At 34.7% G+C, this 121896-nt stretch overlaps 14 protein-coding genes, 2 long non-coding RNA genes and 1 other non-coding gene across 21 annotated transcripts; 10 read left to right on the top strand and 7 right to left on the bottom strand.

Annotated features, from left to right (window-relative positions):
- The first annotated feature begins 8292 nt into the window (after positions 1-8292).
- LOC110224452 lies at positions 8293-8928 on the top strand. The gene has a single exon (XM_021010525.1). The coding sequence runs from the start codon at positions 8293-8295 to the stop codon at positions 8926-8928; it is 636 nt and encodes a 211-aa protein (XP_020866184.1).
- Positions 8929-12079: 3151 nt separating this feature from the next.
- Positions 12080-12753, top strand: LOC110224546. The gene is made up of 2 exons (XM_021010734.1): positions 12080-12209; positions 12302-12753. The coding sequence occupies exons 1-2, from the start codon at positions 12156-12158 to the stop codon at positions 12491-12493; spliced, it is 246 nt and encodes an 81-aa protein (XP_020866393.1). The 5' UTR covers positions 12080-12155; the 3' UTR covers positions 12494-12753.
- An 863-nt stretch (positions 12754-13616) lies between these two features.
- On the bottom strand, positions 13617-15998 carry LOC110225173 (ras-related protein RABG3e). Its single transcript, XM_021014195.1, has 7 exons — positions 15835-15998; positions 15221-15247; positions 14949-15048; positions 14380-14526; positions 14210-14290; positions 13972-14117; positions 13617-13856 (listed from the first exon to the last, which is right to left on the bottom strand). The coding sequence occupies exons 1-7, from the start codon at positions 15885-15887 to the stop codon at positions 13790-13792; spliced, it is 621 nt and encodes a 206-aa protein (XP_020869854.1). The 5' UTR covers positions 15888-15998; the 3' UTR covers positions 13617-13789.
- Positions 15999-17009: 1011 nt separating this feature from the next.
- On the top strand, positions 17010-18452 carry LOC110225059. Its single transcript, XM_021013720.1, has one exon. The coding sequence runs from the start codon at positions 17357-17359 to the stop codon at positions 18356-18358; it is 1002 nt and encodes a 333-aa protein (XP_020869379.1). The 5' UTR covers positions 17010-17356; the 3' UTR covers positions 18359-18452.
- A 3476-nt stretch (positions 18453-21928) lies between these two features.
- On the bottom strand, positions 21929-23175 carry LOC110225012. Of its 2 annotated transcripts, XR_002329443.1 has the most exons (3): positions 23059-23175; positions 22521-22602; positions 21929-22419 (listed from the first exon to the last, which is right to left on the bottom strand). It is a non-coding gene; the product is annotated as an uncharacterized LOC110225012 (long non-coding RNA). The 2 variants fall into 2 exon arrangements; XR_002329442.1 differs by lacking the exon at positions 23059-23175 and having other exon boundaries at positions 22521-22805.
- A 7100-nt stretch (positions 23176-30275) lies between these two features.
- TRNAT-AGU lies at positions 30276-30349 on the top strand. Its single transcript has one exon. It is a non-coding gene; the product is annotated as a tRNA-Thr (tRNA).
- A 3316-nt stretch (positions 30350-33665) lies between these two features.
- LOC110225273 lies at positions 33666-34714 on the top strand. Its single transcript, XM_021014594.1, has one exon. The coding sequence runs from the start codon at positions 33753-33755 to the stop codon at positions 34653-34655; it is 903 nt and encodes a 300-aa protein (XP_020870253.1). The 5' UTR covers positions 33666-33752; the 3' UTR covers positions 34656-34714.
- A 306-nt stretch (positions 34715-35020) lies between these two features.
- On the bottom strand, positions 35021-36745 carry LOC9330230 (BURP domain protein USPL1). The gene is made up of 2 exons (XM_021014997.1): positions 36567-36745; positions 35021-36051 (listed from the first exon to the last, which is right to left on the bottom strand). Exons 1-2 carry the CDS (start codon positions 36621-36623, stop codon positions 35266-35268), a joined length of 843 nt encoding a protein of 280 aa, XP_020870656.1. The 5' UTR covers positions 36624-36745; the 3' UTR covers positions 35021-35265.
- An 11411-nt stretch (positions 36746-48156) lies between these two features.
- Positions 48157-49134, top strand: LOC110224557. The gene has a single exon (XM_021010771.1). The coding sequence runs from the start codon at positions 48176-48178 to the stop codon at positions 49112-49114; it is 939 nt and encodes a 312-aa protein (XP_020866430.1). The 5' UTR covers positions 48157-48175; the 3' UTR covers positions 49115-49134.
- A 4405-nt stretch (positions 49135-53539) lies between these two features.
- On the bottom strand, positions 53540-56847 carry LOC9330229 (ras-related protein RABG3e). 3 transcript variants are annotated; one of them, XM_021013546.1, is made up of 5 exons: positions 56693-56847; positions 56079-56105; positions 55807-55906; positions 55238-55384; positions 53540-53724 (listed from the first exon to the last, which is right to left on the bottom strand). In XM_021013546.1, the coding sequence occupies exons 1-5, from the start codon at positions 56743-56745 to the stop codon at positions 53704-53706; spliced, it is 348 nt and encodes a 115-aa protein (XP_020869205.1). In that variant the 5' UTR covers positions 56746-56847; the 3' UTR covers positions 53540-53703. The 3 variants fall into 3 exon arrangements, with proteins under 3 accessions (XP_020869205.1, XP_020869206.1, XP_020869207.1); XM_021013547.1 differs by lacking the exon at positions 53540-53724 and adding an exon at positions 54118-54299 and having other exon boundaries at positions 56693-56846; XM_021013548.1 differs by lacking the exon at positions 53540-53724 and adding an exon at positions 54897-55022 and having other exon boundaries at positions 56693-56846.
- LOC9327552 lies at positions 53806-54588 on the top strand. Its single transcript, XM_002894122.2, has 2 exons — positions 53806-54026; positions 54119-54588. The coding sequence occupies exons 1-2, from the start codon at positions 53973-53975 to the stop codon at positions 54308-54310; spliced, it is 246 nt and encodes an 81-aa protein (XP_002894168.1). The 5' UTR covers positions 53806-53972; the 3' UTR covers positions 54311-54588.
- Positions 56848-56942: 95 nt separating the features above from the next.
- On the top strand, positions 56943-58038 carry LOC9330228. Its single transcript, XR_002329449.1, has 2 exons — positions 56943-57387; positions 57543-58038. It is a non-coding gene; the product is annotated as an uncharacterized LOC9330228 (long non-coding RNA).
- A 2605-nt stretch (positions 58039-60643) lies between these two features.
- On the top strand, positions 60644-62369 carry LOC9330227. The gene has a single exon (XM_002894120.2). It carries the CDS (start codon positions 60991-60993, stop codon positions 61990-61992), a length of 1002 nt encoding a protein of 333 aa, XP_002894166.1. The 5' UTR covers positions 60644-60990; the 3' UTR covers positions 61993-62369.
- Positions 62370-64861: 2492 nt separating this feature from the next.
- On the top strand, positions 64862-68384 carry LOC9327551 (proline-rich receptor-like protein kinase PERK7). 2 transcript variants are annotated; one of them, XM_021015225.1, is made up of 7 exons: positions 64862-65803; positions 66211-66669; positions 66764-66850; positions 66941-67011; positions 67108-67329; positions 67429-67590; positions 67975-68384. In XM_021015225.1, the coding sequence occupies exons 1-7, from the start codon at positions 65131-65133 to the stop codon at positions 68260-68262; spliced, it is 1962 nt and encodes a 653-aa protein (XP_020870884.1). In that variant the 5' UTR covers positions 64862-65130; the 3' UTR covers positions 68263-68384. The 2 variants fall into 2 exon arrangements, with proteins under 2 accessions (XP_020870884.1, XP_002894165.1); XM_002894119.2 differs by having other exon boundaries at positions 66070-66669.
- A 27585-nt stretch (positions 68385-95969) lies between these two features.
- On the bottom strand, positions 95970-100206 carry LOC9327550 (DNA ligase 1). Its single transcript, XM_021015200.1, is given in 15 exon segments — positions 95970-96215; positions 96218-96241; positions 96335-96412; positions 96510-96587; positions 96703-96759; positions 96847-96920; positions 97006-97077; positions 97158-97219; positions 97313-97414; positions 97548-97660; positions 97761-97892; positions 98099-98186; positions 98283-98377; positions 98465-98695; positions 98780-100206. Coding segments are annotated over 15 exon segments (1911 nt in total). The 5' UTR covers positions 99440-100206; the 3' UTR covers positions 95970-96170.
- A 106-nt stretch (positions 100207-100312) lies between these two features.
- LOC9327549 lies at positions 100313-100859 on the bottom strand. Its single transcript, XM_021015201.1, has one exon. The coding sequence runs from the start codon at positions 100734-100736 to the stop codon at positions 100503-100505; it is 234 nt and encodes a 77-aa protein (XP_020870860.1). The 5' UTR covers positions 100737-100859; the 3' UTR covers positions 100313-100502.
- Positions 100860-101535: 676 nt separating this feature from the next.
- LOC9327548 (actin-2) lies at positions 101536-103944 on the bottom strand. Its single transcript, XM_021012169.1, has 5 exons — positions 103736-103944; positions 103210-103279; positions 102736-103129; positions 102029-102642; positions 101536-101928 (listed from the first exon to the last, which is right to left on the bottom strand). The coding sequence occupies exons 2-5, from the start codon at positions 103267-103269 to the stop codon at positions 101863-101865; spliced, it is 1134 nt and encodes a 377-aa protein (XP_020867828.1). The 5' UTR covers positions 103270-103279; positions 103736-103944; the 3' UTR covers positions 101536-101862.
- Positions 103945-121896: the final 17952 nt, after the last annotated feature.

Here is a 121896-nt window from a genome sequence, read left to right as displayed (position 1 = left end):
TCTTTCTTTAATTTTTACAATTATCTAAAATGGGACAGTATATCACGGGTGAAATCCTAATTAGTATTTTAAGATACAATTATAAATTGTTTTTACGGGTTGGTCCAAAAACACACACTAATTTAAAAATATACATGGAAACTATTTGAAAGCAACTTTCAAATTAACTCGAATTATATGACATTTAAATAAAAGTGTTATTAAAAAAATAACAAAATGATGTTTAATTTCATTTTAGATTATATGGTTGGATGGGTTTGGGTCAATATTAATATGAGACAATATACCACAGGTGAAATCCTATAAATAACAAATCAAAATACAATTATACAATCTTAAATACTAAACAAAACAAATACAACTTAAATTTTTTTATTTTAGATACAACGCATGTGACCCGCGGTATACAACAAAAAATATTATACACAATAAATTCATCAATTTATAAAAATAAAAAAATCAAATAATTAACCTGCGGTGTACCGCGGGTCATATCCTAGTTAATATAGTACTTATATTTAAACAGGGAGAATAAATCTCCTATGGACAGTGAATATCCATTATAATAACGAGCAACTAGGATCGGACCCGCGGTCAACCGCGGGAGAATATTGGTTTACATACGTTGCGTTTAATATTGTGTGTGTTTTTTAGTAGAACGAATCGTGTAGTATACTTATAAATATTCATAATAACGAATTGTAGAGAAAATGTAAAATTGTTTATAAATATACGTACCCATCGTATTAATTATGATTTACAAAATAGAATTTTGTGTTTTAAAATTCTAAAATTAGACGATTCATGGGAATTAGAGCAGTCAAAATAGGTCAAAAAACCGCGGGTCGAGCCCACATCATCTCACTATGAGGCAGATTTGGAAAAATATATTAAACCCGCAAATAAGCGGGCCACATGGATTAATATGCAGTGGGTCATAGGTTTAATCGGTTTTCATCCGCGGATTGGCGGATCAGCCCGCATATTAGTATTTATTGATAAAATTATAATTTATTCAACATGTGGTAATTTAAACAAACTTTTAATAATATTTTGATTTATTTATTTATTTTAGTAGTATTTTAAATTTTGGTTACTTTAAAATAATTTAAACAAAATCCATGGACAATCCCGCAAATCCGCATACACTCGTGGGACGGGTTTGTATTTCATATATGCTACCCGCGGGTCGTGCGGACCAACTAACACAAGTCAAAATATTTTTTGTCTATCGCAAAACGGACTCAACGGGACGAATCAACTCACTTTGACAGTTCTAATGGGAATATTATTTAGTCATACAACAAAATGAAGTTTTAGTCATACAACAAAATGAAGTTTGGACATAGAATAATAGAATATATATCTTATTTGTTAGATGAGAGATTGAAAGATGAAGTATAATGATTAAAAATTAATTATTATTTTTCATGATTCACAAAATTTAATAAATAATTATCATCTTGTTGAATAATTCTAAAATCATATTCAAAAAATCTTTATAAATTGAAAATTAAACTTCTTTGGTAAGCTATAGGTATGAAAATATCATAATTTTGATTTAATCTAATTAAATTAAAATTAGTTACATGGATTTCATATCTATTTAATTTACACGACCAAAATAAAATTATCTATTTAATTTACACGACCAAAATAAAAATATCAATTTAATTTATAAAACAGTTGGGTTATTTGTGATAAATTTTCTAGAAATCTTTAGAAGCAAATAAAATATCTTTCAATAATTGGCTAAAATGAGCGAAATTAATGACAAAAACGTTGATTGTTATGGAATTAGTCCCAAAAATATATGAACAAATTTATTATACGTAATTAATGTATAATATTGTTCGGAATATGCTTTTATTATTAGTTACCATAAGTACAATCAGATTTTATTTTATTTCCATAAATATTTGATTTTATTTCGATTTTTCATTATTAATTCGAATTTCTATTCCAAAAAAATTTCAAAGATCCGATTTCAGAATTTCGGATCAATTTTCTGATTTTAACCCGACCCATTTTCATTTGTACTTCTCTTTTAATAGTATAGAGATAGTTGCAATGTTGCAGTATAAAAAGAGAATTGTAATATTTGTGCATGATTGAGAAACCTAAGTTGACTTTAGAATTAAAAGGCTAATTCCAATAAGTACATGTAGAAGTTGACTATAGCTATATATTCCCTCCGTTCTTTTATAAATGATGTTTTAGGAGAATGCACATCGATTAAGAAATAATTTAATTTTTTTTATTTCTAAACTAAAACATCATTTATTATCTAATCAACCAATAAAAATATAATCTACAGAATATAAATCGTCAAAACCAATAAAAAAGTAATTAATTTTGCATTGAAAACTGAAAACATCATCTATTTAAGAACAAAATTAGAAACTTAAAACATCACTTATTAAAGAACGGAGGGAGTATTTACTACAAATTGATAATTTCAAGAAAGACATTAAAATTAAGATATGCATGCATGACTTGATTGAACCCCACTCGCTTGCTTCGTGCCATTCGACAAATGTTACTTTTAAATGCAAGGTAAATTATTATGGTCCTAACACAAAGCTATAACAATACCAAAATGTAAAAAATAATGGTACACGAAAACTGTATAAAAAAGCTGAGTGTCATATTTTTAGTAACGTTTTTTATATCGTTTTCTGATTGGTAATTGTAAAAGCGGTACATCTCGTACCAAAGCAGGACAAAGTTACTATTCAAAACCGTTATTTAAAGTAAAAAAGGGATATAGTATATACGATGTTCGATTGATTAATATTTTTCTGAGCTGAATTTTTGTATATAAACTTGATTAGGAAGCATGATTTTTGGAAATGTTTTTGTTACTTTTAAATGCAAGTTCAATTATATATGATATATAATATTAAAATATGGAATATGATATACGATGTTTAATTAATTATTTTTTTATTTCTGGGATGAAATGTTTTACTATTACTTTTTAGGTAAATGTAGTCGTTGGATAATCTATTCACTGAATTTTCTAATGTTAATATATGATACCATTTCAACGGATCAAATACAAGTGATAGAATAATTTCATATTTGAAAGGAATTATTCATGATTTAAACACAATGTTCTAAAAATCGGTTTAGGCGGTCGTCTAGGCCCCGACTAGACGCTAGACGCTCAGGTGACGTCTAGATGACCGTCTCAACCGCCTAAAATAGCATAAATCTCGTTTTAGTGTATTTTTCCAATTTCCAACTACATAGATTTAAATTTATAAGTTCTACCTCTATATACATGGATATAAACGTTCATATGTTGTTTATATAAATTAAAGAAATGTTTTTGTCTAATTCTTGTTTATGATTTAATATTTTTTATTTTATAATATATAATTTTATGTTTTTATCTATAATATCATATTTATAATATTTTATACTGTAAACGCATAAAACGTTTAACCCGTCTAAAATTACCAATGCTCTGATTAGGAGTTCTAGGCGCAAGGTCATCACCCTTTTAGCACCTAACGCTATCTTAAACATTGCTTAAACCTATAAGACAACTTTTTCACAAGTGAGAATTACTAAAAGACTACCACTTGGTTGCATAAATCATTGTTGTAAATCTGAAAATTGGTTTGGATTTTATCAGATATGTCATATTGTCATTTATATAAAAACCTGTATTATTTACAATTTTACAATTTTGCCGCAAATAGAAAATTCATCATCTATTTAAAATTATTATGTTGAATGTTCTTATTGCTAATTTATGTTTTTTTGTTTGTTTGTTATCATGTAGTTAATAAAATTAGATCCATCTTATGTAGTTACAATTTTTGTGGTTACATTTATTTTTGATCCGAAATATCAATTTATGCATTTTCATGTATAAATTTGATTATTTATATATCTAAGATCCTAATATTTTTCATTATCATGACTACATACAATAATAATATAGGATATTTTGATACAATAATATATAATTATGTTACTCTATTATAAATAAAAAAATTCATTGCTCTATTAACTATCCTGATCTAGTACTCCGACCACATCATAATAGGCTCATGATTAAATACTTGATTGACATAATTTGAACAAGATCTGAAGAGTTTTCAAATGAAAAGAAAAAAAGAAAGCAAAAAATGAAAGAGTCATTTATCATCACTTTTAAATCTTCTACTATTGCATATAGCCACATAAAATATATAGTCGTGTCTTGAATTCCTTAGTATTTCTAACATCTCAAAGATTTAAGGTAAAATTATTAAACTAATAAGATTTGCATACAACACATAGTTATCGTATATGAACCATAAAACGTAATAATGAGAAAAAATTTAATGTAAAATTATTAAACTAATAAGATGTTAGGGAGCAAACAACTAAACTAAAACACATATTTATTTTTAGTTATTAGTCACCATTGATAAAAAGAAAAAAAATTAGTAAAATAAGAAGAGTAAAATGAAGAACTTTATAATTGTATAATTTTATAATATTAACATAATTTTATAATTTTCATATTTTGAAGAAATTAGTTAAGAGTAGGATTTAAGAGGATTTAATGCAATAAAGAACTTTTATTTTTTTTATTTAATTTTGCAAAAAAATTTTATTTAAATAATGTAAAATGACATATGTCATTTGCTTGTGTGATAATGTGGCAATCATACGGAGAGAGTTGGCCAACTTTCATATATATGATTTCATTTGCACCACAATTAATCAGAGACAAAAGTTAAATCATTCTGACCATATATCTTATCTACACTCTTTAGTCTTTTATTAATTAAACCCCATAATAGAACAAATTTTCAAATACCCACTTATGAGAAACACTAAGATCAGCTTTTTCTTTATGACTTTCTTTCTAAAGCTAAGCTGGTAGTCATGACTCATGATTATCCTTTTCTAATGGGAATATTGTAGAAGCGGTTTCAAATCTTTAGACAAAATTCCATGGCCACTAAAAGTTAGGAAAATTAAAATAAGGTTAGAAAATATGAGTGTATTTGGCCATATGCCATATTGTTGATATCATAACAAGAGAAATAATAGTTTATTGAAGTGTAAATCATAATCACAAATACAGCATTGCCTTCATCAACAGTTTCCATGGATTTGAGAGGATCAACTTCAAAACTAATGGTGGGGACTTATTCATCCATTGTTCTCTAGCCAATTAAGCAGTTAGGTTATTTGTGTACTCTACTAAGTTGCCAAATCAATCTTTATATTCACAATGTTGTAATTTCTAATTATGTATAGATAATTGAGTAGATAACACGTGGCTTTGGTTTTAGCAGGAAAGTTTTCCAAATCATATAGATTAAGTAGGATAGTGTTTTTCATTAATCATTAATTAGCATAGACGGAGAGCATGTGACAAGTCGACATGTGTATAAGTATTAAGAGAATTTTGTTAGATACCACTTTTATGATACCATATTTTTTTACAAATATTAGTAGGAAAAAAAATTATTCAAAAATAATAGTTTAACATGTCTTATAAAACATTTTAACCTTATAAAATTTAAATTGTGTACCAATTTGCTTTTGGTTCAGGGAGTTTAATTGCTTTGGCTCCTACCTATGTAACATTTTCCTCTTTTGAGGATGACTAGTATGGTATAAAATCTTGGTGAACAAAAAAAACTTTATAAAATTTAACAAACAGCTTATAACATGCATTATAACAATTTTCTAAAATTTTATAAACCTTTTTTATAACATGCTTTTAGAAAGTTTATAATCTGTATTTCTAGATCGCTTTTTTTTTTTGTATTTTTAGAAACAAAGTGTTTAAATAAATAAATAAATTAATATATATATATATATATATATATATATATATATATATATATATATATGAATAAAGATGTGGTATTTTTAAAAGAGATATCATAACAGTGGTATTTTTGAAATTCTTCCCATACTTGTCAACATAAAAATAATTAAATTAAATTTAATTAATTTTATAATCACCAAGAAAAAACCCTAAATATATCTATATATATGTAGGAAATATCCTTCTAATTTTACTAGAAAGTTATGTAGGATCAAAAGATAACCGAATAAAAATAATTCACATTCCAACTTTTATATGTATCTCTGTAGTACATTAGTACCAAAAATAACTATCTCATTACAAAATGGTCTTGGTTTCTCAAAGTTGTATTCTGTTGATATATGTTAAGACGTACTTAAGAGCAATCAATTCCGGTCTCTGGTAGCTGGTTATCGTTTTTGTCTTCCTTGTTGTGTTTTCTGTTGTAATCATAATTTTTTTTTATTTGTAGATTTCGAACTCTCTGAATTATTTGTTCCTCTTTAATCGATGTTGCAAAACTAAAAGTAAAATAAATAATTAACCTTGATATCAATATATATATATATATATATATATATATATATATATATATGTTAAGAGGTAATTTTTGCAATAGACACACCCATGGATATAATGTTGAAATGGGAGCTCTCGCATAGTTATCTCTTTTTCTCTTTATTTCTCTACCACTCAAGTTTCGAATACCACCCTAAGGTAGTTTATTTCTTAACCTAAGTAATTTTTAAGTTTACAAATCTTAAATACAAACCTTATCTAATTCAAAGGTCCAAACTAAACCTTTCTAAAAATTTATACGTAGTTAGTCATTTGAATTTTTGGTTAAAACTCAAAGTAAATTAGAAAACAAAAACTAAAAATTCTTGTTACATGACACGAACACCTACAAAAGAATTATTAACATGAGTTTTGAAAAGAAATAGAAATAGAACGTCAAAAAAAAAATAGTAGGTTTGTGGACAAAACATAATGTTTATACCAAAGTGGCCCTAAAGTTCCCAAAAAAAAAAGACTAATAAAGAAGTATACTTTTGTAATCTTAGCCTAGGTGGTTAGATAAGTGTTCCTCAAATGTTTTTGTTTTTGAAGAAATGTTTCTCAAATCTTATGATATATGTAATTAGTACTTGTATCTAATCTTATACCTTTGTTTTATCTAATTAATTGCAAACAATATTGTATTTTATTGTATATATATATATATATATATATATATCTAGTTTTAGCAAAATGGGATTAATAGATTTATAAATTTTTTATTAATATGAATGTTTATGCATATTACATGCATTTGGTTAAAAACGTCAAGTTTCTCGGTCTAGTTTTGGGTTTGGACAACACACCATTATGGGGACCAAACTAATCCAGTCATAAATACTACGGTGCATGCCCAAGACACAAAGCTTGGACTCGATGCTGATGGCATTGAATGACACTTCATCAAAAATTATAACTTTTAACTTCATCAAAACAACATTTTGGAGGAAGAATCGGCATATCAATCGGTGTAAATAATCGCCCGCTATATTATTCGAATCCCAACTAATAATAAGTAATTCGAAGAAGTAGCCCACTATAATGAAATCATAAGACATTATTAAATTAGTCAATGTTCTAAAAATACTTTTGGGTTATGTGTCGCGTAGAGCTAATGTGCACACACATTGAAAGTTGACCCGCTTCACTTTTATAATATTTTCTTTTTGATTAAATCCAGCTTTTATAATCTCATCTTGTTATCAAACAAAACGTTTGGCCTGTCTTTTTCATAAATTAAAGTAACTCTCACGGAGAAAAGCCAACATTTTTCTTCCTGATTTATTTTTGTAAGAATAATTAATTCAAGTGGACCCCAAATTTAAAAGGAAAACCAAAACTTTTTTCTATGTATTTACGACTTTTGAAGTTATCTATGTTAAGTTGTTAACTAATCAACAATCTTAACTATATATCCTATGTATTGAAGGTTCTATGTTAGCATGAGATAATAAAACGATTGAACATATATAAAAGTGAAAAATCTCTAATTTTTTTTTTAGATTTTATTTTCTGTAAATGGAGTTAGATCACTTGTCATTTTACTACATCCCTTGCGCCGAAATATTGTTTTTTTTTTTTTTTTTTTGATAAAAAGATTGTTTTGAAAACAATTTTAATGGAATTCTAGTTGCCACGTTTAATATGTTTTGTCCCTATACTTTAGTGAATCTTATAATCTTTGTTATAGAATTATCTACTTTTACATTAACATAAACATTTACAGAATTCTTCTTTGTTCTATACAATTATATAAGTATTATATTCTAAATACATTACCAAAGGCGGAAGGGGGTCTAGGGCTGAGAAGATTACGTGATGTTTCTCGTGCTTTTGCATATCGGTTAATATGGAAGTTATTCACTTTGTCGGACTCTCTTTGGGTGGCTTGGACTAAGAAAAATTTGATGAAGGGAGGGTCATTCTGGTCAGCTCCCAATTCTATTCTAGGCTCTTGGATTTGGAAAAAGCTACTAAAGCTTCGTGAGGATGTTAAGCCTTTCATTCGTGTGGAGATTGGTAACGGGGAAGATGCATCATTCTGGTTTGATGCTTGGATGCCACAAGGTAGTATCTTACACATTACAGGACCTACTGGTCCTCGACAATTAGGAATTCCTCTACATGCGACAGTAAAGGAAGCGATAGGCCTTCAAGGCTGGAAATTGCGTCGTTCAAGGTCAGCCACTCTCTATCCACTCATACAGGCCATACGTGCTACTCCTCTGCCCGATGCTCCTCGTGGTAAAGATCAGTTTCTATGGAAAACTGATATGGATGGCTTCACGGGTCAGTTCCATTCACTTAAAACATGGGAACAAATTCGAGAAAGTCATCCTCAAGTACCTTGGGGTAATCTCATCTGGTTTCGTCAAGGAATTCCGCGTTGTGGTTTCATCTCTTGGCTCGCAATCCAGAACCGTTTGTCAACAGGGGATCGAATGCGCCTTTGGGGACAACAACAACATTGTGTTTTTTGCCGTGAAATAGATGAAACTCGAGATCATTTGTTTTTCGCATGTCCGTACTCATTCACACTTTGATCCTCGCTGGCTGGGAAGCTCCTTCGACACCACTTATCTCCGGGCTGGGAAGAGACAGTAGCGACAATTCGAAGTCACTCAGGAGACAAGCTTCGAGATATCTTGATCAAGCTCTTCTTCCAGGTGTCTATTTACGTGTTATGGCAGGAGCAAAATTCACGCATTCACAATAGTGGATGTATGTCCATAGCTCAACTGATCCGCCATAGTGAAAAGCTTGTCCAAAATAGGATTTCTTCATTGGATTACTCCTCCAAGCCTCTCCTGCGTCTTCTGCTCCAGAGGCGACTCATGGTAAAGCCGTAGTCGTCAACGGATTCCTTGTTTCTACACTTTGTCTCTTGCATTGGCAATGCTCTGTTCTTCCTCTTTATTATGCTCTATTTTTAAATGCGTTACCTCCTTGTCAAACATTTGTAAATATTCACTATTTTGAAATATAAATTACACATTTCAACAAAAAAATATATTCTTAATACATATAAAAAAATGTTGGTGTTGCTATCTGAGCTGTAAGACCATGTACATAGGTGATTTATTTTGGGTATCAGTAGCCCAAAAATCATTTTTTAATGGACCAAACCATATATTTTGGCCTGATCCGTATCAGTTCACTGATACCTTTGATACTCAGTATCGGGTGACGTGGCAGCACACGGTTGGTCAGCGTTTTCGCTGAAAGCAGAGAAAAATAAAAAATTCATAGCGATTCTTCTTCTTCTCCAACTCCTCCGCCGATTCTTCTTCTTCTCCACCGCGAGCTTGAACTGGAAGACAAGCAAGTCACGATGGGTTCCATTGAAGAAGATCAAGACCTCTCATCGAAGAAGATTATCTCTTCGTTCCTCTCGTTCCCGGATGTGCCTTTGTTATCCTCGCCGCTCTCAATTGGCTGCTCCTTGGATTGAGTGGTTGAGAAACTGTTGGAAGCTTCCGATGATGACTCTGTTCAAGATCGTCTCACTGATCGCGCACTCCAATTCGCGTCGCTTCTTCAAGATACCACCAAAAGATTATCCCGAAAGCGCACTTCTCTCCACAATTCCAATTCCTGGTTTCTCCCTCATGAACTTACCATTAAGGTAACACCTTTGTGGTATCTTTTTGATGTAAACTTGAGTTATTGAAATCTAGAGACCATGTTTTAGGGATTTTGTTTCTAGTTCTGTTGTACCATGTTTCGTAAATGTCAAAAGTAGAGTGGTCTGTAGTATGATCCTTAAAGCTGGAAAAGAACTCATGTCAGACGTTTGTGCCTTCATAAAACCCTAATCATAAGGCCGCGTTAGTGAATAATCTGCTAACGTAAATGTCAAAAGTAGAAGGTGATGATCATCATTTGGTAAAGTAGCTTGGTTGATTAAGATATCCTGCTTTAGTTACATTGGACTAGACTTTTGAGATCAAATAAGAACTTATCATAAGGCCACATTAGTGAATAATCTGATGTATCTCTGCTCTAAAGAGAAAGCTTCACATTTCCTACAATTGGTGATGTTGGTATTTGTTTAATTTGCCTGAACTAAATTGGTATACTAAATTTGTAGAGCGGTCCGATGAATGATGAGGTAAGACTGGTGTTGCTAGGAACAAGGATGGCGCTCTTTCTAGAATTTGCTGGAAGAAAATTCACTCAGCCTATTAAGGTACACTGCTCGTCGCTGATGATTAGCCATGTACAAGTATCAAAATTTGAATTAGAGGTCTTGCTGGAAGAAAATTCACTGAGCTTTCATAGAGGTCTTGCTATCTATGAAAGTATCAAAATTTCGTATTACTAATCATCTTTAATCTGGTTTGGTTTTGAAGGATGATATCGGAGATAAATCTGTTTTCACGTTCATGTCCATTTCTGAAGATGAGAAGAATGCCATAGTTGAAAAGCTCGAGAAAGAAAAGTTGGGGTAAGACTTTGAATGATAGTGGAGTGTTTTAAGCATCTTCAAGATTAGGTAAATATCTTGTATCCATAGATTTTATATACCACTGAGGAGAGATGCTAATATAAACAGTTTGTAGATTGTGATTAGTACACAAATGCCATCAAAATCTCCATGTGCAAAAACCATGATTCACCATTCCATGATTGAGAGCTGGTTGCATCCCATCTTTTGGAGCAACCTGGTTCAGTCTGACCCGAATTTGGCCTTGATTTCATCATTAAGGTCTGATCATCCCATCTTCTATATTTATATGATTATAGAAGGATTTCTAAAATTTTGTTTCGGATTTGATTTAAATTCTTTGTATTTGATGTAATATTTTTAATTGATTCAATTATCATTAATTTTTTTTTATTAATGATACTGATACCGGTCTCACCACTGAAAACAGATTTATTACCAGTATCATAAAAAATTTCAAACAATAAACACATTAAAATTAATACTAAAAAATTGTTAATGATACTCATATATATTTCTTTTTTTCATCAAACACCATTTCTATTAAGATATCGAAAAGAGACTCTCCGCTAGGGAGAGCCAATCAGGAACCGACGAACTTACATGGGAAAATAGACTGTTTCGAGCCCGAGCATTTTTGGCTAAACAGTCTGCTCGAGTATTAGAACTACGAGGAAGAAATCTAATATTAAAAGAAGAGAAAAAATAAACGAGGAACCGGAAAGAGGCCATTTCTGCTACAAAAGTTGGCCAAACGTCGTGGTTGTCGAGGAGAGAAATCATGTCAGAGCAATCGGATGCGAAGACGCCAGTGATAATGCCTAACGAGATCATACATTCCATTGCCCAAAGCAAAGAATCAATTTCCGCGTGGAGCGGTGAAAGACTTCTTCTCGAACTCTTTAGGCCAAGATGAAGAATACTGTTAATGATACTTATAAAATATCAACTATGTGCATACTCTAATAGTTGATTGCTTCAGAAAAGAATAGACAAAAATCCTTGCTTAATAAGCTCACCACTTTCGCACAAAAAGAAAAAAAAAAAAGAGGCCCACCACTCTGAAAATTTAGACAAGAAAAATAAAAATAAATTAGGTTACACATATCATCATTATATATATATATGCACAACACAAAGTTGACCTGACAATGTAATATTAAATGATTATTAAATGCAAGAAGAGAGGGAATTATCACTCTTATCAAGAAAACAAGTTCCTTTAAACGGGTCTCTCTATATATATAAACTTTAAACACCTAAAAATTTAACATAGATCGAGAAAAAATCCTCAAAACAACAAAACAAAAGCTTAAAGCAGACATGAAGCAACAACATTACTTGGTCGTCTTCATCGTCCTTTTCAGCTTTCTTCTGGTAAAAGCTTCTTCTTTAATCATATTAAAACCCTAATTAAGATCTGAATATAGATACATATATCTGAATGTTGTATATATTTCTTGGTACAGTTTGTGAATCTGAGTGAAGGAAGAACAGGAGGAGTTGCAGAAGAATATTGGAAGAAGATGATGAAGAATGAACCGTTGCCTGAACCAATCAAAGAGCTTCTCAACAATCCGTTTAGGACCGGCCAAGAGAGATTCATCCAGAATTTCGACACCAAATCTGTTGTCATCATCTACCACAATCCTAATGAATAATATTGACGAAGCCTCTTATATATATGACTTTGTGTTTATGTAATGTATGGATCGAGTTATACGTGCACGTATATGTTATACTCCTTGAGTTGCTTGAGTTGTTGTGTTATACACGTATACTATATATGTTCTGTTTAGTGCAGCTATAAGGGATTTTTCTTTTTTACCATTAATGTGAGTGAGTGAGTCTTTGTGTGGTGAAAACTAGACTTGCTTCACATTTTGTTTTGATAATATATATAAATAAATACACGGTGCCTTTCGTGTCTTGTTACTTATAGTATTATTTTGTGAAATCAATTAATTATTTTAGCAAAAATAATAATAATAAAATAATTATGTCCCTATGAAAAAAGGGAATATTGCAAAATCTACCACATTTCAATAACTGGCATTCAAAATCTACCACATTCTTAAAAGGTTTTCAAAATCTTTCACATTCCAATAGCACATGCGGAATTGCATGTGGACCAAAATACCCTTGAGTGGGACATAGTCTGTGTCAGGGATAAAGTTTTTGTCAGAGACAGAGACAGTTTTGTCCGACGCTTCCAAAGAAGGAGCAGGTCTGCAATAAATGTTGCACGTTTACATTTGCTAGATAATTGAATTTAATTAATAAAAATGATAATAGAGTAGGGTTAGACCATTAATTGCTCTTTTAATATATCAGATAAAAGATGAGACAAGTTCAGATCGAATGAGTAATAGAATGAGATCGGGAACAAATTCATATCGAATGAGTAATAGAATTAGATCGGAGACAAGTTCAGATAGAATGGGTAATAGAATTAGATCGGGGACAAGTCAAATCGAATGAGTAATATAATTAGATCAAAAATTGAGCGTGATGATTTTTATCATCCAATTCTCTTGACTGTCCATCGCCAGAGATCTGAATTTACTCGGGAACAACTGGAATTTACTCGGGGACAACTGGAATATAATTAGGAAAGTTATATTATATTGTTTGGGCTTTGCACTGGAGGGATGTACTAGCCTACAGGTTCAGAACCTCCTAGTCATAAAAAAAAAAAAAAAAAAAAAAACAAGAATGAAAAAGAAACCATTTCAGTCTTTTCATAAATGTAGTGGACAACAAATAACGTTAGTGTAGAGAAAAAGAGATCCATAAACACCGACCAACCCAATTCGGCTTTTTATTTATTTATTAGGGTTCTAATTTTTTTTAAAAATATTAATGTACCACAGAACAACAGATTTACAATATGGTAAAATGGTAAAAACCTCAAGAGTGAGATTACTGATGAGAGAGCAGATGTATTTTGAATAGTTTCAGCATTCACATCCTGTTGACCTCTGTGGATTGCTGGTTCCAACATCGATCGTGTCTGGTAGGTACCTAAACGATTAAACATCAACAAGTTTCAGACATAATCTCGAGTCGACCCATCAACCCGAAAAGAAAAATAGCATTAGCAAAGCCTATGATTGCGATTGTGTGTGTTTTAACTTACATTTCTTCCTCTTCTCCACTCTTCATTGCGTTCTTAGTTATGCACAGGAACGCGTCTTCCACATTGGTGCCTTCTTTAGCTGAGGTTTCATAGTATGGAATGTTTCCTTTCGAAGCACACCAAGCTCGAGCCTTCTTCTCTGAAACCTGCAAATTCAAAACAAAAAGTGATTAAAAACAATGCAGAGAGGTTTCAAATTTCAAGGTTGTTCTTTATTACAAGGAGATTATATACGTACCACCCGGCTGTTTCCACCATCTACATCGATCTTATTACCGATAACAACAAAGGGAAAGTTCTCTGGATCCGAAGGACTTGCCTGCAAATCACAATTACCGGCATTGAAGTAAAGTCCTATTATTGAATCTACTGAGAAGAGAGAGTATAAATATAAATCTATAATTATACCTGGATCAGAAACTCTTCCCTCCAGTTGTTGAGATCCTCGAATGATTTGGCGGAGTTGACATCATATACAAGAACACAGCAATCAGCACCACGATAAAATGCCACACCAAGACTCTGAAACCTTTCCTGACCAGCTGTGTCCCAGATCTGTAACAAACAAAGCAAGAACTTAGCTCCTATAGTCAAGTAAAGAGGGCATTCCATATAGTACTTGGGATAAATTCTTAATCCAGGACAGAGTCTGTGAACCCTTTTCGTACTTTGATCATGCCAAAGCAAACCCCGTAAGAATCACATCAGAAACAAGTATGAGCCAATTCAATATTGGAACGGCGCACAACAATCCGACAGAACTTAAGTTTGCATTAGTATAAGATAAGACTGCAGAGAAGTTAATAATTCAAAAGTTAAGCAGAGATCAGCCTGAAGCTCATAAACTATTCAACCGTTTTTCCAATATCAACTCTGCCACTAAGGATTCAAACTCATACCAATGCACTAAGCAAGCAAAATCTACAACAAGACAAAATAAAATTACTTCACTGATAAACTGTGCTGTTACAACAAACCTGTAAAGTGAAAAGCCGGTCTTCAAATTGCACTTCCTTAGTCAAGAAATCAGCCCCAATGGTTGCCTTATACTGGTTGCTGAACTTCTTATTCACATATCTAAAGGCATGGTGTTAAAGTGAAACAGAAACACAAACTCATCTAACTCGAAAGAGGACAGATTGTTGTTAGTCATAAAACAGAGACAAGAGAATCTATTCATATATATTATAAAAAAAAAAAACATTGCAATAACTTCCTCTTTACTCCATTCACAGAAAATTTAGGATACTGATTCATCAAAGAAGTCTTCCCAACCCTGCAAAATTCCCAATGAGTCTCTTAACTTCGATAAACACAACAATAAGACTTTTGGACTCATAGCTCAACAGCTTCACCAGGCATCACGACAAATAAATATATGATTCAGAACATATTCACTCTCACTCACCAAGAAACAAACTAAGCCGAAAACAATTCTTCCTTGATTGCGAACACTTGACCGAATGATTTCTTATAAAAGGTTGTTGCTTATAATAATAGCAGGATCAAACAAATCTTGAATATGATACAAGATTCAGTATTCAATTTCTCTCCAGTCAAAAATAGATAAGAACACCAAATCTGAATCATACTGAGAGAATTAGACATGAACTTCAAATAGCAGCTTGAGACTAATTTCAACTAATCCAATCTCTAATCATCACTTCACAATTCAATTCCATGTAATTACAGAACAATCAAAATCCAGAAGACCTAAGAGATCACACCAATCCAGATCGAATCCAATCAAAATTCGAACCCAGAAAAAGTATATACTTACTGATCGAAAAACACTAAATCAACATGTAGAAGCAGATACATACGGAGAGAGAGAGAGAGAGAGTCAGTCACCGGAAAACTTACCCGCTATCGCCGAGGATGATGACTTTGAGGAGAGTTCTTCTACGAGAAGGCATCGAGATCTGTACAAAGACAAAGAGAAGCTCTCTGCGATTTTCTGGGTTTTTGGAGAAGACGCTTTTTCTTTCTTCTCTTGAAGCCTTAGAGCATACACAGCAGTGTATGCCTATCCTTGAGTGTTATGAATTTAATAATTTAAATGTATGAAAGAAAGAGAAAGGAAAAGGAGGAAAAAGAAATAGAGAGAAAGGAAAAAGAAGAGAGAGAAAGGAAAGAATAATGCTTACATATGCTTACATCCGAGTCTTAGTTTACATCTGAGTGTTGCTTCAAAACCAACTTTATTATTATTTCACTTTTTAATAATGCTTACATCCAGGTAAAAAATATACCACTGCGTGTGGTCTTATGCTGTTGCTGACGTGTCTTTTTTTTTTTTGAGATATTAGTAGGTGGTGATGGTTTAGGGATTTTTTTTAAGAAATATGTATATCCAACTATAATTAACCTTATACAGGATATTTCTATTATAAAAAAAATGTTGACCTTTATGTAAGGTAAAAAATCTTATGGTTTACTAAGAATTTATCTACAAATTTGATAAAACTTTTCGATTAATTTAAATAAATAATGTTATTTTATTTGATATTACTCTATTTATCAAGAAAAATACGGAACCGTACACATTTTATGTATGATCGTATTTGCTAATTCGTTCAATGATACGTTATTTTACCAAATATCGGGTTTAACGCATTAATAGTATTTCCGCCAGTCCGTACGAAAATACTTTTCTTTTATATACCATTTTACAACTATAGTTAATTACTAAATTTCTTCTTTGAGATTAGAATAACGACTTAGATAACCTAAAAAGATACAAAATATACGGAAATGTACGAAAAATTAAATATTAGATTTTATAAATAAGTAAGAAGTACAATTAACTATTAGAAAAAAAATAAGAAATATATTATTTGACTACAAAACCTCTATGAAATAATTAATTTTGGTTGAATCAAATGATGTATATATATTTTATCAAATCGAAATTATACTATAGATAATAATATTTGTTATTAATGAAATTTAAATCAAATGTTTGACCGCGTAAATCTTATCTTAATCAATAAGAGCTGTAAACGAAAATAATAATAATGATTTAGGCTCCTCCATGTAAAGAAAATTAAGGAAAATGATACGAAAAAACAAATTTTAGGGATGGATGATGAATGATCGAAGGGTCATGGGTGATGAATGATGATGATCCAAGGGTCACAATGTCTCACAACAAAACGATGCCAAGCCTCTTTCTGAATCGGAGGGTTACGACTTTTGTATGTGTAATTAATTAGATACATGAACGAGAACAAACAAACTCTTTAGGAATGAATACAAATTCTTAAGGAAAAATGAGATTTACACCTTTTCACCATTTCAATGGATTCTCTTTATAAACCCTCTCTAATCACATAGATAACATCACACATCACCACACATATCGAAAACAAACAAAAAATCAGTAATGGCTTCTCCTTTGTATCCGTCTAACAATCCTTCATCTTCAATTGTGGTGACACGAGACGAGTTCAATGCTTTTCACACAATCGACAGAACCTTGTTCAGTCGTCTTGTCTTCCATCTAAACCGAGACGTGGACCAGTCGTTTCTAGCGATGTGTTTTCTCTTGTTGCTCGAGCAATCTGGTTACGCCCGTGACGTTATCGCCTATCTTGTCTCGTTGCCAGACGCTTTCGTTGACGCGGTGGCTAACGAGATCGGTGTGTGTATAAATTTGTTATACAACCTAGATTTCGCATCTACGTTCTTCGCTGCTAGCAATGATGATAATTCCATTATACCTTTGCTCTTAAGTATGACTGGAGGGAAGTTAACTCTCAGATTAATCAATCAAGACCGCGAAATTTTTCGTGTTGGAGTGTCAAAGAATTGGACCGATGTTGGCACTCGAGCTTTCACAGATTTATGCGAGAGAGCTCACATGATCAACAGGGAGAAACTTCTGGCTTTAGAGAGAGAGAAATTTATTGAGGACATGAAGAGGCTCAGGTTGAGTCTTCAACAAGAAAACCCTAACAGGTTGAGTGTTCAACAAGTAAAAATTGCGTCTCCTCCTCCTCCTCGTCCGGTTGAAGACGAAACAAACAAGTTCCATAAAGAGAAAGAGATAATGGAGGCAAAAGAGAAGGAAGCGGTGGTGGCGGCAGATGATCGGACGGTTTTCCTGACGTTTTCAAAAGGGTACCCGATTTCGGAAGCGGAAGTTAGGGTTTACTTTACGAGGAGGTTTGGGGAAGTGATAGAAGCGGTAGAGATGCAGGAAGTTGAAGCAAATGAGCAGCCGTTGTTTGCGAAGATGGTGTTGAAACTTCAGTGTGCGTCGATGATGGACCAGATTGTGAGTGCAAGGTCTAGAAACAAGTTCACCATCGATGGCAAACATGTTTGGGCTCGTAAGTACGTTCGCAAGATCCCTTACCCAGCTTCATCCTCTACTCATATTTGAGTGTCTCTGAACTTTTTATTTACATGTTGTTGATGTTGTTGTTGTTGTTGTTGTTATTGTTGTTGTTTTCTTTTCAATAAAATTGTGCCGTCAATCTTATTATTGTGCTACCCATTAATATATGTTTAAGTTGGCGATTAAAATGATTGTTTTCTTAAGTCGTTTTGGAATTAATTTTTTTGTTTTGAATCTTCTTACAATGTTTAAGAATTCATCGCCAGGAAGGTGAAAGACTTCCAAGAACAAATATTTAAAAACGCATAATAAATTTAAAAGATAAAATGTAAAAATATACGACTGGCTAATTAACAATTTCTATATATTTTTTTTTGGTAAGCAACAATTTCTATATATTAAAACGTTACATATGAGTTGATTTATATTATTTGTTTTTTTCATTTGGACTTTTGTTCAAGATTTTTTTATTATAGTCAGTCAAATAAGCAAGTAGATATTGTGCCAACATCCTCCATGGGCACCCTCGCTCCGAAACTTTTTAGCTGAGATCATGTTAATTCGAATTTGTGTTAAATAATTTGTTTATAAATTCTAAATACAGTAAAACCTCTATAAATTAATAAATTTTTCTGGTCCCGAGTTGGAACCAGTGTAAAATATGACATAAATCGATAAATTAATAAGATAATAATTTTTTTGAAAATCACATGTAAACATATGGTCTCATCTATATTATAAATTAATAATTGTATAAACTTATCAATATATATATATATATATGATATAAATTTATATATGAATTACTATGATATATATTTAAAATCTTATATGTAAAAATTTTAATGAAATATGACTCTAATATTCGAAAAAAGTTTGTGTTGTTTTTTAAACTTAAAAATTGCTTCTCTACTTGCAATTGATTTTAAAAAAATATTGCTTACAAAGAAAAAATTTATTTTTAGATAGAAATTTTTTAAAATATTATAAAATTAGTAAAATCTCTCTATAAATTAATAATTATTAATTTATCGATAAATTAATACCTCTCTAAATTAATAAAATTTCATGGTCCCAACATTATTAATTTTTAGAGGTTTTACTGTAGTACTTATGAGTTTTAAAAATGTACGTAAATTTGTATGTTGTATATCAAATATGCCATACACTTAGATAGAATGATAACTGTATTGTTGCCGGTTTTGGAAATTTTGTTAACCTCGTGTGTGATTGTTAAATTATAGTAATAATAATTGTGTTACGTGTGGTATATATAATAATCTCCGTTTGAAATTAAGTCTCGTTGTATAACTTAACTTTTGTTTTTGAATAAGTATCATTTTTGTTTTTTGCTAAATTGTAAATATTTCATAGATAGTGAAAAAATTTTAGGTTACAATCCAAAGATTTGGAATCTATACACATGGTTCCATGGCAAAAAAAATAAAAACATGAAAGCATAAGACGGTAATTAAACCAAGTTTTTGATCCATCTACTCAACAAATCAAAGAAGCTGTGGGAACAAGATGAAGCGATGACGTTTATGTTGTCCTTCCCAGAAGAGTTGCAAAAGGAGAAGGTCGAAAGCAGATTGAAAACACCTTGTTACGATTGACAACTAGCTCTAGAAACCTTTAGCATGAGGCCCGAAACCGAGCCGTCAACGGTTAAACTCTAAATCATCGATCACATACTCTCCCTGCGTCATGTGAGATCGATTCTTCGTTTCAAATCCATGAGCTTTTCCATGAAACAGAACCTCAAAACGTTATATATGAGTTGATTTATATTATTTGTTTTTTTCATTTGGACTTTTGTTCAAGATTTTTTTTATTATAGTCAGTCAAATAAGCAAGTAGATATTGTGCCAACATCCTCCATGGGCACCCTCGCTCCGATACTTTTTAGCTGAGATCATGTTAATTAGAATTTGTGTTAAATAATTTATTTATAAATTCTAAATAGTACTTATGAGTTTTAAAAATGGACGTAAATTTGTATGTTGTATATCAAATATGCCATACACTTAGATAAAATGATAACTGTATTGTTGCCGTTTTCGGAAAATTTGTTAATTAACCTCGTGTGTGATTAAAAATCTATAGAATAATAATTGTGTTACGTGTGGTATAATACTTTCTCCGTTTTAAATTAAGTCTCGTTGTATAACTTAACTTTTGTTTTTGAATAAGTATCATTTTACAGTTTCAAGATGCAGATTAATATACTATCAAATCATTAATCGGTTTCCTTTTCCTTCTTCATTGAATCCATATCGGTTAGCTGTTACCCTTTTTCTTCTTCGGATTTGGATTGAAAATGGATACAGAAAGAGAAGAAACTATCATCGATATAGATTGAATGTCTCATTGTCGGGATACCTTAAGTATTAGAAATAAAAACATAATTGATTTATGAAAGAACAGATCGAGGGATCAAAAACTAAAAGTTAATCATATGATCAATAGTATATCTTGACATGACTACATTCATACTTAGATGAAAGTAAGGTTGAAACATTATGATAGTTGTGGTATATGAAAAAACTATATATTTGGGACGAAACTAATATTACATGATGTGGTTTTGGGTCTGGGAGATTACGGGTTTTGAAACAGAACCTCCTGGTATTAAAAAAAAAAAAAAAAACTATATACTGTAAGCTACTTTTTTCTTATACGCATTTGAAGAAGATTTTTGTATAAAGCAGTTGCTCATCTTCTTTCGCCAAATATTTATTGAAGAAGATGATGATAGGATTGAGTTTTGGGGTAATTCAAAAAAAAAAAAAAGATTTGGAAGCATTAGGAAGATTTTGTTTTATTTTTTTGAGAGATTCATGAAGACTAATTAGGAATATGTTTTCTTCTCATACTTATCAACGTACAATTTTCATGGAAAGGAAAAACACTTAAATTTGATAACGAAGCCACATTATAAGAAGAAAATCGAAGAAACTTCACATGAGAGATCACTACAAGAAAAATGAGCTTCGGTAACACAAGGAATATGCTGCCAAAGGGATTTCGTAGCGAAACTACAAACGCTGTATAATGAGGAGCTACAGTAGACCCCCCCCCTACCGTAGCAGTTTTTACGCGCTATCGTAGATTGACCTATTATAGCGCTAGAAGCTCGCTAATTAATATTTTTAACTAGCGCTTTGTTTTTGCTGTTATGTTTGTTTATATAGCAATTTCTTTGAGCTGTGAAATATTTAATGATAACACATTATATATGCTGGTGGATATTGTTTCGTGACATTATGGTTCTCGAATTTAACACTGTAGTAGCACAAAAACATTGCTATAGAAAAGTTTTATATAGCTCTGTTTTTGTGCCATAGGATAGTGTTATATAGCGCTTATGCTATGTTATAGAAGAGTGTTATATAGCGCATTTGTTCTGCTATTGTGTAGTTTTTAATGGCTACTATACATTGCCATAACATCATTTACAATAGCATTTATCAATTGTGGTTTAAAAATGTTTTCAAGCTTTTTTTTAGTGCTATAATATAAGATTTCTTGGCTGAGAAATTTCTGTTTATATTGCAATTTGAATCTATATTTAACTTATTTGCGTCAATATAATTTGTTATTTGAAACATTGAATTGCACAAAATGTAATTAGCTTTTATTTATGAAAGACCATGAATCATAAAATATCATATTACATAAAGTTAACTTAACAAAGTTTAAAGATAACATGAACTAACTAAACATTAATTACAAAAACATGAACTCTAAGAGTTGTTACCATGCCATTATTATTCAACCAGTCTTGCAGTATGAGGACTCTCCTTTCTCCTCTCTTGGACGTTTCTTATCAGTGTTGTTCCTCGCACATAGCTTTCTTATTGCCTCAATGTCTTCTTCCTCTAGTTCCATGCGTGTATCAATGTCTTCTTCGATGCGTATTAAGTACCCTCGGTGAGCACAAGCCCGTCTAAAGTCTATCTTTGTTATCTCCTTCAGTTCATCATCCGCATCGGTTTGTTGATCGTTCTTTGCTTGTTGTTGTATTTGTTGTCTGAATTTTGGTACAACGTTCTTAGCGGGGAGGCCGCATATGAGTCCTTTACCTTCCATTTAACTAACAGTTTCTGCAGTACCAAATATGATATTGTTTAGATATGTTTATTTTTTTATCAACAACCACAACAATCAAAAGAAAACAATATAATTCAATACAAAAGAATATAACCTTTGCTTGAATGACGAAATGTTGTAGAACCTGTTATATATAGCTCCGAAACCTGAAAACTGAAAAGATTTATCACAAGAACCTGACAATGAAAAGGTTAAAATCTTTAAAAGTCTTTATGAACAAGAATATGCAAAACACCATCAACAATCTCAACAAACAAAATATTACGAGAACCTGTTTTAATATGTCTTAAATCTAATAAGATTGACTATCAGTGTTCGATTCTATTGAATATCTGCAAGAAACCTAATTCCAAACTGAATCAGTAACTATTAAGGTCCAGAGAGAGAGAGAGACGGAGTAGGTCCAGATTTCATTGTGAAATCAGGCAGATTTCATGAAAGTCCAGATTTCATTGTGAAACAAAAACTATTAAGATTCTTGTATTCGAGAAACCAAAATAGCGACAACAAAAACTATTATGATTTCATGAAACCATCTCTGACAGGGTATTCGAGAAAGCAAAATAGCGACAACAAAAAATAAAGATTCGGCGATGATTCGAAAAACAAGCAATCGAAAGAGAGAGTAAAACCTTTAGATTCGGCAATGATTTTTTGTAGTGTTTGGCGATGGTGACAAAGATGATATGATCTCCTCTTAGATTCAATCTGTGTTTTTTTTTTGGTGTTTGGTCTCGAGAATGAGATTGCGTTTTGGTGTTTGGTCTCGAGAATGAGATTCAAGCTTTGAAGACATCGAGTAATGAGAGAGAAATTAAAAGTTAATTAAAACAGAGCTAATTAATGACCGTTAGATTTATTCTAATCAACGGTAGATATGAATAATTAGGTGATCCACACCTTCATCAATTAGCCAATGAGATAATTTGTTAACGATTGGTATGTTATTAGTATAGTATTTTGTTATTTTTCTTTGTATTAATTTTGGAATATGGTGTAACAATTAAATAAAAATAAGTTTCATATGGTAAAGTTTAATTTAAAATTTAAAATTATATTTTTACATTGTCAATTTCATGTTTCATATATTGGTGTAGAATGCCTTTAACTAATAGATTTAGGGTATAAGGTTTAGGGTATAGGGTTTGGGGTTTATATCTTATATTACTATATGATATAAAGATTTATTTATAATGCTAACTAATATTAATAATTCATAATTATGTACAAATATACATAGTATTAGATTTTTACATTGTTAATTTCATGTTTCATATATTGGTTTAGAATGCTTTCAACTAAGAGATTTAGGGTATAGGGTTTAGGGTATAGGGTTTGGGGTTTATATCTTATATTACTATATGATATAAAGATTTATTTATAATGCTAACTAATATTAATAATTCATAATTATGTACAAATGTACATAAAATTATATTTTTACATTGTTAATTTCGTTTTTCATATATTAATAATTCATAATTATCTTATTTTTTAAAATTTTCTCTACACTATTTGAATTATTTATATATTGATTTTTACATTGTATATATCCAAATTTTTAGATATCGACTAATAACATATCTAAATTTTTGAAATTTGGCTTATTAACATATCGACTAAGTATATCTCAAAAATTTTAAAAACAAAAAATTAAGTAACTTGTCCCATTTAAATTATCTGAAACATAGAATTTCTGATTCAACATAATAATGCAAAATAAAAACAAAGGGATCCAAATAACCATTGTAAGACACAAAATAACACAAAGTAGTCATGTCTTTAAACTCAAAAACACGTTCTCCCATCTGAAACATCACTTGTCCTCATTCTCCATTACAATTTTACCTTCTGGCCAGGCAACACAAGTTCCATGTGCATCTGCCATACACTCGATTGCAGGGGTTTGCCTCCAAACCTGAGCATCAGGTTCAATCACAACATCCACCCATACGCGACAAGCATTAGGCCCCAGTTTCTTGTGATGTACTTCTTGGTCAGGATTACTAGACGACCAACGTCCTTCAGCAACAACGCGATCCATTTCGGATATATCCATCAACTTGCATTTTTGATTTTCTTTGAAGGCGAGACGCTTCAAAAACAACCAGCAAAAAAGATACACAGAAATCAACCACAAGCAAAAAAAAAGATAGCCAGAACTCAACAAGATAGAACAATCACAACCAATCATGATCCTTAAAGAGCATGCACCTGGGATTTGCGACGAGGAGATGCCTCTTTCAGAGATGTCTTCAATAACAACCAGCAAAAAATGAATACAGAAATCAGCAACCAGCAAAGATTAAAGCCATACAACAAGAACAACCACAACCAATTCATGTACCTGTGATTTGTGACGAGGAGATGCCCCTGTCAGAGATGGTTTTGTTTTCAATAAAGGTTTCTTCAAAGGAGCTTTTGGAGTTTCTGGAGACTTGTCCCTCAGATAACTTGGACTTGCTGAGTTAGTCGAAGATATAGGACCATTAGGAGATTTAGAAATTACAGGAGACATCTCCTTATGAGATCTTATGCTTCCTCCCTTAGATGTAGATTGTTGAAGAACAGGGGATTCAGTCGATGTTGTCTCAATCACAACTCTATTTGCAGGCCATGCTATAAAACAGTTCAAAGATTCCTGCAGAGTTCTCATGTCCGCTGTAGGCCTCCATAGCCATGTATTTGTGTTTAAAACCGAATCCACATAAACTTTGATTGCATTTGGACCAATAGGAAGTCCATTTACCAACGCACTCCGTTCTCGAGACTGCCATCTACCTTCAGCTACAACTTCATCATTCTTACCCAAAGCCTTGAGTTTGCATCTGTTTTTTGAACTTGTGCTAGGGCTCTGTGGAACAAAGGTACAAAACAGGAAGAAGGATTATTGAGAAAGTTTGATCTACATACAAAAAACAATTAATAAAAGATACTTAACCTTAGGTGCAATGTCTTCTGCAATGCCACCTTCGCTTGGAACAATACATAAATCGGGATCCCATGCAATCATTTCTCCAACTACATCCTCAATAGTAGACCTCTCAGGTATAGGTCTCCATAATGGAGCTTCTGGTTTGGTAGCAGATTCAATAAAAACCTTAACTGCATAAGGCCCTAAAGGTATCCCATGTACTAATTCATCAGCATCATAAGAAACAATACGGCCCTCAGCAACATTATCATCAGAAGAAGTCCAGTCAACCAAACTACACTTAGGAAGTGTTTTGGTATTTACACTCTTATGTATAGAGTTTTCACCAACATCACCCTCTTGTCTCTGCAATTTCAGAAACATATCAACATATAGTATATATAACTTATTAAATATTATATCAGTACATAATGTGTATATAGTATACTAACCTGATCATAAATTTTTTCAATAATTTGCTCTAAATCCTAAATTCTATTCTTCATTTGAACCTGATCTGCTTCCATTGCAGCTATAGAGCTTATGTTGACTTGGAAACAAGAAAGTTTGGTCAAGCTCATGCCTCTGCCCATTGCCCGTAGTCTTCCAGGATTATCAGGTCCCAAAATTTGACTAAGTATATCTTCCTTTGGATTTGTTGTAGCTGAATCCTGAGTACCTTCAATTTCTAGCTCGGTTGCCTTTCTCTGCAAACAAATAACATAGTAATGTACATCACTCATTAATGATGACCAATATATTAAGTAATTTTAGAAGAATAAACATAACATACAATCAATTCAGCCGCCTCTGTAGTTACAGGAGTACCATCCTTCTTGGTCCGTGACTCGACCCACACTTTTGCTCTTGTCACCTGGGATGGGTCTGAGCTTGCCTCGATTAATTCTTCTCTCTTTCTGACCATTCCTTTACGGCCAAGGCAATGAGGAATCTGCAGCTTCCTTTTCTTCTTCATAGAATCACTTACTACCTTAAATGCATTACTAGTCTTCTCTTTTATAAACTTACGCCATTCGGGTTCAGTTATATTAGGTGGTCGCAGATCCATCCTATCTTTCATGTTATCAGCTCCTCTGACCGCTGAAACAAGGCGTGATTTAGAGGATCTCCATATATCTCTCATCTGAACAAATGCAGCTCTTTTCTTCCATGGTTGGTCAAGATCAAACCTTAGCTGCATTCAAATGAATCATTTAAAATCAGAAATCACACAAAGCAATTCTAATTAAAAGAAGCAACATGTAAAAGTAAATTACAGAATACCTCAATAGATCTCCACAAAACAAGTTTGATATCTTCACTTACTTTCCTCCAATCCCGGATTGTGTAAGGAACATGTTCCCGTACTATTGTACCTAAATATGATGCAAACGGTACTGACCCTGGACCACAAGGTTCTCCCATGATAGTATAATCCACGTGAACCTTTTCATTTGGATCCTTGGCGATGTTTTTCATCTTCGTTGGTCCTCGTTTCCTTTTACGCTTTGGTTCAGCAATATTTTCAGCAACATTCGGAGTATGATCTTCATTGTAAGCAGCAGCATCATCATCAACTGGTTCAACTACATTGTCTTCATTGTCTTCATCATCATTCTCTTTACCTTCTAACTCAGCATCCACTTGTAAATCAGCATCCTCTTGTAAATCAGCATCAACTCCATTACACAGATTTTGAGTTTCACACTGATCCTCTACTAATTCCTGAGTTTCCAACTGCTTCTCCTCTATCTCGGCAATCTTCTTCTTTTTTTGTGAATGCCTTTTTCGAGTAGTGTTGACCATCTTAGTTCACCTGAAACAAAAGAAATCACTTGATTATCAAAACATATACTTGTTTAGAAAACAAAAATCATTCACAGGAAACACACATTCTAAACAATCATAAATACAAAAAAACAATCACATATAGTATAATTTCACACATAAACATGGGTGGGTGACAGAGACTTCCGGTGAGACATATACACGTGCTTTCTACAATTACTCAACCACAAACTATCTGTGTGCTTCCCGCAAACAGGACAACCCATTTTGCCTTTAACTTTGCAGCCTGCTAGATTTCCATATGCCGGGAAATCCTGTATGGTCCACAGAAGCATTGCTCTTAAAGTGAATGTAGTGCGACTGAATGCATCATACGTTACCTCTCCCTTCTCCCACAGATGGTTTAGATCCTCTATAAGAGGCTCTAAATAGACATCTATATTGTTTCCAGGTTGAGTTGGTCCAGGAATCAGCAATGTCAACATGATGTTCTCCTCTTTCATACACTTGTCAGGTGGCATGTTGTAATTGACTAGCAAAACAGGCCACGCACTATAGTTAACATTTTTCATGTTAAAAGGATTAAACCCATCTGTGGAGAGTCCAAGCCTAATGTTCCTTTCCTCTGTAGCAAATGACGGATATTTTTTATTCATTTGATCCCACGTCACAGAATCTACCGGATGACGCATTTTTCCATCTGTGCTCTTATTACTGAAATGCCACCGTAAGTCTTTCGCCGTGTCCTCTGACCTGAACATCCTCTTGAGACGTGGAATTATCGGAAAGTACCTAAGTACTTTCTGTGGAGTACCTTTCTTCACCTCACCAGTTCGCGTGTTAATCTTCCATCGCGAAGAATTGCATTTAGGACAAGTGTCGAGCTCCTCGAGCTGTTTTCTAAATAGACAACAGTCATTTACACAAGCGTGTATCTTCTCATAACCCATATCAAAAGATTTGAAAAATTTCTTCACTTCATACAAGGATGTGTGCAATACATTGTCCTTGGGTAGCATCTGTTTTAAAGTCTCAAGTAGACTATCAAAACTTTTGTCAGACCAACCACTCTGAGTCTTTATCCTAAAGAGTGAAACAATCGCAGATAGCTTGCTGTGGTTTGTGCAACCTGGATATAGTGGTGTTTTTGCATCAGCTAGCTTGGCTAAGAACTCATCTTCTAACTTATCATCGCCATCAGCAACATCATTTAAATCACCCTGACTAACCAGCTCTTCATCCATAAACTCAGCAGCTTTGAACAAACCTAAGATCTCTTGGTTCAACTGGCTTGTATTCTTTCTACACTCAGTCCCTGATTTCACTTCTCCATGATGAAACCAGTCCTCACTCGCCTTGTAACTCCAATCCATTCCCCTTGTTACAAGATGATCAACAACATTAGCGGCAGAGTGGCGATATACGTTGCGACAGTCAATACACGGGCAAACAATCATTGCATTGTCTCCTAAACCTGCAGCCACAGACCTCACAAAATCCCAAGCACCTTTCTCATAACCAGGATCGGTTCTGCAATGAAGTAACATAAAAGCAAAAAACCAAAAGAAAAAAACGAATTACAAACTTTAAAAAATCTTTAACATATTAATTAAACCAATAAACTCAACTATACAAAACGCTCTCACATACCTGTTAAGATGAACCCATCTCTTTTCCATAACCATTATATGTCCTTACCCATAAAGAAAACAAAACAAACACATAAGAATAACACAAACACCAAACAAATACCAAACAAACACCAAACAAACACCAAACAAATATATTCACATTCAGCCAATTCATTCAACTCGTAAACAAATGAATCAAACAAATGAATCAAATTTCAGTTTCATTGTGAGAACTTGCCTCTGTGTTCTGATGCAAACAGGCAGATGATGCAGGCAGAAGATCCAGCTGATGAGATGTGATTACCTTTCAATGTTTAAAATGGTCAAAATTAAAATCAGAGTACTAGTACATAGTAAAGAACTGAAATGCATAGATTGAATGCCTTATACCTTTCAGATTCGAATCTACTGAGCTCGACTGAGCTATTGAGACAGAGGCGGAAAGAGACAGAGGCGGATAGAGACTGAGGCAGAGAGAAACTGAGAAAGAGAGCTACGGAGACACAGAGAGCGACGGAGACAGAGAGCGACGGAGACAAATCGATGGATACCGGAAAGAGAGACAGAGATTGACGGAGATAGCGACGGAGACACAGAGACTGTCGGAGCTTTTGGTGCTTAGAATCGAGATCTTGTCAATGGGAATCGAGATTTCATGGAATGGGTATTGCGATTTCTCAATGCTTTTTGTTTTTGGGTTTTTGATTTCATGGAATCGAGTCTTTTTGGTCTGAAGACTTAGAGAATCGAGACTTTTTTTTTTGTTTGGGGGGAAAACCCCAATTAGTTTGCCTCCAAAATTACCTTTACCCGCTATAATACTGAGTTAAGTTCCCGGTTAATAAAAAACTATATCCTAGCGTTAATATAGTGCTGCGAAATACTTGCCATCCGATTTTGGAACTTTTAGTAGCAGTTCATAAATTTGCGCTACAAAGAACTGCTACCGAAGCTCATTTTTCTTGTAGTGGATATAGCAAGTTCGATAGGAGAACATGGCATATATAGAAGAAAACAACACAGGACAATGTTGTTTTGATTAAGTAAATTCCGCGTGAACCTCAATAGGATTTAGGCTAAATCGTTGCTGCGAGGACATCATGGGACCCAAATTTGTTAAACACATATCATTTCATCGAAAGAGCATGAACTTATAAAGAGGTAACTGAGAGATAACCTTTTTGTTTATGTTAAAATGAGAAATAACATGTTTATCAGATGAAATCAACCAAAGCGAAAATGTTGATGTGAGCTAATATGTATTTATAAGAATAAAAAAAAGGCAGTAGAAAGTCTAGGGTTTCCATTTTTCTAAAATTTAATTTTTATCTTTTAAAAATGAAATCAAGTCATTATGAATAGCCTTGTAATCAACATTAAATTAGAGACATTAAAATCTCAATTTTCATTGTCAACAAAACTTATTATTACCGTTGACCAACAAAGAACCTTGATGATAGTACCGTTGACCAACAAAAACTTTGATAATTGTCAAAGAACAAGAAAAAATCGAATAGCTCTCGTAGCTCAGTTGGTTAGAGCACCCGTTTAGTAAGCGGGAGGTCTTGAGTTCGACTCTCAACGAGAGCATTTTTTAAAATAATTAACATTTTGCAAACAGAAAATCTATCCTGTAACTGAAAATTGTCGTTGTGAATATTTTTTTTTTGCCTGGCTGTATAATTACCAAATATAGAAATAACAAAAATTATTCGAAAACTTTCTTAAAAATAGAATTTGAGGGAAAAAATGGTTCCTTGTTCCTAGGAGAACAGGAACAGAGTTGGGTGTTTCTTGTTTCATCTCATATTGAAACCACCGGAGAGAGAGATAATGGCGGAGGGGCAATCCCCGGAGAACTCACCGCCGGGTCCTCCTCCTCCTTCTCCTCCGTCACTGATAGGTTGCAAGCACCAATCACATTCATGAGGAAGAAGAACAGGTCTAAGGGGAGAAAGGCTCGTGTTTGGTTGCAGAGGAAGGAAGTGCAAAGTGGCTAAGAGTCTGTTTTGGAGTTGAAGTGTGGAAGAACCTCTATTTGAGAGAGAGAGTTCGCTTATAACCTAAATAATATCAAAACGCTGTCGTCTTATTACATTAGCTGTTGAATGTATTTAAGGGAACAGTACCCGTTTCTAGGGTTTTTACCGATTAAAATCAAAAACAACTTCCTCATCTATCTCTCCTCTTCTCTTCTATCTCTTCTCTTCTCTTCTACCTTCCATTTCTGAATCTCTTATCTTTGTTTTGGCTTCAGCCATAACAGTCACCTCCTTCTTCCAACGATCAACAAACAACATCTCCTCCTCCTTCCGACAATCAAGAATTAACATCTCCTCCTCCTCCATCTTCACCTGACCTAGCTCCTCCACCTCAACAACAACAAGAATCACCACCTCCTCCTTCGCCGGATAATTCCTTTGATTGTTCTTCCTCGTCGCCTCCACCACCACTGTCTGACTCATCCTCCTCCTCACAATCACAATCTCTACCTCCTCCTTCACCCTCCCCGCCTCAGCACAGTGACAACAAAGGTAACAACAACGAAAACAACAAAGGAAATGATGGAAGCAACGGCAATGGAGGAAACAAGAACACTTATCATACTCCACCACCGTCTAAGACTTCTGATCATAGCTCCTCATCGCCACCAAAATCGATGGCGCCTCCTACAAGCAACAATGGCTCGAATTCGTCAAGTAACGATGGTCTGAACATTGGTGCTGTTATAGGACTTGTGGCTGCAGCTGGACTTTTGTTCATCGTCATGATCTTGTTATGTGTCTGTTGTTTTCGGAAGAAGAAGAAGAAATCAAAGCTTGACCAGATGCCGTACTACGGAAGCAATGCTTACGCCGCAGGCAAAAGTATGTACAAATAAAAACCATGAACCCTAATTAAAACCCTATTAGTTTCTTATTAGTCAAGAAAAACATGAATTTTGTTTCTTGTCACCAAGAATTAGATAAATCATATATATTCCTCTGCTCTTCTCTTTTAAACACCATCTCATCTAACTATGTACAAAACCTTGAACCCTAACTAAACCCCGTACCATTAATTGAGCTTTAGTTTCACCTAGTTTCTTCTTAGCTAAGCCTTTGTCATACTTTTGTTTTTGTTGGGATTTTAGCTGGAGGTGATCAATATTACAACCAAAATGTAGCAACACAACAACAACACTTATGCCCACTCACATATTGCGCTTTTGAATTATAGAGCTGAAATAGCCCAATAATTCAAAAGCCCAATATGTGAGTGGGCATAAGTGTGACCTTAAATTTAGAGCACCTCCGATGGTGTTTCTTATGGATTTCTTAAAAAAATCTTCAAGGTTAGGTGTTCAAAAAAAAAAAAAAAAAAATCTTCAAGGTTAAAAGTAATTAAAATAAATGAAAACAACAAATAAAATTAAGGATTGTTAAGAGTTGTTTTTTAATATAAGAGGTTTAAGGATTGTTAAGAACCCCGCTTTCTGGTTTGGTCAAAAATACTAATAATATATATATATATATATATATATATATATATATATATATATATATATATATATATATATATATATATATATATGCCTTCAAATCTCAGTAATATGATGGACATTCGAACTCGAGTTCGTGATCGGACTATTCATCAACAATTGAAAGCTGATTTTGTTAAGCATATATAACAAAATTTTGGCATGAATCAAGCTTACAACTAATCGTTATTCCGATTTTTTTATTTGCATATTTTTATATGCTTTTATGTCATATATGTTTAAAATTTTATGAATTGCAATGATTATTAAGTTTTATCAAATAAAAAAAATTTATAATTTTTAATTTTAAAAATATTTGTTTTAAAAGAAACTCACTTTGAACTCTACCATTGGACAATGAAAAATTTAAGGACTCTAACACAAACTCTAAAATTAAAAAAATTGTAAGAGTCTCTTATAAAACTCTACCATTGGGGATGGTCTTGAAATCTATATTTCGAAACACTGTTGTTCTGTATTTAGCTATTCTACCAACTACCATGCAAGTGAAAAATGATAGATTCTTATCTTCGGAGATCGTAATAAAAACTCGTGAGATCTCTATTGGATTTTTATTTTGTCAACATGAGAGTTTCTGTTAGGATTTAGTAGGCTAGATAGCCAAATTTTATACCTTTATTTATGAAAATGATGCCGTGAAAAAATCGTAATTATGTAGGTTTTGATTTTCTGTGTATATGTTTTAAACAAGTTACGTGATATATCCTTTATATTAGAAAGTACAAGTCACTTGACCAATAAAATTTTGACACATGGTCTTTTACTTCAAAATTTAAGTAAATAACAAAAATATAAAAAAAATCAGACAACGTGATACAACTGCCTAAGATTTTATGTTTCTAAATTTTCAAAATAAATTACAACAAATAATATGCTATAAATTCCTAACTTTTCTAACCACACATCTCATGATCGTTAGAGTCCTAAAATCACTCTCAATTTAATTAACAACTCATGATTTTAGTTTTATGTGTTTCACACATGTATATATATTTTAAATGTATTAGTGATTTTTAAATGTATTAGAGTTTTTTTAAAATGTATTAGTGATTTGTTACGTATTTGATAAACTAATAATAATATTTTTTATTTGATTATACTAAAATAAAATTTCAAAAATTAAATTTTCGTACGATGTACGGGTCTAATCCTAGTTATATAAATAATGCACTATCGGATAAAATATTGAAATAATATGTATGATATTTGTTGAAAACGTGTAACAATCATGTTATTCATTTCAAATTCACATCTGGATGTATAACTTCTGCTGGTTTTATTTTTGTTTGTATTTGATCTATATTCTATTCTTTATCCATAGAGGAAGCAAACAAGGTCAGTGTATTCAAACTGATATGGCGTATACTGTCGGCAAAAGGGTCCTTATGGGTGAACTGGGTACATAGATACTTAATTCGTTTTGGTTCTTTTTGGGCGGTAAAAGGGAATTCAATGAGTGGTTCATGGATATGGAGGAAAATTCTAAAATACCGTGACATGGCAAAAAAGTTTCATCGAGTAGAGGTGAAGAATGGAGAGACTACATCTTTTTGGTATGATTCATGGAGTAACATGGGATGTCTCATAGAGAAACTTGGAGAACGGGGCTGTATTGATCTGGGAATTCCCCTATCTAGCACGGTGAAAGAAGTAATGAACATGACTCGGAGAAGAAACCATCGACAGCTCACCTTAAACCGTGTAGAAGAAGAAATAAGGGAACTAAGGTTGAACCAGAGGGTGAATGAACATGACACAGCTCTGTGGAAAGGAAAAAATGACTGCTACCATAGGAGGTTCATAACGAGGGAGACTTGGTTACAACTGCGCATAGCTAAGCCGCCGATGGAGGGACATAAAGAGATATGGTTCCCAACTGCAACTCCAAAATATGCATTCATTACTTGGTTGGTTTTGAAAAACAGAATCTCAACAGGGGAGAGAATGTTGAAGTGGAATGGTACTGTGAATTCAAGTTGTGTCTTTTGTGATGAGCCGATAGAGACAAGGGAACATCTCTTTTTCTGCTGTCCCTACTCCAAAACGATATGGAAGAACCTAGCAATGGGAATTCTGTCTACTAGATACTCGGAGAGTTGGACAGACATTTTGAAGTTACTAGCAGAAAACATCCTCGACAAAAAGAAAAGCTATATGCTAAGGTACGTATTCCAGAACTCCATCCACTCGATTTGGAGTGAACGGAACAGAAGGAGGCACGGGGAACAACCCATACCGTCGGAACTACTCGTGAAAATGATAGACAAGAATATGCGAAATCGCTTGAGCACACTCAAAGGTGGCTGTTTGAAATCTGCAGGTGGAATCCAAGCATGGTTTGAATCAAGGCAATAGAAAACAGATAGTAGCTCTATTTACAAATGTTTCAGAAAAGTTAGCATTTCATATGTAAAAACGTTTATTTTCTTTTGAATATAATTTAACATTAAATTCAAAAAAAAAAATTCCTCTTAACGTCTATATATATACCTCTCAAAGCTAAGTGAATAACTTGGATGAAATGTTCAAATCGCGGTGATGTGAATGGTTCGTTGTCGACAGTCGGGAGATATTACTAAAACTTGCTATTATTGGCAAGAAGGGTAAGTCGTAATTGACTTGATGCTAAAAATACGTTGGACCACCCTGTATTATAAGCGTCACGTGTAAAAATCATATATTCCCGCATGATCGAGTCACTTCGATCCAAAATTCGAAAATTTCCAAACCGGACATATATATTTCATGGACCAAAAGCTACATACATCGTGATATATAAATATGTAGTATAGCATGAGATATTATATGTTACATTACTAGTATTTTCACGAGCTGCTGCAAGTTACACAAAAGAGGCAATACCAAAACCAACATTAAGGCTGTCTTTCTTTCTTTTTTTTTTGTTCCTTTCAAACCATAGTTATTACAACACATACTCACATTATATAGAGCTAAGTCTATTTTCTTACTTTGTTACCCACACAATGTTATCAAGAGGGAAGAAATGGCAAACCGGTGCTGACCTCGGCTCCATCTTCAACACCTTAAAAGCTACATGATCCGCATCCCACGTGGACGTGTCCATGTGGCAGACAGCGGGTCCTACGACCCGTTGTCTCCCATCATCCGTCACCAAATTAACTTCAAAGACTCTGCTTCCACCTTTATGTCCGTGGCAATAGTAAACAGCATAAGGGTATAGCATTCTATGGCATCCCAACATCTTAATCCCAACAAGTTCCTTTGGAGCCTCGACGAATGTATAGTTATGCAAAGCGTAGCTTATCGAATTTTGGGCCGGTACCATTACTCTAGTTGTCATGACCTTGAGGTCAACATTATACCCCATTGTTTTCTTCACAAGATCGATCAAAGACTCCAAAGAAGTCCCGCAAAACTTATGCTCACCTTCAATAGCTTCAGCATCACAATATCCCAGAGTCTCCTTTATGGCTTTCCCTTGAGGAGAGTCTTTGGTGATAGAGAAGTGGTCCAGAAGGAAGTCAAGCTTTGACTTAGTGAAAGGAATGAGATCAGCTTGTTGTCTTGTGAGAAGTGGAGGAAGCTTTTGAAGATCGTTTTTGTAGAAGTAAATCAGCAATTTGGTTCCTAGTTTGAGATCATTGGGTGTGAAATACATGTACAATGAAGGATCATCGAATTCACCATCTTTGAGCAAATGACTAGTATCTTGACCTTCGTTTTCCTTGATTGATATCAGCTTTCTTGACGTGTGTGCCTCCACTACCCACTACATTCAAGAAACACAAAACCGATAAATTAGACACCAAACAGTTCAAAAAGATTCAAAGTTTTCTTTTCGATTTAAATAGATTTTTTTTAAAAAAGGTTGCCAGAAGGAAAATAATACTTTTTTCTTCCTAACAATGTGGTAAGAACCCATGATGCAAGAACTTATGTACAAATCAAAATTCATTACAAACTATGTCATGAATATATGCTGTAGATTCTTGTCCGACTGAAGAGAAAAAAAAAAGGTTCTTAAAACATTATGATGCATAAACTTCTGTAAATTTGTGTGCCACAATTACAAATTATGTGATTAGTTTCCAGGATTTTTATTTCTTATAGTAATACTTTTAACCATATACATATATAGAGGTTCATATGTATAAAGAATAAGGCTTTCAATTTAAGCCTCTTAACACACATATATGTCTATACATATATAGAGGTACATATGTATAAAGAATCATATACATGTGTATAAATTTGTTAACAATATATGGGGAGAGATAAACATACCAGAGAGAAGAGGAGGAGAGTGAGGAAGCTAATAGAGAGCCTAAAAGTAGAAGCCATGGATTTTATTTTCTCTGCGGAGAGAAAATGAGTTTCTTCTTCTTCTTCCTCTTCTTGATATTTTGACTTTTTGTTTATAAAAAAAGGAGAGCAGAATATTTTTTTAAAAGTGATCTTAGATCTCAATGAAGTTGAACATCCATCTATGTGTGTGTATTTATAATAATCCATTATGATGATGCTGACTTCTTCATTATTTTTAAATTTCGAGGATTTATTCGTTTATTTAAGTTTACACATATAAGTAGACTGTTGACAGTTTTAACTCAATTTTATTTGTAATTATTAAATTATTGTGACGCCTGCAGCTTCTTAAATCGTCATCTAATTTGAAACTGTAAAAGATACGGGGATAAAATAATTCGATATTAATCCAAAGAGATTGGTTTGATTGGATTCTATAATACAAACAATATAGTTCATGGATCATCCTTTACGTCGTAATTGAAAAATAAAAAAGAAAGAAATGAATCTTGTTTGTATATTAGTTATGGTCGTAATCATTTTCTTAAAAATAGATAGAGAATTCGAGAGTCATCTATAAATAGTAAGATTTAATTGCAAAATAATTCTTGTATTATTCGTGCCAAAATTTGTTTATCCGCATTTGCATGTAGTCTCTAGGACTTGTTGGAGATACAATCTAAGTCCCACATCGGAAGTTTGATGGGACAACCAATAATATATAAAGGGTTAGGGCCAATCCATTAATTGTCAATTGGTTTTTAGTTGGAAGCCCAGAATTAGCCCAAATTTAACATGGTATCAGAGCCCAAGGTTCAAATTCTGGTGGACCTAGAAATGTGGATACGGACATACCTCAAACCCGAGTAATGGGGGTCCGAGAAAGGGGCTTATTATCGATCCGAGTGAGGGATCGATGAGGCGTGTTAGATCCATATGGTCCTTGGATTGAAGGAGAGATTGTTGGAGATACAATCCAAGTCTCACATCGGAAGTTTGATGGGACAACCAATAATATATAAAGGGTTAGAGCCAGTCCACTAATTGTCAATTGGTTTTTAGTTGGAAGCTCAGAATTAGCCCAAATTTAACAGGACTATCGGGGATCGACGCTAGTAAATGATGGCGTAAGAAAAAAAAAACTATCAGCCATAAGAAACTTTTCAATACTGTGTGAACAGAATTTTTTCCATAAAGTTTCAGATCTCATAAAAAGTTAAAATTATTGTAAGTATGTGTTGATAGTATTGTGAGTTTTTTTTTTTCTCTATATGATGGAGAGGTTTGAATCCTGACAAATGAAATTAAGACATATTGTGATAGGATGGTTCCTAATAGCTTAAATTTAGATATTTATAAATATATATATATATATATATATAATGTTTATTTTGTATGAATGTTTCTGATTTAATTTTAAAATATAGAAAAGTAGGTCATCCTCACGAAGTCTTGTGGTACTCTTCAATAAATCTTTATTGACAATGTGAATGATGGACCTTTGGTGAATTGAAAAGGATTCAAACAATAAAAAATATTTTTAAAATTTATTAGGACCACTAATAATAATAAGAAAAAAAATAAAAAGTAAAGAAAAAGCTCTTTGATCTTTCATTGAACTTAGTCGCAGTATCATTGACCTAATTTTTTTTTCGCATAATTACTCTAATCCTAAGGTGACAACCAACCCACTATATAAAATCTTTGACTTTAATACATCACTAGATTTTACCCCGCGGTACACCGCGGATCGAATTTTTTATAACTAAAAAATTATTTAGCAAAATTTTAAGTTGTATTTGTTTTGTTAATATTGTTTATTTTGTTTAGTGTTTCTGATTTTATAATTAAATTTTGATTTTTAATTCTAGGATTTCATCCATAGTATATTGTTTAATATTAATATCGATCCAAACTCGTTGCACCATATAACTCCGTCCCGTAAAATTAAACATCATTTGTTAATCTTTTTTGAATAATATTTTTATCCACTACGGGTCGCAGGTTCATGCGGATAAGCCCGTAGAGAATTGCAGGTTTGCGGGTCGACCCGCCAAAAGAGAAGCTATCTTTTGAAACCCTTTGTTTTATTTAGAGGTTTTGAGAAAATATCCCTAAAAAATAATTTTCATTATATGAAAAAAAAGAAGTAGAAGAAATTGTAGTATCAACATTCCCGATTTTTACATCACTCGTTACAATTAATTTTTTTTTTTGCATATAAAAATCAGAACTTAAGTAAGTTCTTAAAAAGATTGTGTAGAGATTTTTGATAAATTGTTGAGAACATATTTGATTTCAAAATCTTTACTTAAATAGATAAGGAAAGATTTTGTAGAGACTTTTGCTAAATATATTAGAAATGAATTTCATTTAAAAATCTTTACTTAAATAAAACAAATCTAAATAATTAATGCTAATGGCATGCCATTGTAAATACTTCTCAACTTCAGGATTTATTTGCTAATTGTGATCCAAAAATGTATATATAGATCCATTATGTTTTATCATCCGAATTTTCCAGAAAATAAGAAGAAGAAATCAGAATGAATATTCATGTTCATGGAATCTGTTTTTAGCATATGGATCACAACAAACTAAGGGTTTTGAATCCATTGTCAAGATTTGTTTTAAATCTGCTTTCTTATGAATGTTTCTGACATATATAGTAGCTTTTAAATTGGAAATTGCAGAGTTCTAATAAAAATATAGTAGTTTCGCTTTCGCATTAAAACTAAAATAAAAAGGAATGAAAAGACAAAAAAAACATAAATGAGAAAATTTAAATACAGATATTTATCTCAATTATTCTCAATTTTATTTTTGATTTCTTGTGATATATTTGGGTTGTTTCCCATTTGTTAGATCTTCGAGGACATAAAATGACTAACACATGGATGAATATAATGTATTCTCTTTCCATTTTACAAATAGTGTCAATTTATGCTAACATTTTTATTTTTAAAATCGTCCTTATAAGATTTCAATGTATTATTTTATCATGATGTTATATATCAAAAAGTGACATTACAAAGTTTCTTTGTAACTAAAACTAATTGAAAACGTAAAATAAAAGTAAAATTTCAAAATCAACTTATTTGTATAAAAATATAGTTAAAATATTAATATAGTACTTATATTTAAACAGAGAGAATAAATCTCCTATGGACAGTGAATATCCATTATAATAATGAGCAATAGTTGCAATGTTGCAGTACAAAAAGAGAATTGTAATATTTGTGCATGATTGAGAAATCTAAGTTGACTTTAGAATTAAAAGGCTAATTCCAATAAGTACGTGTAGAAGTTGACTATAGCTATATATAGACTACAAATTGATAATTTCAAGAAAGACATTAAAATTAAGATATGCATGCATGACTTGAACCCCACTCGCTTGCTTCGTGCCATTCGACAAGATGTTACTTTTAAATGTAAGGTAAATTATTATGGGTCTGATTTGTAACACAAAACTATATAAGTTTTTTAACGGTAAACTATTATATAACAATACTAAACTGTAAGAAATAGTGGTATACTAAAACTGTATAAAGAAGCCGAGAATAATATTTTAGTAACGTTTTTGATATCCTTTTTCTGATTGGTAATTTGTAAAAGCAGTACATCTCATATAAAAGCAGGACAAGGTTACTATTCAAAACATTTATTTAAATTAAAAAATGGATATAGTATATACGATGTTCGATTGATTAATATTTTTCTGAGCTGAATTTTTGTATATAAACTTGATTAGGAAGCATGATTAAAATATACAAAAATCTTTTTACCATGTTTAAAACATGATTAGGAAGCATGATTTTTGTTACTTTTAAATGCAAGTTCAATTATATATGATATATAATATTAATCTATGGAATATGATATACGATGTTTAATTAATTATTTTTTTATTTCTGGGATGAAATGTTTTACTATTACTTTTCTGGTAAATGTAGTCGTTGGATAATCTATTCACCGGATTTTCTAATGTTAATATATGATACCATTTCAAGTGATCAAATACAAGTGATAGAATAATTTCATTTTTGAAAGGAATTAATCATGACCTAAACCTAATGTTCTAAAAATCGGTTTAGGCGGTCGCCTAAACCTCGACTAGACCCTAGACGCTCAGGTGACGTCTAGATGACCGCCTCAACCTCCTAAAATAGCATAAATCTCGTTTTAGTGTATTTTTCTAATTTCCAACTACATAGATTTAAATTTATAAGTTATACCTCTATATACATGGATATAAACGTTCATATGTTGTTTTATATAAATTAAAGAAATGTTTTTATCTAATTCTTGATTATGATTTAATATTTTTTATTTTTCTTATATATAATTTTATGTTTTTATCTAATTCTTGATTATGATTTAATATTTTTTATTTTTCTTATATATAATTTTATGTTTTTATCTATAACATCATATTTATAATATTTTATGTTGTAAATGCATAAACCACTTAAACCGTCTAAAATTACCAAGACTCCGATTAGGAGTTCTAGACGCAAAGGTCATCGCCCTATTAGCACCTAGCGCTATTTTAAACATTGCTTAAACCTATAAGACAACTTCTTCACAAGTGAGAATTAATAAAAGACTACCACTTGGTTGCATAAATCATTGTTGTAAATCTGAAAATTGGTTTGGATTTTATCCGATATGTCATATTGTCATTTATATAAAACCTGTATTATTTACTATTTTACAATTTTGCGGCAAATAGAAAAATCATCATCTATTTAAAAACTTTTCATTTGCACCACAATTAATCAGAGACAAAAGTTAAATCATTCTAACCATATATCTTATCTACACTCTTTAGTCTTTATTAATTAAACCCCATAATAGAACAAATTTTCGAATACCCACTTATGAGAAGCACTAAGATCAGCTTTTTCTTTATGACTTTCTTTCTACAGCTGAGCTGGTAGTCATGACTCATGATTATCCTTTTCTAATGGGAATATTGTAGAAGCGGTTTCAAATCTTTAGACAAAATTCCATGGCAACTAAAAGTTAGGAAAGTTAAAATAAGGTTAGAAAAATATGAGTGTACTTGGCCATATGCCAATTTGTTGATATCATATCAAGAGAAATAATAGTTTATTGAAGCTTAAATCATAATCACAAATACATCATTGCCTTCATCAACAGGTTCCATGGTTTTGAGAGGATCAACTTCAAAACTAATGGTGGGGTCTTATTCATCCATTGTTCTCTAGCCAATTAAGCAGTTAGGTTATTTGTGTACTCTACTAGTTGCCAAATCAATCTTTATATTCACAATGTTGTAATTTCTAATTATGTATAGATAAATGACTAGACAACACGTGGCTTTGGTTTTATCAGGAAAGTTTTCCAAATCATATAGATTAAGTAGAAAAAATACTTGGGGGGTGAACCATTATATTCACCCCCTTTATTTCACCAAATCACAATCTAACACCTAATAATAATAAAAAGAATTTAATCTATATTAGTATTTTTGCAACACTTTGGTGACGGGTGGGTAAAAATGCTTCTGGGTATATCGGATATCCGACCCGTTTTTAAAATTCTTTCACAAAAAATTTGTTAGGTCGGGTTATATTTAATCCAATTCATACACCTGATATTCCATATTTAATAATTTAGATATTTAGAAGATTTTATTAAGATTTATAATTATGATTCTCCTATCATCTTTGTTTGATTTGTTTCTAACTGTTTTGAATCATCATATAATACATAAAGTAAAAAAAAAACAATTTTTTTTTTCTGCATATACTGTGATTCGAAATTTTTAAAACGGACATATATTATCCAATTGACGAAAATGTGTGTTCAACGTTCTACATCGATTAAAATATTTAGACAATGATTCAGAATCATATCATAAATAAGAACATTAATAAAATAAATGAGTTTTTTTGCCAGACGGGTTTGGCGGGACAGGTTTTTGAATCAACAATAATAAAAAGATTAAAATATCATTAATCCGCCGCTTCAATACGGATTAAATCTTTTTTTTTTAATACCACAAATATTAGACATATTAAGTCTCATTTAGAAAAGATTGTATAAAACCAAAATTTGTCCCGTGATATAATGTCCCGTGATGGCTATGTTGTTTCAGAAACATATACCAAAACGGTTTTGGGGAGATGCGGTGATGACTGCATGTTATCTCATCAACAGAACACCAACTCGTATCCTTAATGATCAATCTCCTTTTCAAATCTTAAATAAACAAAATCCTAATATTGATCATTTGAGGGTATTTGGAAGTCTTTGCTTTGTGTTTGTCCCAGGTGACTTGAGAAACAAGCTAGAGCCCAAGAGTACTAAATGTGTATTCATAGGATATTCAACGACTCAAAAGGGCTACAAGTGCGTCGATCCTGTCAACAATAGATATCATGTATCTAGGGACGTCAAATTCATGGAAGACAAGGCTTACTTTGGAGAGAAGAGTTGGGATAGTGTAAAGGATCTGCCCAACTCGAACTCAGATCGAGCTGAGAGTCTCCGACACATATTAGAACATTTGGGGAATGTAAGCTCTCCACAAGAAGATAAGGAAGCCACACCAACACCAAATGAGGACACTAATGAAGTTATAGAAAGTGACAATAATGTTTCTCAAGATCTTTTGGATGATCAACAAGAAAGTGGTAGAAGAGAAGGGTCTAGTGAAGAAGTGGAAAAGAAGGGTCAGTCTAGTAGTGAAGGAGAAGTTATTGAATCTTCAAGCGATGATGATACATATCAAGTTCCACAAGTAACACAAGATCTAGTCTACACACGGGAGAATCCAAGAAGGAGTAAAAGAGAGAAGAAATCACCTTCTAATTGGAAGAATACAAGAGTTTACTACAACTGCCAAGCCGTGGCACATCCAATTCAAGCCACATGTTTGATTGACCTTCTACCCGAAGAACATAGAGCCTTTCTTAGTAAGATAGATGTGGAATTTATACCACAAAACTATGAAGAAGCCAAGGAAAGAAAGGAGTAGACTAATGCTGTGGATGATGAGGTTCAAGCTATGGTTAGGAATCATACTTGGGATGAAGAAGAACTGCCACCAGGGAAGAAGTGTGTTAGCTCAAAATGGGTTTTCACTATTAAGTATAAGAGTGATGGTGAAATTGAGAGATATAAGGCTAGACTAGTGGCAAGAAGGTTCACACAGACCTATGGCGATGACTATAGGGAGACTTTTGCGCCAGTAGCCAAGCAACACACTATAAAGGTTGTTCTATCTTTAGCGGTTAATTTGGATTGGGAATTATGGCAGATGGACGTCAAGAACGCTTTTCTTCAGGGGGAGTTAGAAGAAGAGGTTTACATGACACCACCTCCGGGTTTAGAGGATACAGTAGCTCCAGGAAAGGTCTTAAGGCTTCGGAAAGCTATCTATGGACTCAAACAATCTCCGAGAGCTTGGTATCACAAGTTAAGCTCTACTCTGTTAAAAAATGGCTTCAAAAGGTCACATTCTGATCATACTTTGTTTAATAAACAAGATAATCAAGGCATCGTAGTAGTATTAATCTATGTTGATGACTTGATTATCTCGGGAAGTAACAAATAAGGTATCCAAGCCATTAAGTCTGCTTTACACTCTTCTTTTGATATTAAAGATTTGGATGTTTTGAAGTATTTTCTAGGGATCGAGGTGTGTAGATCAAAGGAGGGTTTGTTTCTCTCACAAAGGAAGTATGCCCTCGATCTCTTAAAACTCACAGGAAAACTTGGAGCTAAACCGGTTGAAACACCATTGGAGCAAGGCTATACGGTCAATCGAAAGGGGGAGAAAGATGACACTCCATACCATTGCCCAGAAAAATACAGAAGGCTTGTAGGTAAGCTTATATACTTAACCTACACTCGACCTGGCCTTTCTTTTGCTATGAATCAGGTGGCTCAACACATGCAAGCTCCTACGGTTTATCATTGGAGTTTGGTGGAAAGAATTCTGAGATATATCAAAGGGAGTCCCGGCAAAGGTATATGGATGGGAAGAAACTCAAGCACAGAGATTGTTGGATATTGTGATGCAGATTATGATGGAGACCGCAACACAAGACAATCAACAACCAGCTTTTGTACATTCATTGGTGGGAATCTTGTAACTTGGAAGTCCAAGAAACAGAAGGTGGTGTCTTGTTCAAGTGCAGAATCAGAGTATAGGGCCATGAAGAAACTCACAAACGAGTTAACTTGGTTAAAAGCTTTGCTGAAGGACTTTGGGATCGAGCAGAAGACACCTATCACATTTCATTGTGATAATCAAGCGGCTATCCATATTGCTACCAACTCAGTGTTTCATGAGAGGACCAAACACATAGAGATCGACTGCCACAAGACAAGAGAGAAGGTAGAAGATGGTACAATTCTCCCTTGTTACACTCAGAGTTCGGACCAATTGGCCAACATCTTCACCAAGGCAGCAAGTAACCAAGTTTGCAAATTTATCCATGGTAAACTTGGTCTTGTAGACCTCACAAATCCTTGAGAAAGACTTCCCAACCTTGTAGGGATAACACTCTTTTTCCCTTAACAAAGTTTTGTCCCACGTGGTTTTCTTTGTTAAGGTTTTTAATGAGGTTATTCACACAAGTGGCCAAGTTTATACATAATTCCGTTGTAGTATAAACTTGAGGGGGAGTGTTAATCAAGAAGGTGTTTAATACTAACTAAATCAATATTAGATATTAAACACAAGTTACTTAGGGCGCAAGCTTCAGTTTGAATAAAAGAGAAAGAGGAGTAACGACTAGTTTGACCGTACGGACACGCGAGACACTTTAGGCGTCGAGCTTATCTAAACCAAGAGCTCTAGCGCGTGTACGGGTTTGTCCTTATGTGTGAGCTGTTACACGCTTTGGTAAAGCAAGGCTAAGTGAGGATGCGATTGTCTTTGTGCATACCCCTTAGACCTAAAGTTTGTTCTCTATAAAACCAAAGCGTGCCTCCATATTTTGTATCACATCTTTAATCAATATCATGTTCATCTCTTTCTCTCTCACCATGGTTCTCAACACATTTCCGACTTAATCTTCTATTATCAACACGGACCATAAGCCAATATTATTGACCATGGAAAAATCTGAAACACCAAAAATGAAGCCTTTTCTCTTTGACAAGAGACTTGTTGAGATTCCAGACTTTAAGAATGCAGTTCATAGAGGATGGAATAAAGAAAAATCGAAACAGGGTCATTCTATTATGGATCAGGTCAGGAATTGCAGACAGGTCATAGCGAGATTAAAACATCAATTCAGCCTCAACTCAGAAAAAAGAATCAAACATTTACAAGCTGCTCTGAATAATGCAATGTCAAGCTTGATTAGATCAGAGAGAATGCTCATCCCTTAGATTCAAAATGAACTAACTCGGGCTTACAATGATGAAGAAAAATATTGGCAACAAAAAAGCCGTAATCAATGGATGTTAGAGGGTGATCGTAACACTGAATTCTTACATGCCTGCGCAAAAACAAGATTCTCAAAAAATAGAATCACTACTATCAAAGATAACGAGGGAAACGTCTACATAGGAGACAAAGAAATTAGTAGACATGCTCAACACTACTTCACGAGCGTCTATTCAAGCAATGGTAGACCGGTTTCTCCTATAGATTTCTCAGGCTTTAAACCAACGGTGACCCATGAAATCAATGCAGAGCTTTGTAAAGACTTCAGCGATAAGGAGATTTACGAAGCCATCTGTCTCATTGGAGATGACAAGGCTCCCGGTCCGGATGGACTCACGGCCAGATTTTACAAAACAAGCTGGGACATAGTAGGCACCGATGTTATCAAAGAGGTTAAAAGTTATATTGCGACATCATACATGAATCCAAATGTGAATCATATGAATATCTGCATGATTTCCAAAATAACCAATCCAGAAACTCTATCAGACTATCGACTAATAGCGCTCTGCAATGTTCTTTACAAGATCATCTCAAAATGTTTAGTCGCACGACTAAAAACTCATCTTGATGTCATTGTCTCCGACTCACAGGCTGCATTTATATCGGGTAGACTTATCAACGATAACGTGATGATAGCTCACGAACTGATGCATTCATTAAAAGTGAGGAAGTGTGTCTCTCAATCCTATATGGCAATAAAAACGGATGTAAGCAAAGCTTACGATAGAGTCGAATGGAACTTTCTGGAGACTACAATGCGCTTATTTGATTTTAGCGATAAGTGGATCAATTGGATTAGGGGCACCGTCAAATCTTTTCACTACTCTGTTTTGATCAATGGTATCCCTCATGGAACAATCAACCCGAAACGTGGAATCCGTCAAGGTGGTCCACTCTCACCATACTTATTTATCCTTTGCGCAGACATTCTTAGTCATTTAATCAAAACAAGAGCTTCGGAAGGAGATATTAGGGGAATTCGTATTGGTTTGAACGTCCTAGCCATTACACACTTACAATTTGCGGATGACTCTCTGTTTTTCTGCCAAGCAAATGTTCGTAATTGCCAAGCCTTAAAGGACGCCTTTGATATCTATGAATATTACTCGGGCCAGAAGATCAATATGACAAAATCGATGATAACTTTTGGCTCAAGGGTCCTGGCAACACTCAAAACAGATTAAAGAAGATTTTGGGAATTAATAATCACGGAGGATGAGGGAAATACCTAGGACTCCCAGAACAGTTTGGAAGGAAAAAAAAAAGAGAAATGTTTGATTACATCATTGAATGAGTTAAAAAAAGAACGGCCAGTTGGAGTGCGAAATACCTCTCGCCAGCGGGAAAGGAAATCATGCTTAAATCCATTGCCATGGCAATGCCGGTTTATACCATGTCATGTTTCAAATTGCCGAGAAGTATCGTTTCGGAAATAGAAAGCATCCTTATAAATTATTGGTGGGAGAAGAATGCGAAGAAGAGAGGGATACCTTGCATTGCTTGGAAAAGACTTCAATACTAAAAAAAAGGAAGGCGGACTAGGATTCAGAGATCTTGCAAAATTTAATGATGTGCTCTTAGCCAAACAAGCTTGGCGAATAATACAGTTCCCTAATTCTCGGTTTGCTCGTATAATGAAGGCACGATACTTTAAAGATGAATCCATCCTTGACGCAAAAGCTAGGGCTTACCAATCGTATGGTTGGTCATCTTTACTGGAAGGAATTGAAGTCTTAAAAAAAGGATCGCGATACCTTGTAGGTGATGGGAGGACTATTAGAATCGGAAAAGATAATGTTATTGAAGCTCATCCACCACGACCTCTTCAAACAACAGTTCCTGATGTCAATGTTACAATTCAAACATTAATATCCAGTGTAGGTTTATATCGTTACTGGAACAGCGAGAAAATTTTGGCAACCATCGATCCAATGGTCCAAAATTATCTTAAAAAATACACTTATCGAGATATGAACTGCCAGATAGATTGATCTAGAACTACAACACAGATGGAAACTACACTGTCCGCTCTGGATATTGGCTAATCACACACGATCCAAATGATAATCACAACAAACCGGCCATTCCTCATGGTTCTGTTGCTCTCAAAAACAAAATCTAGAAAATCGCTATCATTCCAAAGATCAAGCATATGCTCTGGAGAATAGTTTCAAAAGCATTACCGACTTGTTCCAGACTTGTGAAACGAGGTATGAACATTGATCCTTACTGCCCACGTTGTCATAAGGAAGAAGAATCTATTTGCCATGTACTCTTCAAATGTCCCTATGCAAACATTAATTGGCGTTTATCAAACACACGCGTGTTAACGTCACGTCAGTTTACGGATGACATTGAAGAAAATATTTCTTTAATTGTGGATTCCTACCATAATTCAAATCTTACAGAACAACAAAAACTTGATCCCTTTTGGCTTTTATGGAGAATATGGAAAGAAAGGAACAATTTAGTCTTCAATAAATTCAGAGAAAGTCCTTCGAGAGTTGTTATACAAGTTCAAGCTAAAGTCAAAGATTGGATTAACAATGTTGCAAATTGGCGCATCAATATACCCAAACCAAGCCACACTACATCTGCTACTTCTACATGGACAACACCACCTTTTTCTTTTGTTAAATGCAACTTTGATGCAGGCTTTGACGTTCGAACCTTTCAGGGCACTGGAGGTTGGATAATTCGCGACCATTATGGGAGAGCTAAAGCATGTGGATCATCAATTCTACCTCACGTGTCCACACCTTTAGAAGCGGAAACAAAGGCTCTGCTTGTGGCTATTCAACAAACATGGATAAGGGGCTATCGGAACATAATCTTTGAAGGCGACTGCGAGTTACTTATTAAAGCCTTGAATGGTCTTTCTCAGCATCACGAACTGTTCAACCCGCTTCATGACATAGATTTCTGGACTTCAAAATTTTCTACTGTTAATTTCACATTCGTAGGGCGTCAATGTATCACTGCAGCCCATTTTTTAGCATCTTACGGTTGTAATAATGATGTGTTTTACTCAAGTTCGAATAATCAGCCACTGGGGCTTCAAAAACTTCTTTGTAAAGATTTAAATACATGAATGAAATCTCTGTTGCAGCAAAAAAAAAAAAAAAAAAAAAAAACAAATAATTTTTGGATAGTTTGGTTGTTTTGGGTATTTAAATCTAAAGTTAATTGACATATTTAGATTTATAATTGTAATTCTAGATAATTAAATTATATTAAAATCTTATTATATAAAGTATGGTTTTCAAAGTTAATAACTCATAAGATCGTGCCACATGTCAAATTTATTGATCTCAGATTTTAACACGTGTTAAAAAAAATTTCTTTTTATTTATTTTTAAAAAAATATGAAAAAACTATACCCACATGTCAAATTTAGCAGCGTGTAAAACCAAAAATAAAAAAGGTTTGTTTAGAAAAAATTTTATAAGGAAGTTATACGTATATATCTTATATAAAACAATTTTAAAATCAAAAGAAGATAAATATAAGGAAACTAGATGTATCTTATGAAATAAAAATAGAAATTTAAGAAAAAAAATTATAAGTCAACTATACATATATATCTTATAAAAATAATTTTAAAAAATTAAAAAGATAATTATAAAGAAACTATATGTATCTTATTAAATAAAAATAGAAATTAAAAAATTATTTACTAATTCTAATTCTACTAATTAGAAAAGAAAACGATTACTTTTTTCTTAAAATTAAAAACAAGATTTATGAAGTTATACAATCTTATTGTACAATATGATAATTAAAGAAATTTATAATCAATTATTAATCCTAGAAGAAAAATGATTCTAAATACTCACCTCTATAGATAAACAAATAGATAGATAGACATATTAAGAATATATGGCGATGAAGGAAAATTAAGAAATATGAACGGCGATGGACGTAAAATATAGTTGTTGTCGAAGAAGCTCGACCCGATGTCGGAGGAGATAAGGTGGTGAAATAAAGAGCAGTTGGGGAAAGAGGTGAAGATGCGGTATCGGTGGTGTTGGTGTTGATGACGGTGGTTCAAGTTTGGTGGTGGTGGCGGTAAATATTGATGAAGGTGGTGGGTCGGAATTAGCGAGATCATTGATGGTGATGATGATTGTGATAGTTGTGAGATTCAGTTGTGGTGGCGGCGTGGTGGGTCGGAGTAGTGAGACTCGGTGGTGATGCCCGACGAAGGAGAGAAATAATGATATGGAATAAGAAAAAAAAATATGGTGGTGAAGAAATCCAATAAGAGGGAGAGAAAGAAAAAGAAAGAGGAGATCGAGCAAAAATAAGAGAAATCTAATGAGATAAAAAGAGAGATTTGAGACTTCTCGCCGGCGAGAAAAAATAAAAACGTGACAACGAAGAACTCATGAGTAATATGAGCCAAAATTTGACAAAACCATATAGCAAATAGACATTGTTTAGTTAATATTATTTTCTTAATTTTTTTTAGTCATAGGTTATTTAGTGCATATTCCCTAATTCGTTATGAATTTGTATTTTTTTTTTGAGGATTTCTCATATTATCAAGTAAAGTTACATGATGTGGATATAGACGGTCTCATATTGTCACAATTTTGTTTACATCTTGCCCACATTGAAATTAGAAAGTGTTATACACTCTTCCGATTGATTTGGATAATTTATTAAAATTCAATAATACACATATGAACATTTATTAAATATCATACTGTAACATATAAAAAACAAAACTACAAATAGTATTTTATATTACACATTATGCATAATTAATCTATATTTAAAAAATAATTAAAATACTATATTTTCTAAATTAAAACATATTTTTATATAATTTTAGTTAAGCTTACAAAAATGACAATTTCGATCGGTAATCCGTGCAACGCACGGATCCGTATCTAGTTATATATAATTAATCTTTTGATATTTAATTATATGTTCGAGTATTCGGGTACCCTATTTGAGTAACGGATATTACCCGGACCGACCCGATATCCACGGGTTTTCAAAAACTGTACCCAATGAAATAATTTCCTCTTACCCGTACTCACTTCGAACCAGTTTTTTCGGTCTGGGAATCGGTTCGGATTTCGGATCCGATTTTTGTCCAGGCTTAGGCATATCAATCGGTGTAAAAAATCGCCAGCTATATTATTCGAATCCCAACTAATAAGTAATTCGACGAAGTAGCCAACTAATAATAATGAAATCATAAGACATTATTAAATTAGTCAATGTTCTAAAAATACTTTTGGGTTATGTGTCGCGTAGAGCTAATGTGCACTAGGCCCGGGCAAAATATTCGTTAGATCCGCTTAGACTCAATATTCGTTTCGATTCGATTCGAAAAATCCGAATATTCGTAAAATTTTGGAGTAAAGCAAATAGGAAAACTTAGTATTCGTAAAAACCGGAGCGTAACCGGGCCTTGTGGCCTAGTGGTAAAGAGGTCACAGCTGTGACTTCTGCCACCAGGGTTCGAGGCACGGCCACTGGCAGGTTTACATAGGGGAATTGCCAGCTTCGTGGGATTAGTCTTTGGGCCTAGGAAGCCTTTGGGAGACCCGCGGTTATTCAAAAAAAAAAAAACCGGAGCAAATAACAAATATATTTTTTTTAAAAGTCGGATATCCGCTTCGATCCGTATTTTTCGATATATATATAAAATATATATATATATATATATATATATATATATATATATTCATATGCATATCATAATATATTTTTTTTACTTGTATTTGTAAAGTTGTGAACTCAAATTTTTATCCTTCGGATCTGTGTTTGTGACACAATTTAATAGTTTTTATTAGTGAAGTGGAATTTATTAAAAAAAAAATCAATATCCTTTAAAAATAAGAAGTTGGAATCCTGCAACGATTTCCTTTTGTCAAATTTTATCTTTTTTTTTGTAGTTTTTACACGCGAGCGCTTAGCTTTTTAGAGTTTTAATAGGTGCAGAAGTATCGAACCGGATATCCGCAAATATCACAAAAAAATCCGGATATTCGATATTCCGAATATCCAGAAATTTTCGGATCAAAGCAAATCACAAAATCAAGTATTCGGTTGAAACGAATCGAATAATAAATATCCCAAATTTTCCGGATATCCGCTTCGTGTCCAGGCCTACAGACATTGAAAGTTGACCCGCTTCACTTGTTCCCACTTTTATAATATTTTCTTTTTGATTAAATCCAGCTTTTATAGGGTCTAAATGGTAACCGAGAAATCTAGCTGAATTGCTGAATCTGGCTGAATTTTTAGTGATTTTTAGCTGAATCTAGCTGAATTTTTATATTTTCAAATGGTAACCGCTGAATCTAGCTTAATGTTTTTGTGACTTTTGATAGAATCTATCAATATAATAAAGAATTTAACTGAAAAATATCGTCAAATAATTATAAATATTAATAAAATAATTAAGAAAATATCAAAATAAAATAGATAAAATTATCTAATGATCTAATTAATTGTTATACTAATTAATAAATACTAAATTATCTAAAATAAATACTAATATAAATAATATATTGGTTACTAAAATTGAGTTATTCTTCCATATTTAATTTTTAAACTATGAAATATGTAGATAATCAATGAAAAGCTTTGTAAAGTAATATTGATAATTTAATTTAAGAAATTAATATGGTAATATAATATAGATTATCTAATTGTTTATTTTATGTTGTTTTTGCGAAATTTTACAATATCTAAAAATTATTAAAATTATCCAAAAATGTCTATAGTTATCCGAATATGATATCGTCTCTTGTATATTGTGGTAGTGATATATTATGTATCTGAATTATTTATATATCGTATGTGTATAATCTGACTTATTTTAAAAATATAAATTTGATGTGTAATTTTTGATATCCAAAATATTTTAATTCGACTTATGTGCTCGTTATTATCTAAATTTTTACCAGATATAAACGTATCTACGTATCTGTTGGTGCTGAAAAAACAGTTGAATCTGGCTGAAATACTGAATTCAGCTGAATTTAGTTTTATGTAAATGGTGACTGCGAAATTGCTGAATCTAGCTGAATGTTTTTGTTATGTTACCATTTAAGGCCATAATCTCATCTTGTTATCAAACAATACGTCTGGCCTGTCTTTTTCATAAATTAAAGTAACTCAGAATAATTAATTCAAGTGGACCCCAAATTTAAAAGGAAAACCAAAACTTTTTTCTATGTATTTACGACTTTTGATGTTATCTATGTTTTTTTTTTTTTATATGTTTTTTATATGTTAAGTTGTTAACTAATCAACAATCTTAACTATATATCCTATGTATTGAATATATAAAAGTGAAAAATCTATAAATTTTTTTAGATTTTATTTTCTGTCAATGGAGTTCGATCACTTGTCATTTTACTACACCCCTTGCGCGGGAATATTGTTTTTTATTTTTTTTTGATAAAAAGATCGTTTTGAAAACAATTTTAATGAAATTCTAGTTGCCACGTTTAATATGTTTTGTCCCTATACTTTATTGAATCGTATAATCTTTGTTATAGAATTATCTACTTTTACATTAACATACAGAATTCTTCTTTGTTCTATGCAATTATATAAGTAATATATTCTTAATACATATTAAAAAAATGTTGGTGTTGCTATCTGAGCTGTAATAGTTGATTGCTCCAGATAAGAAAGAATAGACAAAAATCCTTATTTAAGAGGCCCACCACTCTGAAGATTTAGACAAGAAAAATAAATAAATTAGGTTACGCATATCATCATTATATACATATGCACAACACAAAGTTGACTTTACAATGTAATATTAAATGATTATTAAATGCAAGAAGAGAGGGAATTATCAAAGAAAACAAGTTCCTTTAAACGGGTCCCTCTATATATATAAACTTTAAACACCTAAAGATTTAACATAGATCGAGAAAAATCTCAAAACAACAAAACAATAGCTTAAAGCAGACATGAAGCAACAACGTTACTTGGTCGTCTTCATCGTCCTTTTCAGCTTTCTTCTGGTAAAAGCTTCTTCTTTAATCATATTAAAACCCTAATTAAGATCTGAATATAGATACATATATCTGAATGTTGTATATATTTCTTGGTACAGTTTGTGAATCTGAGTGAAGGAAGAACAGGAGGAGTTGCAGAAGAATATTGGAAGAAGATGATGAAGAATGAACCGTTGCCTGAACCAATCAAAGAGCTTCTCAACAATCCGTTTAGGACCGGCCAAGAGAGATTCATCCAGAATTTCGACACCAAATCTGTTGTCCTCATCTACCACAATCCTAATGAATAATATTAACGAAGCCTCTTATATATATGACTTTGTGTTTATGTATGGATCGATTTATACGTGCACGTATATGTTACTCCTTGAGTTGCTTGAGTTGTTGTGTTATACACGTATACTATATATGTTCTGTTTAGTGCAGAAATGTTAACCCTAGCTATAAGGGATTTTTCGTTTTTACCATTAATGTGAGTGAGTGAGTCTTTGTGTGGTGAAAATTAGACTTGCTTCACATTTTGTTTTGATAATATATATAAATAAATATACGGTGCCTTTCGTGTCTTGTTTCTTATAGTATTATTTTGTAAAATCAATTAATTATTTTAGCAAAAATAATAATAATAAATAATTATGTCCCTATGAAAAAAGATGATCAATATGAGTAAATCTCATCTCAACGAGATTTTTTTGTTTTTGTTTTTCAGATAACTTCTTTTTAAAAAAATTTATTTTCATCTCTATATAAATGAAAAATTAATAGAAAGTAAAACAAATTATTCAATAGATAGCTGTTAATTATATAAGGATTTTCTCAAATGATTTGTTCATTAGCTATTAACATATACAATAAAATCTAATGCTTTGAATACAATTTGATGAATATCAAATTCACTAACTTTTTGAAAAAATAATATATGCACCATCTCCAAATATAATGAATAACATTATGCATTCATAAAATATGTGTTATATCCATAGGCCGTTGTCGTCTTCAAATCTACGTTGGATCAATTATAAAATAAGTCATCCTTAAAGCTAGACAAAGTAAAGAAAAAAGAAGAACCAACGATGAGTTGGCCTAGTGGTTAAGCCCCTGGTTACCGATAATGTAGGGACCTTGGAGGTCACGGGTTCAATTACCGGCATTGAAGTAAAGTCCTATTATTGAATCTACTGAGAAGAGAGAGTATAAATATAAATCTATAATTATACCTGGATCAGAAACTCTTCCCTCCAGTTGTTGAGATCCTCGAATGATTTGGCGGAGTTGACATCATATACAAGAACACAGCAATCAGCACCACGATAAAATGCCACACCAAGACTCTGAAACCTTTCCTGACCAGCTGTGTCCCAGATCTGTAACAAACAAAGCAAGAACTTAGCTCCTATAGTCAAGTAAAGAGGGCATTCCATATAGTACTTGGGATAAATTCTTAATCCAGGACAGAGTCTGTGAACCCTTTTCGTACTTTGATCATGCCAAAGCAAACCCCGTAAGAATCACATCAGAAACAAGTATGAGCCAATTCAATATTGGAACGGCGCACAACAATCCGACAGAACTTAAGTTTGCATTAGTATAAGATAAGACTGCAGAGAAGTTAATAATTCAAAAGTTAAGCAGAGATCAGCCTGAAGCTCATAAACTATTCAACCGTTTTTCCAATATCAACTCTGCCACTAAGGATTCAAACTCATACCAATGCACTAAGCAAGCAAAATCTACAACAAGACAAAATAAAATTACTTCACTGATAAACTGTGCTGTTACAACAAACCTGTAAAGTGAAAAGCCGGTCTTCAAATTGCACTTCCTTAGTCAAGAAATCAGCCCCAATGGTTGCCTTATACTGGTTGCTGAACTTCTTATTCACATATCTAAAGGCATGGTGTTAAAGTGAAACAGAAACACAAACTCATCTAACTCGAAAGAGGACAGATTGTTGTTAGTCATAAAACAGAGACAAGAGAATCTATTCATATATATTATAAAAAAAAAAAACATTGCAATAACTTCCTCTTTACTCCATTCACAGAAAATTTAGGATACTGATTCATCAAAGAAGTCTTCCCAACCCTGCAAAATTCCCAATGAGTCTCTTAACTTCGATAAACACAACAATAAGACTTTTGGACTCATAGCTCAACAGCTTCACCAGGCATCACGACAAATAAATATATGATTCAGAACATATTCACTCTCACTCACCAAGAAACAAACTAAGCCGAAAACAATTCTTCCTTGATTGCGAACACTTGACCGAATGATTTCTTATAAAAGGTTGTTGCTTATAATAATAGCAGGATCAAACAAATCTTGAATATGATACAAGATTCAGTATTCAATTTCTCTCCAGTCAAAAATAGATAAGAACACCAAATCTGAATCATACTGAGAGAATTAGACATGAACTTAAAATAGCAGCTTGAGACTAATTTCAACTAATCCAATCTCTAATCATCACTTCACAATTCAATTCCATGTAATTACAGAACAATCAAAATCCAGAAGACCTAAGAGATCACACCAATCCAGATCGAATCCAATCAAAATTCGAACCCAGAAAAAGTATATACTTACTGATCGAAAAACACTAAATCAACATGTAGAAGCAGATACATACGGAGAGAGAGAGAGAGAGAGTCAGTCACCGGAAAACTTACCCGCTATCGCCGAGGATGATGACTTTGAGGAGAGTTCTTCTACGAGAAGGCATCGAGATCTGTACAAAGACAAAGAGAAGCTCTCTGCGATTTTCTGGGTTTTTGGAGAAGACGCTTTTTCTTTCTTTCTTTTTTTCTTTCTTCTCTGGACTTTAATCTCGTCGACCCCCTCTCCTCCAAACATTCTCTATTTAGCCCCCCTTATAAAAAACATATGTTTATTTGTTTTGTTTAATTCAGAAAAATAGTAAATGACCAAAAATATATTGACTTTTTCACATAATTACGGACCCAACTTAACTTTGGATCTATATCCATATTTGTTGGATCGGGTTTCGGATCTTTTAATTCCCCATTCTAAGGATCGAATCTCTAACCCTAATTGGCAAAAAAAAAAAAAAACTCTAACCCAATTTTTTTTCTCATTTCTCACATTTTTCCTTTTTCTCTCAAAGAAGAAGAACGACGACTCCAAACCAACAAAATACACAAATTTTGGCTCCAGCGAAAGAAAACCCCCTTTTCGATTTCATTGATAAAACGTAAATCGATTTCTTGTTGGAAGAAGAAGAAGACGACGATGGGAACAATGAGAAAAGCATTGTACAACGTAGGATTCTGGATCCGGGAAACTGGTCAAGCACTTGATCGGCTTGGTTGTCGCCTCCAAGGCAAAAAACACTTCCGAGAACATCGTATGTCTTTTGGGTTTTGTTTGTGAAACAGATGAATTTTCGGATTAGAATTTGTTGTAATTTTCGGATTGAATTTGTTCCAATTTGTAGTTATTTATGTAGAATTTGAGACTGTTTTTGAATGTTTGATATTGAATTTGTATTTGTTATTGCAGGTACTAATTACAATGGTTATTACGAGAGGAGGAGGATCTAGTTGTAGAAGTGAACCATATGCCTCTCTTAGAAGTGTCAAAAGACAAAAGCAATTAGATCCAAAGCATTCAGAGATAGCAGCTGTAGTGAGGTCTGATTGTGAGACCATGGCTGCTGGTTTTAACATGGATTATGGTGATTATAGAGGTGATGGAGAGGCTGTTTTGTATCCAAGGTTGTTGGTGATAGTAGAGGTGATGGAGAGACTGTTTTTGTACCCAAGGCTGTTTGGTTTCTAAAGTTTTTTATAAATCTAAGTGTTTATGTACAATTGTTCGGATGTGTTTTGGTTTCTAAGGTTATGTATGAAGCTAATTGTTTAGGTACAACTGGTACGATCAGGTACAACTATGTTTCTGGGTTTATGTTTTTTGGTTCAAAACCTATCTAATTATGTATGTATCTTTGAATCTAAATCTTAATATTTTTATGTATGAATCTATGTATTGAATATAATCTAAGAGTTTTGAACCAATAAAAAAAAATCTTAATTTTTCAACAAATCTGACAAATATGTAGGTTGTAAGGGCTTTTATTAAAAAAACAGTTAAATATCTGAAAAATATCTGAAAGAATCTAAGGATATCTAAAAATATCTAAAAAAATCTGACAAATAGCTTACCTGGCGCCGTTATTTTTGAAAAAAATAATTAAAAATAGCACAAATTTGTTCATAGTTGTACAGTTGTACCCGGTTGCACATTTTTGCTCATAGTTGTACAATATAGAGAATTTAGTAAATCTAGTTGTTATCAACTCTAGTTTAATTTTTCTGCGTGGAACCGATGGTATTGCCTCATAAAAATACCATTATTTTGTATCTGTGTATTTATATTTATCAAAATACAAGTATTTCAAAAATTTATAAAATTTTAGTTCAAAACTACAAAGTAACCATGAAAGTATAAGGTTGTTAGTGTATGAATGTGGGATTTTATGTAAGAATTTCATTATTTTAGAAAATTTTGAAATTTTTTGTCAAAAACTTGTTGTGTAGTTTCATTACCATCGTGTATGCATTTTTTTAGGTTTTTCAATTTGGTTTTAATTGTTCATATTATAAAATTGGCCAAGACAATAGACCTTAGTTGTACTTGTTGTACTTAGTTGTACCAAGACTGAACAACTTAATTTGCAAAGCTACGACAAAGCAATCAACCATAGTTGTACCTGCTAAAACATAGTTGTACAACACAGAACATATAAGTTTCATAAACAAAACCAATACAAACAATATCGTTTCTTAAACTATCCTAATAAATAGCACTCATAAAACTTAGTTGTACAACACATAACATATAAGTTTCATAAACAAAACCAATACAAACAATATCGTTTTTTAAATTATCCTAATAAATAGCACTCATAAATCAACCTTGGTCACCCGCATCGTCTCCATCAACGTCACCATCATTGGCATATAATTTCACAACTTTCGTAGCAGACCATCAACATAGTTGTACACATTTGTCCCAGTTGCACCAAACTTAGGGTTTTCGTAAATATTCTACTTAGTTGTACCTAATAGTTTCAGTTGTCCCAAATCTGCAATCCTAAAATATTTTAACAAATAACCCTATTCAAGCTACGAATTCAACTTTTCTCAATCATACTACACTAAGAAAACAAGTATACTTACCTTACAATATGGTGGGAATAGAAAAAGAAGAAGAAAAGAGATATGTCTTTGGAGATGCATAATCGTAAGCTTTAATGGTAAGCTTCAATGGTGGATGAAGAAGAAGAAGAAGAAAAAGAAAAGACGAGATAAGAATTTGGAGATGCTTAATTGAATCGTAAGAAGAAGAAGAATTCACTTTTAGTTTGGAGATGCTTGAATCGTAAGAAGAAGAAGATACAAATCTTTTAATGGTGGATGGAGAAGAAGAACGTTGGAGCTGCTGAAGAAGAACGTCGGAGCTGTTGAAGAAGAAGATCGGAGCTGCTGAAGATGAAGAAGAGGAAGAAGAAAAAGAAGAAGAAGAAGAAAAAGAAGAAGAAGAGAAGAGACGTAGGACGGATTTATGTCGTTAAAGGTGGGTTGATTTGATTGGTTGATTTGTTAGGTTTAGATTTTAATGAGAGAAGAGAGAGAATGTTTTTGATTGGTTGAATAAAGAATTTGTTGGTATTAAATTAAATGTAGAATTAAATAGATAAAAGGAAGGATAAGGGGTAAAATTGGTTTATGAAAAAATTGGGAAGGAGAGGGGGTAGTGAGAATAAAGAGGGGTTTTTCAAAGAATGATTCTCCCCAAAAGGGCCAATGAGATTAAAATCCGTATCTTTCAAACCATATTATTCTTTTAATAGAGAAAGCAAATCAGGTTAGGGGAGACTATATTCTTGTCTCTGATTTTTTAAGAAATATGTATATCCAACTATAATTAACCTTATACAGGATATTTCTATTATAAAAAAAATGTTGACCTTTATGTAAGGTAAAAAATCTTATGGTTTACTAAGAATTTATCTACAAATTTGATAAATCTTTTCGATTAATTTAAATAAATAATGTTATTTTATTTGATATTACTCTATTTATCAAGAAAATTACGGAACCGTACACATTTTATGTATGATCGTATTTGCTAATTCGTTCAATGATACGTTATTTTACCAAATATCGGGTTTAACGCATTAATAGTATTTCCGCCAGTCCGTACGAAAATACTTTTCTTTTATATACCATTTTACAACTATAGTTAATTACTAAATTTCTTCTCTAAGATTAGAATAACGACTTAGATAACCTAAAAAGATACAAAATATACGGAAATGTACGAAAAATTAAATATTAGATTTTATAAATAAGTAAGAAGTACAATTAACTATTAGAAAAAAATAAGAAATATATTATTTGACTACAAAACCTCTATGAAATAATTAATTTTGGTTGAATCAAATGATGTATATATATTTTATCAAATCGAAATTATACTATAGATAATAATATTTGTTATTAATGAAATTTAAATCAAATGTTTGACCGCGTAAATCTTATCTTAATCAATAAGAGCTGTAAACGAAAATAATAATAATGATTTAGGCTCCTCCATGTAAAGAAAATTAAGGAAAATGATACGAAAAAACAAATTTTAGGGATGGATGATGAATGATCGAAGGGTCATGGGTGATGAATGATGATGATCCAAGGGTCACAATGTCTCACAACAAAACGATGCCAAGCCTCTTTCTGAATCGGAGGGTTACGACTTTTGTATGTGTAATTAATTAGATACATGAACGAGAACAAACAAACTCTTTAGGAATGAATACAAATTCTTAAGGAAAAATGAGATTTACACCTTTTCACCATTTCAATGGATTCTCTTTATAAACCCTCTCTAATCACATAGATAACATCACACATCACCACACATATCGAAAACAAACAAAAAATCAGTAATGGCTTCTCCTTTGTATCCGTCTAACAATCCTTCATCTTCAATTGTGGTGACACGAGACGAGTTCAATGCTTTTCACACAATCGACAGAACCTTGTTCAGTCGTCTTGTCTTCCATCTAAACCGAGACGTGGACCAGTCGTTTCTAGCGATGTGTTTTCTCTTGTTGCTCGAGCAATCTGGTTACGCCCGTGACGTTATCGCCTATCTTGTCTCGTTGCCAGACGCTTTCGTTGACGCGGTGGCTAACGAGATCGGTGTGTGTATAAATTTGTTATACAACCTAGATTTCGCATCTACGTTCTTCGCTGCTAGCAATGATGATAATTCCATTATACCTTTGCTCTTAAGTATGACTGGAGGGAAGTTAACTCTCAGATTAATCAATCAAGACCGCGAAATTTTTCGTGTTGGAGTGTCAAAGAATTGGACCGATGTTGGCACTCGAGCTTTCACAGATTTATGCGAGAGAGCTCACATGATCAACAGGGAGAAACTTCTGGCTTTAGAGAGAGAGAAATTTATTGAGGACATGAAGAGGCTCAGGTTGAGTCTTCAACAAGAAAACCCTAACAGGTTGAGTGTTCAACAAGTAAAAATTGCGTCTCCTCCTCCTCCTCGTCCGGTTGAAGACGAAACAAACAAGTTCCATAAAGAGAAAGAGATAATGGAGGCAAAAGAGAAGGAAGCGGTGGTGGCGGCAGATGATCGGACGGTTTTCCTGACGTTTTCAAAAGGGTACCCGATTTCGGAAGCGGAAGTTAGGGTTTACTTTACGAGGAGGTTTGGGGAAGTGATAGAAGCGGTAGAGATGCAGGAAGTTGAAGCAAATGAGCAGCCGTTGTTTGCGAAGATGGTGTTGAAACTTCAGTGTGCGTCGATGATGGACCAGATTGTGAGTGCAAGGTCTAGAAACAAGTTCACCATCGATGGCAAACATGTTTGGGCTCGTAAGTACGTTCGCAAGATCCCTTACCCAGCTTCATCCTCTACTCATATTTGAGTGTCTCTGAACTTTTTATTTACATGTTGTTGATGTTGTTGTTTTTCAATAAAATTGTGCCGTCTATCTTATTATTGTGCTACACATTAATATATGTTTAAGTTGGCGATTAAAATTATTGTTTTCTTAGGTCTTTTGGGAGTACTTTTGTTCAAGGTTTTTTTTATTATAGTTAGTCAAGTAATCTTGTAGATATTGGCCAACATCCTCCATGCACACCGGCTCTCCGAATCTTTTTAGCTGAGATCATGTTAATTCGAATTTGTGTTAAATAATTAATTTAATTATAAAATCTAAATAGTCCTTTCAGTTTTAAAAAATGTACGTAAATTTATATGTTGTATATCAAATATGCCACACTTAGATAAAAATGATTACTATATTGTTGCCGATTTTGGAAATTTTGTTATTCTCGTGTGTCATTGTTAAATGACAATTGGCTATCCGGTCGGCCCCGGTAGAAACGCACCGAGGTGCTACATAGTAGACTGGTCCACCGTGTTAACGGTTATGTCTTCACAGGCTACCACTCTGCCTATCCCGAGTTTGGAATGCCTTCCGACTAAGTACCAGAGGATAGTCAGACCGTCTGCATTTCTGACTACCAGATAAACCAATTGGACCGAAAACCAACTGACATACTTCTCACAATAATGCATTGTTAAATTTATAGTAATAATAATTTTAAAACTAGACTTAATTTTAAAACGGGAAAGTATTACATCACACGTAACACAATAATTATTAGTAATATAATTACTAATAATTATTGTGTTACGTGTGATGTAATACTTTCCCGTATTAAATTAAGTCTAGTAGTAGAACTCAAATTTTGTTTTTGAACAAGTATCATTTTACATTTTCAATATGTAGATTAATATACTATCAAATCACTAATCAGGTTTTTTTCTTTCTTCATTGAATACATATCGGTTTGATGTTACCCTTTTCCTTCTTCTGATTTGGATTGAAAATGGATTCAGAAAGAGAAGAAACTATCATTGATATAGATTGAATGTCTTATTGTCAGGATACCTTAATTAGTATTCGTACTTTCGTCATAATAAACTGATTGTGACTAAATATTTATATATGGCGACTGCAAAAATCATAACAACATTCACAATTTACTGTAGTATATCAGATCGAGGGATAAAAAACTAAAAGTTATCGTAATGATCAATAGTATCTTGACATGACTACATTCATACTTAGATGAAAGTAAACTTGAAACATTATGATAGCTGTGGTATATGAAAAAACTATATATATATACTGTAAGCTACTTTTTTCTTATACGCATTTGAAGGAGATTTTGTATAAAGCAGTTGCTCATCTTCTTTCACCAAATATTTATTGAAGAAGATGATGATAGGATTGAGTTTTGGGGTAATTAAAAAAAAGATTTGGAAGCATTAGGAAGATTTTGTTTTATTTTTGAAAGATTCACCAAGATTAATTAGGAATATGTTTTCTTCTCATACTTATCATCGTACGATTTTCATGGAAAGGAAAAACACTTGAATGGCTGGTCAGTACGCTCTGGACCGGACTAGAGTTGAATCTGTCTGTTTTTTTCTACCATTCACATAATTGTATGATATACTCCAGACCACTCCACACCAATTTTGTGCCAACTCCAGACCAAAAAAAATATATGTTAGTATGCAGTGAACAGTAACTGCATACAAGGGGATGTGCCTTTAGTCAAGTGGTTAAGTCCACATGACTCCGTCTTCCCCACCGGAGTTCGACTCCACTAAGTCGCGTTACCCCGCGCAGTAGAGATTGACTATGGATCGGATCTTGTCGATCCAAAGATGTCAAAAAAAAAAAAGGTAACTACAAACAAAAATATAACTATCCTAATTAATTTCGGATGACAAAAAATAAATATAACTATCCATTTGCATACCAAAATCTGCTTTTAAAAATGAAGCGTACTGCAGTATGGAGTTTAGCATACTAATACACGGGTACGCATTGTTATGTTACAACCATTCAAAACCTTAATTTTGATTACGAAGCCACATTAATTATATGAGATATATAGCAAGTTCGATAGGAGAAGATGGCAGATATAGAAGAAAACAACACAGGACAATGATGCATGATTGAGTAAAAACGGCGTGAACGGTGAACCTCTATATGATTTAGGCTAAATCTTTGCTGCCAGTACATCATGTGACCCAAACTTTTTAAAAACGTATCAATTAATCGAAAGAGCATGAACTTGGAAAGAGGTAAATGAGAGATAACGGTTTTCTTTTTGTTCAAATGAGAAATAACATGTTTTTTTTTTTTTTTTTTTTTTTTTTTTTTTTGTCATCTGTAATTAAATATTACTCAAAAGAGCCATTCTTGTGGAATGTTGTTTACATAAGTGATATGAAGCGGTTCCGTACGAATTTTTCGTGCCAGATTATCCGCTTTTGCATTTGCACAACGAGAAATTAAAGATAAAGAGAAGGTAGAGAACTCTTCCTTGTCGCTCTGAAATTCCTCCAGATACACTGAGAAGGCCGGCCATTCGGTTGGGGAAATGAACCAAAGCTTTTTTTTTTTTCTTCCAATTGTTGCTTCCACATGCGCATATGTGAAACATATAACTAAACGAAAACGATGTGAGCTAATATGAACGGGTAAAATCAGTATTTATAAGAATAAAAAAAAGGCAATAGGAAGTCTAGAGTTTCCATTTAAAATTTTAATTTTTATCTTTTTAAAAGGAAATGAATTCATTATGAATAGCCTTGTAATCAACATTAAATTCTCAGATTTCATTGTCAACAAAACTTATTACCGTTGACCAACAAAGAAACTTATTACCACTAAACATGCTCTTAGGGCACCCGTTTTGTAAGCGGGAGGTCTTGAGTTCGACTCTCAACGAGAGCATTTTTTAAAACAATTTACATTTTACAAACAGAAAATCTATCTGTAACTGAAAATTGTCGTTGTGAATCTTTGTTTTTGCCTGGCTGTATAATTACCAAATATAGAAATAACAAAAATTATTCGAAAACTTTCTTAAAAATAGAATTTGAGGGTGAAAAATGGTTCCTTGTTCCTAGGAGAACAGGAACAGAGTTGGGTGTTTCTTGTTTCATCTCATATTGACACCACCGGAGAGAGATAATGGCGGAGGGGCAATCCCCGGAAAACTCACCGCCGGCTCCTCCTCCTCCTTCTCCTCCGTCACCTCCCTCTTCCAACGATCAACAAACAACATCTCCTCCTCCTTCGGACAATCAAGAAACAACATCTCCTCCTCCTCCATCTTCTCCTGACCTAGCTCCTCCACCTCAACAACAACAAGAATCACCACCTCCTCCTTCGCCGGATAATTCCTTCGATGGTTCTTCCTTGTCGCCTCCACCACCACTGTCTGACTCATCCTCCTCCTCACAATCACAATCTCCACCTCCTCCTTCACCCTCCCCGCCTCAGCACAGTGACAACAATGGCAACAAAGGAAACAACAACGAAAACAACAATGGAAATGATGGAAGCAACGGTGATGGAGGAAACAAGAACACTTCTCATACTCCTCCACCAGCGTCTAAGACTTCGGACCATAGCTCTCAGTCGCCACCAAAATCGCTGGCGCCACCTACAAGCAACGGTGGCTCGAATTCGTCAAGTAATGATGGTCTGAACATCGGTGCTGTTATAGGACTTGTGGCGGCAGCTGGGCTTTTGTTCATCGTCATGATCTTGTTATGTGTCTGTTGTTTTCGGAAGAAGAAGAAGAAATCAAAGCTTGACCAGATGCCGTACTACGGAAGCAATGCTTACGCCGCAGGCAAAAGTATGTACAAATAAAAACCATGAACCCTAATTAAAGCCCTATTAGTTTCTTATTACTCAAGAAAAAACATGAATTTTGTTTCTTGTCACCCAAGAATTAGATAAATCATATTCCTCTGCTCTTCTCTTTCAAACAGCATCTCATCTAACTATGTACAAAACCTTGAACCCTAACTAAACCCCGTAACATTAATTGAGCTTTAGTTTCACCTAGCTTCTTCTTAGCTAAGCCTTTTTCATACTTTTGTTTTTGGTTGGGATTCTTAGCTGGGGGTGATCAATACTACAACCAAAAAGTTGCAACACAACAACACTACAACCAAAATGATCACATTGTGAATCTGCCTCCACCTCCTGGATCAATAGGAACAAACTGTGTAAATTCACCGCCTCAACCACCACCTGCAGGAAATTGGCAGCCAATGCCCTCGCCACCAGCACCAGTGTCTGGAGGCGCAAATGTGATCCATAGCGGCGAAATGAGCTCAAATTTCTCATCAGGTCCATACGCTCCATCTCTACCACCGCCTCACCCTTCAGTGGCTATGGGATTTAACAACAGCACATTCACTTACGAGGAGCTTGCAGCCGCAACTCAAGGTTTCTCAAAAGATCGCTTGTTGGGACAAGGCGGGTTTGGATATGTTCACAAAGGAATATTGCCAAACGGTAAGGAGATCGCGGTGAAGAGCCTAAAAGCCGGAAGCGGGCAAGGTGAGAGAGAGTTCCAGGCAGAGGTTGAGATCATCAGCCGCGTTCATCATAGACATCTTGTGTCTCTTGTCGGATACTGCAGTAATGAGGGAGGACAGAGGTTGTTGGTCTATGAGTTTCTCCCTAATGACACACTTGAGTTCCACCTTCATGGTAATTAATGATGATTTTTCTTGTATTCTAGGGTAGGATTATGACCTATACAAAAACTAACACAAAAATATTCACAAAATCAATTGAATTATAGGGAAAAGTGGGACTGTGATGGATTGGCCAACGAGAATCAAGATTGCCTTAGGATCAGCAAAAGGTCTTGCTTATCTACATGAAGATTGTGAGTGATTTATCTCTTTTCATCTTTTCACTTTGTATAAAACCAAAGATATTTACATGTTTGTGTATGATAATTGATAATTGTGGTTAGGTCATCCAAAAATCATCCATAGAGACATTAAAGCTTCAAACATTCTCCTTGACCATAACTTCGAAGCCAAGGTATATGCTCTAGTTACCTAAATTCTGTTTCTTCTACTCTTTACTTGTCATTACAATTTTCTCTGTTAACAATATATTCTTTAAATTAATCTCCAGGTTGCAGATTTTGGTTTGGCCAAACTCTCTCAAGACAACTATACACATGTATCGACTCGTGTTATGGGAACATTCGGATACTTAGCTCCTGAATATGCATCAAGCGGGAAACTAACAGAGAAATCAGATGTTTTCTCTTTTGGAGTTATGCTTCTTGAGCTCATAACCGGACGCAGACCGGTTGATCTTAGTGGCGACATGGAAGACAGTTTAGTTGATTGGGTGAGTTATATGTAATACATTCATATATTTAATTAAACTCATACCAAAAACAAAAGAAAACAATTTTCATGCTTTAGATACATATATGGTTATTGGCAGGCGAGACCATTATGCATGAGCGCAGCTCAAGATGGAGAATATGGGGAATTGGTGGACCCATTCCTTGAGAACCAATACGAGCCTTATGAGATGGCACGCATGGTGGCTTGTGCTGCTGCAGCCGTAAGACATTCTGGTCGTCGCCGCCCAAAGATGAGTCAGGTAATAATAAGCGTGACGCATAACTTACTACTACTTTTAAATCAAAGTTTTCTTTCAAAAATTGGGCGGCTAAAATCAATTTATCGCCGAGCGCTTGACCAAAATCGGTCCAAACAAAAAGTGGTCAACTTAAAACCGATCAATTAATCTATTTAAGGTTCAAATTGTTTACACTACTCAACTTAGTAACTCCCACCTAAATATATATCCCCAAAAGTAAATTTCTACTGTTCCAAAAAAGAATTGAAATCCGGTCACAAACGGGTGCCAAATGACCATCTAGAAAGTGTAGGCGTTAGTTATTCATTGATCGTCCAATTCACGAGATTTTGGACATTTCTTACGGAGTACATATTAATCGTTTCTTTTCGCATTTTTTCCTAGATTGTTAGGACGTTGGAGGGTGATGCCTCGCTGGATGACTTAGACGATAGTGTAAAACCGAGACAGAGTTCAAGCGGAGGTGAAGGCAGCTCAGACTATGAGATGGGCACATATGGTGCCGAGATGAGGAAGTTTCGGAAAGTGACATTGGACAGTCGGGATTACGGGGCAAGTAGCGAATACGGCGCCACAAGCGAGTATGGGCTTGACCCGTCCTCTTCAAGCAGCGAGGAGATGCACATTGGAGGAAGCACCCGCAAAACTACTACCACTAACCGTGGGATTTAAATTACATAAACCAATTTATTAAAACCGGTTAGATTATATTTTTCTTGAAAATGTGAATGTTGATGTAATTGTTTGTTAAACAAATTAAAGAGAAAAATATTATTTATGTATCCTATGCTAAATTGTGTCTCAACAGTCTACACTTAAGATAATAAAATGTTGTTTGTTACAAAATTATCCTTGACGACAAATACATTCTAAATATTACCATTTTAGTCTTGAAAAGTACAGGGTAATATTAGCAAATGGTCAAATTCTACACAAAAATTAAGAAACTAACGTTGGGTCAGTTTTCTTTCAAAACTAACTCTTTTTAATGTGGGGGTAGGGTATGATAAATACCAAATTATCTTTTTAAGTTATGGTAATTACAAGACAATACATTTATTTGGAGAATATGAAACTTGGAGCGATAATTAATATCACAATTCCGGTCTAAAGTCCGTCAGCGGCGATGAAGGTAAACATGGAGGAGGAGGTCACGATGAAGGATACAAAAGAAACAAGTGGCAAAGATTACAAATTTTGGTGGAGGTGGTGTTGTCGAGGTTATGAACGCGGTACTGGATCTTACAGATCTAGTACATGCGTTGGTGGTTGAGGTCAATACAATGGTAGTGGGCACCGTGAATGATATGGTAGCAGAAGAAATGATGGTGGAGAAGATCCGATAAGAGACAAGAACTTTGTCAACGGATATAAAAAAAGAAGACAAACAAATACTGGTAATTTTAATGAATGACATGTATCAATTAGAAATGACACTATATTTGAAAGAATAATATTGAAATGACTTGAAATTTGTGAAAACTATAGTGTTTTAAAAAAATATAGCTTGTCAAAGAAAACAATAGCATGCTATTTAAAAAAATAGTGTGTTTAGAAACAATAGCATGCCATTTAAAAATAAATAGCATGTCATATGAAAGGTGGTGACAATGGCTATAGAGGTGGTGGTGGTCGTTATGGAGGTGGCGATGATAGATACGAAAGAAAGAGGTAGCATATATTTCAAATATGGGTGGAGGTGGTATTGTCGAGGTTTATATTGTAGCGGTGGTTTGAGAATTGAGAGATGAACACAGCAACTATGTTTACAACTAACTTAAATCAAAGAATAATAAACTGTATTTTCTCCAACTGAGAACTACAAAATATTTAATGTCCTTGTGCTATATATGGTATTATTGGTGAATCGATACACTTTGCTATTAATTGTTATGAAAATTGTTGAGAATAAGTTTATTTTCTTTAATTCTATCTCCAGTCTATCGTTAAAACAACTCAAAGATATTTTATGTGGTTTTAGACAATCTTATAAAATAGTTTTGAAAGTTACTATATTTGCTTCTAAACCATCGATTCAACATATTTTGCCAACATCCATTGGATAAGCAAGTTGTTGAGTCTAGATCGATTCGAGAGACATGGTCATATGAAGACAAAAGACAAAAAAAAAACAAGTAAAGCTTGTAATTGCTTAGTTTTAGCATTATTAGGATCGATCCAATAGCTTTTATGGATAAAACAAGAGATCTCTCAAGTCTAAAAATACATATCTAGGACATACATATAACTCACCATAAGCTGTAGTTAATAAAAAGAAGTTAACTGTATTACAAAATTTGTAATGTTGAAAGGAAGTACTTGATTTGATTCAACTATAGTCATATATATAATTACAAGGCTATGAGGACGAATGTGCTATATAGTTAGATTTTGCCGGAAAAGATAGTCTACTTTGGACGAAGCAGAGTAATTATTGGTAAGCATTTAGAGAAATCTAGTATTATTAATTTTTATATTAAAAATGAAATAAACATTATTTTGAGAAGAACACCAATTTTAAAAAATACGCATATGCATTTGTTCCTAAAATTTTAAAATTAATAGTTTTAACTATGTATTTTAACACTCAATAATAATAAGTGACGTAGAAAAATAAATTATAAACACAGTATCATATAAGAAAGCTATAGATAAAAATTAATAAGAGTAAGTTGTTGATATTCAATAAATTTACAATTTTATGCAAATAACAAGAAAAAGTTGAGCAAATATTAAAACAAATTTGAGCAAATTGTAAAACATAATCTTTTTGGAAAGGTTTAGTGAAAGGGATCAAACGTTTGCTAAAGTTTTGAAAAAAAACATATGTTAAAGAGAGTCTCTAATGAATTGGTTTTCTGTAACATCTAAAAGTGATGATAACATCCTTGTTCTTCTCCTTCATTTTCTCTATGTGTATCTCTCCCCAAGTTGTTCTATTAATATGAAGAACTACACATATAAGTTTTAAGTATCTAATAAAGTTAAGAAAGTTTCGTGAAAACTAAAAAGTGCCTCTAAAATATAGCATATTGTAAAAGACATATACACCAATATATGTACAAGTGGTATATTTTTCTTCAACCTTAATTAGGCCCTTAGACATTAGATATAGAGATCCTATAGTAGTTTCTATTAATACGAAGAGAAACACATATGAGTGTTAAGTATCTAATAAAGTAAACCCTTTACACATTATTCATTAAGAAAGTTTCTTGAAACTAAAAAGTTTCTCTAAATGTAGCATATTGTAAAAGTCTTGTGTCCCCATTAGAACTTGTATGTACTCTCACTCAAATACAAGATGTTTGCGTGACTCGCTTTGATAGTTAATAAATTATACAAGGCTATATATATATATATAAGGGTCAGGGATAAAGTAAAAATTCTAGCTTTCAAGAAATAAACAGATTAACTAAAACCAAAAAGAAAACAAAAGAAGTAAAAAAAAAACATTAAAATTAAAACATATTAGTTGAAAAAAATCGGATCGTAGAATATATTGATATCGGAAGATAAATATGGTTAGCAGAAACTAATAAAGATTTTATTCTATGTTTTTAAATCCGGCAGTCGGACCAAGTTTCAGCATGAACCGGATTGGTGGCTGGGTAGGATTCTTTTAAAAAACAAGAATTATTAAACCGAATAAGAAAGAACAAAAGACACATAAACCGGGTGACCCAAACAAACTTGTCAACAGAGGCGTCCCTGAGCACAGCAAGGTGAAACAATTGTTTGGGGCCCCTAAAATTCTAGATATTTTTTCTTTACCAAATAGGCCCCCAAATTTATTTTATTTTTATAAAAAGGCCCCCAAATTTTAGAAACTACTATAAAACCCTTAAATTATTTTAGGCCCCCAAAATTTCAGGGCCGGCCCTGCTTTCCAATAAATGAAAAGCAAAAGTTCTGAACATGTTTTAACGTATAACACATCTCTCATCTCAACTGACTGTGTCTAAAGGATTTCCGAAATTGCAGAACTGTTCTGAAAACTGAAAACTAGTTATCTATTTTTTCGACACCCGTTCGCAAACAATTTAGGGCGTTCAGAATTTTGTTTTTATTAGTTTATTTTCGTCAATGCTCTTCTACTATGTTAGTATTTTTTTTGGTTTTAATTGGATTTTAAAAAGTCTAATCGCTTTATTATAATTGTTACACTTCATATTTTCTTAAACATGATATGATTATCTTTATTTTTACAATACAAAACTATATAATCTCTATAAATATATGATGGAGAACGGAAGCTAAATAACAGACGAGAACACAAGATCTCCAAGAGAACTCGGATTCACGAACGAATCTTGCTTAGTATTAGAGTAGTAGATATATATGAAAATATTACATATCTTCTTGTGTATATCTTTAGAGAATATCTTCTATAATTCTCTAGAATCCTCCTTTGTAACCTATAAATATAAGACTCCTTAATCATGAATAATATACAACTTTACTAAACCTACATGGTATCAGAGCAATCGATCTAAACAAAAAAAAAAAAAACCTAAATTTTTTTTTCTCTTTTCTTCTTCCTTACGCCGCTGCCGCCAAGACCTAGTGTCTCCTTCATACCGGCCTTTCTTCTTCTCCGATCATCATGAGTGAAGAAGTCTCCTCTACGTCATCAATGTCCCATGGAGTACCTATTTTTGATATTGATAGTGCATCCCTTACTCTTATCATCAACATGTCAAACATCACAAAGTTGACATCAATCAACTATCTCACATGGCATCTCCAAATCAAAGCCCTCTTAGATGGTCATGAGCTGCAGGGTTTCATCAGTGAAACCGATCAGACTCCACCCTCTCACAACACCACATGGACCGTCACAATTGCGAACCCCAAGTTTACTTGCTGGACACGGCAGGATCGTCTTCTCTACAAGGCTATCATCGGCACACTCTCTCTTCAAGTACAGCCGTTGGTGGCTCGTACTACTACCACGCGTGAGATCTGGGCTTCCCTTGCCAAGACTTTTGGCAATCCATCTCGCGGACACATCAACCAACTTCGATAACAACTCCAAGGTGTTTCTAAAGGGAACCAGTCCGTACAAGACTACATGAAGAGTATTGTCACCAAAGCCGATCAGTTAGCGCTTCTTGGTTCACCACTGCCACACGAAGACTTACTAGACCATATCACGAGAGGTCTAGATGAAGACTATCGCCCGGTCGTGGAGCTCATCAATGGCAAAGACACACCAATTTCTATTGAGGAGTTACATGAGAAACTTCTAAATAGAGAAAACAATCTTCTCTATGCAGCTGCAACAACAACGACACCACCGGTGTCTGCAAACGTGGCACAACAAAAGTTCAACAACATAGAACCAGTACAACAACACTACTCTAAGCCACCATAGAACCAGTACAACAACAACAACTATGACAGAGGAAGAGGTGCTGGACGTGGCTCACAAGGTCGGGGATACCAAGGAAAGTGTCAAATTTGTGGCATCTATGGTCACAGTGCTCGCACTTCTCGTCAACTCAACTCGCCACAATGGTCTCAACCATCGTCGTACTATCCGTCTCCGTCATCACAAAACACGTGGACTCCGTCACCACCGATTCCACCTCAACATTGGCAACCAAGAGCTCACTATACCGCTTCCACAAGCTACTCCCAAGCTCCCTGGCTTTTGGATAGTGGAGCGACACACCACATTGCCACCGACATGAGTAATATGTCCATCACGGGATCGTACAATGGAGGCGACGAAGTAATTGTTGGTAATGGAGCAGGCTTACCAATCACCAATACAGGTTCTACTACTTTTCCTACAACTACAAAGAATTTATTACTTGATAATATTCTTTGTGTACCAAATATGACGAAAAATCTTATTTCGGTGAATAAGCTATGTCGGTCTAATGGTGTTATAGTTCAAATGTGTCCTAATGATTTTCAGGTGAAGGATCTCAACACGAGGGAAACAATAATCAAAGGCAGAGCTAATGCAGGGTTGTATGAGTGGCCAACAATTTCTCCTGGATCTTCTTTTGCTTCAGCTTTTTCAATTTCAAAAACGTCTAATTCCGCTTGGCATGCCCGCCTTGGACATCCAACAAATTCTATTATTCAGTTGATTTCTACTCGTTCTAGGATTCCTTTGTCTTTCAAAACAATTTGCAATGCTTGTTCTATTAATAAGAGTCATAAACTACCGTTTTCTCAATCATCGCTCAAGTCTCATTCTCCACTTGATATTGTTTTTTCGGACGTATGGACTTCACCGTGGATATAAATATTATGTTATCTTTGTTGATCACCATACAGGATATACATGGCTTTATCCGATCAAACAAAAATCTCACGCTGCTACCATTTTTCCTGTCTTCAGGGCATTGGTTGAGAATCGGTTCAAGACAAAGATCACAACGTTATATTCGGATAATGGTGGAGAATATATTGGCATGCGGTCCTATCTTGCCAATCATGGAATCTCTCATCTCACGTCACCACCACATACACTGGAACACAATGACATTGCAGAGAGAAAACATAGACATGTTGTGGAGACGGGCTTATCGTTGCTATCTCACGCCAAATTACTGTTTGAGTACTGGTCCTATTCGTTTGCTGCGGCGGTATTTCTTATTAACAGAATGCCCACACCGATTTTCTCCAATGTCTCACCATATGAAGCTCTCTTTCATTCCTAACCAAACTACACACGACTTCGTGTATTTGGTTGTCTTTGTTATCCATGGCTTCGCCCCTACTCACAACACAAGCTTTCTCCTCGTTCAGCTCCATGTATTTTTCTTGGATATTCCCTAACACAAAGTGCTTACATTTGTTATGATCTTTCATCGTCAAAATTTTTTGTGTCTCGACATGTTGAATTTTTTAAAGATGAATTTCCCTTTCCAAATTTCATAACTTTGTCTAACACTTCCCATGAGTCTTCTTCTTCTGTTTCCCATCCTGTGTCTACAGCTCGGGTCTATTGTGAGCCACTCATCACCAGCTCAGCCCCTAGTTTGGATCCTTCACCAACGTTACCAACGTCGAAGACGACACATGACACCAATTCACCGGATACTACGTCTGATCAAGAAACCGAGCAAGTAGAAGATCATGTTGTGGAAGAAAATAATGTTGTTGAAGAACCGGATCCTCTCCTAGTTGTCCCGGCCAATGTTCATCCAATGGTGACAAGAGCCAAGAACAACATTCGGAAATCAAACCAAAAATATATGAATAATGTCACACTTGCGGAGGTAGAACCGACTTCTCATGTTCAGGTCATGAAAGATGAAAGATGGAGAAATGCTATGGGAGCTGAACTTGACTCCATTGTTCGCAATGGTACGTTCACACTTGTAGTCCCACGTCATGCATCTAATGTTGTCGAAAATTGTTGGATCTTTGTTATCAAGAGGAAACCAGACGGAGCAGTTGATAGATTCAAAGCGAGACTTGTTGCGAAAGGCTTTCATCAATGACCAGGCATAGACTTCTAGGAAATATTCAATCCGGTTATCAAACATCTGACAATACGTGTAGTTTTTGGACTAGTAGCTCAGAAAAATTGGGTTTTACGACAACTCGATGTGAACAATGCATTTTTACAAGGGAATCTTAATGAAGAAGTATATATGAGTCAACCGCCGAGTTTTATTGACAAAGACCATCCACACTTTGTATGTCGTTTACACAAAGCGATATACGGATTGAAGCAGGCTCCGAGAGCATGGTATAATGCGTTGAGGGATTTTCTTCTAAGCAACGGCTTTGTTAGTCCATTGGCGGATGCGTCGGTTTTCATTTTTCACAAGGGAGACGTCCTCATAAACATGCTAGTTTATGTTGATGATATTGTTCTTACGGGTAATGGTGTTAAAGCAATTGATGGCTTTATACAAGCTCTCTCCCATAGATTCTCGCTCACGGACATGGGTGAGCTCTCATACTTTCTCGGTCTTGAAGTCACTCACACGTCTGCCGGCATACGATTGAATCAACGAAAGTACACCACTGATATTCTCACCAAGAATTGTATTAAATCAAATCACTCGGTCAAATTATTTGAATAAATCCGACGAGTCTCACAGTTTCTGAAATTACTGTTACTAACATATAGAAGTGATTTTATTAGCTAAATGTAGAAAATAATTATCCCCAAAAAATTTCCCAAAAATGTGGGTCCCTTGGATTCATATATATAAAAGCATACAAAAGAATAATATATCATCAAAGTACGACAAATAAAAGCATCTTAGGATCAAATAATTTGAGCATAATGAAAACCATGAAATCTAATGTAGTGTTTGTGGGGATTCTAGTTATCCTCGCCTCATGTGAGTCTTTTATTTTCCATACATATAGTAAAAATATTTATAATTAAGTTAGTCTTTGTTTTGTTAGAATTAATTTTGTGTTGAAATTTGTTGTTTACTTACAAAAATATTAGGTATATTGTGGGGAGAGGAGATAAAGAAGGTGGAAGCAGTGAGGAGTTTGGAAGATTTAACCGGTAATATGTCAGAGGGTATTAATGCTTGGTGGAGTGAGAATTGTTCAAGTGTTCAATATTGTTTTATTTACTGTACTTTCGTTAAGAGAAAGTTGGGCTTTACATGTATTAATGGCAAATGCATATGTTCATAAAATTTTAAATGTATCACAATAAGAAATAAATAATAGCAACAAGGAGAGAAGCAAATGAAACCATTCTTAATTATCGTTTTGACTATCACGACCTTGGTCTTTTCTCAATATATAAAACTATATTTGATATATGTAACATTTTTTTTTTCACGGATCCGATTTTTGATGTGCTTTATATTCTCGTAAAAAAGCGGGTTCGAAGCTACGTGAGTGGCTGCTTGATCATCACTGTAGAGTGTGGCTCCATTTGTAGCTTTGCGCATCCGAGGTCTTGTTTTGAAAAATGAATACATTTGTTCGTTTTACTTTATTTCTAAATCCGAGTCGCCCGTAAATGCATTAAAATCTCGTCTCTTCCATACACACGAGACCTCCTTACCGTAGATGACCAATTTAACTCACGGTAGATGAAATATTGATTTTATTATTCGCTTCATTAATTAACCACCAGAACAATTAATCTTCTACAGCCAAAGTCCAATTCATTTATATTATGTAAGTGACCAAGAGACGTCCAATTAAGTTACGGCTATTGTATCTAAAACTATTTGCAATGCAGGTGTTGAAAAAAGAAATTTAACTCTTGAATTAGTGTAATGGGTATTGAAAATAAAGAAAAACTAACCTTGATTCACAGTTGTTGAATTGATTCAACTGGTTGAAACTTTTTTTTTGAGCACATACGTACTACATGTCATCACCTGAATGGGAGGTGCGTTTCGCACGTGGACTGTGCAAGTGAAGCTTCTACAGTTTTTATTTCTTTTTCATTTAGAAAATGATACTTGTTAAATTATTATTGGCGATTGAGATTTTACAGATTTTTATCTCAACCTATCTATTTAACGTTAATTATTATATAGCAAACAATTAAAAAAAAAACTTTTTAATATGAAAAGTCATAATTTTTTAAGCTCTATAAGTAAAGACTTGGTACATTTCATTTAGACACATAAGAAAAACATAATTTCTACTATAATCTCCTTATTATTGTAACACCCTGACTGTTCCTACAAGTTAGCACCCACGTCTTCTATCTGGTCCATCCTAACCGACGATCGGTCCGCAACATCTGGGATGCTTTAAAGACTTGTTTACCGATCATACAAATTATCACATGATCTTTTCCTTTGTTTGGTCCTCACTCACACAGTTCAGACAATCACTTTACGGAATGTCACCCATCCTAAAATTGCTCCAACTCAAGCACGCTTAACCCTGGAGTTCTCTCAGGACAGTTGACCGAAAAGATAAGTGCACCTTGGTGACATACGTGGCAAAATTAGGTTTTTTAAATCTCTCTCATGCATCACCATATTCCTGAAACCGGGGTGTTACAATTATCCTCTAATAAACTCTTGTTTATATCTTCAATTTTTTTTATGTCAAATGGATTCTTACCATAATCCTACACAAAATAATTGCTTTTATTTATTTCAATAAATTGAATTTAAAACAGAAAATAGTTATTGAATTATGCCACTTTTATTAATTTATTTTAGATTTTTTGATATTTTAATTAGTTTTATCAACAATTATTATTAATATGTAATCACAAAAATAAAAATATATAAAAATAAAAATATTAAATAAAAATAGTGGGGGAGAGTGTTGAAATTATTTAAACAAAACCATTGTAGTGTTTAAATATTAGGTGGATGTTGAATTATTATGTGGAAGAAAGAGAAACTAATGTGAAGTATTAAAAAGTGAAAAGAAAGGTGTTGAATAAATTTAGCATTGCACATAGTCTTAGGATATCAATACAATAAAACTAAACCATATCTAGGCAAGAGTTACACGTAATTGTTTTGTGTTATGAGATGCTGACCAAAAAAATTAAAACTAACTTTGTTTATGTGTCAAACTCTTGTGCAACCAAAATTGTTTCGTAAAATAAAATACAAATGTTACTTTGCGAAATGTAGTCAACGTTTTTTTGCTGACAAAAAGACACAACCGAGAAAAAATAACTGTCAAACTTTTAACATAAAATTGCGATATAAAGACACAAACAAAACAATAACAGTCAACGAAAAAAGTAACCGTTAATATTTTAACGAAGAGTTGCGATAAAAAGAGACAACCGAGAAAAAATTACCCTCAATATTTTAACGGAAAGTTACGATAAAAAGACACAACCAAAAAAATAAATGTCAACGAAAAAAGTAAGTGTCAATATTTTAACGAAGAGTTGCGATAAAAAGATACAACCGAGAAAAAATAACTGTCAATATTTTAGCAAAAATTGCGATAAAAAAGACACAACCGAGAAAAAAATAACCGTCAATATTTTAACAGACAAAAAAAAGACACAATCGAGAAAAAAATATCGTCAATATTTTAACAAAAAGTTATGATAAAAACAGAAACAAAAAAAGTAACCGTCAATATTTTAACGGAAAGTTGCGAGAAAAAAACACAACCAAAAAATAGCCGTCAACGCAAAAAGTAACCGTTAATATTTTAACGAAAAGTTGCGAGAAAAAGATACAACCGAAAAATAACCGTCAACTAAAAAATTAACCGTCAATATTTTAACGAAGAGTTGCGATAAAAAGACACAACCGAGAAAAAATAACCGTCATCATTTTAACGTAAAGTTGCGATAAAAAGACACAACCAAGAAAAAATAACCGTCAATATTTTAACGGATAGCTGCGATAAAAAGACACAAACGAATAAAGTAACAACCAATATTTTAACGGAAAGTTGCAATAAAAAGACACAACCTAAAAATAACCATCAATATTTTAATGAAGAGTTGCGATAAAAAACACACCCGAAAAAATAACCGTTAATATTTTAACGGAAAGTAACGATAAAGAGACACAACCGTTCAGAAGTGCAAAATGCATTTATTGAGGTTGTTATTTTGTTTTTTTTTTTTTTTTTTTTTGTATGAATGTAAAATTTATTCACCAAAAAAAAAGACGGTTTTACAATAAATGCAACATCAAGCTGAAAAAATCTGAGTTTTTTAGAGGGATTATAAGGAAGGGAAAACTAGCGACTATGGGTTTGGAACCAATATCGCAGTCCGCCTTCATAAGTGGGTGAGCCCGTCGTAATTAAGGTGCTCAACCGGTTACGAACGTTCTTGTCGATCAGTTTTGCTAGCATGGATGCTGGGGTTGGTGACTCGCCGTGTCGTCTCCCATTCCGTTCTCGCCATAGACTGTGGATAGATATCTGAAACACATATCTCAAAACAAACAAATGTAGCTTTGAGGTAGATGGAGCCGTGAGTAAAGGAAGCAGAGTTTCCCATCGTGTTGTGTAGTGTTGCCCAAGCATGTCTCGTGTGAGGGCTGACCAGACGTGAGACGAATACGGACAGGAGAAAAAGAGGTGTTCTCTTGTTTCTATGTTCCCATCACACAAATTACAAGCACCATTTGCTGCAGCATTCCACTGTAACAGTCTATCTCCCGTAGCTAAACGATTACGAATGGCGATCCAAGTGATGAATGAGTACTTAGGCGTTGAGTGGGGGAACCATACACCCTTATACCATTCACACACCGGATTAGTGTCTCGTATCGTATACCAAGTGTCCTTTGAACTGAACGTTCCCTTGAAAGAGCCATTGTTCCTTTTCCATAGTGAAATATCCTTACCCGCTAGAGAATGTGATCGGAGGGAATCCAACTCATCCTCAACTCGGTTTAGCATTTCATATCGGTGTCTGCGTCGGCGGTGATTTGAGAGGGCTGCAGCAACTGAGCAGTTCGTGGCAATACCCATATCGATACATCCCCGGGGACCTAAAACATCAGCCAATCTCCCAAGAGAACACCAATTATCATGCCAAAAGGAAGTAGCCAGACCTGACCTTACCTCCATCTTATGTAGAGGTTTGGCTTTATCCCGATATTTCAATATTTTCCTCCACATCCATGAACCTGAAGTACTTGTTTGTCGAACTGACCAAAAGGACCCATTTCGTAACAAATTTGTGTGAACCCAGCTGACCCAAAGAGAGTCCTTAGCGGAGACAAGCCGCCAAACAAGTTTCAAAATACTCACCGTGTTTGCTTCTGATATCGGCCTTAGTCCCAGCCCACCTTCCTTAATTGGCTTACAAACATCCAACCATGCCACTTTTGCCTTCCTTGAGTTGAGTTCTACACCAGACCACAAAAAAGCAGAGAAAAGACTTTCAAGTTCTTTAATACACTTACTTGGCAGCCTAAAGGCTGAGAGCCAAAAGTTAGTGATGCTTGATAGGACAGATTTGATCAGTTGTAGTCTACCCGCGAAAGATAAGAACCGACCCGTCCAAGAGGTGATGCGATTTCTTATTTTCTCAATGAGGGGTAGATAATCGGAGCGAGTCATACTTTTAGTGAGAAGAGGGAGACCGAGATACCGCACTGGAAGAGTTCCCATTTCAAATGGAAAACGCTGGAGTATATCTTCTTTATGAGTAGATGAGAAACCAGCCATGAAGAGGGTTGATTTCTCTAGGCTGATTCTGAGTCCCGAGGCATCTGCAAACTTATTAAAAACTTGTAGAATACCCGCTATTGATCGTACACTCCCATCTGAAAAAACCAAAATATCATCCGCAAAGCACAAGTGAGTTAGTCCCATGCTTTTACACCGAGGATGGTAACCAATTTTCTGATCCACTGCCGCTTTATCCAGCATTCTAGAGAGAGCGTTCATGCAAATGACGAAAAGATATGGAGAAAGAGAGCATCCTTGTCTTAAACCCCTTTTGCTTTGAAAAAACCCAGCCAACTCCCCATTGACTTGAACAGAGAACGAAGCAGTGCCAATACAGAGCTCAATCCAGCGAATAAAACTTTCCGGAAGATTCATGGCTCTTAGAGCCGTCAGCAAGAAAGGCCATTGCACCGTATCAAAAGCCTTTGATATGTCGATCTTAACAGCACACCTTTTAGAGACTGAAGCTTTATGGTAATCCTTGACTAATTCTGAAGCTAACAACAGATTTTCCATCATAAGACGATCCTTAATAAACGCAGACTGGTTTGGGGCTATTGATGCAGGGAGAATTTTCTTCAATCTGTTAGCAAGAATTTTCGATATTACCTTATACATCACATTGCAGCATGATATGGGACGATAATCTTTCATCTCTATAGCTTCATTCTTTTTTGGAATAAGGGCCAGAATTGTGGTATTAACTCCTTTAGGCAAGAAAGTCATCATGAAAAAAGACTGAATTGCAGTGACAAAGTCTTTCCCCAGGATAGGCCATGTTAACTTGAAGAACTCAGCCGTGTAACCATCGGGACCAGGGGCTTTATTTCCCGGCATCTTGAACAACACAGTTCGAATCTCTTCCTCTGTAACAGGACTCACCAACGTTAATAAAACCAATTTGATATGTAGTCTAATGGTTGATGTAAAAAAACTTCGTAGTATTACTAACTATACAAAAAATGCAATGAAATTATATAATGGAAAGACGTAACTTTAAATGAATAAATGCAACTATAAAGATATAATTGGAAACTGAAAAAATACGACTGTAATTGAACAAATATAACTGTAAGGTTGCGATAAAAAAGACGCAACCGTTCAAATGTGCAAATGGTATTTATTAGACTGCTATTATATATAGATGTAATCAAAAAAATAAAAATATATTAAAATAAAAATAGTGGGTAGAATGTTGAAATTATTTAAACAAAACCATTGTAGTGTTTAAATATTAGGTGGATGTGGAATTATTATGTGGAAGAAAGAGAAACTAATGTGAAGTGTTAAAAAGTGAAAAGAAAGGTATTGAATAAATTTAGCATTGCACATAGTCTTAGGGTATCAATACAATAAAACTAAACCGTATCTATGCAAGAGTGACACGTAAATGTTTTGTGTTATGAGAAGCTGACCAAGAAAATTAAAACTAAATTTGTTTATGTGTCAAACTCTTGTGCGGCCAAAATTGTTTCGTAAAATAAAATACAAATGTTACTTTGCGAAATGTATTCAACGTTTTTTTCGCGGTCAAAACAATTGTAGTAAATCAAATCACTCGGTCAAATTATTTGAATAAATCATATGAGACAAAAAATTTCCTTAAATTATTGTTACTAACATACAAAAGAGATTTTATTAGCTAAATGAAGAAAATAATTATCCCCGAAAAAATTCCCAAAAATGTGGAGTCCCTTGGATTCATATATATAAAAGCATACAAAAGAATAATATATCATCAAAGTACGACAAATCAAAGCATCTTAGGATCAAATAATTTGAGCATAAAGAAAACCATGAAATCTAATGTAATGTTTATGGGGATTCTATTTCTCCTCGCTTCATGTGAGTCTTTTATTTTCCATACATATAGTATAAATATTTATAATTAAGTTCGTATTTGTTTTGTTAGAATTAATTTTTTGTAGGAATTTGTTGTTTACTTACAAAAATATTAGGTATACTGTGGGGAGAGGAGATAAAGAAGGTGGAAGCAGTGAGGAGTTTTGAGGAATTAATCGATCATATGTCAGAGGGTATTAATGCTTGGTGGAGTGAGAATTTTCAAGTGTTCAATATTGTTTTATTTACTGTACTTTCGTTAAGAGAAAGTTAGTCTTTACATGTATTAATGGCAAATGCATATGTTCATAAAATTTTAAATGTATCACGATAAGAAATAAATAATAGAAAAAAGGAGAGAAGCAAATGAAACCATTCTTAATTATCGTTTTGACTATCACGACATTGGTCTTTTCTCAATATATAAAACTATATTTGATATATGTAACATTTTTTGTTCACGGATCCGATTTTTGTTGTGCTTTATATTCTCGTAAAAAGCGGGTTCGAAGCTACGTGAGTGGCTGCTTGATCATCACAGTAGAGTGTGGTTCCATTTGTAGCTTTGCGCATCCATGGTCCTGTTTTGAAAAATGAATACATTTATTCTTTTTACTTTATTTCTAAATCCGAGTCGCCCGTAAATGCATTTAAAATCTTGTCTGTTCCACACACACGAGACCTCATTACCGTAGATGACCAGTTTAACTCACGGTAGATGAAATATTGATTTTATTATTCGCTTCATTAATTAACCACCTGAACAATTAATCTTTTACAACCAAAGTCCAATTCATTTATATTCTGTAAGTGACCAAGTGACGTCCAATTAAGTTACGGCTATTGTATCTAAAACTATTTGCAATGCATGTGTTGAAAAAAGAAATTAAACTGTTGAATTAGTGCAATGGGTATTGAAAATAAAGAAAAACTAACATGGATTCACAGATGTTGAATTTATTCAACTAGTTGAAACTTTTTTTTTTTGAGCAAATACGTACTACATGTCATTACCTGAATGGGAGGTGCGTTTCGCACGTGGACTTTGCAAGTGAAGCTTCTACACTTTTTTATTTCTTTTTCATTTACACAATGATATTTGCTGAATTATTATTGGCGATTGAGATATTAGAGATTTTTATCTCAACTTCTCTATTTAACGTTAATTATTATATAGCAAACAATTTTTTTTAAAAAAAATTTATATGAAAAGTCATAATTTTTTAAGCTCTATAAATAGAGACTTGTTACATTTCATTTAGACACATAAGAAAAACATAATTTCTATCAAAATTTATTTTATTGTAACACCCTGACCGTTTCTACAAATTAGCACCCACGTCCTCTGTCGGGTCCATCCTAACCGACAGTCTCTCCGCAACATCTGGGATGCTTTAATGTCAATTTTACCGATCATACAAATTACCACATTTCTCTCTGTTTGATCTTCACTCACACAGTTCCAACCATCACTTCACGAAAGGTCATCCATCATAAAATTGCTCCAGCTCAATCACGCTTAACCCAGGAGTTCTTTCAGGACAGTTGACCAAAAAGATAAGTGCACTTTGGTGACATACGTGGCCAAATTAATTTTTTAAAATCTCTCTTCATGCATCACCATATTCCTGAAACCGGGGTGTTACAATTATCCTCTAATAAACTCTTGTTTATATCTTTAATTTTTGTTTTTGTGAAATGGATTCTAACATTAATCCTACGCAAAATAATTTTTTTAATAATAACATAAAATAATTATTGAATTATGTCACTTTTATTAATTTATTTTAATTTTTGTTGATATTTTAATTAATTTTATCGAGAATTATTATTAATATGTAATAAAAAAATAAAAATATATAAAAAATATATATGAAATAAAAATAGTGGGTAGAATGTTGAAATTATTTAAACAAAACCATTGTAGTGTTTAAAATATTAGGTGCAGGGACGGCCCAAAGATTCGTGATGCCTAAAGCCCAACAAAATTTGATGCCCATTTACAACAACTAAAAATAAAAAAAATGTTAAAATCTTCAGGGATTGAACCCACGACCGTCTACCTTTAGAGGTCCCAAATACCACTAGATTACAAAACACTTTTAATATTTTGATGCCCTTTAAAATACATATAAGATTTGATGCCTAAAACATCTGCTTGCTGGACTTTAGGTCTGGGCCGGCCCTGATTAGGTGGATGTTGAATTATTATGTGGAAGAAAGAGAAACTAATGTGAAATATTAAAAAGTGAAAAGAAAGGTGTTGAATAAATTTAGCATTGCACATAGTCTTAGGATATCAATAAAATAAAACTAAACTGTATCTATGCAAGAGTGACACGTAATTGTTTTGTGTTATGAGAAGCTGACCAAGAAAATTAAAACTAAATTTGTTTATGTGTCAAACTCGTGTGCGGCCAAAATTGTTTCGTAAAATAAAATACAAATGTTATTTTGCGAAATATAGTCAACATTTTTTTTTCGGTCAAAACAATTGTAGTAAATCAAATCACTCGGTCAAATTATTTGAATAAATCATATGAGAACAAAAAATTTCCTTAAATTATTGTTACTAACATATAAAAGAGATTTTATTAGCTAAATGAAGAAAATAATTATCCCCAAAAAATTTCCCAAAAATGTGGAGTCCCTTGGATTCATATATATAAATGCATACAAAAGAATAATATATCATCAAAGAACGACAAATCAAAGCATCTTAGGATCAAATGATTTGAGCATAAAGAAAACCATGAAATCTAATGTAGTGTTTGTGGGGATTCTAGTTCTCCTCGCTTCATGTGAGTCTTTTATTTTCCATACATATAGTAAAATTATTTATAATTAAGTTAGTATTTATTTTGTTAGAATTAATTTTTTGTTGAAATTTGTTGTTTACTTACAAAAATATTAGGTATATTGTGGGGAGAGGAGATGAAGAAGGTGGAAGCAGTGAGGAGTTTGGGGGAATTAACCGATAATATGTCAGAGGGTATTAATGCTTGGTGGAGTGAGAATTGTTCAAGTGTTCAATATTGTTTTATTTACTGTACTTTCGTTAAGAGAAAGTTGGGCTTTACATGTATTAATGGCAAATGCATATGTTCATAAAATTTTAAATGTATCATGATAAGAAATAAATAATAGAAAAAAGGAGAGAAGCAAATAAAACCATTATTAATTATCGTTTTGACTATCACGACCTTGGTCTTTTCTTGATATATAAAATTATATTTGATATATGTAACATTTTTTTTCACGGATCCGATTTTTGATGTCCTTTATATTCTCGTAAAAAAGCGGGTTCGAAGCTACGTGAGTGGCTGCTTGATCATCACTGTAGAGTGTGGTTCCATTTGTAGCTTTGCGCATCCATGGTCTTGTTTTGAAAAATGAATACATTTATTCTTTTTACTTTATTTCTAAATCCGAGTCGCCCGTAAATGCATTTAAAATCTCGTCTGTTACACATACACGAGACCTCATTATCGTAGATGACCAGTTTAACTCACGGTAGACAAAATATTGATTTTATTATTCGCTTCATTAATTAACCACCAGTACAATTAATCTTCTACAGCCAAATTCCAATTCATTTATATTCTTTAAGTGACCAAGTGACGTCCAATTAAGTTACGGCTATTGTATCTAAAACTATTTGCAATGCATGTGTTGAAAAAACAAATTCAACTTTTGAATTAGTGCAATGGGTATTGAAAATAAAGAAAAACTAACATGGATTCACAGATGTTGAATTTATTCAACTAGTTGAAACTTTTTTTTTTTGAGCACATACGTACTACATGTCATTACCTGAATGGGAGGTGCGTTTCGCACGTGGACTTTGCAAGTGAAGCTTCTACACTTTTTTATTTCTTTTTCATTTACACAATGATATTTGCTGAATTATTATTGGCGATTGAGATATTAGAGATTTTTATCTCAACTACTCTATTTAACGTTAATTATTATATAGCAAACAATTTTTTTTAAAAAAAAATTTATATGAAAAGTCATAATTTTTTATGCTCTATAAATAGAGACTTGGTACATTTCATTTAGACACATAAGAAAAACATAATTTCTATCAAAATTTATTTTATTGTAACACCCTGACCGTTCCTACAAATTAGCACCCACGTCCTCTGTCGGGTCCATCCTAACCGACAGTCTCTCCGCAACATCTGGGATGCTTTAATGTCAATTTTACCGATCATACAAATTACCACATTTCTCTCTGTTTGGTCTTCACTCACACAGTTCCGACCATCACTTCACGAAAGGTCATCCATCATAAAATTGCTCCAGCTCAAGCATGCTTAACCCAGGAGTTCTTTCAGGACAGTTGACCAAAAAGATAAGTGCACTTTGGTGACATACGTGGCCAAATTAATTTTTTAAAATCTCTCTTCATGCATCACCATATTCCTGAAACCGGGGTGTTACAATTATCCTCTAATAAACTCTTGTTTATATCTTTAATTTTTGTTTTTGTGAAATGGATTCTAACATTAATCCTACGAAAAAAATAATTTTTTTAATAATAACATAAAATAATTATTGAATTATGTCACCTTCATTAATTTATTTTAATTTTTGTTGATATTTTAATTAATTTTATCGACAATTATTATTAATATGTAATAAAAAATAAAAATATATATGAAATAAAAATAGTGGGTAGAATGTTGAAATTATTTAAACAAAACCATTGTAGTGTTTAAATATTAGGAATTTAGGTGGATGTTGAATTATTATGTGGAAGAAAGAGAAACTAATGTGAAAGGTTAAAAAGTGAAAAGAAAGGTGTTGAATAAATTTAGCATTGCACATAGTCTTAGGATATCAATACAATAAAACTAAACCGTATCTATGCAAGAGTGACACGTAATTGTTTTGTGTTATGAGAAGCTGACCAAGAAAATTAAAACTAAATTTGTTTATGTGTCAAACTCTTGTGCGGCCAAAATTGTTTCGTAAAATAAAATACAAATGTTACTTTGCGAAATGTAGTCAACGTTTTTTTTTGCGGTCAAAACAATTGTAGTAAATCAAATCACTCGGTCAAATTATTTGAATAAATCATATGAGAACAAAAAATTCCTTAAATTATTGTTACTAACATATAAAAGAGATTTTATTAGCTAAATGAAGAAAATAATTATCCCCAAAAAATTTCCCAAAAATGTGGAGTCCCTTGGATTCATATATATAAAAGCATACAAAAGAATAATATATCATCAAAGAACGACAAATCAAAGCATCTTAGGATCAAATAATTTGAGCATAAAGAAAACCATGAAATCTAATGTAGTGTTTGTGGGGATTCTAGTTCTCCTCGCTTCATGTGAGTCTTTTATTTTCCATACATATAGTAAAATTATTTATAATTAAGTTAGTATTTATTTTGTTAGAATTAATTTTTTGTTGAAATTTGTTGTTTACTTACAAAAATATTAGGTATATTGTGGGGAGAGGAGATGAAGAAGGTGGAAGCAGTGAGGAGTTTGGAGGAATTAACCGATAATATGTCAGAGGGTATTAATGCTTGGTGGAGTGAGAATTGTTCAAGTGTTCAATATTGTTTTATTTACTGTACTTTCGTTAAGAGAAAGTTGGGCTTTACATGTATTAATGGCAAATGCATATGTTCATAAAATTTTAAATGTATCACGATAAGAAATAAATAATAGAAAAAAGGAGAGAAGCAAATGAAACCATTATTAATTATCGTTTTGACTATCACGACCTTGGTCTTTTCTCGATATATAAAATTATATTTTATATATGTAACATTTTTTTTCACGGATCCGATTTTTGATGTCCTTTATATTCTCATAAAAAAGCGGGTTCGAAGCTACGTGAGTGGCTGCTTGATCATCACTGTAGAGTGTGGTTCCATTTGTAGCTTTGCGCATCCATGGTCTTGTTTTGAAAAATGAATACATTTATTCTTTTTACTTTATTTCTAAATCCGAGTCGCCCGTAAATGCATTTAAAATCTCGTCTGTTACACATACACGAGACCTCATTATCGTAGATGACCAGTTTAACTCACGGTAGACAAAATATTGATTTTATTATTCGCTTCATTAATTAACCACCAGTACAATTAATCTTCTACAGCCAAATTCCAATTCATTTATATTCTTTAAGTGACCAAGTGACGTCCAATTAAGTTACGGCTATTGTATCTAAAACTATTTGCAATGCATGTGTTGAAAAAAGAAATTCAACTGTTGAATTAGTGCAATGGGTATTGAAAATAAAGAAAAACTAACATGGATTCACAGATGTTGAATTTATTCAACTAGTTGAAACTTTTTTTTTTTGAGCACATACGTACTACATGTCATTACCTGAATGGGAGGTGCATTTCGCACGTGGACTTTGCAAGTGAAGCTTCTACACTTTTTTATTTCTTTTTCATTTACACAATGATATTTGCTGAATTATTATTGGCGATTGAGATATTAGAGATTTTTATCTCAACTACTCTATTTAACGTTAATTATTATATAGCAAACAATTTTTTTTTAAAAAAAATTTATATGAAAAGTCATAATTTTTTAAGCTCTATAAATAGAGACTTGGTACATTTGATTTAGACACATAAGAAAAACATAATTTCTATCAAAATTAATTTTATTGTAACACCCTGACCGTTCCTACAAATTAGCACCCACGTCCTCTGTCGGGTCCATCCTAACCGACAGTCTCTCCGCAACATCTGGGATGCTTTAATGTCAATTTTACCGATCATACAAATTACCACATTTCTCTCTGTTTGGTCTTCACTCACACAGTTCCGACCATCACTTCACGAAAGGTCATTCATCATAAAATTGCTCCAGCTCAAGCACGCTTAACCCAGGAGTTCTTTCAGGACAGTTGACCAAAAAGATAAGTGCACTTTGGTGACATACGTGGCCAAATTAATTTTTTAAAATCTCTCTTCATGCATCACCATATTCCTGAAACCGGGGTGTTACAATTATCCTCTAATAAACTCTTGTTTATATCTTTAATTTTTGTTTTTGTGAAATGGATTCTAACATTAATCCTACGAAAAAAATAATTTTTTTAATAATAACATAAAATAATTATTGAATTATGTCACTTTTATTAATTTATTTTAATTTTTGTTGATATTTTAATTAATTTTATCGACAATTATTATTAATATGTAATAAAAAATAAAAATATATATGAAATAAAAATAGTGGGTAGAATGTTGAAATTATTTAAACAAAACCATTGTAGTGTTTAAATATTAGGAATTTAGGTGGATGTTGAATTATTATGTGGAAGAAAGAGAAACTAATGTGAAATGTTAAAAAGTGAAAAGAAAGGTGTTGAATAAATTTAGCATTGCACATAGTCTTAGGATATCAATACAATAAAACTAAACCGTATCTATGCAAGAGTGACACGTAATTGTTTTGTGTTATGAGAAGCTGACCAAGAAAATTAAAATTAAATTTGTTTATGTGTCAAACTCTTGTGCGGCCAAAATTGTTTCGTAAAATAAAATACAAATGTTACTTTGCGAAATGTAGTCAACGTTTTTTTTTGCGGTCAAAACAATTGTAGTAAATCAAATCACTCGGTCAAATTATTTGAATAAATCCTATGAGAACAAAAAATTCCTTAAATTATTGTTACTAACATATAAAAGAGATTTTATTAGCTAAATGAAGAAAATAATTATCCCCAAAAAATTTCCCAAAAATGTGGAGTCCCTTGGATTCATATATATAAAAGGAAAAAAGATACCTAGCTACACGAAGTATGCTACAATACATGGCCACACATCCGAAGTTTAAAAATGTATCCCTAACTACACAAACTATATGTATCACATGCCCACATATACGAACTATATGTAGTGATGTCGCCAACATCACGAACATTTTTTTCTGGTACACTTTTCGCCGGAATCCGGCATTGACCAGTTTGACCGGCGTTGACCAACATAAATATTTCTCTTTTTTTAATTTATGTTGGTCAATGCCGGATTCCGGCGAAAAGTGTACCGGAAAAAAATGTTCGTGATGCTGGCGACATGACTACATATAGTTCGTATATGTGGGCATGCGATATATATAGTTTGTGTAGTTAGAGATACATTTTTAAACTTCGGATGTGTCGCCATGTATTGTAGCATACTTCGTGTAGGTAGGTATCTTTTTTCCTATATAAAAGCATACAAAAGAATAATATATCATCAAAGTACAGGGAATCAAAGCATCTTAGGATCAAATAATTTGAGCATAAAGAAAACCATGAAATCTAATGTAGTGTTTGTGGGGATTCTAGTTCTCCTCGCTTCATGTGAATCTTTTATTTTCCATACATATAGTAAAAATATTTATAATTAAGTTAGTCTTTGTTTTGTTAGAATTAATTTTTTGTTGAAATTTGTTGTTTACTTACAAAAATATTAGGTATACTGTGGGGAGAGGAGATAAAGAAGGTGGAAGCAGTGAGGAGTTTGGAGGAATTAACCGATAATATGTCAGAGGGTATTAATGCTTGGTGGAGTGAGAATTGTTCAAGTGTTCAATATTGTTTTATTTACTGTACTTTCGTTAAGAGAAAGTTGGGCTTTACATGTATTAATGGCAAATGCATATGTTCATAAAATTTTAAATGTATCACGATAAGAAATAAATAATAGAAAAAAGGAGAGAAGCAAATGAAACCATTATTAATTATCGTTTTTACTATCACGACCTTGGTCTTTTCTCGATATATAAAACTATATTTGATATATATAACATTTTTTTTTCACGGATCTGATTTTTGATTTCCTTTATATTCTCGTAAAAAAGCGGGTTCGAAGCTACGTGAGTGGCTGCTTGATCATCACAGTAGAGTGTGGTTCCATTTGTAGCTTTGCGCATCCATGGTCTTGTTTTGAAAAATGAATACATTTATTCGTTTTACTTTATTTCTAAATCCGAGTCGCCCGTAAATGCATTTAAAATCTCGTCTCTTCCACATACACGAGACCTCATTACCGTAGATGACCAGTTTAACTCACGGTAGACGAAATATTGATTTTATTATTCGCTTCATTAATTAACCACCAGAACAATTAATCTTCTACAACCAAAGTCCAATTCATTTATATTCTGTAAGTGACCAAGAGACGTCCAATTAAGTTACGGCTATTGTATCTAAAACTATTTGCAATGCATGTGTTGAAAAAAAGAAATTCAATTGTTGAATTAGTGCAATGGGTATTGAAAATAAAGAAAAACTAACCTGGATTCACAGATGTTGAATTTATTCAACTGGTTGAAACCTTTTTTTTTTAAGCCCATACGTACTACATGTCATCACCTGAATGGGAGGTGCGTGCATGTCGCACGTGGACTGTGCAAGTGAAGCTTCTACCGTTTTTATTTCTTTTTCATTTAGACAATGATACTTGTTAAATTATTATTGGCGGTTGAGATTTTAGAGATTTTTATCTCAAGCTATCTATTTAACGTTAATTATTATATAGCAAACAATTTTTATAAAAAAAACTATTTTATATGAAAACTCATAATTTTTTAAGCTCTATAAATAAAGACTTGTTACATTTCATTTAGACACATAAGAAAAAAATAATTTATACCTTAATTTCCTATTGTATTACCCTGATCGTTCCTACAAGTCAGCACCCATGTCGGGTCCATCCTAACTGACGGTCGGTCCGTAACATCTGGGAGGCTTTAAAGACTTGTTTACCGATTCTACATATTACCACATGATCTTTCTCTGTGTTTGGTCTTCACTCACACAGTTCCTTGGATTCATATATATAAAAGCATAAATAAGAATAATATATCATCAAAGTACGACAAATCAAAGCATCTTAGGATCAAATAATTTAAGCATAATGAAAACCATCAAATCTAATGTAGTGTTTGTGGGGATTCTAGTTCTCCTCGCCTCATGTGAGTCTTTTACTTTCCATACACATAGTAAAAATATTTATAATTAAGTTAGTATTTGTTTTGTTAGAACTAATTTTGTGTTGAAATTTGTTGTTTACTTACAAAAATATTAGGTATATTGTGGGGAGAGGATATAAAGAAGGTGGAAGCAGTGAGGAGTTTGGAGGAATTAACCGATAATATTTCAGAGGATATTAATGCTTGGTGGAGTGAGAATTGTTTAAGTGTTCAATATTGTTTTATTTACTGTATTTTCGTTAAGAGAAAGTTGGGCTTTACATATATTAATGACAAATGCATATGTTTATAGAATTTTAAATGTATCACGATAAGAAATAAATAATAGAAAAAAGGAGAAAAGCAAATGAAACCATTCTTAGTTGTCGTTTTGACTATCACGATCTTGGTCTTTTCTCAATATATAAAACTATATTTGATATATGTAACATTGTTTTTTCACAGATCCGATTTTCGATGTGCTTTATATTCTCGTGAAAAAGCAGGGTTGAAGCTACGTGAGTGGCTGCTTGATCATCATAGTGGAGTGTGGTTCCATTTGTAGCTCTATATGAAGAGACTTGGTTCATTTCATTTGGACACATAAAAAAAACACCATTTCTACCATAATTTCCTTGTTATTGTAACGCCCCAACCGTCCCTACCAGTTAGCACTCACGTCTTCTGTCGGGTCCATGGGCTCCACTCTTAACCGATGGTCGGTCTGCAACGTCCGAGAGGCTTTAAAGACTTGTTTACCAAACCTACAAATCACCACATGATCTTTCCCTATGTTTTGTCCTCACTCACATAGTTCCAACAATCACTTTCCGGAAAGTCACCCATCCTAAAATTGCTCCAGCACAAGCACGTTTAACCCTTGAGTTCTCTCAGGAAAGTTGATATATCACGGATTTTACCAATTTTAGCTGTGTGTCAGTTTTAGAGTCTTTTTGTTGTTTCTAGAGTCTTTTTGAGTTTTTTTAGGTTTTTACACGTTCGGGACAAATTTAGAGATAAGGAACCATTCTGGAGATAACTGGAGATCAAGAGCTGAAGAAAAGATTTCGGTATCATACCAAATTAAAGCATGAATGTCGACCGACACCCCTTGGTGTCGATCGACACCACACACAGCCTAACAAAAGTCTCGATGGTTTAAGAGTTTTAAAGCCCGAAGAATCAACCGAGAAGACTTCCATATTTGCAACTTTAGTCCCTGCACGTTTTTGGAGACATTATAAATAGTTTTTAGGATTTTTCTATTTCATTATCTTGCTTCTGGCTTTGTAATTCTCTGAGCTTGAACCCTTTGGAAGATAATTGGAGAGAGCTACTTTCAGAGATTTCAGAACCCTGTAGAGAGAAGATTTATTCTAAACTTTATTCTTCTTTTGATTTCTAATTTTTCTATCTATTCAAACATGTTTTCTGTTTTATTAATCATGTCTGAGTAATCATCCTGTTAGGTTTAGGGATTCTCATTAGAGATTTAGAGGAAGTAGTAAATCGATTAGCTGTTAGGATTAATCTGTAGAGTTCTTCACCTTAGATTGTTCTTAATGCTAGTTCTAGAGTAGCTAACTAGAACTTGATCATAGGATAATAGGTAGATTCGAGAGGTCATCTATTACTGGAACTATCTTAATTAGGTGGGCAAAGATTTCTAGATTCATACGAGAGGTGGTCTAGGAATATTTGTGAACATATCAAACATGTTTGTAATGCTAGTTTAAATCTAGGAGTTTACATTCGAGAGGTGGAACTACCTTATTTTAGATTAGTTAGTCAATTCATATGAGATGTGGTTGGCTATACATTAGTGTTTCGAGTTCTATAACGGTTCGATAATAATCCTAATTAATTTGCTAAATTTACTACTAGTTTATTTTCTGAGAATTTCCCTAAACCTGACGCTTTAATCTATTGATCTTTTACCTAATTTATTTGCTTGCATTTATTTTAATTCTTATTATTTTAGTTAGCATAATTTCAAGACTGTTAACTTATTGTGTGAACAAAAGAACTTTGTGGAGTTCGACCCTTAAGTGCTGCAATTGATCTCTTATTTGAGAGAGTAGTCTTAGGAGTTAATTTGATCCTTATCAACAGTTGACCGAAAAGATAAGTGCACTTTGGTGACATAGGTGGCCAAATCAATTTTTTAAAATCTCTCTGCATGCATCATCATATTCTTGAAACCGAGGTGTTACAATTATCCTCTAATAAACTCTTGTTTATATCTTTAATATCTTTTTTTGTGAAATAGATTCTAACAATAATCTTACACACAATAATTGTTTTTAACACAAAAATAGTGGGGTAGAGAGTTAAAATTTATTAAACAAAACCACTGTAGTGTTTAAATGTTAGGTGGATGTTGAATTATTATGTAGAAGAAAGAGAAAATGATGTGGAATAAAGATAATATGATGTGAAGTGTTAAAAAGTGAAAAAGAAATATGTTGAATAAATTTAGCATTGCACATAGTCTTAGGATATCAATACAATAAAACTAAACCGTGTCTATGCAAGAGTGACACATAATTGTTTTGTGTTATGAGAAGCTGGCCAAGAAAATTAAAACTAAATTTGTTTATGTGTCAAACTATTGTGCGGCCCAAATTGTTTCATAAAATAAAATACAATTGTTACTTTGCGAAATGTAATCAACGTTTTTTTGCGGTCAAAACAATTGTAATAAATCAAATCACTCGGTCAAATGATTTACATAAACCATATGAGAACAAAAAATTTCCTTAAATTATTGTTACTAACATATAAAAGAGATTTTATTAGCTAAATAAAGAAAAGAAATATCCCCAAAAAATTCCCAAAAATGTGGAGTCCCTTCGATTCATATATATAAAGGCATACATAAGAATAATATATCATCAAAGTACGACAAATCAAAGCATCTTAGGATCAAATAATTTGAGCATAATGAAAACCATAAAATCTAATGTAGTGTTTGTGGGGATTCTTGTTCTCCTCACCTCATGTGAGTCTTTTACTTTCCATACACATAGTAAAATTTTATAATTAAGTTAGTATTTGTTTTGTTAGAATTAATTTTGTGTTGAAATTTGTTGTTTACTTGTAAAAATATTAGGTATACTGTGGGGAGAGGAGATAAAGAAGGTGGAAGCAGTGAGGAGTTTGGAGGAATTAACCGATAATATTTCAGAGGGTATTAATGTTTGGTGGAGTGAGAATTGTTCAAATGTTCAATATTGTGCTATTTACTGTACTTTTGTTAAGAGAAAGTTGGGCTTTACATGTATTAATGGCAAATGCATATGTTCATAAAATTTTAAATGTATCACGATAAGAAATAGATAATAGAAAAAAATGAAAACATTCCTAGGTTGTATTCTATTGTGCCTGATTGAGAATTTGGCTAGAAGTTTTGTGGATTCGGACCACTGGAATATATCTATGGGTTTATAAAAAGTTGACGTTGAGCCCAAGAAAAGGAAAAGCAATATGATAAACATGCAAATAACATTAGTTCATTACAATGGGTGCAATTGGCAATGATATAGAACTTTTGTCCGGAATCTCCCAATAACTTAATCTAAAAACAGTTTTACAAAACACGCAAATGTGCATCATTAGGTATCCATGAGCAAGGAAAAAAAAAAGATATCCAAGAGCAATGTAGAACATACAAGGAAAAATGTTGTGACAAAAAATTACAGTTATTGTTCAACCGTCGTCACCTTTGCCTTGATTGCTTGGTTGATTGTGTTTTTCTGAGCTTGATACATTTCAGCAATCTGAAATATGCAGCGGGAATTTATCAAAACAAAAAAATCGAAAACCAGCCTAATCATCTCTATGACTGTGGTTAGGGTGAGACGAGCTGTCACCTGGTCAGATGATGTTGCTTCCTCTGGATTCTTGTCTTTCCGTACACGGACTAAACGAGGAAAACGTAGAGAAATTCCCTTTTAACCAAAACAAAAAAATTTAAACGGTCTTATTAGTAAATGCAATAGCTCAAAAGGAAGGAAAAAAAAAAAAAAAAGTTGGCTAATGTTGAACCTTATCAGGGTCCACAATTCCGATAGCTGCACGATGTACAGGGCTAATTGTCAAGTCAGCTGCTTTCACTTCCCACACCTTCAAGGCAAGTTTATTATTTAGCTTTGCATCAATACACTTGGGCCCATAACATAGAACGTCGTCGAAGCTGCTGTTACCTATAAATATTACTATAAGGCAAACATAGACCTACCTCGGTGGGCTCCAACCAGACATCTGGATTGAGACCGTCATCGACTTGGTAGTATTGCTGGTTTTATTAGAGCCATTACAATCAGCAAGAACTCAGGCAACATAACATATCTGGTACTGCAGCAAATAAATAGGCAAGTCTTACTTTTGGTATAGCAATCACTTTAGAGAAAAGACTGGAAGACAGCTCTTGAAGCTCCGCGTCAGAAAATCCAGTACCTAGTAGCCCAATTTGTAAACAAAATGTATGAGAGAAAATTGAGAAACATAAAAAATGAAACACCAAGGTGCATATCAGACTGACCAATTTTACAAATGCTCTGGAATTCTTCCTTGTCGACATCGTAGCACGCTAGTAAAAATGCACCAAAGAAACCTACAAGGAAAGCATATAGCTTACGTTAACAACATCAAAGGTGAAAATGTATCATCTACACATTTCGAATGGTTGTTCACCTGTGCGTTTCCCACGTCCATGGAAAGCCGCAATTGGTACTAGATCCACAGAATCTCCAATGCTACAGCATATATACACACATACCCTAGAGTTAGTTACTAAAGGACTCTACAATCTTACCTTTTTAAAACAAATTTGTTTAAAAGAGTATTGCCTGTCCATATAGTCCTTCTTCAGTTTTAGCCAATTATTTGACCTCTTTGCAGGCTCATAGGTTGCATTCGAGTACAATGACTTTATCATTAAACCTTCACATCTACAAAATACCATACATGTGACGAAGAATTGAAACAGCATAGAGATAATGAGGCAATGTCATATGGAGACAACAATTTACACCAAAAGTTTATTGCACTTGTTAAAGATGCGGACAAGTGTAAGATACTTACCCAATGTCAATAGAAGCTTTAAGAAACTCTTGTAATTCACCAATATCGTTGGATGTTAGAGCAGTTGCAAATTGGAAATACCCAGGATCTTCCTCAAATGAATCGTATAGCTTCTGGCAGAAGCAAGGTGCAAACAAATGATTACATATTTGCACAACAGTAGTTGCTTCACTGATATCAAATAAAAGGTTATGATTTACTAATATGGCTTACCTCTCGGCGAATATTCAGATTCTCCTGGATAAGTAGTTGGCCATTTAGATATAATATATCAAAAGCAAAGACATATACGCCAACCTTGATATCACTGACATTCACATTTTTATGGGCTCGAGTGCTCAAAGTCTGAGAAAAGAAAACAAGACATATAAAAACCTAAATGTTGGCAGAAAGAATTGTTGTCAAATCAGCAAAATCTGGTCTAAAAGAGCATGACTAGAGCTAAAGCTGAATTTGATCATTCATTGGCTAACAATGCTCATCTTTGGCAGTTCTTCAAATGAATAGACAAAATTGAAGATTGCAACCATAAAGCCTGGCTATCGAGTTACCTGGAGCGGAAGAATTTTCTTTTCCTCCCTGTTGAAGGCAACAACCTCGCAATCCAGAATAAAAGATTTTACAGCGGGCTTCTTAAACCTGCATAGAGAAGATCTTACACAAACTTAAGTAGAAAGATTGGATCTCTTTCTAGTTTTTTCAACAAGTAACAGCACAAGAAACAAGTGTAAATACCTTGATAACGCAAGAGCAACATCAGGGTACTTGCCAGTGTTTCTTTCAGCATGTCTACTGAATATCTCGATTGTACCATCCTCCATATAATGTATCTGCTTGATGAAAAGACAAGCGTACCAGCACATATAAATAACTTTGCTTCACCGGATAAGAGTAGAAAGCAATGAATGCATCATCACCTGTGCACGTTCACCATCATATTTGTATTCAGCTGTGAAAACGGTGTCCCCGAATTTCTCAAGTATGAGATCTACACTTGTAGTTGCTTTTGCAAGCATGGGCCTAACTGGAACACCCGGTGTAAGTTTACAAGTTTTAGGAAGATTCCACACACCACTAGTTAGAAGAGCACCAACAATAAGGTCGTAGACAGGAAGCACAGAGAATACTTCTTTAACAATCGTTGCAGCCTACAAAAACAGAGAACAAGGATGAATCCAGGAAAGAGGTGTAAGATTACAAAGGTAAGTTGTGACATCCTTGGGAAGCAAAACCTCATCTAAAGGATTCTTGATATTTGGGGGTGGCTTTGAATGCTCTTCGTTATATACAGTTAATGGTTTGTGCATGAAGATCACAGTCTGAGAGGAACGGCTTCCTTTTGCTACAAGCCCTAAGTCTCCCAATTGTGTATATTGTTGCTTAACCTGAGCCTTAGTTCTCCCAAAAGCTTCTGAGATTGCCTTAATAATGGAGGAACCCTTACCAATTCCCAATTTGACACCTTCATGAGCAGGTGCAATCTCATTGGCCGCAAGATAAACCGTAGAAAGCAAATCATCCTGAGTAGTGGCGATGGCGGTTCTCAACATGTTACATAGAATATCAGTGATGACAATCCGGCCACTTTCAAGTGCAATCAGATCAAAAGCCAAGGACAGAAACATAAACGGAACTCTCTCCCCTTTGTCCCAACAAGACACTTTGCTCGGGTCGAAATCAGCTGGCTTCTTCTTCAGCAATCCAATTTTGCTCTTCAGTTCGGTAACCCTATCTGATTTGGGTTTTGCGGAATCAGAAATACCAACAAGGGTTTTGTTAACCCTAGACGACGGCGCATCTGCAGTTTCCTCGAATTTCCTCTTCCTCTTGGCGGAAGAATTCGACATAAGAACGTCAAATGCGGACCGGTGCTGGGACGAAGACGAAAACATGGTGCTGGTATAAGCAAGAGCTTCTCTACAAGAGTGGAGAGGAGAATCGATTGATCACGAAGAGAAGGAGAGAAGAGGCGAGATAATAGGAAAGTTGTAACTGCAAGTGATTCTTAGATAATTAAAACCCTAGCGTATCTGGAAAGTTTCTGATTCCTCTGTTTAAATCCCATGTAGCAGAAACATAACCTAGTAGAAATCCTGATTGCTATTAGAATTTAGTGAGGTATCGTCTATAGTGAGCCACAAATTTTATTTTCTCGTCTTCCCATATAATGGATTGTTATCACAAGTTTTCTGTGCCGTGGAAGCTAAACAGCATCCTAGTATTTATACATTTTGCAGCCAACTTTTACCCTATGCTGCATCTGTGGTGAGACCAAAAGATATATAAGTTGTCTCACGATGGTGATATGATCAATGCAAGAGAACTCACCACTTTACCTCTCCAAGAGATCCCAAAAGATTGAAACTTGGAAATGATTTAGCTACGGTCATATCTCTGAGTGTCAAAAAGATCATACATATATGGTTGCATCAGAGAACGTTCAACAAGCTCATGCACCTGTCAAGGTTCCTGAATCAACTGAGGAATCTCTCTTCGGATTTTGAATCTTAATGCTAGGCAAAAGAGAAGACAAATCTGTCTTGAGTTAAAGCTTTGATCATAGTTTCTTTTTCTGAAGATGTTCCAGTGAATAATTCCCTACCAAGACGCTAAACCCTGAATAACATTGTAATGCATTCATGGCCGTATAGTGTTAACCAAGAACCAGTAGTCTCAACACAAGAACCAACTACATTTAGATAATCAAAATCTCAAGTATTCAAAGTAATTCAAGGTGAATTAAAATTACTATCAGAATAGCTGACTATCATATCAAAATCAAGTAATTTGCAACCAATTCCAAGACAATTCAAAGATCATACACGAACTAATGAAAATTGATATAGCATCAATTATATCAACAAGTTGAAGCAATACAATCATAAAAAAAAAAAGACAGGTGAGCTTTGTATCAAGAAGTTCTTTGGATCTCCAGCAACTACAGAGCTTTATTGTTTATGTCTGCGAACGAATCTTGTTGATTTCAGATTTAGCGTAGTCAAGTTGTTTCTGCGCAGAGGTTTTCGCTTTCTCGGTAGATGTGAGGAAGAAGAGGTTGCCGTTTTTCTGGTAGACACTTCGAGAAGAAGAGAGACTGCTCAATTCATCTAACGAAACCTCTTGCCTCTTTATCTCCTTCTCAAGCTCGAATTCGCGACCCGACGAAGAAGACGAAGTCGTAGTCGCCATTTTTTTCTCCGGCTGTTGCGGCTGCGACACTAATTTTCTTAGGTTTTCTACAAGGAATAATAAATGTTTGATTATTAAAAAGGAAAAATTGGTAAAAGCCAGAGTCCCACATCGGAAACAAGTTTTGAGATGAGGATTTTGTTCGGGTATAAATAAAGAGGCTTTGGAGATGCTAAAAAGTATCTTTGCGCTTGGGGCAATGACGCAGCTAATGAGGTTCTAACCGAGGCGCGTCTATTGCTGGTTGAAAACTATTTCCAAACCCCCTCCTGGGCCTGGGCTTGTCTTGGGCCTTCGAGAATTTCTGGAAGGGCTCCCTTCGGGGTAAAGCCCTACAATATCCCAGTTTAATTTTTATTTACTTTTTGTCTTTTTGTCGTTATATATCAGTTATACTCCTTGTTTCAAAACTATACCAAGGGCCATCTGTTTTAGTCCTAAGAAAAATGTTTTCTTTTAACAGTTTGCTAATGTGTACGACACTATCATCTGATATTTAGAAGTTAATTTGAATTAGATATAACAAGGTGAAGTATCAAAGTAAAAAGCATGTGTTTTAATTTTTATACCATACCGATGATTCAAAACCCTGGAACATGACTCTGAGGATCTCCCAGAGAGTGGCTCTATATTTTCTTTATGACCAAACCAATTGAATGATTGATTCTGCTTCCTTGTTTAAAGGTGGGACCGATTTATGCAAAAACTAAGGCCTAAGGGAGAGTTTCAGTCCAAGAATACATGTTTAAACAGTTTACTAATTTGTTCTAAAAAATCGTATGTCTAGGCGATCAATAGGTAATTTGTCGAATATTTGTTGAGATACTTACTAACACAATCCCAAAAACTTTTGTTTTTATCCGAGTTTCAAGAGGCTACAAACAAACAAATGGACAAGAATAGAGAATGAAGCTGAGTTTGAAACGTGGAATTGTGCCTCAGGTAAGAGCAAGAGCGGGTTTTTAAAACCTGCTCCTCCTTCGACACCTCTCCAAACGCTTTAACCGGAAAGTTTCTCACATGGTGCACGAATGACAAAGGGGAAAAAAAATTGAAACAAACAAATTGGAGAAGTAGAATTGTAGAAAGAACTGTGATCCCGTCATGGAAACGCTTTCTCTTTAGCTTAGAAACATTTTCTGTGGACAATGCCTGGACCTGCTTCATCATACTCAGCCTTAGAGATCCACATCTGATTACACACACACAGAAAATGCAAACAATTAGAAGAGTTTTCTACATTTAATCAACCGCAAGAAGCAAAAAATGAGAAATGGCAGTCCAAATTTTACCTGCTGGAAAGTGCTGAGGGAAGCAAGGATAGAACCACCAATCCAGACACTGTACTTCCTCTCGGGTGGTGCCACGACCTTAATCTTCATGCTGCTTGGGGCAAGAGCTGTGATCTCTTTGCTCATACGGTCTGCAATACCTGAGAACATAGTTGTACCACCACTGAGCACAATGTTACCGTAAAGGTCCTTCCTGATATCAACATCACACTTCATGATCGAGTTGTAAGTTGTCTCGTGGATCCCTGCAGCTTCCATTCCAACAAATGATGGCTGGAAAAGGACTTCTGGGCACCTGAATCTCTCAGCACCGATCGTGATCACTTGTCCGTCGGGTAATTCATAGTTCTTCTCGATGGAGGAGCTGGTTTTTGAAGTCTCCATCTCTTGCTCGTAGTCCACAGCAACAAAGGAAAGCTTCTCCTTGATGTCTCTCACGATTTCCCGTTCTGCTGTTGTGGTAAACATGTAACCTCTCTCGGTAAGGATCTTCATGAGGTAATCAGTGAGGTCACGGCCAGCAAGGTCAAGACGGAGGATAGCATGTGGAAGTGAGAAACCCTCGTAAATTGGCACAGTGTGAGACACACCATCACCAGAGTCCAACACAATACCTAAAGAAAATCATTTCACTGTGATCAATATGACATAATCATTAAAAACAGAAAAACAAAAATTTGTTTTGTCAATATCAATAATGTACTAACCAGTTGTACGACCACTGGCGTAAAGTGATAGAACAGCTTGAATGGCGACATACATAGCTGGAGAATTAAAGGTCTCGAACATGATCTGAGTCATCTTTTCTCTGTTGGCTTTTGGGTTAAGAGGAGCCTCAGTAAGTAGAACCGGGTGCTCTTCAGGAGCAATACGGAGCTCATTGTAGAAAGTGTGATGCCAAATCTTTTCCATGTCATCCCAGTTGCTAACAACACCATGCTCAATTGGGTATTTCAATGTGAGGATACCTCTTTTGGATTGCGCTTCATCGCCAACATACGCATCTTTCTGATTCATCCCAACCATGACACCGTGATGTCTAGGTCGACCAACAACACTGGGGAAAACCGCTCTGGGAGCATCATCTCCAGCGAATCCAGCCTGTACAAAAGAATTTGTCTCAAATCTTAACAAAAGAGAGAGAATCCATAAAACCGAAAAGTAAGGAAGAAGAGACTAACCTTAACCATTCCAGTACCATTGTCACAGACAATAGGTTGAATGTCATCAGCCTCGGCCATGATCGACGAGCTGCAATCAAAACATAAAGATCTGAATCTTGATCGAGAAAGACGCAAACACTTGATTAATCAAAGCAGGCTTTTCATTCACAATAGATTCAATTCAATGTATCAATAGAGTCATACTCATCGGATGACAAAATGTTACAGATTCAGATTCCAGATGATCACTTAGTTTCTTCATCCGTCAATAAATCAACAGATTCTGAAGTCAAACTTCGACAAACATTTCAAAGTTCAGATTTCTATAGACAGAAGAAGCGAAAGAATCAGGATCCATGGCAAATACAACAAGGAATTCAACGAACATCAAGTCAAACATCAATTGTTGAGCTAATCGGAGCCAAGATCAAAACATTTCCGATCAAAATTCAATCAAATCATAAATCCGAAAGATCTTTTGAAGTAACTTGGAATCGTAACCGAGATCCAACACAAGAAGAAGTAGATCGGAGGTTTTAATTACCTTAATCGGAGGAGCAAAAGCAGAAGATCGAGAGATCGAGGAAGAAACAAGAACCACGACGATGAGGATCTGGCTCAATTTCTCTCCCCTATCTCTCTCTCTCTCTTATCACCGGAAAATAAAACGGCCGATGAAGCTGAAGACGACGAGACAATTCAAAGAGGGGAGGAATATTAAGTGTGTTCAACTATGTATTTATACAGGCGGGTTTATCTGAAATTTTTCATTTTTTTTTTTTCTCATTTTGAAAATAAGAGAGAGATGAATCATTTCGGCCATAAGGAAAAAAAATAACGTGACCTGGCTGTCAGACAGCTTTTTTTTATTTATCTAGACTTTTTAAAAATGTTAGCGGAAATTTATGAGCCGTTGGATTTATCAGTTGGCGAAATGGGCTCTTGGATTGACTGTGATAGGCTTTTATATGACAGCTTCAATAATCATTCCTTTCTATTATTTGTTTTTTATTATTTTCAAGTCGGCGATTGGTGTTACCGAGTCGAGGAGACAACGGTGGTCGTGTTTTGGATTGTTTATTAAGGAAAAATCCACGATTTCAACAAATTTAATTACTATATTCAAAAGCCAAAAGGGAATGCGTAGTTATTTTTTTTTATCAAAAAAGTATACAATTCCTTAAACATTTTGATGATTATTTTTCAAAAGATAAACAAATAAAATGTAGCGATCTCACCTGTAATTGTAGAGTGTAGACCAATATATATATATATATATATATATATATATTCTTTAAAACATGATTTATACAAAAAGTGTTTTTTTTTTTTTTATAGCATTCTTGTAACGTTCCGACCGCTATTTTAATGAGCCTCACATATATTATCAGTCCGCAAATTTATTTGTGTCTGACAGCCGGTCTGCTATATCCAGAGGGTTTTTAAAGACTCGTTTACCGATTTTATAAAACAACTACATGATTTTTTTCTGTGTTTTTATTTTCACTCACATGATTTCGATAATCACTTCTCGGAAAGTCATCTATCTTTAAATTGCTCCATCTCAAGTACTAGATATTAATATAGACGGTGAGAAAATAAGATAATAAAAAGAAAGCATTGTGTAATATAATTTCACTTTTTCTCGTGATTTTATTATACATATGTTGTTTATGTAACTATTTGTATTTTGATAGTTCTCCATAATATTTTTGGAAATTCAGTGTGAATAAGTTTGGTGGGAAAAAGTATACCAAATGGTATGAAATTTTGAAAGGGAAAAAAGTTAACAAAAAAGAGGAATAAAAGTGATATAAAATTTCTATAGTAGTACTTTGACAAAAAAAAAAAAATCTATAGTAGTATTAAACATGTGAATTTGACAACAAATTATTAAAAAAAAAAAAAGAATTTGATAACAACACATAAATGTGTAAAAGTTTGCAATTATATATATACTTATTAGATAAACGTATAATAGAAAATTAGACAAATGTGGAATTATCATGTTATTTTTTGTATGCAGAAGTGTTCAACCGGAACATATATATTTTTGCCGATTTAGTGATGACTTTTGTATGAAATTATTTGGGAATTGACGCAGAAATCAAGGTTAAGATTACAAATGAAAATCAACCCCAAACTACTGCTCAAATGCACTTTCGGTTGATCTCTCAAAATTCTCTCTCTAAAATATTATTTTCTTTTTGTTTCAATGTTCACAAAATTATATATATATATATATATATCCATCTCCAATCATCTTTTTCTAGAAAAAAAAAGATATAGAGAATCACAAATGGCTTTTAATGATGATAAATTTGGAGGAAACTTTACTAGTAAAATAATTTCTCTCAATTTTATTCATTAGCCAATATATTTATTTATACAAATATCATAACTTGATTAGCAAGTTCGTTACATATATAATAATAGAAAATCTACCTATTTAAGAATAAAGAATATTATACAAATGTTAATATTCTTTTCGAGTCGATCTCGTAATCCCCGAGATCTCCTAAGTAACTTCCCAATAATACTGACAAAAACCGATTTAGTATGCTGTCAAATATAAATATATAATCATGAACACAAATATAATCAAATCGACACTAAACCAACAAGTTTCTTAACAACCCAAAAGCCTAGTGACTAGTGGGGAAAACGGCATTTTTCAACCTCAACTATTTGTTGGCGGGTTTTTCCAATCCAAACTATGACCCTCAGTCGATTTCAACCCGAACCCAAAAATAATACAAAATCAAAACCTAAACTAATGTAAATGAGCCGATTTCAACACGACGTGAAACAATGTTAGTTAGGAAGTTAATAGTTTCAAAGTTATTTGATTTTATTTTCAAGGTTTGATGAATGTTGTAGAGAGAGAATTACCCAAGGTTGAGTAACCGTTAACTTCCGAACTAACACCGTTCCGCGTCGTGTTGAAATCGGCTCATTTGCATTAGTTCAGGTTTCGATTTTGAATTAATTTTGGGTTTGGGTTGAAATCGACTAGGGGTAATAGTTTGGGTTGGAAAAACCCGCCTGCAAATAGTTGAGGTTGAAAAAGGCCATTTCCCCAGTGACTAGTGTCGTAGTTATTTTTTTATTAATTACAAACACGGGTTATATTATTAGATATAACAATTTTTCTGTGCCAAGATACCATTATTAATCGTCGTATTTTAAAATTAGGCATACATGATCCATTGCGAACATAAAGTTGATTAGTTAATACAGGACAAAGAGGTACACATCAGATATACGAGTACGAGGCAGTACATGTTAGCTATATGACTATGTATCTCGTAATTCGTCTTGGATTTTAGACATCCACTACATATTTTTTTTCCTTTTTTTGGGTAAAGTACCCACTACAATATTTATAAAAGTTTGCAATTATATATGTACAACAGCTCACCTCTTAAATATGTAACAAAATTGAATTTAAATTTAGAAGATCGAAACTTTTGTATTGTGCAATTCGAATTTTTTTTTTTTTTTTTTTCGTCACTCGAATATGTATTTAGTTATAAGTCTTTAACCGATCGGTAAAATTTGATTTTACTTCAATTAAGCAAGTATTCTGGTTCGATTCAGTTCTCGGTGAACTGAAATATTTGATTTTGTATAACCAGATCATACCACAATTAGACCATTTTTACCAAATTTAAACTACTTTTCATCGATAATCGAACCAAATTGAACTACTCGAATTTAACTGAAAAAACAAAATTATCCAAAACTAATTGAAAAATCAGATTTAAAAAAAAATCGGTTAATTCCAATAGCATTTTCAAAATCAAAATCAACCGAAAAACCGAATTAAAAAACTGCAGTCCCAGAGCTACGATTCACCATCTCACAACAGCTTTATGTGGCGTTATGGAAGACAACATCAACAAGACCCTCATCCTCATGATCATTTTTCGTAAATAGTTTTTTCTTTCATTGATCAATAGACTTAACATTTTAACTCTATAGAAAGTTCGTAGTCACTGTATTTGACCGTATGATGATGTTGTGATATATGTGGATGTCGGAATCCGCAACACGAATTTTGAGATGTAAATCGGGCCGTCTAGCCTTGCTAATTCGAACAGCAATCGTCAAAGAGAAAACAAAAGAGTGAAGTATGTGTATTCCTTTATTGCTCAAAAAATCGTCCCCCTTTACAATGGTTTTAGTTCTCTATTTATAGTCATGCGATTCAAAACCGAAGTCGTTCATCAAGCCGCAGATCTCGCCTTCATCAATGTTTCCGTTTCAAATCTTCCGAATCTCGCAAATCCCGTATGACCCGCCTTTCATTTAATTCGCGAGATCCCGACGTTTCACTCGAGCTAAGCCGACTTTTACTGGGCCGTTCTTTTTATCTTTTGAAACGGGCTGACGGCCCACTTCGTTTCATCGTCCACCACTTTTCTATGGGCCGGATCCGACTTGCGAGATCCAACACCAACAGTTTGCCCCCCAAGTGTTCCGAAGTGAACACTTCGGAATACTTTAGATGCTGAACTTTTTCTCAGGCTCGGAGGCTTCATCGTTAATCCCGCTTTTCCCGGGATTTGGTCTTCGACCGAAGTGACGTTTCGAGATCCTAAGGTATATTTTTTCCCGCGGATCGAGGGATTTTCCTCGGGAAGACAAAGACGCTTCGAGACCCTAGGGTTTCTCGCTTTGCCGCCCAATGACCCTCTATATAATCATTAGACTCTTCGGGTTCTGCAAACACACACGTCGTCGTCTTCTCCAAACCGCTTCTGCTTCCTTCCGTATTTAAAGGTAACTCTCTTCTCTCTACTTTTACCTCTTAACACTCTTCCGATTACGCTTAGTTCTTGCTATTCAGTTTCGGATTCGTGTTAGTTCACCGCTCTAGATTAGTTCCGTGCTAGATTTAGGCCAGAGATCTAAAAGATTTCTTAGATTTTCAGCCCTCTGCTCCGAATTTGTTCGCTGTTCTTCAACTCCTCCGCCGTGTTCTTGATATTCCGTTGAATCGCAACCGTTTTCCGAAGAACATCAACCGCTTAACCTTTCCGGTTTCTGGGTTTTCACGAAGATCTTCGAAGTTTGCTCAAGCGCGTTCTTGAGTTGTTCTTGAAATATCTTCCCAAATCCCTGGCGCCAGATCTTGTTTCGTCTCTACATCTTCCTTAATTAAGTTATGGCTCCGAAGCGAAGCAGGAAGATCCAGAATGAGACTCACATCATGGAAGGCGAGTTCGGGAAGTATTTTTCTTCGAATCTTGACAATAAAAAACTGGCTCTGCTGAAAGGTGCCTGCCAGATCCCTCGTCAAGTCTCCTTGATTACTCCGGGTCCGACAGATTCTCCAGAGTCTCCACCTACCGGTCACACTTGCGCTTTTGAAATCTTCTTTTCGGAATGCGGGCTATCTTTTCCGCTTCCCGGCCTTTTGGTCGAATTGATGCACGAGTTCAGAATCGCACTTCCTCAACTATGTCCAAATGTAGTTAGGACCGTCCTGTGCCTCCAGACCCTCGCAGAGGAAAATGGATACCGTATCACGCTATCCGACGTACTCCATCTTTACACAGTAAAGAAGGGGCGAACCCCGGGGACATTTTTCCTCAGTCCTCGGAGTAATTTCAGAGTCTTCGGGGATTTTCCCGAAAAGGACGAGCAATGGAGAAAGTCCTACTTCTTCTTCGCTGTAGACGAATTTTCTTATGGTCCAAACACGGCTTATTTCGTTCGTGAATGGACTCGTCGTCCCGGTAGATAGCTCCTTAGGTTTTTCGCTGCTTTTCACTCGTTTTTTTTTCTTTTTCTAATCCGTCAATGTTTTTGCTTTTGCAGCTAAACTTCCGAAGAAAACGCTTTCTCATACTTTTGCGGGTCAATTCGTAAAGATTTGCAGTAGCAGCGACCTGTCGTGGGAATTGTTCACTTGCGAACGCATCCGGAGTTCGTGTGCTCGAATTGTCTCGCGATCCGACCTCATTTCCTCCACTCCTCCCTCCTCCCCTACTGTCGCCACTAACATGTCTCCTCTTTCCTATCGCGAAGAGAAGAGGCTCCAGAAGGAAAGGGAAAAAGCGAGAGAAGCGAGAGAGAGAGAAGATAAGGCCAGGATGGTGAAGGCCTTGGACGAAGGGAAATCCAGATCTTCATCTGGTAAAGGGAAGAATTCGGGTACCGTAGATCTGGTTTCCGAATCGAAGACTTCTGATCATCGTGATCAAAAGAAAGTGTCTTCGGGAAAAGACCTAATCCGGATCTCGGATTCTCGCTCCTCCCGATCTTCTCGGGAGAAAGAAATTTCTGAAGGAGGCCATAGTGCAACCTCCTCAAGGAAACGCAGGAACGAGGAATCTGAAATTCCTCCCCTTCAACGCAAGAGTCGTTCTCGTCCGAACGACGAGAAAAATCCTTCCGAGGATGCTGGAACCAGTCTGGGGTCAAAACCAGAAGAAAATGAAGAACCACAACGGGCCCCGGAGTCCGATTTGCCAACTCAGATTCTTGTCCTGCCTTCGCGGGACTCTGAGAACCGGGAATCCGTCCGTCAGGAGATTCCGATCCCTACTGGTAAGTAGAGTCACTTCGTATTCCTCTCTCGCTTCGAGTTCATTTTGACATTTTTTTTATTTGAACAGCTCCTCCGAAGTCACCAGCTGATTTCATGAGGAACTTTACTCCTGTCGGGATGAGGATTCCTCCCTTTAATGACTTGAAGGAGGTCAACAGGGCGAACTACTTTCGCTTCGCTGATAAACTCGGAGAGGTAATTCTTTGAACTCTTCTCCTCTTTTATAAAAATAAGAACTTTTCTTTCCGTCCTCATGAATCTTTGTTTTGACAGTTAATGCTCGAGTACAACACCACCTTCTCCTGCCACGAGTCCCAGCTCTTTCCAGTTAACGAGCTGGATGGCCTCAGGGCCCGGGTCGCCGAACTCGAAGAAGAAGTCCGTCAACTCAAGGAGATGGAGGAGGAAAATGCCAAAGCGGTGGCAAAGGCAAACGAGATTCGGGAGCGGATGCTGGAGGCTGAAGGTCGCTGCAACCTTCTTGACATCGCCAAGACTGATCTTTCCGAGAAGCTGAAGATCGGGAAGAACCTGTATCTCGAGGCATGTGAAAAGATTACCTCGCTGGAAGCTGAAGTTAAGCGAAGTGAGGAATGGTGCAAGATCGCTGCTGAGAAACGAGAGGAGGAGCTCGCAGCAGCGAAAAAAGATGAAAGGTTGAGGCTCCGTGAACTCTATAGCGGACTCGCCTCGAAGAATGAGACCTACTACAAGGCCATCAGTGATAATGAGATGATCGGGACGCGTCTTGCCGAGACTCGGGCGAACCGAGAACTTCTTGAGGAGATTCTGAAGGGAGAGATTCCGGACTTAAAAGCCGAACTAGAGTCGGTAAAGAAAGACGAGGAAGAGGCTGAGAAGAAAGCTCGCGAGGTAAGCGCTCTCAGACCTCAACCAAATGAGTTCGCTCATCTCTTTGTAGCGACTCCCCCAGAGCCCGTGCAAGAGACATCTCTTCCCGAAGATGATGTCGCCATTGATGAGTTCGGAACTAATAAGGGTTTCATGACTGGCCAGGACTTCGAAGCTGCCGTTCTGCCCGAGGAGATGCAGCAAGATCCCGACGTCAAGGGTCAATGATCTGGTTCCGGGGTTGTGATGGCTAGTGCCCCCCTTTGTTGTTTTTATTATTTAAACCCAAAAACTATTTATCGTTTTTTTTTTTTTTGAAGACTTGAATATTTCCCCTCTATTTTTATATAAGTCCTTTTGAATCTTGAATCCGGAGTATTCGAGAAATTTGAATACCTCGTACGAAAAATTAAGAAATACTTAAGATTTCAACGAGATACGCAGTTTACACGAACTCAGAATTCATTCTTCAATGGATAAGGGAAATACTAAGAACAAGAGTTAAGTGGGTGTTCTTAATATTAAAAATGAGGATCGGGACTCGGAGTCCGCAGAAATCCCTAGTCTGTGTTGAACCAGACCTTTTTTGCTAAATAAAACTTAGGCTTATCTTTCAAGAATTACCAGAGGTCTGAGCTCGGTTTCGAGAAAAGTAGTTACGAGGTTCTTCTCGGTTTCATGGATTGCGAGATTATTCTCGGCTTCTTTGAAAGATGTTTAGAAGAATATAAACATTTTTATTTGATTTAGAGACTGCACTCGAAGTTCGAGCTGCCTACGTACCCAAAGGTGGGGATCAAGTCTATCGTAGTTCGATTTACAATAATATAAATAATAAAATACTTAAATAAAGTATCTCTTCAGATGAATGGAATTCCAAGCTCTTCGGACTGCTTTTCCTTCCATGTTTTCAAGGCGATAAACTCCATTGCGAATTACCTGAATAATTCGATAAGGACCTTCCCAGTTCACGCCTAACTTTCCCGCTCCGTCTTCGGCTGTATTTTGCTGAACTCTGCGTAATACTAATGTCCCAACGTCGAAATGCCGATTTCGGACAGTCGAATTATAGTACCGAGCTGCGGCATTCTGGTAATTTTGCATTCGAATCAAAGCTCGATCGCGTCGCTCCTCAATGGTATCAATAACGTCCACCATCAGTTCGCTATTTGCTGCTTCGTTCTGCGGGTTATTCATCCGCCTCGGACTTGGCACAAATATTTCAGCAGGGATTACGGCCTCCATTCCATAAACTAATGAAAATGGTGTTTCACCAGTTGCACGCCGAGGAGTAGTGCGAATTGCCCAGAGAACACTCTGTAGTTCATTAAACCAAGTTCCTTTGTGCGACTTGAGTTTTTTCTTCAAAGTAGACAGAACAGTTTTGTTCATTGCTTCAGCTTGACCATTACCCTGTGGATAACGAGGCGTTGATCGACTGAGTCTGATCTGCCATTCTTCGCAGAAAGATTCGAATTGCCGTGAAATGAACTGAGGTCCGTTATCAGTAACGATCTCATATGGCAAACCGTGCCTACAAATGATGTCCTGCCAAATGAACTTGCGAACTTGAACCTGAGTTATGTTTACGTAGGCTGCCGCCTCTACCCACTTCGAGAAATAATCGGTAAGTACCAAGACAAATTTCACTCCACGAGTAGAAACATGAAGAGGCCCAATAATATCCATAGACCATTTCATAAATGGATAAGGCAAAGAGACTGATGATAATAGCTCGGTGGGTTGGTGAATTGAAGGCGCATGCTTCTGGCATTGCTCGCACTTCCGCGCATACTCCTCGCAATCCGCAATTAACGTGGGCCAGAAATATCCGTACTTTCTAACTTTATAAGCCAAAGAGCGACCTCCGGAGTGATTTCCGCATACTCCGTCATGAATCTCTTTCATCACAGTACAGACCTGCTGTCCGAAAATACAGATCATGTCAGGACCCGAGACGCTTCTTCTGTAGAGAATGCCACTCAAAATGCAGAAACGAGCACTTTTAGCTTTCAATTTCCGTGCCTCCCACTTATCCGCAGGAAGAGTACCATTAAGGATGTATTCTCTGATGGGTATCCGCCAGTCCGCCCCCCAATCCGGAAGCGGTAGCGCTGGTAGTGGTTCCGGATTTAGCGGTGTTCCGATTAGTGGTTCTACTTCGGAGTTCTGCTCAGTTTCCTCGACCCCTTGTGGTTCTTGTTCCACACTCATCCTTCTTTGCATAGACCGTGTGGTAACGAAATTCAGCTCTCCGGTGGCTATACTGGGATGTTCAATTACTTCAACGGGGATCATTCGGCTCACCGTCACTTCGGAACTCGACGCCAATGCCGCTAAGGCATCCGCAGCTGAGTTCTCACTTCGCGGAATTCTAGTGAGTTCGAAATTAAGAAACTTTTTACTCAACTCTTGAAGCTGAGCGAGGTAAGCTTCCATTCTGCCATCTTTCGCTTCATAGTCACCGGAAAATTGATTAGCAACGAGCTGCGAGTCGCAAAATACCCGTAATTTTGTGACACCTATGCCAACCGCTAGACGAAGTCCTGCAAGGAGGGACTCGTACTCCGCCTCGTTATTCGACGCATTAAATGCGAGACGAAACGACTGTTCAATTACCTCACCATACGGGGATTGTAATCGGATACCGATCCCAGAACCCTGTTTTGAGGACGCGCCATCTACATGAAGTATCCAAGGTCCTTCGTTTTCTTTGGCCCCCTCGGAGACCAGAGGTAGTTCGATCAGAAAATCTGCGAGGACTTGAGATTTCATGCTTGTCCTTGTTCGGAACTGAATATCATACTCGCTCAGCTCAATTGCCCATTTCACCAATCTTCCTGACTGACTCGGGCTATGCAAAATTGCTCTTAAAGGTTGCGAAGTTAGGATTATAACCGTATGAGACTGAAAATACGGTCTTAATTTCCGAGCTGAGGTGATTACTGCCAGAGCTAGTTTTTCCATCATCGGATATCTTGACTCCGCTCCCGAAAAAGACTTGCTTACATAGAAAATGGGTCTTTCATCGTTCCGATCCAATCGTACTAATACTCCACTTACTGCGCTCTCAGAAACCGAAACGTACAAGAAAAGCTCTTCTCCGAACTCAGGTTTTGCTAATACAGGAGGTTTGGACAAATAATCTTTTAGATTTTTGAAAGCCTTTTCGCAATTCTCATCCCAGATGAAATTCTTGTTTGCTTTTCGGAGCAGATCATAGAATGGAAGACACCTATCGGTTGACCTCGAGATGAACCGGTTCAAGGCTGCTATCCGCCCTGTGAGTCGCTGAACTTCCCGGATGTTACGAGGCGAAGTCATTGCCAGAAAAGCGTTCAACTGTCGCGGATTAGCTTCGATTCCCCGTTCTGTGACAATGTAACCCAAAAACTCTCCCGACGGAACTGCAAAAGTGCACTTGGTCGGGTTCAGCTTCATTCCGAACCTATTCAAAATTGCGAAGCACTGCTCTAAATGCTCAATATGCGAAGTGCTTGATATTGACTTTACCAGCATATCGTCAATATACACTTCCATCGTTTTACCGAGGAGATCTTTGAACATCATATTCACCAACCGTTGATAAGTGGCTCCGGCATTTTTCAACCCGAACGGCATGACTATATAACAGTAAGTTCCGCGGTCCGTGATGAAAGCTGTCTTTTCCTGATCTTCCGGACTCATCAAAATCTGATTATACCCGGAAAAAGCATCCATAAAGGACATCATTTCGTGGCCCGTAGTTGACTCCACAAGTCGGTCGATGTGCGGAAGTGGGAAACTATCTTTAGGACAGGCCTTATTAAGATCGGTAAAATCTACGCAAACACGCCATTTCCCATTTTTCTTCTTGACTACAACAGGGTTTGCCAACCAGTCCGGATATTTGACCTCGCGAATCAAACCAGCATCGAGCAGGCGCTGAACTTCGGCATTTACCGCCTCGGCTCGGTCCGGACCAAGTTTCCTGCGCTTTTGTTTTACTGGTTTGAAAGTCGGGTCAATGTTGAGCTCATGCGAAATGACCTTTGTATCGATCCCAGTCATCTCTTCAATTTTCCAGGCAAAGGTTCTTTGATTCCTTTTTAGGAAAGTTATCAGTTCGGCTCGGAGTGTTCCGCTTAATCCCGCTCCTATTTTCACAGTTTGATCTGGATACTCCTCATTAACTACCACTGGCTCCACGAGGTCACTGCTTATTTTTTTGACGGGATTTGCAGGCACCTCGAGCTGTGGTTGCTATTGAATTTTAAGCTTATGACTGGACATGTAACACATCCTCGCAGCTCGCTAACTTCCCAGGATTTGCTTTACTCCGGATTTCGTAGGGAATTTCAAGCATTGATGATACGTTGAAGGTACTGCTTTCATCTCATAAATCCAGGGTGTTCCCAAGATAACATTGTAAGCCGCCGGACGATCGAATACCGTGAACTCAGTCATTTTGACTATGCCTTCTGTGCATACCGGGAGCACAATCGTTCCTAATGACATTGAAGTTTCGCTAGTAAAGGAAACCAAAGGCGATGGTGGCCCCCTTATATCTCGCTTCGATATCCCCATTCTTGTCAAAGTATCGAGGAAGATTAAATCCACCGAACTCCCAGTATCAATGAGAACCCGAGATACTTCGCAATGCGCAATATCGAGTGTTATGACCAGAGCGTCATCGTGTGGTTTGTCAAGTTGACTGGTTTCGCTTTCGGAGAATGTTACTTCGGGTAACTGTTCCTCAGTAAGCCTAGCCTTCTTGATAATCGGGGGGGTTGCCCTCCGTTCGTGTTGCTTGATTGCACTTATGGAATCCCGAAAGAGCTTAGATCCCCCCATAATCACCTGGATTTGCTTCTTCGGTCCTTTAAAAACATCAGGGGACTGGATCCTTTTGGTTTTCTTGATGGGAGGAGACGGTTCCTCTGTTGCTACTGTATGTTCCGACGGATGAGTTGGTTCGAGCTCCGAAACGTCAATTTCGGTTATTTCCCCGGATGCGAACTTGGCAGCCAGTAACCTTCCTAGAGCCTTGCAATTTTTCGTAGCATGCCCATTGACTTTGTGGATCTCGCAGTAGGCGTTTGGATCACGAATCCACTTGTTACTCGGGAGAGCGCCGTTTTTGCTCTTAGGTGAGAAAGATTGCTTCGCAGGTGAAAACTTTGGAGAACCTTTTGGCTCCTCCCGATCTACTGAGAATGTGCCAGCTCCAGGTTTCCGAGCTTCAGGTTGAACAGGTTTCTTCTGAGGAAGAAGTTGAGCGGGTTTCGGAGCTGCTTTGAACTTCTTAGCTAAAGCGGCCCGCTCTTCTTCCGCGTTTATCCAGTTCGTTGCCCGATGGAGGGCGTCTTGAATAGTGGTCGGTCGGTTAACAACCAACTCTTCTCGGAAACGGGATTCGTGCCAAAGACCGTTCTTGAGTGCAGCAATAGCTGCGGAATCAGACAAATTTGGGATTTGGACCATAATCTCTTTAAATGAGGTGATGTAAGTCCGGAGCGGATCTCCGGCTCCCTGTGAGAGATTCCACAGTTGGGCATCAGTTACATCGCTCTTGATGAAGTATCCGTACTGCATGATGAAAGCAGTGGATAGTTGTTTGAAGCTATCGATCGATCCTTCTTCCAGTTGGGTAAACCAGGTCAAAGCCGGCCCGGATAGGTTCTCGGCGAAGAGCTTGCATAAGCCTGCGTCTACCTCGTTTGGCTCCAAATGTACCCGACCTGCGGTCACCTGAAAAGACGCTAAAAATTCTTTGGGATCTCCCTTACCATCGTACCCTGGAAGTTTTACCTTCATTTGGTCTCGAATTCGCAGGGCTACAATTCGTGGAGTAAAAGGAGTCCTTCTCGTCTCCTCGATCACTCTATCGACTTCGGGAGCCGAACTGGTGGCTTGATGAACCTTCGAACTCATTTCCCGAATCTGATTTTGTAAGCTCTGGATTTCCGGATTGACCGGAAGGTGAGGCGGATGGGACTCGGTTCGAGGATGATGCGGGGTGCTGCCAAGATGAATGGGGAGAGGTGTTCTGGCTGGAACAAAAGGACCACCGGCCGAATTTGGAGGTGCTTGAGCATGACGGGATCCATCGCCAGGTTCGCTCTGAGAGCCAAGAGGCAAAGAAGACGGGAGTACGTTGCTCGGGGACACGAGTCTAGGATCCTGAACCTCCGAAACGTTCGGACCATGAAAGTCCAAATGGCCGCGAGGTCCGCTGGTCCGTAAAGTTCCTGCAAGAATAGTATCAACCCGATCCGCATAAGCATTATGGGCTGACCTGATTTCGGAACAACTCGCTGTGAGGACTGCGATTTGGCTGCTGCTTTGCTCTTCAAAAGCTGAGAGCTTCTCAGACAACGCAGTGGTGGCGAGCTGCTGCTGGTCGGTCTTCTCGGACAGATCTTTTAGCAACTTCTTGATCTCGTCGAGGACTGAAGCCGGATCCGCTATGTCTGACATCTTTCCGATTGATATTCTGGAGTGAAAGGCTAGAAATCCCCTCTCTCTAGCGCCAAATTGTGGATGTCGGAATCCGCAACACGAATTTTGAGATGTAAATCGGGCCGTCTAGCCTTGCTAATTCGAACAGCAATCGTCAAAGAGAAAACAAAAGAGTGAAGTATGTGTATTCCTTTATTGCTCAAAAAATCGTCCCCCTTTACAATGGTTTTAGTTCTCTATTTATAGTCATGCGATTCAAAACCGAAGTCGTTCATCAAGCCGCAGATCTCGCCTTCATCAATGTTTCCGTTTCAAATCTTCCGAATCTCGCAAATCCCGTATGACCCGCCTTTCATTTAATTCGCGAGATCCCGACGTTTCACTCGAGCTAAGCCGACTTTTACTGGGCCGTTCTTTTTATCTTTTGAAACGGGCTGACGGCCCACTTCGTTTCATCGTCCACCACTTTTCTATGGGCCGGATCCGACTTGCGAGATCCAACACCAACAATATCAATTGGAGAATCTAAATCAAATAAGTTATAGGTACCCACAATAATGAATCCAACAAAAGGTAGTTACAATCCACATGAGGTAGGTACCATAAAATACAATGAAAACTACAATATATAATATATTCTCGAAAAGAGAGTAAACAAAAATCTAATGATGGGTAATAAAACCTTTGATAACTAAACTTTTTCTATGTTGGTCCACTAACCGGAGGCCGGAGCAAACCGGTTGAAAACCGGAAAAGTAATAGCTGTTGTGAGATGGAAATCCAAAAGTCAACTTTATGAACCATGTGAACCGCACATGCCGAGAGCAAATTGAGTTGGTAGTACCCATTAGAACGTTGTGCCCCATCATTGTGAAACTACTTCTAGTTTACATTGCTCATGATCATGTTTATATTAAATCGACAATCTATTGATATAATAATTCATATTTTAGTTATATGACAGATTGACAGGCCATTTTTTGATTTTCTGAAAAAGTCAGTTATATGTTTGTTTTTGGTTTTATAAGTTTTTCTTTTTCTTTTCTTATGTGGTTGTAAATATCATTTGGTAGTGAGTGGCTCACCACATTCATTATATTGGAACATGGAATTAGATACCTGGTAAATCAAATGCTATATGTTATAACCCTTGTTTTAAAAATCGCTAGGCGCTAGTCGGGCGTTCGGCATGGGCCTAGCGATTAATCGGAAAATCGGATTAAAATCGGGGATTAATCGGAGATTAGTTTTAGGGTTATTTTAATATTTTTAAAATATATTAATCCAATATTGTAAAAATTTATGATTTTTATTACAAATTTATGATTTTTATTAAAATTTGAACACAAGCTATTGTAAAACATCACAAACTCTCCATTCAAATGATTGAATAACAAAAATAAAAAGTTTTTTTATACTTGCAATCTAAAAAATAATCGGGGTATATAAGATTAGGCGGAAAGTAATCGGATTAGGCGGAGAATAATCGGGTTACTGATTTTTTAGGGGATTAGTCATTAATCGAGGCGGATAGGGTGGGCCTAGCGATTAAGCGGGGAGTAATCGGGGCTAGGCGGGGATTTTTAGAACAGGGGTTATAACCAGTAAAGAGATATTTAACATATATCTATGGAAAACGTAATAAAAAGAACTTTGGATTTTGATATAATAAAAGAACTTCTATTTTTTTTTATAGCTGAAATGCTGAATAAAACTCCATCTTATGTTTGATTAAACCATTTTGGTCTAGGTATTAACCATGTGTAACATTTCATTAAATCTCGTTAATAAATGTTTAACAAACCCGTTTAATCAAAACGACATTATTTTGATAAAACTCAAAATCCTTAGTCAAAAAAATTTCAAAAAGAGAGATACCTGTTTATAAAGTTAGATGAGGGAAAAATGCCAATCCATACACATTTTATTAGTGAAAACCACATTTTTAACTTTTAGAGTGTCGTCGGGTAAAATTTTAAACCTCGAGAGAATTTCATTAATACTATAAACCACCAATATATTTTTACTAACACTTTAAACTAGCTTTCTTGTTTGTGTTGCCACAAAAGATGACAGAACAATAACATCTGTCAACAGAATTGTTAAATTATGTTTGTTTAATTTAAATTTTAAGTAATTTAATTGAATTTTACTAGATACCGAAGCACAAGAATCAAAACAAAATATTTGTTTTCTTGTGTGATTTGGATTTTGAAAAATATGCAATTTTAAATTAAACAAATAAAAATTAACTATTTTTCGTTGACGGACATTAATTTTACGTTATTTTTATAGTAGCGCAAAATAGAAAGCTAGTTTTAAGGTTTATAATGTTATAATTACCTATCTAATGACATTTTTAGGTTAAAAATGTGATTTTCCCATTTTATAACCACCGTTTATGAACAAATTGATCATACCAAAAACTACACTAACCAAGATATATCACCCGATTTATATCATACATGAACTCTAGATATTTAGTTGAAATCTGCATTATCTATAACTATACGGTTTAATGTAACCTCCATTAGGGCATCCTCAATGCGGGATCACCTTTGGGTGTTCTTAGAGTAAAAATATTGTTAAAAAAATGTAAGATCAGTAGTTAAGATCTTTTGTTAAAAAGTTTGATTAGTGGGAGAACATGTTTAAGATCATAAGATTTAATAATATAATAATAAAAAACTTTTAAAACATATTACAATTATAAAAACTCTGCCTTTGTATCAGATTGATGAGACAATCAAACAACACAAAATCATATACAATCATGTTTCATTTACAAAAGAATTGATTTATCCACAATGTTTGATCCAAAAAGGGGTTTTGTAAGAGAAAGTTTTCTTCAAGAAAAATCATACCAAGAGATCTCTCATCTCCTCCAAAGTAATCATCACCTGATTCAATCAGAAACACATTCTCTGCACTTGGAAACTCATACTTTGGCTGCAACACTTTCTTCTGTTGCTCTGCAAATTCTTCACAACAATTAGAACAAACAAAAAGTGGAGGCAAAGTATTTGTATCATCAATCCCACAACATCTTGTGTGCTGCCATATCTCACATACATCACATGCTATCATTCTCTCACCATCATCATCTCTAGCACTGCAAACACATCTCACCATCCATATATCACATCCACCTTGAAACTTCAGTTTCGATTCCATATCAATCTCATGACCCCTCACTGTTAAGCGGAACAAGACTCACCTCAAACTACTCTTTTCTTAAACTGGCTTCTAGACTTCTGCTCCTGAGAATCGAAACTCGAATCTTCTTCAACATTTTGCAATTCTTGATCTCTGCCGTGTTCCTAAACAGACGAGAGTTGCAGCAATGCCAAGATAAGTTTCTCAGCATTTCATAGCAATCCACAAGAACGATTCTTTATGGAAATTCCCGTAAAACCTCAAGTTCTTAACACGAGTTTTAGTACTATTAAGCTAACACCATCGGGAAACTTTACAACTACGCTAAAATTGCCTATCCTCTGATAAAACTTCTCTCTCTCCTACTCAGACACAGACGCTATAGAGGTTTAACAGAATGAATGTAAGAAAGAGGAATAAAGTTACCTCCTTTGAGTTGCCATCATCACCAATTTGATTTGATTCAGCTCGTGCAACGGCCGTGATAACTCTCCGGTTAACAGAAATCCAATTACAGCGAGAATGAGACAATGGTTTGGGATCGACGAGACGCAAATTCAAATACTTTTCAGAGAAATGGGGAAGAAGAAGAGATTTTCTCTGAGTGGAACGGCAAGGACATGTACAGAGAGAGCTCAATGAGAGGGGTACAGGCTTATACCTACAGACTTCAACAAAAGGCGCCATTGAAATCCAAAATCAGAAAGGAAAATTAAAACCCTAAAGATTGGATAAAAGGCTAATCTTTACGAAAACGGAATCCTCCGCATCATGGAAGGACCAGATGTTGAAGATTGTGATTCGCTGAATCTATTCGCTGAAATGTTGGTTTCCTTTCCCAATTCTTCCGCCCAATAGAAACTCGCCACGTCACCCCGCAACTCCTTGAAGAACAGATCCAGGATGAGAGCGGGCTGGCTGATCTTAAGCCCAACAAGCCATTATTTTGGATTAAAAAAAGCTAAGATCACCCCCCCCCTGATATGCCATTGAAGATGGCCTTAGACCATCTCCAAGGAGACACCAAAACACCAAATTTGGTGTGAATTCAACTCCAACGTGACACTATAATGGACACCATCTTTTTTATTTTGGTGTTTTGTGAACAGTGTTACACCATATTTGGTGTAACACTCTTAACAAAACACCAAAAAAAAAATATTAGTTTATTTGTATTTTTGATTTAGTTTTATATTTAAATTATTGTTTATCAAAGAAAAGACAAGTATACCATCAACATTTTGGTATATTCTCATATTTTATAATATGAAATTTTAATTAAATTAATATGAAAACTTTTAATTCTGAGAATTAGTACAATGTAATGTATTTTCTATTATTTTTAGTTTATCGATTGTAATATTATATTAATTAAAATAAAATAAATCAGTTTTAAAGATAATTAGTGTTTATCAAACTATTAAAAATAAAGAGAATTTTAAATTTAATAATATAATAAGAAAAATTTTGTTTTTGGTGTGAGATTTGGTGTTTATGGTTGGAGATAGAAAAAAAAATAGAACACTAAAACACCAAATTTGGTGTTAAAATTTGGTGTTTTGGTGTTCTATGGTTGGAGTTGCTCTTAGTCGCTTAACAACATTAATTTCCATGGGTCCCTTTGAATTAAATTACATTGGATTTTTAACTAACACTACATATTTAATTCAATTTGTTTAGATGAAAATGGTAGTTGT

Source organism: Arabidopsis lyrata (genome assembly GCF_000004255.2).
Source record: "Arabidopsis lyrata subsp. lyrata unplaced genomic scaffold ARALYscaffold_1, whole genome shotgun sequence".
Taxonomy (NCBI): domain Eukaryota; kingdom Viridiplantae; phylum Streptophyta; class Magnoliopsida; order Brassicales; family Brassicaceae; genus Arabidopsis; species Arabidopsis lyrata.
This window is presented reverse-complemented; position numbering and strand designations above follow the sequence as displayed.

Excerpts from the sequence above, each read along its gene's own strand:
- LOC110225173 (XM_021014195.1), bottom strand. The coding sequence starts at position 15,887 with ATGCCTTCTCGTAGAAGAACTCTCCTCAAAGTCATCATCCTCGGCGAT. Across the intron at positions 15,248-15,834 it reads ATCATCCTCGGCGATAGCGG|GGTTGGGAAGACTTCTTTGA; the intron begins GTAAGTTTTCCG and ends GGAATTTTGCAG. Across the intron at positions 13,857-13,971 it reads AGTGGAGAAGAGGAAGAAAT|GTACCTACCAGACACGATCG; the intron begins GTAAGTTAAAAC and ends TTAATCGTTTAG.
- LOC9327551 (XM_002894119.2), top strand. The coding sequence starts at position 65,131 with ATGGCGGAGGGGCAATCCCCGGAAAACTCACCGCCGGCTCCTCCTCCT. Across the intron at positions 66,851-66,940 it reads TGCTTATCTACATGAAGATT|GTCATCCAAAAATCATCCAT; the intron begins GTGAGTGATTTA and ends AATTGTGGTTAG. Across the intron at positions 67,591-67,974 it reads GCCGCCCAAAGATGAGTCAG|ATTGTTAGGACGTTGGAGGG; the intron begins GTAATAATAAGC and ends ATTTTTTCCTAG.
- LOC110224557 (XM_021010771.1), top strand. The coding sequence starts at position 48,176 with ATGCTCTGGAGAATAGTTTCAAAAGCATTACCGACTTGTTCCAGACTT.
- LOC9327549 (XM_021015201.1), bottom strand. The coding sequence starts at position 100,736 with ATGGCGACTACGACTTCGTCTTCTTCGTCGGGTCGCGAATTCGAGCTT.
- LOC110225273 (XM_021014594.1), top strand. The coding sequence starts at position 33,753 with ATGAGTGGTTCATGGATATGGAGGAAAATTCTAAAATACCGTGACATG.
- LOC110224546 (XM_021010734.1), top strand. The coding sequence starts at position 12,156 with ATGAAGCAACAACATTACTTGGTCGTCTTCATCGTCCTTTTCAGCTTT. Across the intron at positions 12,210-12,301 it reads TCCTTTTCAGCTTTCTTCTG|TTTGTGAATCTGAGTGAAGG; the intron begins GTAAAAGCTTCT and ends TTCTTGGTACAG.
- LOC9330227 (XM_002894120.2), top strand. The coding sequence starts at position 60,991 with ATGGCTTCTCCTTTGTATCCGTCTAACAATCCTTCATCTTCAATTGTG.
- LOC9327552 (XM_002894122.2), top strand. The coding sequence starts at position 53,973 with ATGAAGCAACAACGTTACTTGGTCGTCTTCATCGTCCTTTTCAGCTTT. Across the intron at positions 54,027-54,118 it reads TCCTTTTCAGCTTTCTTCTG|TTTGTGAATCTGAGTGAAGG; the intron begins GTAAAAGCTTCT and ends TTCTTGGTACAG.
- LOC110225059 (XM_021013720.1), top strand. The coding sequence starts at position 17,357 with ATGGCTTCTCCTTTGTATCCGTCTAACAATCCTTCATCTTCAATTGTG.
- LOC9327548 (XM_021012169.1), bottom strand. The coding sequence starts at position 103,269 with ATGGCCGAGGCTGATGACATTCAACCTATTGTCTGTGACAATGGTACT. Across the intron at positions 103,130-103,209 it reads ATGGTACTGGAATGGTTAAG|GCTGGATTCGCTGGAGATGA; the intron begins GTTAGTCTCTTC and ends TCTTTTGTACAG. Across the intron at positions 101,929-102,028 it reads CCCTCAGCACTTTCCAGCAG|ATGTGGATCTCTAAGGCTGA; the intron begins GTAAAATTTGGA and ends GTGTGTAATCAG.
- LOC9330229 (XM_021013546.1), bottom strand. The coding sequence starts at position 56,745 with ATGCCTTCTCGTAGAAGAACTCTCCTCAAAGTCATCATCCTCGGCGAT. Across the intron at positions 55,907-56,078 it reads AAGACTTCTTTGATGAATCA|ATATGTGAATAAGAAGTTCA; the intron begins GTATCCTAAATT and ends CCATGCCTTTAG. Across the intron at positions 55,385-55,806 it reads ACCGGCTTTTCACTTTACAG|ATCTGGGACACAGCTGGTCA; the intron begins GTTTGTTGTAAC and ends TGTTTGTTACAG.
- LOC110224452 (XM_021010525.1), top strand. The coding sequence starts at position 8,293 with ATGAAGGGAGGGTCATTCTGGTCAGCTCCCAATTCTATTCTAGGCTCT.
- LOC9330230 (XM_021014997.1), bottom strand. The coding sequence starts at position 36,623 with ATGGCTTCTACTTTTAGGCTCTCTATTAGCTTCCTCACTCTCCTCCTC. Across the intron at positions 36,052-36,566 it reads CTCTCCTCCTCTTCTCTCTG|TGGGTAGTGGAGGCACACAC; the intron begins GTATGTTTATCT and ends TCTTGAATGTAG.